The 118,166-nt window shown below is 54.0% G+C and overlaps 12 protein-coding genes across 30 annotated transcripts; 9 read left to right on the forward strand and 3 right to left on the reverse strand.

Annotated features, from left to right (window-relative positions):
* The first annotated feature begins 4,088 nt into the window (after positions 1-4,088).
* LOC115852135 (dehydrogenase/reductase SDR family member 4) lies at positions 4,089-15,957 on the forward strand. 3 transcript variants are annotated; one of them, XM_030854605.3, is made up of 8 exons: positions 4,089-4,262; positions 5,332-5,509; positions 10,051-10,152; positions 12,412-12,482; positions 12,578-12,629; positions 12,933-13,120; positions 13,513-13,568; positions 15,432-15,957. In XM_030854605.3, the coding sequence occupies exons 1-7, from the start codon at positions 4,132-4,134 to the stop codon at positions 13,544-13,546; spliced, it is 756 nt and encodes a 251-aa protein (XP_030710465.1). In that variant the 5' UTR covers positions 4,089-4,131; the 3' UTR covers positions 13,547-13,568; positions 15,432-15,957. The 3 variants fall into 3 exon arrangements, with proteins under 3 accessions (XP_030710465.1, XP_060150621.1, XP_030710464.1); XM_030854604.3 differs by having other exon boundaries at positions 4,090-4,262; positions 12,933-13,067; XM_060294638.1 differs by lacking the exon at positions 15,432-15,957 and having other exon boundaries at positions 12,933-13,067; positions 13,488-15,419.
* A 284-nt stretch (positions 15,958-16,241) lies between these two features.
* Positions 16,242-34,604, forward strand: CARMIL3 (capping protein regulator and myosin 1 linker 3). 5 transcript variants are annotated; one of them, XM_060294642.1, is made up of 40 exons: positions 16,242-16,870; positions 18,323-18,417; positions 18,729-18,779; positions 18,884-18,943; positions 19,029-19,144; positions 19,349-19,446; positions 19,676-19,746; positions 19,850-19,923; positions 20,158-20,233; positions 20,314-20,402; positions 20,849-20,943; positions 21,171-21,257; positions 21,466-21,575; positions 21,701-21,778; positions 22,339-22,415; positions 22,495-22,599; positions 22,694-22,763; positions 23,204-23,285; positions 23,414-23,510; positions 23,659-23,713; positions 23,794-23,966; positions 24,208-24,276; positions 24,487-24,580; positions 24,669-24,767; positions 25,201-25,329; positions 25,519-25,632; positions 26,083-26,258; positions 27,049-27,136; positions 27,277-27,414; positions 27,693-27,756; positions 27,861-28,069; positions 28,465-28,568; positions 29,207-29,522; positions 29,855-29,983; positions 30,960-31,026; positions 31,131-31,220; positions 32,663-32,781; positions 32,873-33,047; positions 33,219-33,329; positions 34,293-34,604. In XM_060294642.1, the coding sequence occupies exons 1-40, from the start codon at positions 16,831-16,833 to the stop codon at positions 34,298-34,300; spliced, it is 4,098 nt and encodes a 1,365-aa protein (XP_060150625.1). In that variant the 5' UTR covers positions 16,242-16,830; the 3' UTR covers positions 34,301-34,604. The 5 variants fall into 5 exon arrangements, with proteins under 5 accessions (XP_060150625.1, XP_060150622.1, XP_060150624.1 ...); XM_060294639.1 differs by lacking the exon at positions 34,293-34,604 and adding an exon at positions 33,450-34,286; XM_060294641.1 differs by lacking the exon at positions 34,293-34,604 and adding an exon at positions 33,453-34,286.
* Positions 34,605-35,877: 1,273 nt separating this feature from the next.
* On the forward strand, positions 35,878-42,389 carry CPNE6 (copine 6). 3 transcript variants are annotated; one of them, XM_030854607.2, is made up of 17 exons: positions 35,878-36,034; positions 37,316-37,487; positions 37,914-38,093; positions 38,447-38,521; positions 38,673-38,747; positions 38,907-38,990; positions 39,081-39,170; positions 39,519-39,623; positions 39,848-39,934; positions 40,173-40,232; positions 40,498-40,631; positions 40,708-40,762; positions 40,855-40,906; positions 41,236-41,369; positions 41,482-41,718; positions 41,917-42,091; positions 42,191-42,389. In XM_030854607.2, exons 2-16 carry the CDS (start codon positions 37,320-37,322, stop codon positions 42,052-42,054), a joined length of 1,674 nt encoding a protein of 557 aa, XP_030710467.1. In that variant the 5' UTR covers positions 35,878-36,034; positions 37,316-37,319; the 3' UTR covers positions 42,055-42,091; positions 42,191-42,389. The 3 variants fall into 3 exon arrangements, with proteins under 3 accessions (XP_030710467.1, XP_060150628.1, XP_060150627.1); XM_060294644.1 differs by lacking the exon at positions 35,878-36,034 and adding an exon at positions 36,058-36,786; XM_060294645.1 differs by lacking the exon at positions 39,848-39,934.
* A 3,044-nt stretch (positions 42,390-45,433) lies between these two features.
* NRL (neural retina leucine zipper) lies at positions 45,434-59,260 on the reverse strand. Its single transcript, XM_030854481.2, has 3 exons — positions 59,177-59,260; positions 46,778-47,185; positions 45,434-45,841 (listed from the first exon to the last, which is right to left on the reverse strand). Exons 2-3 carry the CDS (start codon positions 47,156-47,158, stop codon positions 45,434-45,436), a joined length of 789 nt encoding a protein of 262 aa, XP_030710341.1. The 5' UTR covers positions 47,159-47,185; positions 59,177-59,260.
* On the forward strand, positions 58,329-66,983 carry PCK2 (phosphoenolpyruvate carboxykinase 2, mitochondrial). The gene is made up of 10 exons (XM_030854608.3): positions 58,329-58,581; positions 60,689-60,934; positions 61,393-61,577; positions 61,665-61,868; positions 62,230-62,417; positions 62,748-62,910; positions 63,193-63,411; positions 65,561-65,698; positions 65,992-66,087; positions 66,321-66,983. Exons 1-10 carry the CDS (start codon positions 58,553-58,555, stop codon positions 66,773-66,775), a joined length of 1,923 nt encoding a protein of 640 aa, XP_030710468.1. The 5' UTR covers positions 58,329-58,552; the 3' UTR covers positions 66,776-66,983.
* Positions 66,984-74,517: 7,534 nt separating this feature from the next.
* On the forward strand, positions 74,518-82,709 carry DCAF11 (DDB1 and CUL4 associated factor 11). 2 transcript variants are annotated; one of them, XM_030854610.3, is made up of 14 exons: positions 74,518-75,097; positions 76,021-76,148; positions 76,381-76,508; positions 76,783-76,847; positions 77,160-77,260; positions 77,491-77,637; positions 77,850-77,904; positions 78,260-78,328; positions 78,690-78,747; positions 78,834-79,019; positions 79,474-79,627; positions 80,035-80,187; positions 81,024-81,130; positions 81,228-82,708. In XM_030854610.3, exons 1-14 carry the CDS (start codon positions 74,943-74,945, stop codon positions 81,360-81,362), a joined length of 1,641 nt encoding a protein of 546 aa, XP_030710470.1. In that variant the 5' UTR covers positions 74,518-74,942; the 3' UTR covers positions 81,363-82,708. The 2 variants fall into 2 exon arrangements, with proteins under 2 accessions (XP_030710470.1, XP_030710474.1); XM_030854614.3 differs by having other exon boundaries at positions 74,519-75,074; positions 81,228-82,709.
* A 2,179-nt stretch (positions 82,710-84,888) lies between these two features.
* Positions 84,889-86,148, forward strand: FITM1 (fat storage inducing transmembrane protein 1). The gene is made up of 2 exons (XM_030854621.2): positions 84,889-85,154; positions 85,536-86,148. The coding sequence occupies exons 1-2, from the start codon at positions 84,889-84,891 to the stop codon at positions 86,146-86,148; spliced, it is 879 nt and encodes a 292-aa protein (XP_030710481.1).
* A 2,054-nt stretch (positions 86,149-88,202) lies between these two features.
* On the forward strand, positions 88,203-91,242 carry PSME1 (proteasome activator subunit 1). Its single transcript, XM_030854616.3, has 11 exons — positions 88,203-88,430; positions 89,026-89,058; positions 89,208-89,270; positions 89,388-89,498; positions 89,583-89,628; positions 89,746-89,843; positions 90,083-90,151; positions 90,238-90,305; positions 90,395-90,449; positions 90,525-90,611; positions 90,785-91,242. The coding sequence occupies exons 1-11, from the start codon at positions 88,392-88,394 to the stop codon at positions 90,863-90,865; spliced, it is 750 nt and encodes a 249-aa protein (XP_030710476.1). The 5' UTR covers positions 88,203-88,391; the 3' UTR covers positions 90,866-91,242.
* Positions 91,004-93,170, reverse strand: EMC9 (ER membrane protein complex subunit 9). Its single transcript, XM_030854617.3, has 5 exons — positions 92,951-93,170; positions 92,733-92,809; positions 91,586-91,655; positions 91,401-91,495; positions 91,004-91,240 (listed from the first exon to the last, which is right to left on the reverse strand). The coding sequence occupies exons 1-5, from the start codon at positions 93,146-93,148 to the stop codon at positions 91,060-91,062; spliced, it is 621 nt and encodes a 206-aa protein (XP_030710477.1). The 5' UTR covers positions 93,149-93,170; the 3' UTR covers positions 91,004-91,059.
* A 1,266-nt stretch (positions 93,171-94,436) lies between these two features.
* Positions 94,437-98,377, reverse strand: PSME2 (proteasome activator subunit 2). Of its 2 annotated transcripts, XM_030854630.3 has the most exons (11): positions 97,626-98,371; positions 97,284-97,316; positions 96,784-96,846; positions 96,453-96,539; positions 96,321-96,351; positions 96,137-96,234; positions 95,481-95,549; positions 95,259-95,326; positions 95,041-95,095; positions 94,652-94,738; positions 94,437-94,561 (listed from the first exon to the last, which is right to left on the reverse strand). In XM_030854630.3, exons 1-11 carry the CDS (start codon positions 97,671-97,673, stop codon positions 94,481-94,483), a joined length of 720 nt encoding a protein of 239 aa, XP_030710490.1. In that variant the 5' UTR covers positions 97,674-98,371; the 3' UTR covers positions 94,437-94,480. The 2 variants fall into 2 exon arrangements, with proteins under 2 accessions (XP_030710490.1, XP_030710491.1); XM_030854631.3 differs by lacking the exon at positions 96,784-96,846 and having other exon boundaries at positions 97,626-98,377.
* Positions 98,376-108,834, forward strand: RNF31 (ring finger protein 31). Of its 7 annotated transcripts, none has more exons than XM_060294647.2 (21): positions 98,377-98,934; positions 99,021-99,167; positions 99,318-99,473; positions 99,669-99,728; positions 99,832-99,907; positions 100,125-100,302; positions 100,777-101,164; positions 101,339-101,629; positions 102,059-102,139; positions 102,240-102,425; positions 102,537-102,743; positions 104,440-104,613; positions 104,697-104,795; positions 104,889-104,978; positions 106,371-106,485; positions 106,590-106,708; positions 106,868-107,092; positions 107,240-107,297; positions 108,014-108,110; positions 108,413-108,581; positions 108,692-108,834. In XM_060294647.2, the coding sequence occupies exons 1-21, from the start codon at positions 98,743-98,745 to the stop codon at positions 108,743-108,745; spliced, it is 3,162 nt and encodes a 1,053-aa protein (XP_060150630.1). In that variant the 5' UTR covers positions 98,377-98,742; the 3' UTR covers positions 108,746-108,834. The 7 variants fall into 7 exon arrangements, 5 of the variants coding, with proteins under 5 accessions (XP_060150630.1, XP_060150629.1, XP_030710485.1 ...); XM_060294646.2 differs by having other exon boundaries at positions 98,380-98,934; positions 101,342-101,629; positions 101,891-102,139; XM_030854625.3 differs by having other exon boundaries at positions 98,385-98,934; positions 101,891-102,139.
* Positions 108,835-108,854: 20 nt separating this feature from the next.
* On the forward strand, positions 108,855-114,207 carry IRF9 (interferon regulatory factor 9). Of its 3 annotated transcripts, XM_060294657.2 has the most exons (10): positions 108,855-109,512; positions 110,302-110,482; positions 110,805-110,988; positions 111,228-111,358; positions 111,447-111,528; positions 111,632-111,703; positions 112,325-112,666; positions 113,509-113,624; positions 113,772-113,939; positions 114,051-114,207. In XM_060294657.2, exons 2-9 carry the CDS (start codon positions 110,303-110,305, stop codon positions 113,898-113,900), a joined length of 1,236 nt encoding a protein of 411 aa, XP_060150640.1. In that variant the 5' UTR covers positions 108,855-109,512; position 110,302; the 3' UTR covers positions 113,901-113,939; positions 114,051-114,207. The 3 variants fall into 3 exon arrangements, with proteins under 3 accessions (XP_060150640.1, XP_030710489.1, XP_069901054.1); XM_070044953.1 differs by having other exon boundaries at positions 108,857-109,512; positions 113,772-114,207; XM_030854629.3 differs by lacking the exon at positions 111,632-111,703 and having other exon boundaries at positions 108,856-109,512; positions 113,772-114,207.
* Positions 114,208-118,166: the final 3,959 nt, after the last annotated feature.

Below are 118,166 nucleotides of genomic sequence, written 5' to 3' on the forward strand. Positions count from 1 at the left end.
GCAGAAGTGGTGAGGTTCTTGTACCACCATCCTGCTCAGTCACTGGCTGGGGCCACCCTTGGAAGGAGTTAACTGCCAGCTGGCAGCTGACAGCTAATCAGACTCCCAGCAGCCAGAGTGAGTCCTTTCTAGAAGGAGTGAGAGGACTGCGCACCGGAAAAAAAAGAATATATATATATATATATATATATATATATATATATATATCTCCATCCAAGGTTGTTCATTGTAGCGTTGTTTGAAATGGCAAAACACTGGAAGCTACTTAAACGTTCTTCGGTGGGAGACTGGCTAAATAAATTACGGAATATCCACACAATGGAATACTGTACAGCTATTTTTAAAAGGGAGAGAGAGAATAAAGGTGATCTATTGTGTACGACTCAGAACACTCTCCAAGAATGTATTTTAAGAAATGAAAGAGAGAAGTGGGGAAAAGGAAGAAAGAAAAGAAACAAGCAATTTGAAGGACATTATGTATAGTGTCATTCCATTCATGGGAAACATTTTAAACGGAAAATATGTATGTAAATGCATAGGAAACTTCTGGAAGGATGATACACAAGACCAAGAGCTATATGGGGAGCAGGTAAAGGAAGCATAGGGAAGAGTTACTTTTTTACTTTTCACTCTATAACCTTGTGTCTCTTTTAAAAATTGTGAACATGTGTTATTTTTGTAATTTAAAAAATGATTAAAACAAAAATGAATTGAGGCAGAAAGTAAAATTGCAATTAAGAGAAAATTAATTTCCAAGAAAACTGTCATTCTCTAACAACGTCAGAAAAATTAAAAGTAGCTATTCAACATTGACAGCAGGTCAGGCTGTCATAACTCACTTTGATTTCATATATAGAAATAAAACTGCCTACCTCACTGGATTAGACACATTCAATAAAATTTATAAAAATCACCCAACAGTTGTCGGCACTTAGTAAGTATTCAATAAAAGTCGTTGTTATCACACAGCCCTCCTACACCACCCAAGCCTGACTTGTGTCAATATTGCATGAGTCAATGACTAATGTGGAATGGCTGTTGCAAGATGCAAGACTTAAATTCCAACCCAGGTGAATTTCCTTCCAGACTGCAGTCAGCTGATAAATGGAATATTTATAAATGGAATGGAATATTTATATATGGAATATTTCCTGCCATATCAGTAAACAGAGGATGTCACAGTCATCAACGATTGTAACCCTCCAACAGGAGCCGGTGAGCCCTGAGGAAACTCAGGGCTGAAAAGAATACCATCTAGCAGCCAACAGACCGCAGCCACTCCCTATGCTGAGACCTGAGGAAACTCAAGATATGAAAACACAGGATACTGGCCCCAGATAGCTGAGGTGCATATCAAAGGAATGATTTCAGTGAGCCCAGACTCTTGCATCTTCCCATACATAGAAAAGCGCTAAATTACTTAACTTGAGATATCTGGTTTTCTTTAATTAACAATAATCCTTTGACATTCCCGACTACCTGCCTTTTGTTGCAGAACTCCTATATATCCTGGCTCCTCCACTCGCCTCCTTGGAGCAGTTTCTCAGAGCTATCTGAAACTCTGTCTCCTGGGCTGCAGTCCTCATTTTGCCCCAAATAAAACTTAACTCGCAACTCTCATGTTGTGCATTTTTTTTTAAGTCAACACAGCCCTTGCAGAAGATGGGAGTGTAGTCCTCAATCATGGAGGCATTTCCTCAAGATCTGCAGATGGTACCACCTCCATACAAGAACAATCCCATTACCTATTAAAATCCCCACTTCAAAGAGACTCCTACACACATATGTATTTCCCCCAAAGATTTCCTACCCTCATCTCCAACAAACCAGCTTGATGTGTAGTCGGAGCTGGAGACTCCCATTCTTCTTGCCTTCCCTCTACCCTTTTCTGTTCACAGATCCCCTCCCTCATGTCCCCTGTGTTCTCCCAAAAGAAATGGTGCTGGAGGCCAAATATCAACCCCGCCCAGACAGGGAGGGGCCATGTGATGTTCACGAGCTCACAGGCCAGAATTCTATTTTCCCCAAACCCTTTGCTCTTTGGGGTGTGGTCTCCCTCAGCCTCCCACTGCCAACCTCAAACCCTGGATCTGGCTGCCCACCTCTGGACAGGAGGTGAAGAGAGATCAAATACGTCCTGCAGGCCTGTCCCTTTGAACTAAAACCCTGAGAGGCTCTGCTCCAGGCCGCCTACATCCCCTCCCCCAGCCCCACAGGCAGGTGCAGAGCACTGGGAAGGGTTCCCACAGTGCATTAGCTCTGAACAGGTCAGGAAGAAGAGGAGTGTCATGCTATCCAGCCTCTGTTGTCAATAATTCATGAGGTTCAGACTGAGGGGCACCAGTCAGAGAGTCAGTTTTCCCCAGACATGGGGAAAATTAGACTCAAGCTCTCTTATCTCATCAGGATGAGCTGAGTACCACAGCTGTAACATCTAGTTTGAGGAATAAACTATAGATCCAGTGCATGCTTGTTATATCATTCGCTGCTCATACACCCCCTTTTGAATGCTGAAATCCTTTTCGGCTGCTCAGTTGACTTACACGTATACTAAAAAATCTTTAGCAAGTATGAATTTCATTAAGCAGCGATCCCCAGAACTGAATTTCACAAACCAGGATTCTCTCTCCTCTAATTGTAGGGACTGACATCGGGTTGTGAGACTGGTGATTTCACCAACTAACAACACTTTTCTCAACCTACCCATCTGCTTTCATCATCTTCTCTTAACAAAAAGACTAACACCAAAAAAATTAAAAAGGCGCAAAAGCATATCCCAAAATAAAGGACTACCTGTTAAGTTAAATAAGCTTAGATTTATGAAACGCTATATTGTCCTTTTCTCTTTTTGCCTTGAACTAGTGAAAACTTTGCCATGGATCTGCACAACTTCTCAGGCTGGCATTTGGAGGCCACTGGGTTAAACCAATTCAGATGCTGACACTGGGTCTGTCGGGGCCTTTCTACAGTGTATCGTAAGCCATACAGATTTATTAGTTCTCCCAGAAACCCAGGAGGGAGATCATTCCAGCCCACTTGGCAGAAGCGGAGACTGAAGTCTCGGACACAGAATTTATAGCTGGAGAGGACCTTATCCATTATCTACTCCAGCACCCTCAGTTTACAAACGAAGAGCCTGGCCTGTGGCGGACATAATAATTATTTTATGGTGGCAATAATTACTTATGTGTTTAGTAGTTTACAGTTTATAAAGTGCTTTTACATTCAACAAATATTTATTGAACTAGAATGGAGGCTAAGACCTGGGGACATAGTGATTATGGAGAACTTGAGTGCTCCTGAGTTCTCCGAATTTCCACCACTTGTTGGGGGACTCTCTAGCCTCCTTGCTACCACTGGGGCCTGAAAATGGAGAAGTCCCCTTGCAGTGGAGGGTATAAGAGATCCTGTCCCATCAGGATCTTTAATTCTGCACACTGGTTACCACTGGTGATCAGAATCTGCCCTCCAGGCCTGTGGGGATGGAGGAGAACTTGAGCCAGAGTGAAGGGCAGGGCAGGCCTACCCAGCTGCTCCCCTCTTCGTGTCTCTCCCAGGCTCCTGCAGCCTCACCTGAGACCCTCACGTGGTGGGCTCCATGGGGGCTACGGGTCTCACCCCCATGGGCAATCTCAAAATATTTGCCCTCCTGTGGGCTGTCACAAATGTGGACCCAGACTTTCTTGGAAAACAAAGTCCATCTTGAGGTTCTGGGAGGGAAAAGCAACCAACTCAAAGTCCCCTCTCCCCCAAGAAAAGACGTGGGCAAGCAGATGTGGAAGGAGGGGCGGGAGGACAGGGAAGTCTAACGGACTCCCGGAGGCGGGAGCAGCCCTCCAGGGAACAGGAACCGACGGAACCGTCCCACACCGGCCGGCCGGGCCGAGCAGGGGACTGAGGGGCGCCGCGGCCACAGCCGGCTCCCTGCGCCAAGGGCCCGCGCGAAGCGGGACGAGCTGTCCCGCTCTAGAACTGGTGGGGAGCTGGGAGCGGGGAGGGGATCTGCCCGCTTCCGAGCGGGCAGCCGGGCGGGAAGGTGGCTCGCCCCTCGCCCTGCCCCTCACCCCGCCCCTCGCCCCGCCCCCCTGTCACTTCCCCTAGGCGACGCAGAACCCTGAACCGGCCGCCTCCATGCAAAAGGCAGGGCTACTGTTGCGTCCCTGTGCGCGGACGTGGAAGTCCGTGCGGATGGCCAGCTCCGCGGTGGCGCGCCGGAACCCGCTTGAGAATAAGGTGGCCCTAGTAACGGCCTCCACTGACGGGTGAGTGCCCGAGCCCGAGTCTCGGAGGCCCCCGCTGTCTGCAAACAGGTACTAACCCCTTGTCCTTGGCCTCCCGTGCCCCATCTTCAGGCGTCACGTGTGGCCAGAGTCGGGCCGGGAAGAAAGGAACTACGTGGTTGGCCTGCAGTCCCCTCGGAATCGCCTCCCCCCCAACCTTGCAATTGCCGGCCCTCTTGTCACTGCTGCCTCTGGCTCGACTGTGCCACCTGGGTGCTGCCCGCCCCCGTCAATCCCATCTCCCAGGTTCTGGGCTGCCCGGGTCAACTAGCCCCACCTAGAGTCTGGGAAGACCAGACGCCGGAAATCCAGGACAGTCCAGATTCCAAAAATCCTATCCACTGCCTGCACCGACGGTGGAAATGATCCAGGCACCCCATTTTGGCACCCCACTAGTCTCATAGAACTGCGCCCCTGACCTAGAGGGGACACGAAAGCCCTGTGTCCACATTCTTGTTTAGTTCAGTACATTTTGGCCTCTCTTGCCCAGCCCGTGTCTCACCAACCACTGTTGTCTACCCTGTTTCTCACTCCCACAGAACCCTGCTAGATGCCAGCTCTTCACAAATCTAAAATACAAGTGAATGGGAAATGCTAATGGCTAAATGCAAAATGTGTAACCCTTTCTCCCAGGGGAGTATGTAAAAAATTTACGTTTGTAACTGGAGACCCCCAGTTTCACATGTACCTGAGACCCTCCAGTCACGGAAATAGCTGCTGCTTGTTATACCCCTAGCTCATCTCTCTCTCCTCAGTCCCTACAGGGTATGGGGACTGTGACCCGTGGTGGCACCTGTGGAAGGTGATATCACTTCCTGGGAACCTAGACTGAAGGCCAAAACCATAAGAAAAATAAGTAAACCAGTGCCAAAAATATGCTAAGCATGTCCATCTGTATGGTAATGGCTGTGTCATTAACCCTATGTAACACATGGGGGTCCTACAGAGAGAAAGCTGGAATTCAAAGCCCAGGCAGTCTGATTCAGGAGCCCACGCTCTCACGCTCTTTTCCTGTACCAACTTAAAAGTCCTTATCTCTCTCTGCCCACAGGATCGGTTTCGCCATCGCCCGGCGTCTGGCCCAGGATGGGGCCCACGTGGTGGTCAGCAGCCGGAAGCAGCAGAATGTGGATCGGGCAGTGGCAATGCTGCGCGGGGAGGGGCTGAGTGTGACGGGCACCGTGTGCCATGTGGGGAAGGGCGAAGACCGAGAGCGGCTGGTAGCCACGGTGAGCAGCAAGGATATGGGCGCAGAGCCAGGAGGTAGCAGAAGGGAGCCAGCCTGAGCAGGCTTTCCTGGACAACACGGGTGTAATCCAAGCCAGCACTGTTAACTAAAACACACCAGTGCGATCTGCATACCCACTCCAGTCCACCAGCACATTTTTATTGTGTGCCTGTCTGTCCTGCCTCCGAGAATCATCCCATCTCAGTCAGAGAATCAAAAAAACACGCTACTGTTTCAACCCTGCATTGTGCCTTGGGGCACCCCCCCCCAAAAAAAACAGCTGGTCCTGGCTTTCCAATCTAATTGGGCAGATAAAAAGGGTAAATACAATTGCAAAATAGGTATTCCCACTCTGAGCTAATAAACAATCCATCCCTGTTTTTCAGCTTATAAAGTCCAGTCTCTGGGAACCTACAGGAGGCAGCCCATCAGGTTTCAACCACCTACTGTGTGCCATGCACTTTGTTTTGAGCCTTTTGCAGGCTCTCTCCAAACAACAACCCAAGCAAGGCCAGGATTAGTCTCCCTGTTTAAAGACTGGTTCAGAAAGCTGGATCAACATCACAAGGTCCCACAGTTAGTAAGAGAAGAGCTGTGAGCCAACCCAGAATTGCCAAGCTGCCTACAGACTACCAGGCGTTTCCCCATCAGGTCAGGCGTTAGGTGCCCACTTGGACTTTAGCCTCAGAGACAGTGTCTAAGCCAGTGTCAGAGCTGGTGCTTGGCACCAGTCTTCCAGCTGCGCAAGAAAATATGAACATTTTGCAAAGGAGGCTGCTCTTCCCTAGGCTCAGGGCACACCCTTTACTTCTTGGAGTAAAAGGGAGAATCTGCCCGAGAATGGAAAGCAAAGGATATTGTGCTAACAGAATGAAAGATGGTGGGGCTTCCCTGGTGGCGCAGTGGTTGAGAGTCCTCCTGCCGATGCAGGGGACACGGGTTCGTGCCCCGGTCCGGGAAGATCCCACATGCCGCGGAGCGGCTGGGCCCGTGAGCCATGGCCGCTGAGCCTGCGTGTCCGGAGCCTGTGCTCCACAACGGGAGAGGCCACAACAGTGAGAGGCCCGCGTACGGCCACAACAGTGAGAGGCCCGCGTACCGCAAAAAAAAAAAAAAAAAAAAAAAGAATGAAAGATGGTGAAATAATTTGGGTAATCTTAGACAAGGAAGACATGAAATGATGGTAGGTGGTGGTGTAGTACACAGCATAAGGTTATTCCATTTGTCAGGAGTCATTTGGCAAATGCTCAGATGTGCACTGGAGAGAGCCAACAGGGGTTCCAAGAAAGCCACCTTGCCTGGCATAGGCAGCTGGACAGAGCCTGAGATTGAGACCTTGATCCTCAGGGTGAGGGAGCCACCTGGGATCCTGGGCCAACTAGTGACTAGCTGTATGACATGTATGTGGCCACTTAGTGTCAAAATCCTGCTGGGAAAATGACCTCTGGACCCTCACCAGGTCCACTTTACCCATCCTGCAGCTCTGGCCCAGAAGCAGGGTTTGAACTAGACCTTGAAGAGTGCGTGGGGCTGGGCAGATGGCATAGGGCCAGGATTCCAGATGACCCTGCAAAATGAGCAGACAGCCAAGCAGGGACGGAAGGGGAGAGGGGAGCATTGTGAACCCACAGCAGAGAGAGAGCACAGGCTTGAGAGGGCTGGTAGGAAATGGGCCGGGTGGGAAGGATGGGGGACAGGGGCCTCTGTGGCCTCCCAAAGGAGTTTAGACATTCTTGGAGGAAATAAGGAGCCATGTGAGGTTTTGAGCAAGGTGAAAATGGTTATTAAAGGACAATAATCTGGCACTGGGAGGAAGGATATATTGGAGAAAAGAAGACTCTGAGCCAAGGACATCAGGGAGGAAGCTGGTGCTGTCACTTAGGTAAGAGCAGTGGCAGTAGGACCAGAACAGATGCGCCCAAGAGACATTTAGTGGGAACCAACCAAGATTTTTTTTTTTCCTGGCCGGTGTCAAGAAATAGGAAATAGGAGGGATGAATCAAAATTGACTCTCAAGTAGTTTGACTGGCCAGTGTCAAGTGGAGAATGATAGGATACTTGTTAGCAGTTTGAGATGCGTCCTGCCTATTGCCAGCCACTACCTGTGATGAGGGAATCTGCTGCCCTGAGGATGGTTACTCCCCAGTGGCCTCCTAATCTGCACCTCAAAGCTTCTCAAAGGTGTCATGAGCCGAAACCAGATTAGCTGCTTTTCCACTTGATTCTACTTTTTAAAAAAAAATAGAACTGGGCTTCTCTGGTGGAGCAGTGGTTGGGAATTCGCCTGCCAGTGCAGGGGACACGGGTTCAATCCCTGGTCCGGGAAGATCCCACATGCCGCGTGCAACTAAGCTGGGGCTCCACAACTACTGAGCCTGCGCTCTAGAGCCCACGTGCCACAATTACTGAGCCCGCAGGCCACAATTACTGAGCCCGCACGCCCAGAGGCTGTGCTCTGCAGCAAGAGAAGCCACCATAATGAGACGCCCGTGCACCACAAGGAAGACGCAACAAAGCCAAAAATAAATAAATAAAAGAAATACATTTATTAAAAAAATAAAAAATGGACCTGTCAGAACACAGAGTAGCAATCACACAATTTAGAGCAAGCCTTAGAAGACACCTGGGTGGTCATAGTAGCTTTGCCATTAATTTTCCAGTGTTCTCTGTCTGTTCAGGCAAAAGCCAGCCTTCCCTCCTCTCTATGCTGATAGGCCTAGAAAAAGAAGGGGACAGGATACACAGCAGAAGTGGGAAAGCGCTCCAGGCGGCTCTGCTGCAATCCACTATCTCCCCACCCCCAAACACACCCGCACACGGCCCAGCACACATCACTTTCTAACGCATACCGTGTTTTCCTCATCATGAAACTTACACAGAGCCAAGGCAGGTGACTGGGATTTTGTGCTGGGACATCAAAATTTAGAGAGTGCCAAGAGACTATTGATACAGGTTTGCAAAGATTATGTGATTTTAAAATTTGTTCAATTTACATGTTGACAGCCCAGGCATCCCCTCAGTAGTGTGGAAGCAACTGAGCTTTGCACCTAGTTAGCAAGAATAATTAGTTAAAACAGGAGCTAGCAGATTGTTAATAACACACCTCTGTGTGCCAAATCCGGAAGCACAAAGTTGGTGGAGGGCCCATTTAGTGCTGCTTGCCCAAGGCATCAAAATTCCCAATTCTGGGCCAATGCGAAGTCTGGTTGCAGCATGGCATCATGTTGGCAGATTGTTTGGCTACTCGTTACTCCAGCATGTGTCTTCACCACATACTTACAATTTATTAAGGAGGTGAGATGTTGCCTCTCTTAGTTTTCCCAGTTTAAATCTCAGTTTCTGCCTTGAATCTTCCATGCCTCCAGGCCAAAAAAATAAAAGCAAGGGGTGGGGGGAAGGGAGAAATGGCTTCATAACCGAGTGTGAAACTGCTTTAAGCCCAGGCCGGCATCTTCTCCATCCTGGGTCTCCTGGGTAGCCAGTTTCATAGTGACCCCGACGCACTTTTGAAGGACTCTTATGAATTAGCTCTGGGTTAGAGTGTAAGTTCTGCCACCACTAACTAGCCTTGTGCCCTGAGCAAATCACTTCACCTTTCCCAGAGACTGAATGAGCAGGCCTCCTCTTCTTAGCTGGCCCTGATATGTCATTACTGAGCTATATGACCTTAAGAAATTAACTTCCCTGGACCTCAGTTTCATCACCTTCACCATGAGGACATTGGGCTAGGTGATCTCAAAGGCCCGAGTGGCAACTTTCTATAGGTCTAATTTTTTTTTTTTTTTGGCTGCGTTCATTCTTCGTGACTGCATGGGCTTTCTCTAGTTGTGGCGAGTGGGGGCTACTCTTTGTTGTGGTGCATGGGCTTCTCATTGCGGTGGCTTCTCCTGTTGCAGAGCACGGGCTCTAGGCACGTGGGCTTCAGTAGTTGTGGCACACGGGCTCAGTAGTTGTGGCTCGCGGGCTCTAGAGCGCAGGCTCAGTAGTTGTGGCACACGGGCTTAGTTGCTCCGCGGCATGTGGGATCCTCCCAGACCAGGGCTCAAACCCATGTTCCCTGCATTGGCAGGCGGATTCTTAACTACTGCGCCACCAGGGAAGTCCCTATAGGTCTATTTAAACTTGTTTCTCCGTTCAGGTACGTGTAGACAGGCTGAGTTTGAGATAATGGTAACTCATTCAAGGAGAACTGGACAGTAAGCACTGGGAGAAATGGGGCTGGGAAAAAAGAGGAAGGGTCTAGAAATGGACTTTGAGGTGAGAGCTGAGGCCATGAGAATAAAGGAGATCCCAAAGGGAAAGTCTAAAGAAAAAAGGGTCAGTGACAGCCTCAGAAGTGGGGGCAGGAAGAAAAGACTGCCAAAGAAATGAGACGACCTTAAATGTTTTAGCAGCAGAGCTTGGGGTGTTTTGGAGAGAAAATGTTTTAAGGAAAAGAGGTCATTTTGACAACGGTTCCTAAGAAGGAATTCTTTATCGACACTGATAAATGCACTTCCCTTATTGTCCTGCAGCCCTAACTCAGACCTTACTCCTCTCTAGGCTGTGAACCTTCACGGGGGCGTGGACATCCTGGTCTCCAATGCTGCCGTCATGCCTTTCTTTGGAAACTTAATGGATGTCACCGAGGAGGTATGGGACAAGGTGAGACGGGATGAGAGCAGCAGGGGGTGGGCCTCAGAAGACACACACTCAGTCTGCTTTTAGAATGTATTTGTCAAGTGCAGTGTAAATGTGAGGGATCCTTGCAATTTGCCACATGCCTGCAGTGCACCTGGTAAAGGGCGAATGGCGGGGTGGGGGGCTTCCTCTGTCCCTGCCCTTCTCTTTCATTTCTGCTTCTCCCCAGTTTTGTCTTCATTTGCTCCTTGCTAACCCGTCTTCTGCCTCCCTTCCCCATCTCCCCCACCCCCGACTCCGTGGGCTTATCCAGGCTCTTCTTCCTGGTTTATTTCCAGCAGACAGGGCAGCTAATATGCCAATAACTAGTACGCTCAGACCTACCCGCCACCCTTCCCCTTTTCAGCTGCCAAAAAAGAATGATTTTTCATTAGTTGGAAAACTTTAATAGCTGCTAGTTAAGTGAAATATCAACGCTCGTGAAATTAACTAAGTTGCTGCTTTATAACATACAGCCTTTTAAAAAGACCTGCGCTTTTTCCTTTTTAACTCCAATGTCTAGAACATCTGAGATCCAGATGTCTAAATTCAAGAACGAGAATATTAGTTTTCATGCGAATGTGTACAATTACATTATATTTATAATATATTTCACACACCTACATTCTTTAATTATAAAGCCTTAATTAAAATATTTGTCTTTCTTTACTGAAGTTAATAGTCCCACCTGATTTGAAAATGCTAAATTTTTCATGATCTCCCATGGTTTTGCTTTTTACCCTGACGTCATCCATAATTTCTCAACACTGAAGTTTAAGGATACTAAACTATTCTCGTTTATCAGTGTTTCACAGACATAGAGACCAAAGTGCCAAAATGCTCTTCAGTGAATCAGTTCCTGATTGATATTCTTCAAAGTAGAGAAACATCTTTCATGAGCAGTCTGAACAGAGACCACATGAAAATCAGTTATAAAACTAGTAATTTTTCTTTTTAGTTGGCTTTTTTTTGAATTTTATTTTATTTTTTATACAGCAGGTTCTTATTAGTCATACATTTTATACACATCAGTGTATACATGTCAATCCCAATCTCCCAATTCATCACACCACCACCACCACCCCCTGCCACTTTCCCCCCTTGATGTCCATACGTTTGTTCTCTACATCTGTGTCTCTATTTCTGCCCTGCAAACCGGTTTAGTTGGCTTTTTTTTTAATATCACAGTATATCAAATCTAAATGCAATGGTTGATCCTTGATTGAACCCTGGACTTTAAAAAAAATAAGGACATTTGGGGGACAATTGGGGAAGTTTTATTATAGACAGTATATTAGGTAAAATCATGATTATCAATGTTAAATTTCTAGGGTGTGATAATGGATGGTGGTGTGGAAGAACATCCTTAGTCTTTGGAAATAATGCTAAAGTCTTTAGGGCTAGAGCATTAGCATGTCTGCAACTTACCTTCCAAGGGGAAGGAAAAAACTGCATAGGTACATAGCTAGGGCAAATGGTACAAAATGTGAACCGTTGGTAAATGTAGGTAAAGGATATCTGGATATTCATTGTCCTTCTATTTCAACTTTTCTGTAAGAGTGAACATTTTCTAAATAAGAAGTTGCATGGGGGGTATGGGAGGGGACTATCCCAGCAGTGCCTGGAACAATGTAAACAAGGGTCACGCATTTGTTTTCAATTACACATGTGGGGTTTTGATTGTAGACTATGTTCCAGCTCCCCCAGAAGTGCCTCCTCACGATCCCACTTGCCAATACATGTCCAGCCAGACAATCCATCCTGGAGGGCCAAGAGCATCTCACTCCCTAAGCTCAGAAGCCAGAAAAGTGCTGGAACGGCCCCAAGTGCCTGAGGTCCGGCCACATTTCCCCTGAGAAACACGGCGCACTCCGGGGCAGGTCCAGGAAGCCATCCAATTCCAGGCTCTCCCTAGTTGGAAGACACACCGAAAATCCAGCTCACGTCCAAGGCAGCCCTGAGAGTTCAGCCCCATTCTGGGTCAAACCATACTTAGGAAACAAGCTGAACCGGGCTCCATTCTTCCGCACCCGAACCTAATGTGTCATCCTCTAACTGAATAAACCGGGGAAAGCCACCTCTCCCTGGGCCTCGGTTTCTTCACTTGTAAGGCCAAGTAGATCACCCCTAGGATCTCTGCCAGCCCTAACAAACAGATCCTGGGAACCGCACTCTCACTCCCTATTGCCCTGCCTTGTGCCGCCCTCTTCCCTCATGCCGCTCCCCCTCTTCTCTCTATTGCAGATTCTGGACATTAATGTGAAGGCCACAGCCCTGATCACAAAGGCAGTGGTGCCAGAGATGGAGAAACGAGGGTACAGAGAGCAAGAGGGAGCCTGTGTTCGATGGGCCCCATGAAGGCTGAGGGGAGGGTGTCCATGGGAAGAGGGTCATTCTGTTCTTTTTCCAGAGGCGGCTCAGTGGTGATCGTGGCCTCCGTAGGAGCCTACAGACCATTTCCTGTAAGCACCTCCTTTTCTGCTACTTTTATCCCTTCCTCCATCTTGTACCTTCTACCCTTCCAGTCACCCTAAGACATTTGTCTCCCCTTTTGGAATCACATCACCAAGTACCTTCCAACAAAATAGAGGTCTTGCCTCTACAAACACTAACCAAGGGGAGGTTTAATCACAAGACAGTTTTCTAACTGGGACCCTCCATTACAAGAGATACCCTATTATCTGTTTATAACCCTTTATATCTTATGTTAAGAACCAAGAATGAACTGGAATTGAAGAGAATAACCCATTCTCTCCTTTCCCCAGGGCCTGGGCCCTTACAATGTTAGTAAAACAGCCTTGCTGGGCCTCACCAAGAACCTGGCCGTAGAGCTGGCCCAAAGCAACATTAGGGTGAACTGCCTGGCACCTGGACTCATCAAGACTAGCTTCAGCCGTATGGTGAGGAAGGGGAGTCCTGCATCCCACTGGGACCCTAAAAGGCATCTTCTCAGGTAGAAAAGCCCAGCTCCTTGGTCCTGAGCTCCCAACCACTTCTACCCCCCATCTCTGCACTTTTCCATATCCCCACTCCATACCAGCCATGTGTCCAGACCAGACCCCCACATGATCCTTTCCTGAGGTGCACAGTGAGACTGAGGAATTCAGATACCACTCAGGCCATTTCATATCTCCTTAAGTAGGTGAGACCTGGGGCGACCCAGGAAAATGCCTCACTAGAACTTGAAGAGAATGGAGCAGAAGAGGGAAGAGGGTAGAGACTGGGAGCTGGGAAGGTCTAGGAAGTGCAGGGGGTGCCTCTCCATCGCCCTTTCAATTGATGTGAGGGCAGACAGTTTCTCCCCTCGCCGTCCCTCACAGGAAGAGATTTCCCTTTTTCCTGCAGTTGTGGGATGACCAGGAAACACTGGAGAGCCTAAAAGCAACCATGCAGATCAAAAGGTAAGGCTGGGGGCTTCCCTGGTGGCACAGTGGTTGAGAATCCACCTGCCAATGGAGGGGACTCGGGTTCGAGCCCTGGTCCAGGAAGATCCCACATGCTGCGGAGCAACTAAGCCAGTGCGCCACGACTACTGAGCCTGCACTCTAGAGCCCGCAAGCCACAACTACTGAGCCTGCATGCCACAACTACTGAAACCCACGCGCCTAGAGCCTGTGCTCCACAACAAGAGAAGCCACTGCAATGAGAAGCCTGCGCACTGCAACAAAGAGTAGCCCCCGCTCGCTGCAAGGAGAGAAAGCCCGTGCACAGCAACAAAGACCCAACACAGCCAAAAATAAATAAATTAAATAAATTAATTAAAAAAAAAAAAGGTAAGGCTGTCACAGGGGAGGGCAAGGAGGGATAAAGATGGTCCCTCACAGCCCACGGCTTGCTGACTCTCAGTCCTGCAGACAACACAGGCATGCTTTCCTCTGCTTCAAACACACAGATTTCACAAGTTCTTGAACACAGCATTACTACAGTGGCGTGTGCAAGGAGTCTGCTTCCACTGCAAAAACGAAACACAGAGGCATCCAGGTTTAGCAGAGCAGAGCCCTGGGGGAGGCCCTGACCCCTCTCTCCACCTGGGTGTTTGCCTCCACCTCTGGGCATCCCTAAGGATGAGGGACCAAAACCAAAACCAAAACATGCTTTTATTAGTTCCCCTTGAATAAAAAGTCATGTGTCCAAAGCTCAGGTTAGCGATCCTATAATCCAAATAAAAGGAATGAAGAGCTTTACCAAGTCCCCAAACTCCCCTTGCCTAAGAAAGCTAGCCTCTTCCCCAAAGGGTTGGCCGAACTGTTCAGGTACCTTCATCTGGCTCTCTTTCCTCTAAGTTCCCTGCCTCTCTCCAGCTTCTGGCTTCTGGGAACTCTCTTGTCTTTAGCTCCTCCGCCTTGTCTCCTCAAGGACACACATCAGCAATGCCTGCTTGAGGGGGGAGACACCCGCAAGTGCTCCCAAAGCCATTCTGAGGTCAGGCATGAGCTGCTGGCCTAGTTCACAACTCATTAATAAGTCAGGGTATTGTCACCCTTGAGCCGCAGTGAATGATCCGGCCCCATGCTTCTCAGTGTTGGATGCACGTTAGCTGGGGTGCTTGTGAAACCACAGATGCTCAGACCCCACTCCCAGAGATTCTTTTTCAATTGGTCCGAGGTAGAACCTAGGCATCTTTGGCGGGGGTGGGGGTGGGGAGAGTTAAGCCTCTCGGACGACTACAGTGTGCAGCTAGGATGGAGAACCACTAATCCAGGCCTTCTAGGTTTGAGGTACCCACTCTACCCACCTCTAGAGCATTCTATAGCAGTTAGGTTGAAGTGTTCCCTAACAATGCGATCACTGATACAAACACTGAGAATTAGCACAGTCTCACAAAATGACTTTAAGGGACAAAAATAGATTCCTGAAAAAGGTGTCTGTGAATTGAAGCTGTACAAATGGAATCGTTTTAAACACATCCTTTACCGTCTCACAGACTCCCTGACATTCGAATAGTATGCACACATGTGAAACAAATTCTCTGAAGAGTGAAATAGCTGCTCACCAGGTTATCTATATAACTTTGGATTTTGATGTCCTGAGTTCTCTAAAAAACAAAGTATATATTATATGAATATAATGTGCAGTGGTTTTTGCAGAGTACAGTATTAATGCTTATACTGAACTATAACAGCTTATATTCATGGTAACCCTATTACTGCCCCTACCCTATGGGCAGTACACTGGTCCTGAAAAATCACCTGATACTTCTTGATTAAGCAAATTTCATTCCCAGGTTGATTTTTACTCCCTTCTTTTTTTCCCCTCCTCCCCAGGATAGGCAAGCCAGAGGACTGTGCGGGCATCGTATCTTTCCTTTGCTCCGAAGACGCCAGCTATATCACTGGGGAGACAGTGGTGGTGGCTGGAGGGATGCCATCCCGCCTCTGAGGACCTGGAGAACATCCACCAGCACAGAGATTGGGCTCCATCTCCTGGGTCCTGTTCCAGCATCCATCTACTGGTCTTTCCCACCTCTGCCTAGCGTACTGCTCACCTTACACCCTAACCACCCCCCCCCCATATCAATTCTGCCCTGTGAAAAGCTCCAGCATTCTCTGGGGTCAAGGTGTGGTTATGAGGATTCTCACTGTTGCTGTGGCCTTGGATAAAGACTTCCCTTGAGAGCACAGGGCAGGCCTGCTGAGAGGGCTTAGTCTACGGCGGCAAAGACTAATATTTTTTTTCTGGGCATCAGAGGAATTTGAGGGAGATGGGAGAGAAGGAACCTGGAGTGGAAGGAACAGGGTTGGAAATTAACAACTCGCAAATGAGGTCCAAATAAAATACAGATCATCACGATGCTTTGAATCAGTGTGTTCGTTTTTCAGTGTAGGGTGCATAGGTGTGGTAGCCGAGCAGAGAGCATAAATGTGAGTGGACTGGATTCCCCTAAGATCCCCCCAGATACTGAGTCTGGATCCTCCTACCCCTCCTCCCTGCCTCCAGGACCTGAGCGTAATGCTGGGTGTGGAGGTGTTTGCAGAGCTGCCAGCTGGGAGGAAGTGGCACGGGAATTCCCAGGTGCTGCTCTCAGCCTCACACCCGCGGGGATGGTGCCAAGAACACCGCAGGGATCCCCGAGGCTGGGCAAGCGGAAAACGAAGGACGAAGTCCCCCACATTCAACCATGTCCTCTGCCGGCATCGCCCTCGGCCTAGAGTTTCTTCCTTCGAGGGTCAGCGAGGACGCGCTGGACGGGTCCCGAGCAAGCAGTGAAAAGGGAGGAGCCTTGCAAAGATGACCCGGCGAGGGGTACCCAGGCCTACGAACAAAAGAAGTGGGGTCTGCTCACGGTGCCCGAGGAGTGAGTGACACGGAAATTGGGGACGCTGCCCCCCTTCCGGGAGATGGCCCGGGCTGCAGGCGACACGCACAGGGCGTAGCACGCTAGAGCCGGCGGGAGGGGTGGGCGCGAGCGCTCTCAGGGTCTCACGCGGCTCGGAGGCGCGGCGCGCATGCTCAGTCTGGCACCTCTCCGGGCGGGGCGGGAGACCCAGCGCTCCGAGGCGGGGGGAGTAGCGCTCGCGCAGCCGCCCCTCACAGGAGCGGGCTCAGCGGCTGCTGCAGCGCTCAGCGCCGGGGCCCTGCCGGAGCCGGGTCTAGCATGTGCCGCGTCTCCCCGGCGGTGGCGACGGCGGCTCCTCTGCAGCAACAGCGGCAGCAACGGCCGCCATGGCCAAGTCCAGCGCGGAGCTCACCCGCGAGCTGCAAGGTACGAGGCTGCGGTGGTCTCCGGGACGCCCCGTCCGGGAGCCTCCCAGACCCAGTGCGTTCCTCCCCGCGGTACACCCCGGTGCCTTCCGCCCCTCATGCATCCGGTTCCAAGGCAGCTCCCTGCCCCTGCATCCCAGCTCGGGGCATCGCTGTCCCAGAGCATCCTCCGCTGCCCCTCGCCTCACCCCGTCAGGACCTACGTGTCCCAGAGCCGCCCGTCCTGATCTTCAGTGACAGGTGCAGTCCCTTCACGCTCCCTGGGGCCGACTCTCAGCGATTCTGGCCCATCCCTCGGCGAAGCATCCAGTGTCCCCTCCGGAGAATCCCCGTTTCCCCGCCGGGCGGGGCCAGGCCAGCCCTGCCGGGTGATGGGAGCTGCCCCAGGTCCTGACCTCCTCTGGCCTCAACACCCTCCCTCCTCTGGGCCCGGCCCCGGAACTGGCTCGAGAGGCCCCCTAGCGCCCCGGCCAGTGGGGCAAAGAAGGGAGTCAGGGAAAAGGGCCTGGACTGGAACTAAAACCAGGAGCAGGCACTACTGAAGCTTATCTACCACAGCCCGCATCCCAGCCTGCCCCCTTCTCTCTACCCCACACCCACACCTCACGGCCTCTCCTGTTTGCCTGGTTCTCAGACTCAGACCAAACCAAGGCCCGACCCCCGAGCACTGCCAACCCTGACCCCCAGAGGCAGGAGCACAGGCTTGCCCACGCAGAGACCAGGACGCTCAAGGATACTCAGAGGCACGCTGCCCCGTGGCGATTTCCCACAGCTCCACAGGCACACAAACACAATCATGAGATGTGTGTACACACATCTTTACAGAAGCCGCACACACACACACGCACGCACGCACACGCACACACACTGGGATATCTGGATGATTCTGCCAGCAGATGGGTATGGAACTCATTTAAACACTAACTCCTTCCTACCCCGCAGCTCCCACCCACACCAGAGCTGGCTGGCTCCGTGCCCCTTTCACAACTGCAGACACAGCATACTCATTCACACTTACCCATCCCCACCAAGGCCACACACGGGCTCCCTGGCATCTTCTTTACATGCGTAGTAAAAGGTAGACACTCACACCCAGACCACCTAGAATGCAGCCGAAGGGATGCCCTCCACACCCCTACACACTGACTCACTCTGTATGTGTTGACAGCTGCTGGAGTGCACGGGTTGGAAAAATCCTTCACACTCTCCCACAGTGTCACTCAGCTACTGTCCCCCGACTCAGGAACGTCAGGAGCCAGAGTTTTCTCCACACCCCACTGCCTTTCTAATAGAAAGAGAAAAGTCACCCAAGAAGGAAAGGTCTCGGTCCCTGTCCTTCTCGGTCTCTCTCTGATTCTCTCTCCTCTCCTCTGCCCCTGCCCCTGGAGAGCCTCGGGTTTGCGGGGGCGGCCAGGGTCAGGGGAGCTCTGAGCAGCCCACCACCCACCTGCAGACAGCATCCGGAGGTCCCTGAGCCAAGCGGCTGTGCTCCAACAACATCGTGTCAAGCTGGAGACGAAGCCCAAGAAGTTCGAGGACCGAGTGCTGGTGAGGACACTGGGCCGGGGGAGGGGAGGAGGGGTCAAGAGCACCTGGGCTGGTGAGGGCAAGGAGCCTGGAGGGACAGGGGAGACAGAGGTGGAGGGAGAGCTGAGAAGACATAGCCTGGGGGCAGGGGGAGCCTGGACGGGGTGGATGTCTAGGAGCCTAGGGTGGGGCATGTGAGAGAGGGAGGACTTCCGGAGCAGAGGGTCAGCTGGCAGGGGGTGCACACAGGCTGAGGGGGCTAACAGAGGGCAGGGTGACTAGGGCCTAGGAAGCTGCCGTTTGCTGCTGACGTTCTTTTCCCCTCTCTGAAGGCCCTGACCTCCTGGCGCCTCCACCTTTTCCCCCTTAAAGTCCCAGCCAAGGTGAGTTGGGCCGATGAGCCGGAGAGCACCTGGCGTGCTCCCCTCTGAGCCCGGCAGCCAGGCCCTGACCATGAGCTGGGCATCCCCGTGTCCCCTCCCCCCAGGTGGAGAGCTCCTTCAATGTCCTGGAGATCCGCGCCTTCAACACGCTCAGTCAGAACCAGGTGAGCACCAGGGCTCGGGCCCCACTCCTGGGCCAGCGGGAGGAGGGAGCCCGCACCTGAGGCCCTGCTGCTTCCTCTCCCCCAGATCCTAGTGGAGACAGAGCGTGGCATGGTGAGCATGCGGCTGCCGTCGGCCGAGAGTGTGGACCAGGTGACGCGACATGTGAGCTCTGCCCTCTCCAAGGTCTGCCCTGGCCCTGGGTGAGTGGCAGAGGAGGAGTCTCTCAGGGGTCAGACAAGGAGACCTCCTTCCTCCCTCCCTCCTTCCCCTGGGCCCCCGAGACATCAAGGCGAAGAGCTCTTGTGTCACTATTCCTGCTTTTCCTGGGGATCCAGAAGCTATAACAGGGTAAGAATTGAGAGCCTCTTTCCACCCATCTTGGGATGGATTTGTCCATTTTCCAGGAGTCTAATCCGGCGTGGAAATGCAGATACCCCAGAAGGGCCCCGAGACACGTCCCCCAACTCTGAGACTTCCACGTCCACCGCTCACAGCGTCTGCGGTGAGCAGGGGCAGACTTGAGGAAAGTGGGGCCTACACCACCCTGCCCCTTGCTCAGAGTCCTCTGTGTACGGGCCTTTGCCTGCCCTGAGACTCCACGGCTCCCAGACCTCAGAGGTTCATGAACCCAGGACACTGGTGCATAAAGTGACCTTGACCTTTCCTTGAACTCCAAGCCTGTTCCCCACCCCCTTACCGCTCAAGGAGCCAGCCCATCTCCTGCCCCACAGGTGGCTTCTCCGAGACCTACGCCGCCCTGTGCGACTACAATGGGCTGCACTGCCGTGAGGAGGTGCAATGGGTGCGTTGGGCCAGGACCGGCAGGCGGGCAGGTGGGACCCAGAGGGAGGGGGCAGAGGAGGAGGAGGAGGGAAGCAGGTGTGAGCCAGTTCCACCTCTCCAAGGATGTGGACACCATCTATCATGCCGAGGATAACCGGGAGTTCAATCTTTTGGATTTCAGCCACTTGGAGAGCCGGTAAGCAGATGGGGTAGAGACTCAAGCCCCCATTCCAGCCCCAGCCCAGCCCTGGCCCTTCTAGGCTCTCCCTTCTGGTCCTACCCACAGCCCAGGCTGTGTCTCCCAGCCCCCACCCCCCCTGCCTTCCACCCATCTAGGCTTTCCCCAGCCCAACCACCCCAGCCCTAGTCTCTTCCTCCCGGCCCTAGCCACCTGCTCACCACCTTTCTGCCGCCCTCAATCTCCCCACAGAGACTTGGCCCTAATGGTGGCAGCCCTGGCCTACAACCAATGGTTTACCAAACTCTACTGCAAGGACCTGCGGCTGGTAGGGTCTAGAAGGGGCAGTGGGGAGGGGAGAGTACTGCCCTCTCTGGCTCCTGGTCACGTGACCCCCTCTGTCCTCAGGGCTCTGAAGTGCTAGAACAGGTGCTACACACCCTGAGCAAGTCGGGGAGCCTCGAAGAGCTGGTGCTGGACAACGCCGGGCTTAAGACGTGAGGCCAGCCTCCTCCTTGGGCAGTGGTACCCCCTTGATGTAGTCTTAGGGCCCCAGAACCTCAGAGCATGATACGGGCCTCTGCACCATCTCATCCAGCTCCTCACCGTACAGAAGAGGCCCAAAGAGGGCACAGAGCAAGCCAGCCTAAGCCTCCTGACCCCCAGCTCCACAGCCTTCCCCCGTACCTCCATGCCCCGTCCCCTTCTGCCGTCAGCCACCGAGCAGAGTGCGCTGCTCCAGTCTCGAGGACCCTAAGCTGGGCTTTGTCTCAGCACAACTTCCCAGGTATTCCGGAGTGACGGCAAGCTCCCTGGCAGGCCCCGAGCTGCTCCCCACCTGCGGGGGCCTCCAAACGTTGCAGCCCCAGCCAGGCAGGCAGGTGGAGGAGGAGGGGAAGCCCAGGGCCTGGGACAAACACATCCTTCCTCCCCTTCCCTGAAGGGACTTTGTCCAGAAGCTGGCCGGGGTATTTGGGGAGAACGGGAGCTGTGTGCTGCATGCCCTCACTCTGTCCCACAACCCCATCGAGGACAAGGGTGAGCCCCAGCCCTGAATCCTACCCCCCATCACAACGCAGACCCCTATCCCAGCCCAGAGCCCAACCCGGTCTGAACAGGGGCTCTCCGACCTGATGCCAGCCCCTGCCCCAATATGCCATCCTTGACCCCAGGCCCATACCCCACTCAAGCGCCCAGTCTGGCTCTGCACCACCTGCCCCCACTGCCCATCTCTCAGTGGGCCCCTTTCTCTCTCCACTCCCCAGGTTTCCTCAGCCTGAGCCAGCAGCTCCTCTGCTTCCCCACTGGCCTCACCAAACTGTGCCTGGCCAAGACTGCCATTTCCCCTCGAGGTACCTGCCCCGGGACCCCGACCTCTGACTCTGACCCTCCCCCAGCACTGCCTGGGTGTCGAGTCCCAGAGGTGTACCCATACACTCACACGGCATCCCAGGGATCAAAGAAGGGAAAGGAGCCACATTTGGAGAGTGGGGAAGAGTTGTATGCAAGGGGAAGAGTTCATGGGGGTGGCCAACCCAGCCCAGTGCCCGCTGTGCTCAGGGCTCCAGGCGCTGGGCCAGACCTTCGGGGCCAACCCGGCCTTTGCCAGCTCCCTTCAATACCTGGACCTGAGCAAGAACCCTGGGCTGCTCGCCACAGATGAGGCCAACGTGAGTCCACGAATATAGCCTCAAGCCCCTGCAGAGGCCCACTCGGGTTTCAGGGCCTGAGGTCCTGGGGAGGGGAGGGGTTCTGTCACCCCTTCACTTGCAACCCCTCTGTCCTTCCTTCCCAGGCCCTCTACAGTTTCCTGGCCCAGCCCAATGCCCTGGTGCACCTGGACCTGGCGGGGACTGACTGCGCCATCGACTTGGTGAGGGGCTGGTGACGGGGCAGCCAGCCTGTGGTGATCCGGGGAGGCTGGGGTGGGTCACCCCCTCCTTGAGTACAGAGGTGGGCAGAGCTGGCAGGATGGCTTCAGGTTCAGCTGAATTACAAATCAACGCCAAAGCTCACACCTGTGCAGCATTTTATCCGTGCGCCGCCAAGGCTGTGCTGGCTGTGCCTGAAAGCCAGCCCGGATCTGTTCCTCAGCCGTGAGCCCCAGCGTAGCGCTGAGTCCACCGGAGGAAAGGACTCCTTCCCTAACTTGAACCAGGCACCTTATGAGCTTGTGGGCACCCTGGCTTTACACATCCACTGCCTATGAGCCTCTCACCCCCTGGGGGCCAGGCAGGTGGGAGTTGACCCACTTTCCACAGAGGGGAAACTGAGGCTTGAAGAGGCTAAGTAGGCAGGCGCAGCGGGGCCCTCACAGACTGACCGCAGAGGACGAAGCGCCAGGACCTTGGTTGGGGGGGAGGAGGGAGTCCTCGTCGCCCCTCCCAGAAGCCCTCCCAGCCCGGTGAGACGCACCCTGTCTCCACCCCACAGCTTCTGGGCGCCCTGCTCCACGGCTGCTGCTCCCACCTCACCTACCTCAACCTGGCGCGCAACAGCTGCTCCCACAGGTGGGGGCACAGGGGTGCAGGGAGGGGCGGGGCAAGTCGTGGGCACCCCCTCCCTTGCTGACCCCAGGCATCTCCGCAGGAAGGGTCGGGAGGCCCCGCCTGCCTTCAAGCAGTTCTTCAGCAGCACCTACACCCTGAGCCACATCAACCTGTCGGCCACGAGGCTGCCCCTGGAGGCCCTCAGGTCGGGTGGGTGCAGGGTTGGGGGGCGTCCGAGGGGGAACCCTGGGAGAAGGGGGTGAGGGGTAAAGGCGGGCCTGCTGACCTTCCTCCCACAGGGCGCTGCTCCAGGGCCTCTCCCTCAACAGTCACCTCAGTGATCTGCACCTGGACCTCAGCAGCTGTGAGGTGAGCCCTCAGTCCCCCACCCATCACCCCACCGTTCATTTCCCTAAGTCAAGCTCTGGCTCCGTCCTGCCTCCGCGCTACCCCTCAGCGACCCGCCCCCGCCCTGACCTCACCCCCACTTTCCCCTCTCCGTCTGTGGTCTGCGGCCCTCTTTCTAGAGGTCATTTTCAGTCTCCAGATCTCCTCGCTGTCCGCTTTGGGGTGGGAGATACCAGGCTTTCCCACCAGATGGCAGGAGCGAGCTGTCTCCAGAGCAGCAGCCTGGATATTTTTCCGGCTGAAGGGAGGGGAGAGAGCCCTAGGGAAGGATCTGGTATAGAGCAGGGGCCTCCAGATTTCACACCCGAGAAGACCTGGTCTGACCTTGAATCCTGGCATGACGCCTCTTATCTCTAAGCATTAAAGGTGCCCTGTCTTCCACCCACACCCTGTCCCTGCAGCTCCGCTCAGCTGGAGCCCAGGCTTTGCAGGAGCAGCTGTGGGCTGTCACCTGTGTGGGCAGCCTGGACCTGTCAGACAATGGTGAGTGGGGGCGCTTCCCTTCCTGGGGGCCAGGTGCGGACAGGGGCCTAGAGCACGGGGGAGAAGCCCTAAGGAGACTCCAGTGAGCTTCGGGCCTCAAGGCCAGGCCTCTCCCATCTACTGGCCAGGGTTCGACTCAGACCTCCTGACACTGGTGCCCGCACTCGGCAAGAACAAGTCCCTCAAGCACCTGTTCCTGGGCAAGAACTTCAACGTCAAGGCCAAGTGAGGGCCCCTGCCTATACCCACAGACCCTCACTCCATCATCACCTATCCTTGTGGCTCACTGTGTTCCCCTTGACCGCCCCTCCACTGCTCCACTAACATGACCCCAGCACCCTCCCCTCCTACTCTGAGCCCCGACTCCCCGCAGGACCCTGGAGGAGATCCTCCACAAGCTGGTGCAGCTAATCCAGGAAGAGGACTGTGTGAGTGCCTGGGCCTGGGAGGGGACCTGCAGTGACAGGGGCTGCAGGGACTGGGCCAAACCCCCGACTTGCCCACACAGTCCTTGCAGTCACTGTCAGTGGCAGACTCCCGGCTGAAGCTTCGCACCAGCATCCTCATCAACGCCCTGGGCAGCAACACCTGCCTGGCGAAGGTGGATCTGAGCGGCAATGGCATGGAGGACATCGGGGCCAAGATGCTGTCTAAGGCCCTGCAGATAAACTCCTCCCTCAGGTGGGGCCCACACCTGGACCCTCTCACCTGGAGCCCTAGCCCTCCCCCACGCACATACATGCCCTCCCTGCTGCCTCGCTGCCTGTACCCCAGCTTCCAGGAGACCCTTAGTCCCAGGACCATCTCTGAGTCAGCCTCATTACCCAGGAAAAGAGGGAAGGCTCCCGAGGGGGATGTGTCCCCTCCCCCTAAGAGAGACCCCGAGGGAGGGGTAATACGCTAATGCTCACCCTTTCCCCAGAACTATCCTATGGGATCGGAACAATACATCTGCCCTAGGCTTTCTGGACATTGCAAGGGCCCTGGAGAGGTGAGTAGACCAGGGCCCTGCCCTGATGCTAGCCCCCAGCTTCCCTGTACCTGGACCAGGCCTGAACTACACCAGCCCCACCCCAGTCCACCTGACCTACTTGCATAGAAGTGTTAGGAAGGACCACAGAAGAGGGAAATGGTCAGCAAGAGGTGGGGTCTGGGGAGCAGGAGGTTCTATCCCACCCAGCTGAGCCACTCTGTCCCACAGCAACCGTACGCTGCGCTTCATGTCCTTTCCCGTGAGCGACATCTCTCAAGCCTACCGCAGCGCCCCTGAGCGTACCGAGGACGTCTGGCAGAAGGTGGCGGCCTGAGCAGGGTGGAACCTGAGGGGCAGGGGCCCGCCCACATCCCCTGGCCCTCACCCCACCCACCCATCATCACCTCCAGATCCAGTGGTACTTGGTGAGGAACAACCATTCTCAGACGTGCCCGCAGGAACAGGCTTTCAGGCTGCAGCAGGGCCTGGTGACCAGCAGCGCCGAGCAAGTAAACGTTTCCCTCCGAGACACAGGGGGCACACGTGGGGCATGCAGGGCACAGGGCTGATGTGATGGAGCGCAGGTCGGGGCGGGAGGGGTCATGAGAGAGGCATCGTGTGGTGCCCATAAGTGGATTGAGCATGTGGGAGAGCAAAAAGACAGGACGTGCAGAACGTGGGCCCCAAACATGAGAGAACATGTGTGCAAACAGCGGGGGTCCCAGACAAGGGGTCCCAGGACTGTGGGAGCTCCACTGAGTGTTCAAGAGGGCATCCCAAGAAGAAGAGGGAACAGGCCATCGGGAGACATCACCCTTACCCCTGTCGGTGCCAGCACCAGTAGCACTGCCCAAGGGGGCCCAGAAATGGGGCACCTGGGGGCCCGCCTGGGAAGGGGGAGATGCAGGAGTCCCCCTGACACTCCTGCCGCCTGTGATGCAGATGCTGCAGCGGCTGTGTGGACGGGTGCAAGAGGAGGTTCAGGCGCTGAGGCTGTGCCCCCTGGAGCCCGTGCAGGATGAGCTGCTCTATGCTCGGGACCTCATCAAGGATGCCAAGAACTCCCGGGCGGTGAGCCCTCCGCAGCCCCGCCCTCCCCTGACGGTCTAGAGAGCCCAAGAAGGCCAGCCCAGGAGTGTCCAGGCCCAGGAGCGCCCATGGACAGCACTGCCTGTCCCCCCAAGTTTTCATGGCCTCCTAGGCCGGGGACCCAGCGAGGCCAGACTGTGACCTACTGATCAGAGCCCCTTTCTTCCCCAGCTGTTTCCCAGCCTCTATGAGCTGGGCCACATGCTGGCCAACGACGGACCCGTGAGGCAGAGGCTGGAGTCAGTAGCCAGCGAGGTGTCCAAGGCTGTGGACAAGGAGCTGCAGGCAAGTCCTGGGGAGGGAGCCCGGTGCTGACCAAGGCCCTAAGCACGGGCCGAGGCCAGCACGGGAGGATTACCGTGGGCAAGAAGGAGTTGCAGAGCTGAGAGCACCTACACTCCCACTGTGCCAAGGCATTGCTAGAGACCCGGCCTCAGATATTTGCTGCTCGTTTCAACCTTAGCCCCTGAACCCTGAGCTCTCCCTCTGGACTCTGATCCTTGGACTGACTCTCCCCTGTCCATGTGTCCATGTGGTAGGATGCAAAGGACACTGACCAGGATGTGGGGAAGCCTGAGTGTCCAAGGCTCTGCTGCTAACCAGCCCTGTGACCTTGGCCGGCCCCTCAGTCTCCCCACGGGGGGCTGGAATAGACAGGCTGGAGTCTCTTCCACTGTGGGGCCAGCCCTGACCCCGCCCTCCTTGGGGCTCTGGCCTCCTTTCCCCACGTACTAGGTGATCCTGGAGTCCATGGTCAGCCTAACGCAAGAGTTATGCCCCGTGGCCATGCGGGTGGCTGAAGGGCACAACAAGATGCTGAGCAATGTGGCTGAGCGCGTCACTGTGCCCCGGAACTTCATCCGAGGGGCGCTGCTGGAGCAGGCGGGGCAGGACATTCAGAACAAGCTGGAGTGAGAGGCGGGGGTGGGACTGGAGGGGGGGGCTGGACTAGGCCTGGAGCACTTAGGGACTTGGGGGGGCCCAGCCATCAGCAATGAATAATGAATGACACAATCTACATTACGAGGGATGAATCTTTAACCAACTGCAACCTTGCTATTCAGGGTCTGACTCATCTCTGCCCTAGCAGTCTAAATGCTGAGCTGGGGTTTAGGAGTCCGAACAGTGCACACATGTGTACACGTACACACAGCCGCGCACATACCCCCAGGAACTGACCTCTAGAAACAGAGCACAGCCTCCTCGGAGGTGTGGACAAAGAATTGGGGTGCATGGACTGCGCTGCCCATCCCCCCAAGTTTTCACGGCCCCTAGAGCTCTCTCTCATTCCAGTCTGGGTGCCACCTCTCACTAAAATGAAGGAAAATTATTACACAAACCCGTGAAATGGCCAAGCTCAAGAAGTGCTGGTTCCTGCTCTTACAGCAGAGACGGGCAGAATTCACTCAACACCTCAGTTTACCTTGCTCTGTCCCACTGGAGCTCCAGGGGCCGGACCCAGAGCCCCTCTGCCCCTCCTTCCCCTCAGTTCATCTTCGTCCACCCTCCGCCTCCACACACGCCTAGGCTGGAAGGGCTGTGGGTGGAGCTGGGTGGTGGATCCCAGGTGCCTCATACAGCAGCTGTGTTCTCCGTGGGCAGCCGGGGCGGCTGGCCCGCCCCCTCAGGCGTCTGGGGAAGGCTGGGGCAGAGGCTCAGGGGCAGGGAAGGAGGAGCTGAGCCACGCCCCTGTGCCCACAGTGAAGTGAAGCTCTCAGTTGTCACCTACTTGACCAACTCCATAGTAGACGAGATCCTGCAGGAGCTGTACCACTCCCACAAGAGCCTGGTAAGACTTCTGGGCCTCAGCCAGGCCCAGACATGTCCTCCACCCGCATCGCCCGCACCTTCCCCCACCGGCCCTCCCTGTCAAGGTCCTGGGCGGTGGGCGGCCTCCTTGGGATCCTGTTCACACCTGTCCTTCCCTAGGCCCGACACCTGGCCCAGCTAAAGACACTGTCAGATCCGCCAGGGGGGCCGTGCCAAGGACAGGATCTGTCCTCCCGGGGCCGAGGCCGGAACCATGACCGTGACGAGACCACAGATGATGAACTTGGGACCAACATCGTGAGCACCCCCACTCCCCTCCTTAACCTTGGTCCTGCCCCTGCCCCTGCAAAACACTGTCCCCTTCTACTTCCCTGGACTCCACTCTCTGCCCCTCGCCGGTCTCATCCCCTTGCCCCGATCCCGCCCAGCCTCTTCCCTTGTCCCATTGCCTCAGCCGCCTAAGGACAGGGAAGCGGGATGGACTCTAAAGAGAAGGCTTTATGAGGAATGGGAGGCTCCAGGCGAGGCTCCTGGCGTTTGCCACCTGGCCCCACCGTATGCCTCCGTCTCTGCAGGACACCATGGCCATCAAAAAGCAGAAACGCTGCCGCAAGATCCGGCCAGTGTCTGCCTTCATCAGTGAGTCTTCCAGCCTCCGCACTGATGGCCCTGATTCCCTTTCTTTTATCTCTGCCTCTCCAGCCTGCTTTCTCCCTGTCCCTCTAACGCTGCTCTCCCCACAGGTGGGAGCCCTCAGGACGTGGAAAGCCAGCTGGGGAGCCTGGGGATCCCCCCTGGCTGGTTCTCAGGACTCGGGAGCAGCCAGCCCACAGCTAGTGGCTCTTGGGAAGGTCTATCTGAACTGCCCACTCATGGCTACAAACTAAGGCATCAAACACAAGGGAGGCCCCGGCCCCCCAGGACCACCCCTCCAGGACCTGGTCGGCCCAGCGTGAGTCCCTAAAGCCCCACAGGAGGACCAACTCCACTTAGCAGTGCCAGAGCCAGAGATTCTAGCTCTAGGACACCAGTGCCAGAGGTACTAGCCTTGGGGGATTCGGCAGGGGCCCAGGCAGGCCATGGAACCGAAGAAGAGGAGTTATCCGGATTGGATGGAGCTAGACCTTGTCACAGATAGGAAATCTCTGTCTGCTAGACAGTGGCAGTTCTCCTTTTGGTGAGAGAGAGTCAAGAGTCACCAAGTTTAAGAAATGCCCAGGTATCCTGAGGTCTAAGTTTCCATGGGGCCAAGGAGAGGCAAGTCCAAGTCCAAAGGGGAAGGCCTTGAGTGGATGGGAGGAGGGCTTCCTCACCCAGATGGGATATCCTACAGGACTTTCCTCCCAGCAGGCGCCAGTACCTGGGACCCGTCAGGAGAACGGGACGGCCACCCGCCTGGATGAGGGGCTGGAGGACTTCTTCAGCCGAAGGGTTATGGATGAAAGCTCCAGGTGTGGTGCCCAGGCACACCCCCAATTTCAGCAGGCCCCGAGGCCCTGGAGGGCTCCCGTGTCCACCCATCTCCCAGAGAGCCCTCTCCAATGGCAGTGCTCCAAATCCAGTCTCTCTGGGAGATTCCCCCACGTTCTCTTTCCTCCACACCGAGCCCTTAGCCCATGTTCTCTGAATGTTCTCTGAATCCCCTCATGACAGCAGAAAAGAATGGGACCAGAGTGAACCACCACAGTGGGGTTGGGGTTGGGGGGATAGCAGGCCCTGGAATGGGGTGACGGTTAGTGGTACCAGGCCTGGAGGGTGTGTTCTGTCACTGTCCTGCACACACTCCCCGGCATCTCTCCAGAAGGAACTGGGTCACTTGGAGAGGCTGAGAGGAGATGGGGGGAGGGGTGCCTGGGAGGGAAGAGGCTGCTGGAGGGTTGTGACAGGGAAGGTGAGGACACCATCCCCTGAGAATAGGTGGAAAGGGTTATGGAACGGCAGGAAAGACTAGATGAGACAGGATAGCTGGAGGTTCCGGAGAGCCAGGACTGGCCTAACGCCAGCACCACCCTGGGCCCTGAACGACCTCGGCATCTGACCGAGGTATCTCCCCACGACTTTGTCACTAACCCACCCCGACCCTGCCCAGCTACCCCCGGACTCTGAGGACCCTGCGGCCAGGCCCCTCGGAGCCGCCACTCCCTCCACTCCAGAAGAAGAGGCGCCGAGGCTTGTTTCACTTTCGCCGGCCCCGGAGCTTCAAGGGGGACAGGGGGCCAGGGTCCCCCACCATCGGGCTCCTCCTCCCTCCGCCCCCGCCCCCGCCCCCGACTCAGGAGAGCCCCCCCAGCCCAGATCCCCCCAGCCTCGGCAATAATTCCTCCCCCTGCTGGAGCCCAGAAGAGGAGAGCAGGCTCCTCCCTGCATTTGGCGGGGGCCGGGGGCCTTCCTTCCGCGAGAAGATGGTAAGTGAGGCAGGGGTGCTGAGTCCTGGTTTGCTGCCCCACACATAGCCCATCCACGCACCCCACGCTAGGCAATTAACGGGAGATTGTTAGCACTCGGGAACTTGGTCATTCCAGTTCCTCGCTCCTGGGCTCCTTGGGCTAAGCCTGGTGACGCAGCGCATGCTGGGAGTCCACCATGCAAATAAGGGCAGTGGAAAGACTCAGAGGGTCTGGATAGGGCTTCCCCAGGCAGAGGGCTCTGAGGGGTTGGGGGCCTCCCCTGCTCCCTTGCTGCCTGTGGAGCCCCTTCTCCATCGGGAACTGATTCTAAACCCGAAACCTTGTTTCAGGGCACCGACGGGGCAGAGCCTGGGGAGGGGGGCCGGGCCCCTGGGACAGCACAGCAGCCAAGGGTCCACAGTGTCGCCCTTCCTGGGTTGGGAAGAGCCAAGGGTTGGAGCTTCGATGGGAAACGAGAGGTGAGCGGAACCTGGGGAGGCGAACTGAGGGTCCCGTGGGTCCCTGCATACCACCCTCCCCTCCCCACGGCCCTGCAGTTGGTAGGTCAGTGGAGAGAGCGACACTCTGGAGTAGAAAGTGTCAGCTGCAGTTCTGCCCCTACACTTGCCGCACAACCCTGGACAACTCACTCTGGAGCCTCTGCTTCCTTATAAATTGTGTGGCCCTAAAAATACTTACCTCTAGAGCTGTTTCCCAAATTTTGATTTGATTACCACTTTTATGACTGCTTTTCACCTTCTCCACATACCACGGCATTATTTACATAATATTTTTATTTAAATCAACTCACCTTTTTTTGAAGATAAATTTATTTATTTACTTACTTACTTATTTATAGCTGCGTTGGGTCTTCATTGCTGCGCGCGGGCTTTCTCTAGCTGCGGCGAGCGGGGGCTACTCTTCGTTGCGGTGTGCGGGCTTCTCATTGCGGTGGCTTCTCTTTTCGCGGAGCACGGGTCCTAGGCGCATGGGCTTCAGTAGTTGTGGCTCGTGGGCTCTAGAGCGCAGGCTTAGTAGTTGTGGCGCACGGGTTTAGTTGCTCTGCGGCATGTGGGATCTTCCCGGACCAGAACTCAAACCTGTGTCCCCTGCATTGGCAGGGGGATTCTTAACCACTGAGCCGGCAGGAAATCCCTCAACTCACCTTTTTAAACTCAGTCTGGACCTAAGCATTATCATCTTTAGAATCACAGGCTTGTTGTACTAGTCATGTTTTTTTCTACTACACATAAAATAAACACATATTAAAATAACCGTATGTTCATTCGTGTAAACCATTTCTTATGCCCCTAGGGGTGGTATGAGTGCCACTCTTTGGAGAAAACAGTCCGAATGTCTAGGGACTAATGAGATGCTAGAGCAGAAGCCCCTTGCTAACTGCAGTCCCCACGCAGAAGGGACTTTTTTAATGACCTGACTCAGCTGTCCTTTCAGGGCCCAGGCCCAGACCTGGAGGGCAGCGTCCAGCCTTGGCAGAAACGGCGCTCCTCGGACGATGCAGGTGAGAATGATCGCCCTCACGTCCTTCCTTTGCCCCGTCTCTCAGGGCCCCTGCTAACATGCCTTTTCCCCTTTCCCCTTTCCCATCCCCTCCCTCCACTCCAGGGCCTGGAGCCTGGAAGCCCCCACCACCACCCCAAAGCACCAAGCCGAGCTTCAGTGCCATGCGCCGAGCAGAGGCCACGTGGCACATAGGTATGGAAAGCCTCTTCTCTGGCAGCAGCTCTGAAGGCCCGGGTTATGTCCAAAGAGACAGAAGCCAACTAAGGGGGAGCAGTAAAATGTCAACACTGTGCAAATGCTTCAGTATAGCTACAAAACTACATCCAAAAGAAACAACCCAATCCAAAGAAAGGTCCCACAGAACAGAAGTGGCTTTGCCAGGCTTAGCCTACAAGGAACAACACTTCGTGGGTGGTTCGGGGAATTCTCTAGAGCGGGGGCCACCAGCAGAACGGCACCCTCTGTAAAGAAGGACTCTCTCTCTGCACCCCAGCTGGGGAAAGGGTGGGCAGTACCAGCCATACCAGGCCCACCTCCAACACTCCAGTCTCCCCCCAAAATAGTTCACCAGGCCATCCTCCGCTCACGCAGAAAGGTACCCCAGAGCAGGGGCAAGAGCCCCCTGCCTCGGAGGTCAGACACCCTGGGTGTTAAGTGCTGGCTCAGTCACCACCCACAGTGTTGACAGGTTATTCACCTTCCAGAATAAAGGGCGGGGGAATCATAGTATGACACCTCCCTTCTGCTGGGTTCAGAGCACCTTTCACTTAGGGAGCAGCTAAAGGAAAGCCGGTCAGCTTGGCGTCAGCCTCAGTTCCCCCAGGTCTGGAAGGTGACCCTCCAACAACAGTGACAGGGACAAATCTCCCTGGAGAGGTTGACACTCCCTTCCCTCCTCCACTCCCACCCCAGGGCTAGGGCATAAGGGCGCGGTGCGGAGCCAGGCTGGCCCGAGGCTTGGCAGTGCCTGAGCTCCTGCCCCGTCCTCCAAGGCCTACCCAGCGCCGGGGTCCTCTTCGCTGATGATCCCATCCCCCACACAGACTAGCTAAGACACCGGAAGAGGGGCTCCATCCTTCATTTAGGAGACGGTGATTGTCGGGTGCTCCCTGCACACACCCTAACCGCCGGCACCTTCCTGGGCTTCCTTACCCGCACCTCACAGATACACACACAGACAACCCCAAACACGTGGCACATCCTGGGGTCCAGGGTGCCTAAAGCCACGGAGGCCGGGTAGGGGGAATGGTGAGGGTGCCAGGCACCTCTCCTCCAGACTCACCATCTAAATCAGACTGGCGGAGAGTTCTAGGAGTGCCAGGTTGCAGCCTTGGCAGGGCGCCGGGGCACTGCAGCCCTGGATGGGCAGCCATGCCTGTGGAACCGGCAGGCCGCGGGCCCTGGCTCTGTCCGTGCTCTTCAAGAGGGTCAGCCAGAGCCCCCTGCAGAGGTGACAGGCTCAGGAGGATCCTGGGGACCATGAGAGCAGAAGGGGACATCCGAGGCAGAGACATGGGAGCAAGTGGGCTTGGAGGGGAAGGTCCTGGCCTCCAGGGCTTCACAGGAACAAGGGACAGGGAGGGCTGTGCAAGAATGTCTTTTCCTGCAGTTTCTTCTCTCTTCCCATCCCCCAGCTGAGGAGAGCGCCCCCAACCACAGCTGCCAGAGCCCCAGCCCAGCATCCCAAGATGGGGAGGAGGAGAAGGAGGGGGCCCTGTTCCCAGAGAGGACAGTTCCTGCCAGGAACGCCAAGGTGAGAGCCAGCAAGGCGGCGGGGAGGGAACTTTGAGGAGGCAGAAGGACAAACTGACTGACTGAGCATCTTCCTTCTGTGCCGGCTGCAGGACCCTCCTTTAGCTCTGCGGCCCCCCAAGCCGGTGGCTGTGCACAGGGGCCGCCGGCTCCCCCAGGAGCCAGGGGGCACGGAGGAGGCTGAGACTGGGGATGCGGCCCCAGGAATGAACAAACCCCGACTGAGGCTGGGCTCCCAGCAGGACCAAGAGGAGCCTGAGGTCCAAGGTCTGCCACCTGGCTAAAGGGGGTGTGGGGCACCTCTGGGGCCTTGCTGCCCACATCGGGTCCCTTCCTGGGCACGGGATGAGTGACAGACAGCCAGAAGTCATAGCCTGGATGAGTGCCCAGCCTGTGAGCCCCACTCATGGGCCAGGCCTGCCTTGACTGTCATTTCAGGGCCCCCAGATCCGGGCCGCCGGACTGCCCCCCTGAAGCCCAAGAGGACACGGCGGGCACAGTCCTGTGACAAGCTGGAGCCTGATAGAAGACAGCCCCCTGACCCCACAGGTGCCAGAGGGGGGGGCTAGAGGGTGGTCCCCCTTCCCACCCATCCATGTGACGAGGCCGCCCACACGGCGTGGCTGGCTCTCCCTGCCTGGGAAACAGGACTCCCTGGATTTCCCCCAGCAGGAGCCAGCGAGCCAGGAACAGGGTGACAGCCGCTGCAGCACCCCCCCAGCCCTCCTCTCGACATGTGCCTCACAAGGACTCAGACCCCCACCCATCCCCGCACCTCCAGGCCCTTCTGCCAGCCCCTGTCCCACGGACGCAGTACAGCAGGATGAGGCCTGGGGGTCAGGAAGGGAGGGAGCAGCCTAGAGAGAGAGGTTCTGCTTGCTCTGCAGACCTGGGGCGTGGGGGGTGTCTCCTCACCTGGGAGGGCAGATCTGTCCCTCTGTCCCCAGGGGCTCTCTCTCCACTTGTATAGAATAAAAAAACCAAAATCACCGCCTGCCCGAGTCTCTGCTGTTCTCCCCATTCTCTGCTCCCATTTCCCACCAGCTGCTCCCCTTCCCTCAAGCCCCACAGTGGGGAAAAGTGGGGAACATCCCCCCCAGAGATGGGGCTAGAGCTCTAAGGGGAGAGGTAGGAAAGGCTGGAGAGCTGCTGGATGGGAGGGGACTCAGAAGTCCCCAAGAAGGGTGGCTGTTACGTGCAGGGTCTTGGCTGGGCTGGCTGGAGCAGCGGGGGCACCAACACCAGTGTGTGCTGGGCTTTGGGGAGGTGCAGTGGGATTGGGGAGATCCCAGTGTCCCAGGAAGAGACTGGGGAGCAGTGTGCTCCGTGTGTGTGTGTGTATATATATGTTTATGCACAGGCAGGCTCACTAATGGTGGAATTAAGTGGTATTGTGTCATCCTGGGGGCACCATCAGTAGTCAGAAATCTCAACAGTAGAGTGGCCTGCAGGTGAGCGGAAGTGCCTAGAGCAGGAGAAGATCGATAATTAAAATTAATCGTTTCTCATCAGTGTACTAACAAATACCAGCTTGGCATTCAAGACTGGGCTCAAGGACTTCCCTGGTGGCGCAGTGGTTAAGAATCCGCCTGCCGATGCAGGGGACACGGGTTCGAGCCCTGGTCCGGGAAGATCCCACATGCCGCGGAGCGACTAAGCCCGTGCACCACAACTACTGAGCCCGCATGCCACAACTATTGAAGCCCAAGCCCGTGCTCCACAGCAAGAGAAGCCACCGCAATGAGAAGCCCGCGCACCGCAACGAAGAGTAGCCCCCGCTCGCCGCAACTAGAGAAAGCCCGCGTGCAGCAGTGAAGACCCAACGCAGCCAAAAATAAATAAATGAATAAATTTATATTAAAAAAAAAGACTGGGCTCAATAGCCTCTTCCTCTGTGAAGCCCTTCCTGATGCCTTCCCCTGACTCATCCAAATTGAGCCCTCCCTCTTTGTGGCCCGCTACATCCTGAATAGGTCCGTACTTTGCACCTGTCATACCTCATTGCATTTGTGCATTGGCTGATCATCTCTGTGTGATTTTTGTTCCATATACACGCACCTCCCCCAGGGGCAGGAGCTGGGTCTTAATTACCTGTGTAGCCCCAACCTCTGGCACAGTGCCTGGCACCCAGGAGATGCTCAATAAATGGCTGCTACCTTAATACACAAGCAGTTTCGGGGATGGCGGGTGAAGACGTCTTGGTGACCCCTCTGTCATACTCATCCCAGATCACCATGTACCCAAATGTCTTCACGCGTGGCGTGCAGCTTCCCGGGCGATTGCTCACTTCTCCTGGCCTCACTAGACAATGATTGTCTTGTTTCCTCGAGATCTGTGTGTGGCACGGCCCGTCCCACAAGGATGTGGCCATATGAGTTGAATCTCGGGGTGGAGGGGGGAGTTGTGGGTACCAGGAAGATGCCTCAGGAATCAGTCCAGCACATCTCCCCCTATCTTCAGGGGGCTTCGCGACCAGGATGTGACACTGTGTTCCCTTAAGCGATTGTGTCCATTTCCTCGTCTCCCTGTTAAAAGGTGGCTAGGGAACTTTGAATTCTCAAAGTTATGAGCCTTAGCATGGTACATGATGGTTTTTAAGAAGCACGTGAAGATCTCCATTCTGTCGTATTCGGGTTGGTTGGCGTGAATGAGAGTATGTTGTGTGTGACAAGTATAGCCCAGTGTTCTTTTCTATATGACTGTGAATGTCCTTAGCAAATGTGATACAGAGAGTGTTGTGAGACCGGGTGTGTTTCCCTATGTGTATGCGTAGGGCTGTAACTGTCATGGTGTCACAGTGAGTTTATGTGCTGGCACCTGTTTGTGTCAAGATACGTGTGAGCCTGTGAGTCGTGTGTGCATATGTCTCCATCATTTCCCGGCGTGAATGTGTGTGTGTGCACGCACCACCGCAACGTGTGCATCTCTGTGATGCGGGGTGTGGGTGTGGCATGAAGGGGAGGATGTGTGTCACTGTCTGCAGGGGTCCTGCGTCTGAGCCACCCCCAGCCCGCCCTCCTCCTCCTCCGGCTCTGTGGCTCCTCCTAGGCAGTGGCCCTGCCCCTCCCCTCTTCTCCCTCCCAACCGGTCTGTGCAGGGGGAGCTGGTGCTGCGGCCCCCCCCCACCCCTCCCCATCCAGGCCCCATAAATAGCTGCAGAGCCGGAGCCGGAGCCTGCGCCAGCGGCTGGAACACCAAAGGAGTCAGGGCCAGGGCCAGAGAGCTGGAGAGAGGAGCCCCCGCCTAGAGCCCAGGTGAGCCCACCCTTCCTCCCTAGCCCAGCCCCAGCCCGGTCCAGCCTGGCCCAGTCTCCATAACAACATCGCCCCCAGCCTCCAGAGAGGTCTCTAGTCCTGCCCAATACCCTCACCATCACATGCCCCTGCCCAACTCAGGGGACCTGTGAGAGCTGGGAGACTTGTGGCTGGAATGCAGAGGACCCCTTCAACTCAGACCCTCCCTCACGTATCCAGAAAGGCACACGCTGTGGGGAGGGGGGGACCCAGCCAGGGAAGGGTCCCAGTTCTGAGGGAGGTAGGGGAACTGTCACACCCTCCTGAAGACCGACACCCGACTAGGGGACAGACACGGGGTGGGGGCATTCAGACACACCAACGGACACTCGCTGGGGAAGCACGACATGGGATCAGACAGCCTCACCCTGAGATGTGGACAGACAAAGATAGATGGATGGCCCCGCCATGAACTCAGGCCAGCGGACCCCTGCCTGCTGCTGCCCGAAGCTTGGTGCCTCTGCTGGGGGAGGGTGGCGTGCGTGCATCCCACGGGCAGCATGGAGGGGGCCGAGGCTCCCCAAAAATCCTGTCGCTAAGAGACAGTGCCAGTGCTGCCAAGAAGTGTGAGAACAGGGGAGGTGGGGAGGAAAGCCAGCGTTGTCATAGTGGGAGCCACTGCCAGGAACCTGGAGGAGATTTCAGCAGGGACTGGGCTCTGCTTCTCACTCTGCAAGCCCACCATCCCTCCCTTTCCGTCAGCCAACCAGAAGGTGAGTCGGGGGAGGTGGATGGGGACAGCCCCGGAGGGTACCTTCCAATCTGCCTCCTCCTGCCCATTGCAGCCTCCATTCCTGACCATCCTCTTCAGACTGGCAGGGACCCCTTGCCCCAGTTTAGCTCCTTTGAGCCAAGACTGAGTGCAGCGCTGACTCAGACATCAGTCAGGAAATAGCAGAAGGTGCTGAGGTAGCAGAAAGTGTAGATCAATTGATGGCCTCGGAGCAAGGCTGCCAGGAACCCCCCCCAGCCCTCTAGCCCTCTCCAGCCCCATCCACGCATATGAGGCCAGCAGGGGTGACAGGAGCACTGGACTGTGCAGGAGTGGGGGGCTCGGGTCCTCCACCCTCGCCAGCTCAGTGCTCAGGGGAAGCTGAGCGAGGTCACTGGGAAGCAGGTCCATGAGATGCCAGGGCCTCAGGGAGAAGGGCAAAGGGGTGGGGCCGTGGCTCCCAGAGACAGACCCCACCCCTGGCAGGGGTTCCCCTTCCAGTGTCCAGGCCATCTGCTCTGTCCCCACAGTGACATGTCCGACCCGGAGATGGCATGGGTCCCTGAGCCCCCAGCCATGACGCTGGGGGCCTCGAGAGTGGAGCTGCGGGTGTCCTGCCACGGCCTCCTAGACCGAGACACGCTCACCAAGCCCCACCCCTGCGTGCTGCTCAAGCTCCACTCCGATGAGCAGTGGGTGGAGGTGAGAGCGGCTGGGATCTCCTTCACTCACCTCCGGGACTGAGAGGGAGGAGGCTGGTGGGGGCAGTGAAAGCCTCGTGGGGGACTGTCAGGACTCCCAGGGCCCTCTTCCAGGCTGTGTGGGTAACCCCGCGGATGGGGATGCCATCATTACGCACACAGACCGTTTTACAGATTCCAAAGCCCACAGAGTCCCACTGGGTCCTGAGATCGCCCCCGAAGTCAGTGGCACCGCTCCCAAATATGACAGCCCCAGCGGGCTGATGGTCCTGGGGGCTGGCAACGCCCTGAGCTTGGGGTTCAGCCCAGGGAGAGAAGAGCTAGTCGCTGGGGTGCGGAAGCCTGAGGAAGGCAGGCAAGCCCGGGGCGGTCCAGGGCAAGGCAAAGCAGCCCAGGTTCCCAGAGGACACGCTCCCCTCTGCCGCAGGTGGAGCGCACAGAGGTGCTGCGCTCCTGCTCCAGCCCTGTCTTCTCCCGGGTGCTGGCCCTCGAGTACTTCTTTGAGGAGAAGCAGCCCCTGCAGTTCCACGTGTTTGACGCCGAGGACGGAGCCACCAGCCCCCGCAATGACACCTTCCTCGGCTCTACCGAGTGCACCTTGGGCCAGGTCTGCATTCCCACCCCACCCCCACCCCCACCCCCATCGCTCTGCCTCTGGAAGCCAAAAGACAGAGGATAAGCTCTGGAGCTAGTTCATTCGGGGCTTGGACCCCGTCTCCACCATTCACCAGCTGTGCAGCCTTGGGCTAGATATTTAACCTCTCTGAGTCTTAGTTTCCACATCTACACAATGCGGGTCACAGTGCCTACCCGTTAAGGTTGCTGCGGAAATTAAGTCCAATCCTAGCCCAAGCGCAGCCCCTGTGAGAGCTCAAAGGGCCCTTATTACCCTGTCCCTTGTACCCTGGCCAAAGCAGGTGGGGGTGTCACAGCTGGGCCCCCCTCCACCTCCATCCCCAGGTTGTGTCACAGACCAAGGTCACTAAGCCGCTGCTACTGAAGAATGGGAAGAACGCGGGCAAGTCCACCATCACGGTAGGCAAAGTCACCTGTACTCACCCTCGGGCAGGGCATTCAATGCCCCTGCATGGACATCCATGGTGACATCATGGCTAGCTCCCACCTAAGGGAAAGGGCCTTGTGGGAGTGGGTTGGGGGAATCCCGTCATTTGTGTCCACCTTGCAGATCGTGGCCGAAGAGGTATCTGGCACCAATGACTATGTGCAGCTCACCTTCAGAGCCCACAAGCTGGACAACAAGGTTGGAAACCCAGAGTCCAGGTCCCCATCTCTACTGTTAGGGAGCCTAGCCCCCCTACTCAGGACAAATCCCAGGTCCCAGCTCTGCTCCCTTCTTGGTGTTAGCCAGCTCCCCCTCAGACCTCACCAGGCTCATGGACGCTTTCCCCCGTGTCCCCAGGATCTGTTCAGCAAGTCTGACCCTTTCATGGAGATCTATAAGACCAATGGGGACCAGAGCGACCAGCTGGTCTGGAGGACAGAGGTTGGTGCCTGGGGCTGGGGGGAAGGAGGGAGGAAGGGCAGAGCAGGGGAAACTAGATCAGGGGTGACCAGCTCTCTGTGCCTCTTCAAGGTGGTGAAGAACAATCTGAACCCCAGCTGGGAGCCATTCCGTCTGTCCCTGCACTCGCTGTGCAGCTGCGATGTCCACCGGCCTCTCAAGGTGAGGCCCCTGCAAACAAGGGTGGCCCGTTGGAGCATCCGGCCTCTGCCGGAGACCGTTCCCCCACCCCCCCTCCCTCTCCCCCATGTGATACCCCTTCCCGCTGCGGGTAAAGAACCAGTCACAGCTCAATGTTCCTATATGTGTGCCTTCTAGCAGAGGCCAAAGTCCCTGCCGGACTGAGACAAAGGATGAAGTTCAGCAAGTGGCTTCTCTAGGCAGGTTGAGGACATCTGTTTGGACCTAGTGACTGTTGGGCCCCTACCACCCTGAGTCCCTCCTCCTGCCCCCAGGAACCTCTGCAAAGCCTCCCCGACCCTGACCACCCCACCCCCCTTGCCTTCTCAGTTCCTGGTGTATGACTATGACTCCAGTGGGAAGCATGACTTCATCGGCGAGTTCACCAGCACCTTCCAGGAGATGCAGGAAGGAACAGCAAACCCTGGGCAGGAGGTGCCACAAAGACCCTCAGCCAGAACCCCACCAAGATCCCTGGGAGAATCCCGAGGGTGATGCTGAAGAGCCCCCCCACACGTGATAGGAGGTGGAGAGGGTGGAAAGCCCTGGGCTCAGCCTGAGGACTGAGCCATGGCGGTCTCACTCTGGGAGGCTCCGCTGGAAGGGGGAGGAAGGGTCACGTGATGTGACCCTGGGCTTGTGGGGTATGTGGGGTCTAGATGCAGTGGGACTGTATCAACCCCAAGTACCGGGACAAGAAGAAGAATTACAAGAGCTCAGGGACCGTAGTGCTGGCCCAATGCACGGTAAATTCCAGTGCCCGCCTCAAGCCCTGCCCCACCCCGACCCCCGAGGCAACCTCAGATTCAACCCTGCCCTCATTTCAAAGATCATTTCTCTGCTCCTGGGAACTGAGAACCCTTGCCCTATCTACCACCAACTTCAACCTCAAAAACTCTGGCCCCACCCTTTCTGCTGCAGAAGCCCCACCCAGCTTCCTCCTCAAGGGACCATCCCTCCACCTTACTCCCCCCTTCCCACCAGGTGGAGAAGGTGCACACCTTCCTGGATTACATCATGGGCGGCTGCCAGATCAACTTCACGGTAAAGGCCCAGGGGACGGGGACGTGGCCAAGGGGGAGGGGCTCGGCCCACAGTGAACAGAAAGAGCTCAGAATCCCCACTGCCCCTCCTTGGACCTCTCATGAGCCTTAGCGTGGCCAGCTTGTTCCCCTCACCCGACTCTATGATGAGACCACCGGTGGGCTTGTTTAGATTCACCTTAGGCCTCCCTACAGGCCCTAGCTCTGGCCCAGCCTCTCTGTTGGCGCTCACGGATGCACCATAACACTTTCCCCATCTCCACCAGGTGGCCATTGACTTCACCGCCTCCAACGGGGACCCGAGGAGCAGCCAGTCCCTGCACTGCCTGAGCCCCCGCCAGCCCAACCACTACCTGCAGGCCCTGCGTGCAGTGGGAGGCATCTGCCAGGACTACGACAGGTAGCAGGAGGTCGGGGTGTTGGACAGGCAGGGACGCCTTGCCCAATGGGCCCCCACAGACTTTTCTTCTCCCCAGTGACAAACGGTTCCCAGCGTTTGGCTTTGGGGCTCGAATCCCCCCCAACTTTGAGGTAGGCTGGGTGCGAGGGGAAGGGAGCAGATGTTGGGAGGGTCAGACGAGAAGGAAAAACATGCCCTGGCTGGCCTCACCCTACCCTCACAGGTGTCCCACGACTTTGCTATCAACTTTGACCCGGAAAATCCTGAGTGTGAAGGTAAGAGAGGAGATTCCCACCAGCCCCGCCTCCCTGCATGCAGCTTGCCTACTCCTGTACACCCCATGCAGGAGCACAGACTCCATTCCCCTGGGCCCTGCTCCCTGCCCCTTCACCCATCCAACACCCGCCTTCATTTGGTAAGACTTCCAGCCCCTGGCCCAGTATCTGCCCACCCAACTCTGCCAGCACCTGGACCGTCCAACTCTCCTGCTTAGTGAAGAACTTGGTGGCAGGGCAGTCCTCAGACAGAGAAGCACCTCCTTGCTTTAAGCGGGTTCAGGAAGGGCTCCCGCTAATCTCTGCCCTCCTCACCTCTTTGCCCACAGAGATCTCGGGGGTCATCACCTCCTATCGCCGTTGCCTGCCCCAGATCCAGCTCTATGGCCCCACCAACGTGGCCCCCATCATTAACCGCGTGGCGGCGCCAGCCCAGCGGGAGCAGAGCACTGGCCAAGCCACGGTGAGGAGCCCCAGCTGAAGCGGGCAACCTGGTGTCCTCGGGTGAGGCCCGGGCTTGGGGCCGGTGCCAAGGCCGCAGAGCTGACCCTTCCTCCCCCTCTGCCTGCCCTCAGAAGTACTCGGTGCTGCTCGTGCTCACGGACGGTGTGGTGAGCGACATGGCTGAGACCCGCGCCGCCATCGTGCGCGCCTCCCGCCTGCCCATGTCCATCATCATCGTGGGCGTGGGCAACGCCGATTTCTCCGACATGCGGCTGCTGGACGGCGATGACGGTCCCTTGCGCTGCCCCCGAGGGGTGCCCGCAGCTCGCGACATCGTCCAGTTCGTGCCCTTCCGGGACTTCAAGGACGTGAGTGCCCGGAGGCCCCTCCCTGCTGAAGGACTCCTCAGCTCCTCCTGCCGCCCAAATCTGACCAGTCTCTCTCACTTGATTGATGTCCTGCGAAGGACGCTGGAGCTCAGCCGGCCACCCGAAGCCCCGCCTCTTACCTGAGCCCCTCCTTCCCCCACTCTCCCGCCCCTAACCACACCCCCGTCCCCATCCCAGGCCGCACCCTCTGCGCTAGCTAAGTGCGTCCTGGCCGAGGTGCCCCGGCAGGTGGTGGAGTACTACGCCAGCCAGGGCATCAGCCCCGGGCCTCCCAGGTCCTGCACGCCAGCCACGACGCCCAGCCCTAGCCTGTGACAGCCGACAACCGGACCGACACTCCCTCAGTCTCTCAGTGAGTCCTGGGACGCTAGCGGGGTGGATCTTGGTGGAGTCCATCTCGGCTGGGTGTGGTGTAGACGAGGGTGCTTATGACTATCCCATTCTCCCCCAGGTGCCTGTCCTGACCCTTGTGACTCAAGTGACCGGTGCCTCTCCCTCTTGGACCAGCTGTGTCCCCTGGGTCCTGGAAGTGAGTGGTGAGCCCTGCGCCATCTCTCCAGGCCCCATACCCCTCAGCCTTGTGGCCCCTCAGTGACTTCCTTCAGTGATCCTGACTTTCTGGCCGTTAATAAAGGGAACCACTCCTAGCACCTCAGCCTCTACCCATCATGCCTCAGATGCCCATTGGGCAGTCCATAGCACCCCACACACACCATTAAGAAATGAGGACCAGCACGTTTTGAATTCTGAGCCAGAGCTCCCCAGACAGCCTGGTGGCTCAGCAGTTTCACCCCAACTATGTGCCAGTGAGATCTGAGGAGTCCCTACCGTCACCTCCCAACCCCAGGGGGGCCCAGGCCCCCTGGGGGTTAATTACCAGAGATAGAGGGGTAATAAGGGGCTGTCAAGGGGGCAAGTTGATGCCCTCTTAAGCTGTCTTCAGAGAAGCCCAGCTGATCCCCCCAGGGGCTGAACTCCAGCCCTCACACAGCTGTGAGGCAGCCTGAGAAGGGGCGGGAGGGATGGGGTGCAGGACTGAAGGAGGGCAGCAGGTCTGCTAGCGAATTATGAATACAGAGGGGGTACCTAAGGTCTTTGCAGCCTGGTTTTCCTGGTGTGTGAATGTGTGTGTGTACGTGTGTGTGTGTGTGTGTGTGTGTGTGTGTGTGTGTGTTCATGCTTTGCATATCCCTGACTCTCCAGAGTGTGGCCTTTAGTGGTTCAGAAGTCCAGCTGTGTACAGTTGTTGTTTTTTTTTTTTTGGCCGCACCTTACGCTTGTGGGATCTTAGTTCCCTGACCAGGGGCTGAACCCGGGCCCCCGCAGTGAAAGCTCTGAGTCCTAACCACTGGACCGCCAGGGAACTCCCTGTGTACTCTTAATAACATTGCCAACAATAGCAAACATTGCCATTTAGCATGTGTGAAGCTTTGTACTTAGTGTGTTTTAAATGCGTTCACTCTCACTAGGTAGTTACCATTATTTTCCCCATTTTCCTGACAAAGCAAATGAAGCTTGATTGAAGCTCACCCATATGGTCAAAGAAGAACTGGTAAGCCTGGAACCTGAGTCCAGGCCCATCTGACGAAAGGACCCACATTTAATCATGAGTGTGCAACTTCTGTTTGAGGTGAATCCGTGTGACCCTCAGCTTGTGACCCAAGTGTGTGTAAACATGGCCCGGTTGTGTGTAGGGTGGAGGTGCGTATGGATGGGCGTCTCTGCCCATACGTGTGCCGTGCAGAGCCTCAGCCAGTTAAGGAAGGCAGGCAAGAGCAGTAGTGGGTCTGGATCACAGCTGTAGAGAGCAGGTGAGGATCTGAGGGATATCCAGAGTGAGGGAAGAAGAGCTGGGCTCCTAGAAGGACCTTCCCTGCCCCAGCCTCTCCCTTCAACGATGCACGTGGAAGGGGATGGAGGAGGAGAGGCTAAAGGTGCCGTGAGCCACTCAGAGAGAGGAGCCAGAGTCAAAGAGGGTGGCCAGTAGCCAGTAGTGGGAAAGGGAGAGAAGAGAAAGAAATCCTGGTGGAAATAGAGGAAAGGACTCCCATGGCAGGCTCCTGAGTGGAGGAGGGACGAGCTTGGCTAGAGGAGGGGGAGGAGGGAACAAGAACGGGGATGGGAAGAGACAGCTGGGGAGGGGGTGGGTAGAGGGGGCAGAAAGGAAGAGAGACATATGGGAGCCTCTTCCCCCACACCCAACTCCTTCTCCCCATTTATTATTTCCCTTAGAGGACCTACAACAGAGGCTGCTCCCAGGTAACTGCTCCCAGCCCAATGCCTCTGTTCTGCCCAGAGCCCCCACCCACTCTCTCTGTAGGCTGCTGAACTAGAGGGCTGGGTTACCATGGCAACTGTGAGCCGCCAGGATAGCCACAGGCAGGCCTGGCCGGGTCACTACTGTTCCTGGGCTTCTATGCAGTGGAGGTGGGAGGGGGAGGCTCCATCTGGCCCAATCCCCACCCCTCCCCCCCATTTCCATTGGGGCTTCAGAACTGAGATGCTGCACTCCGCCCAGGTGGGGGCTATCCAGCCTCTCTCCTTCTCCCTCTCCCTCTCTTTCTCTCTGTCATACACACACACACACAGACACACACACAGACACACACACAGACACACACACACACACACACACACACAGGCCTGGAGCAAGGATATAGAATAAACACTTCTTAAATTGCAAGAACATCTAGCCAATAGCGTACAGTTGTGCCTAGACTTCAAGTTTAATTCACAAAAGCTGCATTCTCTCAGCTCCTTGTCAGGCTGGGGGAAGTCTCACCTCAGCCCTCAGAGAGACAGGAGGGAGCAGGGGCACCCTATGCAGGTCTGGAGGCCAAGGCAGCATGGAGGGAGCAACAGAGGACCAGTGCATGGGCCTATGCTGCCGTCAGCAAGCTGGAGCAGGACAGAAAGTCCCTTTGGTGAGGCTGAATTCGGGGCTTCTTGGGGAGACCACTGGGGCTCCCACACTAAGGAGAGGCCAGAACTGGAAAGGTGTCAGAAGTCATCCAATTCACATGAGGATTAGATGAGGTAATCGAGACCCAGGGAGCAAGTGATTTGCTCAAGGTGACTGCGAGGTATCCCGTGGCAGAGCTGAGACTAGCAGCCCTGGCTTCAGACTCCTGCCCAGGGTTCTCTCCCAGCCCACACCAACCACCCCCAGAGCTCCTCAGGCCTTTGCTGCTCTGGGCCCTGGAGGCCACGCGCTTTCTGCAAGAAAGCCTCTTGAATAGAGTTCCTGGTCTGTCTTGATATTGGGAATTGAGATCTTGAAAATGCAGTAGTCCTCAAATGGGGAGGTTACAAGCCTTGGAATGAAAACATAGCCTCATTGCTAATTACCACCTTAGGGCACTACAGGTTGAAAACCTTGAATTAAAATCTAAGCTGAGTCGGGAGCTGCACCATTCCCTCACCTCCCATTCACTGTGCATCATCCACACCTCCTTGCGCCCCGCCCCCCCCCAAGTGCCTGGCACTGACTCCTGCAGACTTCAGTGACCTGGTCATGGAGTGGAGCAGAAGGTGAAGGGTTTCTGTGCACGTCCTGCGTGAGGGAAGGGGACCTCTCTTCCAGAAAATGACCGGCATCTAACCTCAGAGCATGCCTTGAGGGTCCAGGAAGTTTGGGGATATTTGTGTGGTCACCCAAAGGAGTGTCTGGCACCAGAAGGCGCTCAGTAACCATCTAGTGAATGGTACAGCCGCCTCCCGGGTGGTGCGCGCCGCCCGCCCACCGACTCCACCACTCCGCGGCCAGTGGCTCAGAGGAAGAAGGGGGCGTGGCCTCCGGCCCTGGGCCGCTCGGGGCCAGCCGGTCACAGCGAGCCTTGTAGAGGTCGCGCTCCCTGGCCAGGCGGGCCACCTCGGCCCGCAGCGCGTCCAGCTGGGCGGCCAGGCGGGCGCGCTCGGCCTCCAGCCCGCGCCGTTGTTGTAGCCGCTTGGAGCGACAGGCCTGCGCGTACCCGCGGTTCTTCAGCGTGCGGCGCCTCTGCTTCAGCCGCAGCGCCTCGTCGCGCCCGCAGCCCCGCAGCTGCCGGTTTAGCTCCCGCACAGACATCGACACCAGCGCCGCGTCCGAAAACCGCTCGGCCAGCTGCAGAGGGAACGGGCAGAGCCCGAGTCAGCGCCGGCTCCCGCCCTGCTCCAAGCTCGGGTGGCCCCGCCCACCCGGCCCCGCCCTCGGGAATGCTCCGCCCCCGGCTCCCACCTTTACCTGAATGTGCGCCTTCCCCTGAATCTGTCCCGCAGTCTAGATCCCGTTCCAGGTCCCAACACGCCCTCCCCTGCCCCGCACCCCCGCCACGGGTCCCCGACCCCTTTGGGTGGTCCCTGCGTGTCCCACCCACCGTCGGGCGAGCCAGTCGCGCCCCTGAACCCCACATTGACCTAGAGGGGTCATGAGCATCCGGCTCCTGGCCCACGTGTGTCCCGTGGGCTCGGGCCGGACAGACCCTTCCCCTCCAACACACCTCGCTCCCCTGTCCTGAAGGCTGCAACCCTGTGACCCTCAAAGGATTTGGATTACATCTTAATGCCCTCAACACCCCTGTCTGTGTCTATAATTAATAGGATGAGTCCCAATCCTTCCTGAGAAGGTTGGGGGCTGGGGCAGCACGAAGTCTTGAAAAGGCCAACTTCACTCCGGTTCCTACAGTCTCAGCTCTGCTCCATTCCACGCACAACCCTTTCCGTGGTTCCCCAGACTGAGTATCTATATACTCCCTTAATCAACCATTCCTGACGCCCTTTAATTCTCAGCTCTCCCCTTTTGGTCGATCCTCTTCTAACCTTGTCTTCTCCCTCTTCCTCCTGATTCAGCCTACTCATTTCTCTCTATTTGGAAAAAAGTAAAAAAGAAGGGCCAGAAAACAGTTTTCTCTATCTGATATCTTTTAAAAGTCCTTCTTCCCTTCTCCTGTCCTCTACCCCTTTCCCAATAAGTAACCCTCTCCGGGGACTCTCCTTCCTCTCTGGGCTGGCCTCCTCCCTCACCCTACCCACCCCCCGGACCAGCTCGCTGATCACTCACCTGGGCATGCTGGGCTCCGGTCTCCTCTGGGCTCCCTGGGTAGTAGGTGTGGGGCCCTTCAACAGGGACTGGGCCCTGACCCTGCAGCAGCTCCACGGCCTCCTCAGGACTCAGACCCAGCACCTCCCCAGCCCCCAACTGCTGTTGCAGGGTGGCCAGCCAGTACAGCTCCTCCAGGCCTGGCCGGGTGCCCTCGGTGGCCCCCACCGTGCCCGGCTCACTGAAGGTGGGTGATGGAGGCACTGAGCTGTAAGGTGTGGAGCCCAGTGAGGCTGTCGGGGGGCCAGATCTCCCCTCCAAGGGTTCCCGCTTTACCTCAAACTTCATTAAGTCAAAGTCATTGACATATTCCATGGCCAGGGGACTGGGAGGCAGTGCCATTCTGGGGCTGGATTAGGAGGGGTGCACCTGCAAAAAAGGGGACAGGTTTGGAGCACCTGGAGGCTGCCTGCCAGCCTCCTTGACCAAAATCCGCTTCCCCCAAAGCCCAAGTGCCCTGGGGACAGAGTTCTGGAAAGCTGGGGTGATGGTGCAGCCTGCTCCCTGCACAGTCGCCTCCGGGCTGAGGGACAACTTGTTAGGTGGCAGGGGCTCCTGACCAGGGGGAAAGCAGCTTAAAGCCTGAGTGAAGAAGAGGATAGCAGAGCCTCTGGCCCACTGGTGCCTCTGGGATCTACGAAAAACAAGAAGACTGTGGCAGCACTCCCAACTCTAGTGCTGGGACATGCTGAGCGTCTCTGTCATCTCAAGAGGCATCATTTCATTTCCAAGCAATTAAAAAATGTTGCTTAATTAACTGTGACAGAGTATGTGTATATTTTAAGGTAATGGAAAGGCACACATGCTGCGGATTTTAAAATAGATGGATAACATGCTGTAATCTCTCTCTCTCTCTCAGAACACCCAGGCCAATGCCTTGCACATAGTAGACCCTCAATGCACATTCATTCTATGGATTAATCAATGAATCCCTTTTCTAGAAGCAAGAGACTTTTCAAGAATCAGTTCTAGAAAGATCAGGACAGAGTGGTGACCATCTTTCCCCAAGTCTAATCTCTCCAAGGGAAACCAACCGAGACTGGTTTTCCTCCTTCCATCCAGGACCTGCGATGTTGTATGAACTTGAGCAGGTCACCTTCCCCTTCTGACCCTTGTTTCCCCTTCTGTTCAAGGAAGGTAGTTAGACTTTAACATTTCTCAGAGAGTGTTCTGTGAAACATGAAGTCTGAGACATATCCAAGAAGGGGTCTATGCGCAGATCATTCTTAGAAATGCTGTCTCCCATCCCTGTGAGCCTCTTGCAGGTTCACAGAGCACCGCAGCATAGTAATCTGAGCAGTCCTTCGGTAAACCATCTGTTCAACTTCAACAGTGTCCCAAACTTATGTCACCCAGGAACGCTCCTCCCTGTTATCAACTACGGAGCATGTGCCCACCTGAGTCACCTCTGGCTACGTGACCTTGGAGAGCCTTCCCAGCCTGGAAGTCCCAAGCTTGAGCCCAACTCCCAGTTCCAACAGCCCCAAGAGGGACAAGGCAGAGAGTGCTCGTCCCCAGGGCTTAGAGTCTGGCTCCATCTCGATGTCCAAACCTAGGTAACCCACTCTCCAACCACATCTCAGGCCCCCAGGTTCTGCCCAGAGAGGTGACAGGAAGGACAGGTCCTCTCTCTCTTCCTGTCCCAGGTGTTGCCCTATCTATTGAGCCCCTCACCCTTGAGAAGGCAGAGGGGATGGGAACAAAAACACAAATTGAAGGAATTGATCTTTGGCAGGGAGGAGAAGGTGAGACATAGAGAGAGGTGTCCAGAAAGAATTGGATGAAAAGCTAAGTGAGGAGGGCTGTTTATCTTTCTGATGTGATAGCAGTGAGGGACATAAAGCCAGTCAGGGTGGGAGTAGAGCAGGGGACCGAAGTGTGAAGATTCCTGAAAACAAACAACAGAAAGCAGACAGCAGGTGTCAGAGGAGGGGGCTCTAGGTGAGAGGCCTGGCACCCAAGAAGGCCTCAGACATACTCACTTTAGGGATGGCAGAGATGATTGGTCAGTGTCAAAGCCAGGCAGGCACAACTTCCCCAGAGACTGGAGGCCCCATTGAGCAGGGTCTGGTGCCTCTGTGCTCAGAACAGGGGGCTGTGGGCACACAGCCCACTGGGTACTCTTAAAGGGCCAGCTCTCTGAGGTCATCCATGGTTCTCAGGCCTCCAACCAATGAGGTAAGGGGATCATTTGCATATCTCATTGGTCTGAGGGGTTGCAGGAAATGAGAGGAGAGGACAAGTCTGCCTGTTCTCAAGGAAGGCAAGGGGGCGTCTTCCCCAACAAAGCGCCTCACTGATGGTCTGACTCACCGTTCTCAGTTCCCCAGTACAGAGTGCCACATTGGCCCTTGCCGGCACCCTCATGAGGACACAACCCTCAGCCCTTGGTGACTGAAAGCCCGGGACTGGAAAAGAGGGCCAGACAAGCTTCCAGCACCTTTACCCTCCAAGGCTCCGCAGCATCCTGTGGGTGTTTTAGGGGAGTATAAGCTCTCCTAAGCCCACTCTCACCTGGCCTGTTGGGTCTGTTTCCTGTTTTCAGGAACGTTCACATTTCTGCTCCCTGCCTCATTCCCACCTTATCTGGCCTCATGCCCCTCACAGTTATGGCATCAGAAAGATAAACAACCCTCCAGGACTTGCCCATCCTAGTCTCAGCCTCTCTAATTCCTGAGGACCCAGCCCCAGGACAGGCAGGCCAGCTTGGGTTCAGGAGCAGAAGGGGGAATGAGGAACCCTTTCCCTTCCTTCCAGGACACCTCGGGACACTGAAATCCAATCACCACCAATCCATCAGAGACACTTTCGTAACTGTCCTCATTTGCCCTCTGCTTCCCCTCACCTTTTCCTTGTGTGTATCTCTGTCCCTCTTTCTTCCTCTCTCACTCCTCCTGGTTCCCAGATGGCTGGGGGGTGACCTACATTTTCAGCCTAATCCCCTAACACTTCTTAGAGCTATCATCCCCAAGTAGAAGTTGGAACAGAGATACTAGGAATTAGCCAAGGAGATGTTTAAACCTGTCTGAAGCTGTTTAAATAGGGTCTGTACTAGAATAGAACTCCAGGAGTTAAAAGCTATTTCCTACATTCTAAGGACATCCAAACACTCCCCTGGGGTTAACAGGTCCTCTTTCCCAACCCAGAGAGAGAACTGGGTGTCCATCAGCCCCAAGGATCAATGATAAAAATTAACCTGGTCCCAGCCTTAGATGTTAGGTAAAGAGCTGGTAGATTCAGATGATCTAAGACAGTGGTTCTCAGCCCGGGGTCCCCAGACCAGCAGCACCACCTGGGAACTTGCTAGAAATGCAATTCTCTAGCTTCACCTCAAACTTACTGAATCAGACACTCTGGGGATGGGACCAAAAGAAATCTATGTTTTAATAAGCTCTCCAGGTAATTTTGATGAACACTGAAGTTTGAGAACCCCTGATCTACAGAGTGCCTATAGTCAACTCAGATTCCTTTGGTGTGTGTGTATGTGTGTGTTTGGTCTCTCCTACCATGCTCTCTACACACATATAAGAAGACCAACGTCAGAGGACATCTCTCTTCCCGCACTTGGCCTCCATTTTATAGAGCAGAGACCATTGTCATCATTCAAGTGGAAAGGCTTCTCGGTGTGATTGCCTGAATCTAGTGCTGTTTTTGCAGAAGAATTGAAAAGCTCAAGGCCTAGGAACAAGGCCACAAAATGGGAATGGGGACCATGGAGACCAGAGCCCAACACATGCGCACAGAATGTGGTTCTAAGGTAAATACCCAGGAAAGAGACCTCAGAATTTCCCCGGTGAAGAAGGAATAGCAAGTGTTGACTGCAGCCCCTTTTGCAGGCCTGGTCTGGTCTAGCCAGACACTGGCCCCCCAGCAGCTGTCAGGTCTGCACTGATCCTCTTGTTTACTGGAGCGCTCAGAGGAGATGTGGGAGGGCTAAGCTGCTAATGGGCTGAAGGAGTCAGACTAAACAAGCTCAGGCGAGTTGAGCCACTCGGGGCTCAGACCAGGCACCACTGACCAGGGAAAGGAGTCTGAGGGGTGAGGGCTGGACCAGGGGAAAGGACCAAGGACACAGAGAGGAGAAGCACGTTGGTCAGTGAGGACCCAGGAAGTGGTTCATGGGTTTTCCTGGCAGGGGGGGACGCAGGCTGAGACTGACTGGCTCAAGGACATTTGGGGACAGAGAAATGGGGATGAAAAAGTTGAAACCAGGTGGACTCTGTGAAGGACAAACCAGAGGAAGAGAGGCAAGAAGACTTAGCTAAGGAGGCTGTAGGTGTAGACCTGGGAGAGAGGGCAGAACTAGTCAGGGGCTCCCCAGGAATCTGGATTGAGGGAGACAGAGGGACATAGGCACATGGAAGAGATGGGCAAAGGCCCATGGAGAACTAAAAGAGAGAAGAAAGCTTCTGGAAGGGGATCAAGAGGGAGTAAGAGGTGATGGGAACAAGTGACTAGAAGAGCAAAAGTGGTAGAAGAAGGGAGAGAGGAAAGTAAGATTGGGCACCGAGGGCTTCCCTGGTGGCGCAGCGGTTAAGAATCCGCCTGCCAATACAGGGGACATGGGTTCGAGCCCTGGCCCAGAAGATCCCACATGCTGCAGAGCAACTAAGCCCATGCGCCACCACTACTGAGCTTGCGCTCTGGAGCCCATGAGCCACAACTACTGAGCCCACGTGCCACAGCTACTGAAGCCCACGCACCTAGACTGTGCTCTGCAATAAGAGAAGCCACTGCAATGAGAAGCCGGCGCACCACAACGAAAAGTAGCCCCCCCACTCGTCGCAACCAGGCGAAGCCCGCGTACAGCAATGAAGACGCAACGCAGCCAAAAATTAAATTAAATAAATTAAAAAAAAAAGAAGAAGATTGGGGACCGAGAACTAGAAACAAATACAGAAGAACAGACAGATAGATGGTCAGGCCATAGAGAAAGAGCAATGGACAGAGGACAAAAAGGTCAAAGGATATGGACAGAGGGATGCTGGATCATGGGGAGAGAGGGCCAGGCAGGTAAAGGGCCTGGAGAAGTGGGGTAGAAAACAAAGAGGAAGGAGAGGACGGGAGACAGAGTCAGTAATCCAGGATTCCATTCTCCTTTGTCTGCACCCCCATTTTTGCAGCCCCATACCACCCATTCTCATTTCTAGTTCTGGCTTATGGAATCCAGATCTTCAGTAATGGATTCAAATCCTCAAACCTCTTCCTGGTCTACCTCATACATTCATTCATTGGACAAATATTGATTAAACACCTACTACGCACCAGACACTGTGCTGGGCATTAGGGACACCTCAGTAAATCAGACTGACACCAGCCCTGTCTTCATGGAGCTTATAGACTGATGAACCAGAGAAAAGTCAATTTATTGCCCTTAGGCCCAGGCAGGAGTGGCCCGTGCCCTAAGCCCTGTGCTTTGAAAGGCTCCACTCTGGCCCTCTTCTGGCTGTGTCCCTTGGAGTGAGGGGTCCAGGCATCCCCTGCCCACACCCCAAACCCCTTCTGGACCACACTCCAGATACTTAGGAATTCCTTGTCCAAAGATCCCCAAGCCCACTTCTAGGGCCCACATGGACCTCTTTCCTGGGTTTGCTCTCCCGAGGGTAGATCACACTACTTGTACACACATTTCTAGACCCAGTGGGTGGCCAAGGGGTGGCTGTTTGCCGGAGGCTGTGTACAGAATTGGGATGTATAGACAGGAGGTCCATGGGCATGCACATGAGGTGTAGAAGTAGAATATGGTGTCAGAGGTGGGAAAAGAAGTGGGCCCGAAGACCAGTGGCTGAAAGCTGCTTCTCTCCACACCACCACATTCTGCTGTGGAATCTTGAGGATTCCAAACAAAATCCAAATTTGAACCAAATTCCAGACCACTGTGTGTATATTTGTCAAGGTAGAAGGATAGAATATATTTTATTTAATAGTTTGTTAGCTTGAGTCATACATTTAAAATATTTAAACACAAGGTTTGTGAGCCTCTATCTGTACTCTTGCCCCAGGCCCTACATATGCTAGGGATGGGCCTGCATAAAAATGAACCATTAGATCTTCCCTGGTGGCGCAGTGGTAAAGAATCCATTTGTCAATGCAGGGGACATGGGTTCGAGCCCTGGTCCAGGAAGATCCCACATGCCTTGGAGCAACTAAGCCCGTGCGCCACAACTACTGAGCCTGCGTGCCTAGAGCCTGTGCTCTGCAACAAGAGAAGCCACCTCAATGAGAAGCCCTCACACCACAAATAACAGTAGCCCCCACTCCCCGCAACTAGAGAAAGCCCGTGTGCAGCAACGAAGACCCAACGTAGCCAATAAATAAATAAAATCTATTTTTTTTAAAAAAAAAAAAACCATTACAACTGTTGCAGGAAGACGGACCCCTTCCAGGGCCCAAGAATGGGCTCTTGTCTAACACTTGGAAATGAATTGTCCAAGGAGACACACATGCTGACAAAGCAAGAGACTTTACTGGGAAGGGGCACCTGGGTGGAGAACAGGAGGGTAAGGGCACCCAGGAGGACCGCTCTGCCACGTGGCTCGCAGTCTCGAGTTTTACGGTGATGGGATTAGTTCCTGGGCTGTCTCTGGCCAATCATTCTGACTCAGGGTCCTTCCTGGTGGTGCACGCATCACTCAGCCAAGATGGATTCCAGCTAGGAGGATTCTGGGAGGTTGGTAGGACATATGGACTGGCGTCACCTTTTCACCTTTCCCAGATTCTTCTGGTTGGTGATGGTTTGTTTGTTCCATGTTCCTTACCAGGACCTCCTGTCATAAAACAGCTCATGCAAATGGGTTAGTGTGGTGCCTGGCCAGGGCGGGCAGTTTCGGTCAGTGGTTCCCCTAACATAACGAGATGGGTGCTATGCAGGAGAAGGGCAGGGGGCTATGAGACTTTATTTCATGAGAACCTAATCTAACGTGGGGGCAGGGGAGAGGGTAGCATTGCAGGGAGAGCTCGCCTAAGAAGTCACATTAAACTGAGACTGGTCAGGGGAGTAAGAAGGGACCGTGCCTGGTGGTGTGGAGAAGATGGAGATTCCAAGCCACAGGAATAATGTACGCAAAGGCTCTGGGCAGGGAAGAGGTAGACACATTCATGAAACTGAAAAAAACCCAGTGTAACCAGAAAGCAGATACCAGGGAAAGTGGGAAGAATGGCAGTAGCTGAGGGTGGGGCCAGATCATGCAGAGCCTTGTGGGCCAAGTTTAGGATGTGGGGGCTCTACTCGAAGGGCAATGAGAAGCTACTAAAGGATTTTCGGCAGGGATGTGGAATGATCAGGTTGTGTCTGAAAAGATCACTTTGGATCTAGGGTGGAGGATGGCCAAAATGGAATCAGAGTCAGATTAGGGGATTAATGCAGTTATCCAAGTCGAGTTGGGGGGATATCTTAAGCTGGAATAAAACCCCCAAAACAAAAAAATCTCCGAGATGGAAACTTGTGTACAGGTGATTTGTTGGGAGGATTTTCCAAGTCAGTGAGAGAAGTGGGACTGGGCAGCGGGAAGAGTTGAAAAGCATTACAGCTGAAACAGAGGCTTCAGTTGACCCCCTAGGAGCTCTGGAGCTGGGCTGGACCTTCAGAGTGTCCCAAATTTAGGCAAGGGGGCCAGGACTTTGGAGCCCTGCATCAACCAGTCGTTGGATACCAGCTGCCCCAGGAAAGGGGGCATTTGGCAAGACAGCTCCCTTCAGCCACAGGTGGTGCTCAGGGAAGTGCTCAGCTTGGCACCATCAGCAGCCAACACTCAGCCGCTGGGACAGGATCCTGAAGGGGGCATCTGGGCCGCACACCACAGCACCCACTGCAGGGGGTCTGTGAGACGTCCAATGGCTGAGCCCAGAAGGCCCTGGGGAGGACAAAATGCAAACTAAGGCAAAACTGGTCACACTCTGCCCCTGTTACCGAACACAAGTTCGCGTGCCCAACAACACACAGTGAGGCCAAACAAACTGAAACGTTGGAGTTTGGAGTAGAGAAAGGTTTATTGCAGGGCCAATCAAGGAGAAAGTGTGGCTTGTGTTCAAAAACCCCAAACTTCCCAGTGGTTTTCTGGGAGTTTTTATAGGCAAAATCTGGGGTGGGAGCTGCAGGGTATGTGACTTTTCTTCTGACTGGTTGGTGGTGAGATAACAGGGCAGTGTTCCAAGGATCTTGTGCTCAGCATGAAGTTACCATTCTCCACCTGGGTGGGGGCGTTAGTTCCTGCAGAAGAGCTCAAAGATATTGTTATGGATATCCCTTGAGGAGGAACCAGGGCCCTGCTTGATCGCTGCACTATTGTTTTTTGACTGTTCCTCCTCCGTTTCTGCCTTACCTCCCCTCCCTGATTAGTAACTGTTTGAATCTGCCCTTTGGGGAAGGTCTATGAGGCTGAAGCCTTTTTCCTACAACTAAGAAACCGGGGACACAAAAAGGATTTGTACCTGGGAGGGCTCCACGGGGTCCTGCTCAGTTTCAATGAATGCCGTGATCCTGAAGGGGGGGATCTGGGCCACACTCCCCAGCACCCATTGCAGCGGGTCTGTGAGACATCCAAGGGCTGATCCAGAGGGCCCTGGCGATCAGAAAACGCAGACCAAGGCAAGGCTGGTCACACCCTGCCCCCTGGTGGTGGCCGCAGACACTAGGCCAGCTGGTGGACCAGGCTAGGAGGAGGGCTAGAGAACCGAGCAAAACTGTGAGGCACATAAGGGGAATCGGATAAGGAAACCCCCAAGGGAGCCCCTTGTTCAGTCTGCCTAAAGTTAAGGAAGAATGGGGGGAGATTAGAAATGTGGGATTAATTCATTCTTTCACTCCACCAGTGTTGATTAAGTGCCTAATTATTATGGGCCAGATTCTTCTAGGAGCTAGAATAAAAAGAAGACTAAAATTTGGGTCCTTTTGGAACTTCCCTGGTGGTCCAGTGGTTAAGAATCTGCCTTCCAATGCAGGGGATGTGGATTCGATCCCAGGTCGATCGGGGAACTAAGATCCCACGTGCCGTGGGGCAACTAAGTCCTTGTGCCACAACTAGTGAGCCTGCGTGCCACAACTACAGAGCCCACACGCTCTGGAGCCTGTGTGCCACAACTAAAGAGAAGCCTGCTCACCACAACAAAGAGCCCACATGCCGCAACTAAGACCCGATGCAGCCAAAATTAAATAAATAAATATTTAAAAAATAAAATGAAATTTGGGTCCTTTTTTCAAGTAGCTAACACTCCAGTGAGGATTACGGAGATACAAAAACTACTACAATAAAGTGTGATTAATTCAAAAATATAGGTATGTACACAGTATTGAACCAACATAGATGAGACAGATGTTAATTCTAAGGGGCACATTGACCTTCACACAGAAGGTGATGTTTAATTTAAATCTGAAGGGCAGAAAGGTTCACAGAAGTGCTCTGGGAACTGCAGAGTTTGGTATATAGGACAGAAGGCAGCAAGTAGGGAGGTGGGGGTGATACCACTGGATAAATGGGAACCAGATTATGAAGGACATCAGTTGCCATGTAGTAGGAAGCCTTGAAGGAATTTTAAGCCTAAGAGTGATATGATCTCATTTTTTCCTTAAGGACAAATCAAGGAGACAGTATAGGACTGCAGTGAGGCGGGGTGGGGGGGGGGACTTGGTAGTTAGAGTCAGAAAGACTTGGATTCAGATTCCATTTCTCCTGCTGATCAGCTGTGTGACTTTGAAGAAATGACTTAAGCTCTAAGCCTCAGTGTCCACATCGGTAAAACAGGGCTATTGTGAAACTGAATGAGATTATGCATGTAAAGCTACTGGCTCAGAGCCTGGCACCTGGTGTCCATACAATAAATATCCCTCTCTCTTAATTTTCCAAAGTGAGCTTATGCGCAGAGTTTGGAGAATAACTTGGTGGGAGGGAGAGGGGGTGGCATTTGGAGAGGTGGGATGCCAAGGTGCTTGGGAGCTATTGTTTGATGCCAAGTGAGAGATAAACCCTGAACTAAGGCAGTGGCCAGGGGGAACAGACACAGACTTGAGAGCTAATTGTGAAATACAAATCCAAAGTTCCTGCTGTCTGACTGGACGATAAAAAAGGAATAGTCTAGACTGATTCAGGTTCCTCTAGGGCAACTGGCTAGATAGTGGTGCCATTTGCTGAGATAGGGAACCATGAAAGCAGGTGCAGGATCACAGAAGAGATGATGACCTTCAATAGCTTGGCCATGATGCCACCAGTGTGCACATCTTGAAGCCCAGAGAGTGACCAAAGAGGAGCTGTTTGCAGTGGAGTGGGTATGAACAGAGTTTGGATGTAGGGACTGGAGGGAAGAGTCCCAAATACATACACATGAGGTTGAGTCCAGGATGGAGCCTGGGTGGAAGAGATGAGGGTCAGCGGCAAGCCCAAGGCTGGAGGCCAGCTCTTTTGTCCCATTATGTTCCAGTACAGAACTCTGAGAAATCTCAGAATTAGGGCTGCTTCTGTTGCAAATAGCAGAAGTCCACTTGAAATTAGCTTGAGCAAGAGAAGAAATTTATTGACTCCTATACCCGGAATTAGGAATCTGTCACTCTCCATCCCTCAGCCTGCTTCCTCTAGCCTGGTTTCCATCTCAGGCAGGTTCCTGCTTTGCAGGGCCAAGCTGACACCCAGCAGCATCAGGCTTAGGTTCTACCAGCCCAGCAACCCCAGCAGAAGGAGATCTCATGTTGAAAGTCGACAGAAAAAGCCCCAGAAAGAGACCTCATTCCCATTCCTGAACATTTCCACTGGCTGTGGCCAGAGTGACGGACACACAAATTGGCCAAGCTGAGAGCCCACCGGTAGGAGACCCACAAGACCACACAGACTGAGGAGGTGGTTCCCCAAAGGAACATTGGGGTGCTATTACCAGAAAGGGGGAGTGGATGCTGTGCCAATGCTTGCCATAGCCACATTGAGTTTGAGGTGCTCTGGCCTTTGGGGTGATACCCGTGGTCTCAAGCTGAAGAGAGATGTCTGGCTGGAGACATAACTTGAGAAGTTACCAGAGGACTTTGTGGTGGTGGTTGGGTGGGGCAGATGCATTCTCCAGGGGAATGTGGAGAGAATGACCAGGCCAGAGGTCCAAAGAAGAGATTCTGGGGTGGAGAGACATCACCACTTCATGGTAAGGCAGAAAAGAGCCCTCATCACAGGGAGAAGAAACAGGGATTTGGGAGTTGGGGACTGAGGGAACCATGGCATTAGGGCCCTGGACAACAGAAGAGCCTGGGCTCAGAGTACCCAAGCCCCGGGAAGAAGGGGAAAGGCAATGCCCAGCCCCCGGCTTCTAGACTTCCAGCGCCCCGTGGGCTCCTGCCCCTGGCCTCTCTCCTTGTTCTTAGCTTGTTTGTCACCCAACGTCTCCCAGTCGCTGTCTCCCGGGAGCAAGAGTCCTCAAAGTTACATCATGAGCAGGGGGCGAGGCGTAGCGGTGGGGCGGGGCCTCGGGGAGGAGGCAGCCGAGGAGAGGACCCAATCCTCCAATGGGAGACAAGGGTTTGGGGGCTAAGATGCAGGAGGTGGGGCTATGGCTGGGCTGACCTGGGGCTGGAGCCCCGGGCGGAGAGAGGGTCGCGCCGGCCCTGCTGGGTCCCGCCCCTTCGCCCGCCCTCCTCCTTTTTAAGCGCCTCCTGCCTAGTCTGCGCTCCCGCTCTCTGCGCCGCGCTCCCTCCTTCCCTGCCTTCCTTGTCTCCCCGGCTCCGCTCCGTTCGCGCGGCCATCCCGCAGCCCCGGCCCAGGTACCATGGCCGCTGTGTACCGCCCCGGCCTGCGGTGAGTGACCCCCAGTCCGGGGCCGACCCGCACCTTCCGCCGTGCTCGCCCCCTCGGGGCTGCCATTTGCCTTCTCCTGCTCGCCCTCCTCCGCCTGCTTTCGCCTCCGAGGAGGAGGAGGCGGGCAGGTGGCGAGTGCGTCTGGATCCACGGCCTTTCGGGTCGTGCGTCTCGCTGGAGGCCGCCCCGGGTCTCTCGGTTTCCGTCCCCACCCCCCACCCCCACCCCCCGCTTTGCTGGTCCCTGACCACACCGTCTCTATCTGCCACCCTCAGAACTTCCTTTCCACTCCTCGCTCGTCCTCGCTGGGCCCGGTCTCCGTGTCTCCTCCTTTGCTTTACAGATGTAGCGCTTGTGCCCCAGATTGCGGTGAGGAGCAGTAGGGCCTTGGGGGTCAAGGGTGCATGAGCCCCTGGGGACTGAGCTCAGAGCTCCCTAAAGAAGGTAGAAGGTAAACAGCCATTCCCCAGCCTCTCCCGCGACTGGATCCTGGCAGACGAACCTGGCGGGAAGCCTAGGACAGCCAGAGGGGCCTGGGGCCCGGGAAAGAAGGGAGGCAAGGTGGAAGAGGGGGCCAAGGTGCCTTCATTCTTACCTGGCTGGCTTCATCCCCTGTCCAGGACGGGAACCCCTAGGCCCTGCTTGTCTGCCCTCTCCCCCTTTTCACAGCTTCCTGTCTTCCCTCTGTAGCCTCCCTTCTCAGCTTTTGTCCCAGGGTCTGAGCTGACCCTCTGTCTCTCCCACAGCTGGTTCCACTTGGCCAGCCCTTGTGGGTGGTCTCTGGAGGAGGGGAAAAGGAGAAGGTCCTACTCAGGAGGCTGGGGGGGGAGTGGGGGAGGGAGCTTCCCAGGAGACTTCCTGAGCCAGCATCCCCATGGAGACAGGTTCTCCCCAAGGCTGTCTGTCTGCCTTTAAAATTAATGCTCAGGGGAAATTTCTCTCTGAGGGGGAACAGAACCAGGTTCCAGGAGGCTTCCACTTCTGCCCCTGGGGCCACACTGGGTTTCCACCCTGCCCTGCCCAGTGAAGCCACCCAGCTCCCACATTCACGGTCTGAGCATCCTCCCTTCCCCAGGCTTATTCCCTGTGAGTCTGAGCGCCCTGCAGTCTGATGTTCCACCCCACCACCAAGAGCCAAAGTTCTAGGCATGTGCTCTCTAGGAAAGAGAGCCAAGAGAGGGACAGGGTCATGCGGTGCTGGGCGTGTGGGGCACAGTTTCTGGCGGGCAAGGCCCTGGCATTAGGAGGACAGCTTCTCTCTCTTGGCCTTTGCTCTCTCTGGGTCACTCCACCCTGGGTCCAGGCCAACTGGAGAAGACCTTACTTTTCCCTCTCCTACGGGTGTGAAGGGACAGACTCCAGGGACCCTGTTCTAAGAATTGGGGCATGCACCCCAGCCAGTGACATTCTCCAACAGTAAGCCTTCTACACAGTTCAAAAATACCTACCCAGTGGCAGCACTTCATGCAGTCCTTGTTGGCCCAGGTGGGCAACCGCAGATCCAGTGCCTGGAACCCTGACATCCAATCGCCCACTCTCTTGTGCAAGGGCCCAAATCTAGAAACCTGGGACTTTCCATCTCAAAGACCTAGTCCTCTGCCTGAGGCTTTCCTAGTCTTACAGCATGCACATCAGAAGAAAAGAATGAAAACAGCTGTCTTTTTGACTTATAAAAACTATACTTGAGAATGAAAAGGGCACCAGACACATGAAGCTGTCCACTGGGCACAGTTTACTGACATTTGGGCCATAGGACACCTGCTCATTTCCAAACATTGACCAGACGTAGTAAAAAATGGGCATGAGCTAAGCCTCCAATAACATCAGCATGCCTTATACATAGAGCCACACAGCCAGGCATGTGTCTTTATGCTCGTTTGGTGATACCTGTCCCTTGCTAATCAGGAGACACCCTCACTAAGCCTCATAAAGGCCACAAGACAGACGTGGCCTGAACCCACCTTCCTTACCTATTCCGACCTCTTCATGGTGCCTGTACCCAGACCTACTTTAGCACATCCCCAGCAGCCCAGCTTTCTGTCCCCTTGACTTGCCCATCTTCCACGAGAACACCTGGCCCATTACTTCTCTGTTTCTTCTCTTGCAGGCTTAAATGGCGTGGGCTGAGCCCCTGGGGCTGGCCCTCACGGCGCAGTATCCAGACCCTGCGAGTACTGAGTGGAGACCTGGTCCAGCTGCCTGCTAGGGTTCGAGACTTCGTGGAAAACAGTGCCCGCCTGTGCCAACCAGAGAACATCCACATCTGTGATGGGACCGAGGCGGAAAACACTGCCATACTAACCCTGCTGGAACAGCAGGGGCTCATCCGAAAGCTCCCAAAGTACAACAACTGGTAAGCCCTGAGCCCAGCGACCTGCGAGATAGGGGCAGCTGCGGGGACGGAGGCCACTTTGGGTTTACCAAGACGAAATCAAATTTAAGTAGACCATCCCAATAGAATGAGCAAGAATGGGAGCTTTGGAGGAAACAATCAGGAATTATTGGGATCGGTCTGTATTTTTATGTTAAGTGAATAAGCTGATACAAATAAAAGCCTTTGCTTTTTTTTTTTTTTTTTTTTTACTTACAAGTTCAGGGAGTTTTTGCCAGGGTAGAGGCCATCAGGGAGCTGGGGCCAAGGGAACTACCCCTTAGACTGGGACGAAATCTGGAGAAAGCAACTGAGATGCAAATGGATGGGAAAAAATAAGGCCAACAGAAGACCTAGAGACAAAGTTGGACTTGAAAGAGTGGGTCTGGGATGAGGGAGATCTACTGACCACTATCTTCTTGATATCCGCTCTCCCCCAGCTGGCTGGCCCGCACAGACCCCAAGGATGTGGCACGAGTAGAGAGCAAGACGGTGATTGTAACTCCTTCTCAACGGGACACGGTGCCCCTCCCGGCTGGCGGGGCCCGTGGGCAGCTGGGCAACTGGATGTCCCCAGCTGAGTTCCAGCAAGCCGTGGATGAGAGGTTTCCAGGCTGCATGCAAGGTAACCAGGGCAGGGACACAGAGGCAGGGGCACTGAAGGAATAAACAGGTTGGAACCCTTCAGCCAGGTGGCGTTTTTCCTCCACAGGCCGAACCATGTATGTACTGCCATTCAGCATGGGTCCCGTGGGCTCCCCACTGTCCCGCACCGGAGTGCAACTCACGGACTCCGCCTACGTGGTGGCAAGCATGCGGATTATGACCCGGCTGGGGACACCCGTGCTTCAGGCCCTGGGAGATGACGACTTTGTCAAGTGTCTGCACTCCGTGGGCCAGCCCCTGACTGGGCAAGGTGAGCACCTGCTCTGCCCAGGGTGGGGGGACACAGAGGCCTGCTTGTACTCAGAGGGAACCCCACATCCTACCCATCCTGATTAGTGAGATACTGAATTCCCAAGAGCTAGGGCAGCAGTGCGCTGGGGGTGAGGCTGAGTTGGCAAAGCAGTTTGCTCAAGATTGAGAAGAGTGAATTATCCATGTCCAAGAATAGGGGCATGGGAGCTGATGCATATTATGAGGTGGGAGGCCTTAGCCACCCATTGACACCACCCCTGCTGCCGAGTGTCTTTCCTGCCACCCCCTGATCCCTCCGGCCCCTGACACCCCAGTGCCTGATGCCCCTGCCAGCAGCCCCATGACCCCATTGTCCCCAGGGGAGCCGGTGAGCCAGTGGCCATGCAACCCAGAGAAAACCCTGATTGGCCACGTGCCCGACCAGTGGGAGATCGTCTCCTTCGGCAGCGGCTATGGTGGCAACTCCCTGCTGGGCAAGAAGTGCTTTGCCCTTCGCATCGCCTCTCGGCTGGCCCGGGATGAGGGCTGGCTGGCGGAGCACATGCTGGTGAGGGCCTGGTGAGGATCTGGGCAGCTTCGGGGGGCAGGCCAAGGGTGGGGCCTGGCCAGTCAGCCTCAGCCTCGCCTCTCCACTGCCAGGGACCCAACTGGCGGGCCAGGGACTCTGCGCAAATGCCCGAAGCTTTGGCCCGAGGCTGCTGAATGTCGCGGGTGGGGGGGGCCTCCCCTTGCTGCCACCCCAGGCCCTGTAGCAAGGCAGTGCACCTGTTTCATGAATAAACATTGGTCCTCCCTGTTGACCCCTAGCTGTCCTTCCCATGAAGACCACGCCTAACCTCTGGTGACCTCTTCCTTGCTCCCTCTCCCCACCTGGCAGATCCTGGGTATCACCAACCCCGCGGGGAAGAAGCGCTATGTGGCAGCTGCCTTCCCCAGCGCCTGTGGCAAGACAAACCTGGCCATGATGCGGCCGGCACTGCCAGGCTGGAGAGTGGAGTGTGTGGGGGATGACATCGCCTGGATGAGGTTTGACAGTGATGGTGAGAGGCCCTTGGATCATACTCGCCGTTCTGGTTCTTACCAGAGTGTAGGATTCCTGCGTCCACTGCTCAGGGTGAACTTTGTCAGTGAGAACCTTCTCCTGAACAACCACCCCTCCCCCATGCCTCCTGGCAGCCCAGCCGCCCTGGAGATGCAAAACCTTTCCCCTCAGATCTAGGGTCCAGCTCGGGGCACGGAGGGGCTGAGCAGGACCTTCCGAGGCTGAACCTCTCGACTCTTCCTGGTTAGTCCTTCCGTTTTTTCACATTTCCTCCCGACAGGTCGACTCCGGGCCATCAACCCTGAGAACGGCTTCTTTGGGGTGGCCCCCGGCACCTCCGCCACCACCAATCCCAATGCCATGGCCACAATCCAGAGTAACACCCTTTTCACCAACGTGGCTGAGACCAGCGATGGCGGCGTATACTGGGAGGGCATTGACCAGCCTCTTCCACCCGGCGTCACCGTGACCTCCTGGCTGGGCAAACCCTGGAAACCTGGTATGGGGCAGGGAGGGGGTGTAAGTCAGCCCCCAGGGCTCAGCACCTTGCTGATGTAAAAGCCTTTTCCTCAACCTGCAGCCATCTTCCAGGGCCTCTGGGACTCAAACGGAGCTATGCAACCCTAAGCAAGATCTCAGTTCACGTCCCCATTCAGTTTGTGGCCTGGCTGAGTCGCTTAACCTCCTGAGCTTCAGTTTCCCCATCACATGAATGGGGGTAGTTTTCATAGTACCTATCTTATAAGGTGTTGGAGGGTTAAATTAAATAATGCATGCAGGGCTTCCCTGGTGGCGCAGTGGTTGAGAGTCCGCCTGCCGGTGCAGCGGACATGGGTTCATGCCCCGGTCCGGGAAGATCCCACATTCTGCAGAGCGGCTGGGCCGTGAGCCATGGCCGCTGAGCCTGCGCGTCTGGAGCCTGTGCTCCGCAACGGGAAAGGCCACAACAGTGAGAGGCCCGCACACCGCAAAAAAAAAAAAAAAAATGCATGCAAAGGATTCAACGTAGTGCCGAATACATAGTAAATTCTCAATTAATATAAGCTGGATATTTTTAAGGGAGGGTGTCTTGGAAATTATTACAGAAAGAATTGGACTCAAAGCACTGTCATAAAGTTTGACCCATTAGGAAGAAGCCTGCCCCTCCCCCTGCCACTTGGACCCTCACCCCACCCTGACTCCCCATGTAATAACCATTGCCTAAAGGTCAGTATTGTTACCCTCACCCTTCCCCTGCCCCTCCAACACAGACACCCCAGTCTTTCCGAACGAAATCAGACCAGCTCTTTAGCCTCTCCTAGAAGCTAGTTTCTCAACCCTGTCATTACTCCCTTGTGCCCTGCAGCCCTGCCCCGTCCTCCAGCCCTGCACTCTGGACCTTCAGCTTTCAGTGGCCTTTGGCATTACGCGAGCCGAGACCTAGGGGTGGGAGCAAAGAGGAGCCTAGCAGGGGAGGGTGGCCTGTGGTCACTGAAGCCTACATTCAAGTTTTCCAGGCTGGCTTAGCAGTCACCCCCCTCATTTAATCATCCTTCATTTTCTCTAACACCATCATTAAGCCCTCCTTAGCCTCCCCACCCAATTGAGAAATCCAAGAAACTTTCATATTTCGCCACAGGCTAGTTGCCCAACCCCTTCACCACCTCTGGATTCAGGGGTGTAACGAGGGCATGTTGTGCTCAGCTTCAGTTCTTACAATAATACCTTGTGCTAGGTCCTCAGCTGGGGGCTGATGAAAGTGCAAGAGAGAAGCATAAGGATGGTTCTTACATGAAAGTGGAGGCAGGAGTTGGGGGGCAGAGGGGGGCGGGGGCGCTGGCTCCGTGACTCCCTTGCCCCCCAGGTCCAACCAGTAACCTTTGGCAGAGAAAGCACTGTGTCCCTTCAGGGCCCCCGTGATGGTGCTTTATACATACGCCACTGACTCGGTCCCAGCTCCTCTCCAGGCACCTGAAGGGGCCAAATGACCTGGGCTCCTCAGATTATGACTGCCCAGGTTATGTCCTCGTCTGAGTTCTTCAAGCCCTGTCACTCCAGCCGGGTCTGAGCAGACCCAGGGAAACCACCAAAACCTCGCTAGCTTTAAAATCAGTTCCTGTTTGCATTCTCATAGCTCAGGAGATTCTGTCTTCCGCCATTTGCTGATGGAAAGTCAGTTGTCTGTAAACTGAAGAAACAACAAAGACAATAGCAAAGAAGAAAGTCAGTTGTCTGAAATACTGACCTGTCTCAGTTTTTGCTTTAGGTTTGAGTGTTTATTTAAATAATAATCCCGTAAATTAAAAGAAGAGTTCCTGGGGGAAAATTTCCATTATAACCCTATGCCAATATTTAACCTCATTCCCTTGAGCACTGCTCAGTGCCAAGTGGCTGTAGCTTGGCATAAACATTAATGTCCTGCTAAACACCAATTCCTCTCTTGCTCTTTTCTCCCATAGCTCAGCCAGCAGTACCATTATGGATAAATAGCCTGATCTTCAGGGGAGATGTCCTGGCTCCCTTCTCCCTGCTCCTTACCAACCTCCAACCCGAGATTGTGGGGGGCTGATGAGGCAAAAAGAAACTGCGCAAGAGTGTCTGCAAATGTCTCTGTGTATTGGGGGTGGACGTGCCCTTGGAAGTGATAGTATTTGTATTTGCTCTGCCAGGTGACAAGGAGCCCTGTGCACATCCCAATTCTCGCTTTTGTGCCCCGGCTCGCCAGTGCCCCATCATAGACCCAGCCTGGGAGGCCCCTGAGGGTGTCCCCATTGACGCCATCATCTTTGGAGGCCGCAGACCCAAAGGTAAACATCGTGGGGGCTCCATGCCAACTGGGTTAAGGGTTGGGCTCTCTGTCAGGGCCCACCTCCCTCTTGTACTTAAAGCTCAGAGAGCCTCAACCTGGATCGCCAAATACAGCTATCTGCCTCTCGAGCAGCCCCCTGGAGAATGCAAAATCGAGGTGGAGTGGGAGGCATGGGGTTTGAAAATGGGCAGCTGAGGTCCTAGGAGAGAGAAGGAGTCAAGATCACCAGAAGGGATGCAGTGATCGTACAAAGATAAGGGCTGCCTTTGACCATGTGCACTGGTGTCCCAGGAGTCCCCCTGGTATATGAGGCCTTCAACTGGCGCCATGGGGTGTTTGTGGGCAGCGCCATGCGCTCGGAGGCCACTGCCGCGGCTGAACACAAAGGTGAGCTCCACTTCTGTGTGCCCAGCTTGCCTCACCTCTCCCTTCCTGAACCAGACCTTCCTCCTGCCCACCCCTTCCCACGTGTATCTTTGCCCCATTCCCTTCCCCTCACCCTGCCTTGAGGATGTTCCAGAACCGCCAACATTTCACAGCTTCCTCCGGCTGGAGGCGGGGTACCTTTCTCTTCTCCAGTAAGAAGGGAGGTTCCTTACCCATCCTGCTCCCCTCCCCAGGGAAGGTCATCATGCACGACCCATTTGCCATGCGGCCCTTTTTTGGCTACAACTTTGGGCGCTACCTTGAACACTGGCTGAGCATGGAGGGGCTCAAGGGGGCCCGGCTGCCCCGCATCTTCCATGTCAACTGGTTCCGGCGCGACGAGGCAGGCCACTTCCTGTGGCCAGGCTTTGGAGAGAATGTTCGGGTGCTAGACTGGATCTGCCGGCGCCTAGAGGGGGAGGACAGTGCCCGAGAAACGCCCATTGGGCTGGTGCCAAAGGAAGGTGCCTTGGATCTCAGCGGCCTGGGAGCCATAGACACCACCCAGCTGTTCTCGCTCCCCAAGGACTTCTGGGAACAGGAGGTTCGTGACATTCGGAGCTACCTGACAGAGCAGGTCAACGAGGATCTGCCCAAGGAGGTGTTGGCTGAGCTGGAGGCCCTGGAGGGACGCGTGCGCAGAATGTGACCAGAGGCTACAGCTAGCGAGGGAGCATGACCCCCCCCACCCCCCCTCACCCCCCGGCTCCAACCCTCCCAGGAATAAGCGAGCTACCAGACTTGCAGAAAATATGAGCAACTTGACATAACTATCATCTTCTGGGGGCCATGAGACCAGGCCACAGACCCTCCCCCACATGCTGCCCAATAATGAGATGCTCATTTATTTAATATAACATCTGTGCTGTTTTCATTTCCTGCCTGTCTTCACAGGCTTCCCTTTAACACCAATCTCACAATCTTCTCCCAACCCTTCCAAGTAGCTGGTGTCCCAGTGCAGCCTGCCCTGGCACAGCCTGGTGGTATAACGACCTCTCTCACAGGCATCTCTGCCACCGAGCCACTGAGTAGGAATTGCTGGGAGAAGGCAGTAACTACTCATGTCCTGAGGTCTTAAAAAGGTGGGGCCTCTGTGAGCTGCTCAGTACAGCCTCCAGGCCTAAAATTCCCAGTCTCCCATCAGAGACACAGAAGCCTCTATCACCCCACTCACCAGTGAAGCAGTTCCATTGTCGATTCTCAAACCTGTTCTTCCTCCTGCCTGACCTGAAATTGGGACCCGCAAAGTATTCATGAAAGCTTATTCAATATTAAGGCAGCTTCCATAGTAGCTTCTGTGTGCCAGGTGCTATTCAGGGGTGTCAGCTGAGAATAACTTCACCCGTGATCTGGATCAGGCTGAGTGAATGTATAAACTGAGATGGGTACGAGGGAAGTATGTACCCAGAAAATCAGGACAAATTTTAGCAAAATAAAAATTACCATTTTAAAAATGGGAATAATAAAACGGGGAATTCCCTCAGAAGAAAACACTGGAGGAGGAAACACTGTGTTCTCACAGAAAACAGCCAATAACCAGTGACAATGTGTAACAGCAGAAAAGAATCTAAAGGTCAGAGTGGATCACATGCTAAAACACAGCAGTGGAGTCCATTGCACTTAAAAATATCTAGCCAAATCCTCAGCTTCATAAATAGCATGTGATAACTGAAACAATATGATCAGAGGCAGCATAGTATAGATGTTAGGCACCTAGTAGACTCAGGCCAGGGGTGCCTCTCAGTTTCTTTAGCTGTAAAATGAGGATGTGCCTACATCTAACAGTGTTGTTTGGATTAAGTCAGTGAAGCCAGGCACTCAGAACTATGCCTGACAAGGAATAACCATTGAATATATGTTAGCTGTCCTCACCTTTCCACTCTACACTGATTAGAGTGGGCCCCGTAGGCATACGTTATACATTGCTGGCTTCACAGTTTAAGAGGAAAACAAGCAATGTAAATACAATTTAGAGGAGAAAGAAAAATAGGTTTGGAAATAAGTCCTTCCTGGGAAGAGGCAGGGAACTGGGGTTCCAGACACCTCTCTGGTAACTAAATGCACAGGGGGTAGGAAGGTGTTAGCCTTAAAAATGATTTTGGGGACTCCCCTGGTGGTCCAGTCAAGACTCCACGCTTCCACGGCAGGGGGCACAGGTTCAATCCCTTGTCGGGGAACTAAGGTCCTGCATGCCGTGTGGCACAACCAAAAAAAGGAAAAGATTTTGTTTCTCCAAAGAAGACATACAGCTGGCCAACAGGCACGTGAAAAAATGCTCAACTTCACTAATTATTAGAGAAATGCAAATGAAACTACAATGCGGTAACACCTCATACCGGTTAGAATGGCCATCATCAAAAAGTCTACAAACAATAAATGCTGGAGAGGGTGTGGGGAAAGAAGAACCCTCTTACACCATTGGTAGGAATATAAATTTGTGCAGCCACTATGGAGAACAGTATGGAAGCTCCTTAAAAAACTAAAAATAGAGTTACCATATGACCCAGCAACCCCACTCCTGGGCATATATCCAGAGAAAACTAGAATCCAAAAAGACACATGCACCCCAATATTCATTGCAGCACTATTTACAATAGCCAAGACATGGAAGCAACCTAAATGTCCATCGACAGAGGAATGGAGAAAGATGATGTGGCACATATATACAATGGAATATTAGCCATAAAAAAGAATGAAATAATGCCATTTGCAGCAACATGGATGGACCTAGAGATTATCATACGAAGTGAAGTAAGCCAGACAGAGAAACACAAACATCATATAATACCGCTTATATGTGGACTCTGAAAAAAAAAAAAAAAGATACAAATGAACTTATTTACAAAACAGAAATAGACCCACACACAGAAAACAAACTTATGGTTACCAAAGGGTAAGGTTGGGGAGTGGGGGGGAAGGGATAAATTAGGAGGATGGGATTAACATATACACACTACTATATATAAAATAGATAACCAACAAGGACCTACTGTATAGCACAGGGAACTATACTCAATATTTTGTAATAACCTATAAAAGAAAAGAGTCTGAAAAAGAATACACACACACATATATGAATCACTGTGCTGTACACCTGAAACTAACACAACATTGTAAATCAACTACACCTCAATTTAAAAGTTAAAAAAAATAAAAACTCTGGAAAAACCCCAGTAAAAATGATTCTGTCAATGAGAATAAAATTGGGCTCTATGCCCTGCAGCTCCAGATAAATGATAAAATATAGTTAACCTTTTTATTTCAAAATAAAACAGATAAAGAAGACCATACAAAACAAAAGTATAGCTTAATAAGCTAATACAAATGGAACAACCTTGAAACCATTACCCAGAAAAAGAAACAACTTTGCCAAACACTAAAAGCCGCCCCACCCCCTTGCCATGCTCCTCATCTTCATCACAGCCCCTCCTTCCTGGTGGAAATGGACACCATGGTTCATGATAGTCACATCCTTGCTTTTTTATTTTTTTTCCCCTGGAGTTGTATTACCCAAATCCAGATCCCTAGACATTATAGTTTTTGTAGTTATAGTCTTGCACATTTAAAAAAATGTATATGCCTTTTAAGTCTCTTTCAATCTACAGGTTCCCCCTCCACTCTCTAATTTTCCTTCAGTTTAACCATTGAAGAATCCAGGCCTGGATGCTCAATGCCTAGATTCATTGATTTATTAGGGATTTCAAAACAGCTGTACTCAAACTCTGTCATAATAGTTGGAATAATTTTACAAAGGGACACTCCTTTTATCTTCGATTTCATCACTCAAAGGTACAGTTTATATAAGAACAGCAAGTAACTGCTTGATTCTTCTCCTTTATTTACCATCTTCAAAATAATGATTTGGCCTCATATCATTCTTCAAAAAGGTGACCAATTAGTAACACACACACACACCCATTATGAACTCATGGATTTAAACATACTTAATGTTTATTAAATTATCCTTATAATGCTCAAATTATCCCATCTTTGGCCATAAGCTTGGCTTCTGAGTCCTTTTGACATTACCCTGATGATGTTTACTGGCTTCTTTGCTACCTGGAATGGTAAGTTGTTCCATGCTCATCTTGTACATTTCCTACCCCAGACCTAGAATCAACCATTACCCCAAGCTCTGGTTTCTTTCCATGGGAAATGGTATTTTAAGATTTAGGTGGTAGGAGTGTTTATTGCTACTAGATTGTTTCTAGATCTTTTCACTGAATGGGGATAGGAAGATAAAACACCTCATGGGTTCATACTGATAGTTCCTATTCAAACTCAGGGCTAAAGGGTTTTTAACTTCTATATCACATTTGTAACTCCTATCACCACACAAAAAATTCTGGTTCCCAAGGACATAGGAGACAAGAGTATTAGAAATCCCATAATTACTCAATTTCTTTATAGTCAACACATTTTAAGTCCTGGGCAAACTAGCATACTTCCCCCGCTCCTTCTACATCGAACATGCTGCCAGAAGATAAGTTATAAACACACGTCATCCGTCACTTCAGAAGACAGAACTTTCCCTTGTGTTGCCTGAAGCTGTACACGTGTCCCAGGAGCTCTGTGGAGTCACCAGGCTGGGAGCTGGGACTGGGGAGAGACAGGACAGGGGTAGCCAAAGAAAGAAAAATTTGCTTTCCTTCTCTCCTCTCAAGCTCAGCCCGCCCCCTGGTGGAGATGCTAATGAGCCGGGAACAGCCCAAGGCAGGTCAGATCGGAAGTCAACTAGCTGACATGTACAGAGCAGTTACTAGAACCAGTCCTAAAATGGGTGCTAAAGGTAGAAAACCTCTCTGTGGCTTCAAGTGGCTTTAAGTGTAGCTGGGGAGAGTGGAGGCTGCCCAAATGAAAAGCACTTACAAATTGTCACCAAGCAACACGCCAAATTTCAAAATCATGAGAGGGAAGGCCAATAAAGTTTATCAAAATGACTTCATTATTTTTAAAGAAACACCATTGTCTTTCAATGAAACACATTGTATAGCCTAACATATAAAAGCTCATATACATTTTTAAAATAATGTAAGTCACAAGTGACATAATCAACTTCATAGGCTTAAAAATCTTTTTTACATTCAAAAATCAACCAATGAAAAAAAAAAAAAATCAACCAATGGATCCAGAGATGAAATCCTATATTCTTTAGAATTTGATGTTAAAGATTCGTTTTGGCCATAAAACCTCAGATTTTTCAACACTTACCATGACTGAAATGTCTTATTCAATGATATACAAATTCCATATTTCAAAGGCTTGAATTTAGATTTTATTCAGTTTTAAACTGCATTTGTAAATTAAAAAGATTTGTAAGCTAAGGAGGAGAAGAGGAAAGAGGTTAATTTAAAAATGAGTTAAGGGCCTCCATGGTGGCACAGTGGTTAAGAATCCGCCTGCCAATGTAAGGAACACGAGTTCGAGCCCTGGTCTGGGAAGATCCCACATGCCACGGAATAACAAGCCCGTGTGCCACAACTACTGAGCCTGAGCTCTAGGGCCTGCAAGCCACAACTACTGAGCCCACGTGCCACAACTACTGAAGCTGCACGCTTAGAGCCTGTGCTCTGCAACAAGAGAAGCCACGACAATGAGAAGGCCGCCCACTGCAACGAAGAGTAGCCCCCGCTAGCCGCAGAGAAAGCCCGTGTGCAGCAATGAAGACCCAACGCAGCCAAAAATAAATAAATTTATTTTTAAAATTTAAAAATAAATAATAAAAATGAGTTAAGATGAGTGTAACAGAAGTTTTTGTTTTCTGTGGACCTCAGGTGGTCGAATTGTGTTAACCATGATGCTTTGTTCATACTGTATCTTTGTCATTAGTTCATGCAAGGCCTTCTCCATTTTATTATTTGTTTAATGATGTAATGAGCCCAGGTATTTTTATACTTTTTAAATGCAAATTTAAACCATATTGTTTTTGCATCCACCACATGTCACCAGAAGAACTACCACCTTTTTTCAACCTAAAAATGTAACTTGCACAATTTCCCACAGTGTAAAAATAGAAGACTACATAATTTTAATGGCTCCCTGGCATTTTTGTCTACCATATGGACCATCATTTATTTAACCAATCCCATTCCGTAGCAGTGTGTTTGGATCTATTTTGTTTCCAGTGTTTTACTACTGTCAATAATTGCTCTGCTGAACATAAACATTTTTGCTAGACTTAGCATAGAAGTCAGGGCTAGATTTCTTAGAAGTGACACCACTGGGTCATAAAGAAGGGAGCCTGACTGGTAGAGATAAAGCTTCCCCCAGATAAGAAATTCTTCTGGGAAGGTGCAGAGGGGGAAACAAGCAAGGAGTTTATGGCCATATTTGCTTGGCAGAAGTAACAAAAAAATGAGGCTAGTAAAAAAGACAACCAGGTTTGGAAGTTTGTATTTGAAACAATAAACAATAGTGAACCATTTGTAGGTTCTTAAGAACTAAATGCTATTAGAGAAGAATATTTCTAGCAGATCAACTAACTAGGAGAGGCGTGACATAATGAAAACTTGATGTTGGGTGATGACCCTGAAAAACCACCTCAACTAATCAGCTAAGAATCCACAGGACTTGAAGAACTGAATTAAAAGGGCAAAGAGGAGGGAAAGATCATTTTGGAAAATGATTCCAGATTTTCCAGGCTGGACAACCCAGAAACCAGACTCCTAAGATTCTTTGATTTATAATTATTTTATAATTTATAAATTTAGAATTTATTTCTAAATAAAGCTAAGATTTATTGAGACAATACTATAGGGCAGATAGTAAGTAACCTAGCAATAGGAGATGGCTGACTGTTAGAGCCGGCTACATAATTAGTAGAGCCCAGAGCAAGAGGAAAATGTGGGGCGCTTGCTCAAAGACTTTTGAGAATTTCAAAAGGTGACGGCAGAACGTTAAGGCAAGTGTGGGCCTCTGAAGCCGCCCTGGTGACAACAGATACTAAGGTCCGATCTAGCGATCTAGAAAACAGGAGGCATCACCCGAAGGGCTAACCACACCCTCTCCCTCCGAGCGAGAGCGAGCCCCAGAAGGAGATGCCAGGGAATCCAAGGGCCCCCGCTCTCCTAAGCAGCACTTCTAAGAGAGTGCGGGCTGGGGGCGCTGAGGTGCAGCTTGGACCCTGGGCCTATGCTCCCGGCACGGTAGCTCGACCCACCCCCGCCACCCCACCCAGCACGGGCGAGGATCCCGAGGTACACAAGTCCTGGCCTTGGACTCAGCCGGGTTACTCATAAACCCGGAGGAGGGGGTAGGAGGCGCCGCGCGTGCACACCCCGGACAAGCGGCCCGCGGCGGAGAAGCACCCCAAGGACAGATGGTCTAAGAAAAGTCCGCAAATCCCTGAAGGCCCAGGAGGAGTCTGAGTGGAACAGACGAAAGGCGGGCGGAGACACTTGGGGTTGCTAAGGGAGCGTCTGCAAAGAGCGCGGAGGGAAGCCAGGGGTCATCTAGAAAGCTGCCAAAACGGCTAACGGGCGGTCTACAAAGGGCGGTCCCCACAAGAACAAGGCTTCCGGAAGCTAAGCCCGGAAGGGCGGGTGCGAAGGCCTGTGACTTGAGCACATTCCAAAAGCCCCGGTCACCCCTTAGGGCAAGGACGGCTGTAGCTGCAGCCGGCGAAAAGAGAAAAGCTAAAGCCGGACAGGGACCAGGGGAGGAAAGAGTAGGCCCTTAGAGATCGCCTGAAAAGTGCGAAGCCCAATTAACCTAAGGGACCGACAGCAAATTGTACCCCTTGCTAAGCCACCTCTCCCAAGCACACCAACTTCTTTTGTAAGCCCCGCCCCTCGTCCATTAAGTCTAGTTCCGTTGTCTCTGATTCAGGAAGTAGCCGATTCCCTACTTACTCCTCCCACAACAAGGAGCTACTGCCCCTACTGGGTCGCGCGCTTTCTCCTCCCCTCAAACCCCTTGAGCACTTTCTCCCGCCCATCTGTCAATCACCGCGCTCAGCTGTCCAGTGAGCGGGCCAAGGGGGCGGGGCCACCAGGGGCGTCGCGTGACGTCTGCAGTCAGCCAGCCGCGGAGCCGGGAGATGAGTGTCGAAGGAGGCGCGTGACGGAGAAGCGGTTGGCCGACTCCGCGGCGGCAGTCGTAAACAAGGCCTCGCGCCGCTCCGGGCCCTACGACCGCTCCTGGCTGGTGGGTGGTCTCGCGCGGGGCGGTAACCTCCGGCTTTGTGGGAGGTGCTTCTCGGCTTTTTCCCTGCCTACCCCCGCTTAGTGTACACACCCCCGGTACACCACGTGGGCGTGAGGCAAGGAAGGAGGGGGGCTGTAGGCCGAATTTTAACCTCATTGGTTGTTGCTGCCGCCGGCTTTCGCAAGGGAGTTCTCTGATTGGCCGATAAGGGGGGCGTCGGGGGGGGGGCTCTGACTCCTAAGGCTTCTGATTGGTTAGATGGGGTAAGCTAATGAGACGCTTTCTTCCGCGAGGGGTTTTGATTGGCCGGCCAGAGAGGTTACCTGGGAATCCACCCCCACCCCAGGGACTTTGATAGGTGAGTTTGAGGTAGAAACTGAGAAATTCCTCTTCAAAGGATTCTTACTGGTGAGCTAGGGTCGTGCCCTAGGCTTCACTCTGCTTTTTTTGCTTCACAGGATCGGGAAAGGTTTGTGTTCCCGAAGCCTTGGGAGTTGTTACAGGCTAAGGAGAAGGGATCTCAGTCTCTAGGAAGGGTCGCCCTCCTAGAGACAGCTACTATCGTATCTCAGGACGCTCTGGTGTTTCTAGAGCAGGCTTTGCTTTCACCAAATCCAAGGAGGTGACAGGAGGAGTCCCTGCACAGGACTTAAGGATGCTGTGACCAGAAGATGGGATCACGGAACAGCAGCAGCGCAGGAACTGGGTCCGGAGACCCTTCCGAGGGCTTGCCCCGAAGAGGGACTGGCCTGCGTAGGAGTGAGGAAGAGGAAGAGGAGGATGAAGATGTGGATCTGGCCCAGGTACTGGCCTATCTCCTACGCAGGTAACTTACCCCCTGGTGTTTCCCCACCAGGTGCCACCACAGCCCCTTGATCCCAGCTCCAGTCAGGGGAGTTACAGAGAATAGGGAATGAGATTAGCCCAGGACAGCTGATCTGTTTGAGCAGAACAGCTTTCCCTGCTGGACACTCTCCGCACTCAGCTTCATACCCAGTAAGAGTGGTTCTTGCCTAGGGAGGGTCAACAGGATGGCTGGCTCTTGTGTTTGAGGGGACTGTTCAAGGTAGTCTCTCTACCTATGACTACACAAATGTAACCTATTTTCCAAGTAAGTAAAAAAAAAAAGGGGGGTGGGGGGGGTTCCCTGGTGGGAAGGGAGTGATGTGAGGGCTGAAGAAAAGAGTTAGGGAAGTGGGTGTTGAACTTAAGTGAAGTTATTGACACATGATATGAGGCCACGTGGATTTACTTGAAAAACAAGTTTAAATTAACCTAACTCTAATCCTGTTCTTGAGGAAAGAATGCTTTGAGGGAAGTGACCACCAGGAATTGACTGGAAAGGGATGCAGCTGGCTTTGGTTCTTAGCTGTGGCTCCCTGGGGAGAAGACGAGCTTGGGAATCCCTTCAGAAAACCACGTTCTATGCTGGACTCCTTGGGCAGAGGCTCAGAAGGAAATGCTCTCAGAATTTTTAGCTCTCTGGGAAATCAATTTAGTAGATCTGTCAACATCCATGCAATGTTGGGGTTTTCTACTCCTGCTGCGAGAGTGAGAATTAGTTTCCCAGTGTGTCTTATAGGAGACAAAATAACAGCCAAGGTCTAGTCAGCCTCAAACCTCAAAATGGGGACAGTATGAGGGTTTGAGGACAAGGTGGTCTAAGAACTACATAGCTATTGACTCTGAATTTGGTTGATTTGGGGAAGGGATCCTCCCCTTTATCATGGGGGGGGGGTCTCTCCACAGAGGCCAAGTGAGGTTGGTGCAGGGAGGAGGTGCAGCAAATTTACAGCTCATCCAGGCCCTCTCGGACTCGGAGGAAGAGCATGACAGTGCCTGGGATGGTCGTCTTGGAGACCGATACAACCCACCCGGTAAGACGAAAGGCAGACTGAGACATAATATCAGAGGACTTCCATTAGAAAGCCTTTTTTTAAAACTAACTTCGGCAAAAATTGAAAGAAAAAGATGAGATAATTCAGGGAATGAGGGAGTCTTTGCAGCCCCAGTATATTCAGTCACATTGAGTAGATTGAGCACAGCTCTGCTAACTGTCCTCTGAGTCTGGAAAAGACCTAGGATGAAACTTGTGTTTGGTACTCACAGTGGATGCAACCCCTGACACACGGGAGCTGGAATGCAATGAGATCAAGACACAAGTGGAGTTGGCCACAGGGCGGCTGGGGCTTAGGCGGGTAGCCCGGGAGCACAGCTTTCCTCAAATGCTGCACCAGGTAGGCCTCTCTACTTCCAGCCAGCCTGGCAGCAGGCCTATCAATGCAGCCAGAAGCTGCAATCCCAGAGAAGAGGGAAGTAAACTTCCCAAGGATGCCTCAAGTGCTGGAGCTGGAGAGCTCTTAGCCAGCCTGAGCTGGAGTTTGGTGGGACATACTACTGTGTGCGGGGTTCGTTTCTGTAGCAAGAGCAATATTTTTGGAGGACGGGGGTTGGTGTGGCTGAAGTGGCCCTCTGTTTCTGCTAGCAATATTCCCCAATCCCTTCCTTTAGAGAGAACGGGGCCTCTGCCACCAGGGAAGCTTCTCCCTTGGAGAACGGTCTCGAATGATGTCTCAGTGAGTATGGGGCTTGGTGGAGAGGTTCCAAGGGCCAGATAGGTCTGATTTCCTAAACTGTGAAGGGATCAGTGTTAAAGGATCCTCAGGGATATTAAGTTTAGGTTATGTGGGGTTGAGGCTTTGAGAGTGAACAAAGTGGAAAAGTATAGCAATTGAGAGGATGATAGAATGATTCAAAGAAAGGGGCTTATACCCAAAGCCAAAGGGAAGAATGCCCTTGTACTCACATCCAGCTCTGTTAGGATTCTGCAAACTGGGACATTCCCCATCCTGAGCTCCCCTTACCCTCACTTTCCCTCTGCTTCCCAGCTTCTTGCCCAATGATCTGGGCTTCACTGATACCTACTCTCAGAAGGCTTTCTGTGGCATCTACAGCAAAGATGGTCAAATCTTCATGTCTGCTTGTCAAGGTACCAGACCCTAGTCCTACCAACTGCCCTAGAACAACAGACGTTCTCCCTGACTGAGGCTAGAAAGCCCCAGACCCAGGGAGCTCAGACCCTGGCTTAGGGATGCTTAGCTAGAACACATCCCATGATCAAGGGAAGATTCCACAGATGAGTGGTGAGTGAGAGAGGTCTGATCTAGGGAGGATTCCAGGAGGGTGTTCCCTAATTCTGCCTGATCCCCACTCACACAGACCAGACAATCCGACTGTATGACTGCCGGTATGGCCGCTTTCATAAATTCAAGAGCATCAAGGCCCGGGATGTAGGCTGGAGCGTCTTGGATGTGGCCTTCACCCCTGACGGGAACCATTTCCTTTACTCCAGCTGGTCTGATTACAGTGAGTGTGCCCCAGACCACCATCGTCTCTTCAGCCTGGGAGCTGAGGTCTCCAAATGCCCATCTCCTCCATGCCATGACTCCACGCCTTCTCCTGGGCAGATCACTCCCAGGGTCCAACATCCTTCCCTTTTGTTCCGTCTCCTCCCTAGCTTCACTTCCACCCTCCTAACCTCAGTCCTGAAAGATTCTTGTTTCTCTTGCTTCTCTTAGTTCATATCTGCAACATCTACGGGGAGGGAGACACACATACTGCCCTGGATCTAAGGTACTGGCTTCCTTTCCTGGTTAGACTCATCAGAAACTTCTCAAGGAAGGCTCTCCAGGAGCAAACCTCTTGAACTGGAACTCCTGCTTAGAGGGAAAAGTACACTGGTTGCAAGTTTCTCATTGTGGATTCCTGGGAGGGGACCACCCAGCCTGTCAGCCAGAGGACCAGAGTAAAATAGATGGCTGCAGGATTCTTCCCGGCTTCTCACTGAGGTGCTCCACGTTCTGGCACGTGCTGGCACGACTTCTTTTTCTCTCAGCAGTGTGCCCCACGGCCCTCATCAGATTCTGTATAGATTAACCAGGGCTAAAGGGAAGTCCACTTAACGCAGCTCCTCCTTTGCTCTTTTCAGGCCAGATGAGCGTCGCTTTGCTGTCTTCTCCATCGCTGTCTCCTCAGATGGGCGAGAAGTGCTAGGAGGGTGAGTGTTTGTGGGGATGCCTCTGTCACTTAATGAGATAGGAGTTCTCCCAGAGACCAGCTCTGCCGTTACAGAGACTGCACTGGACACCTGTACCCAGGCAGCTGTGGAGAACAACCAGGCCTTCTCCGGGGCCAAGGTTTATGAGTTGCTTCACTTCTCACTCACCATTTCTGCAGCATGAGATGGGAGGTCTCAAACCTCCTCGCAAACACAGCTAACTCTTCTCCCACCTCCTGTATAAGAAGAGAGAAGGGCTCTCCCCTCAGCAGGACTTCGAGACAACAGTCTCTCCAGAGCACACGTAGCATGGGTCCTCTCGGTCCTGGCTCCAGAACCCTCTTTTTCCGTTCCCTTTCAGGGCCAATGATGGCTGCCTGTACGTCTTTGATCGAGAACAGAACCGACGTACCCTTCAGGTATTGCTCCCGAGACTTGAAGCCTCTGCCTCCTGGTGCTTGGCCGATTGGAAGACCTAGAAAGACCTGGCCCCCTTCTCCCCTAGATTGAGTCCCATGAGGATGATGTGAATGCGGTGGCCTTTGCTGACATCAGCTCCCAAATCCTGTTCTCTGGGGGTGACGATGCCATCTGCAAAGTGTGGGATCGACGCACCATGCGGGAGGATGACCCCAAGCCCGTGGGTGCGCTGGCTGGACATCAAGATGGCATCACCTTCATTGACAGCAAGGTGGGCGTAGAGTCAGGACTGCACAGCCAGGCGACTGAGGTTGTGGTTGTCCAGGAGGGTGTCAGAGTGGACGGGTGTGGGAACTCGCCAAGCTCCTCATTAGCCAGGGTTTACAGGAGCTGGAGTTTAGGGAAGAGGCTTAAGCCACGAGACGTGAGGATTGGTACCCACCATCCCTCAAGGAGCAGGGCTTTCTGTACAAGAAGAGTAGAAGACGATCTGACCCAGTATAGAACAGGAGCCCAGCCAGCGCCCCAGGCAAAGAAGGGGAAACCTAGCCAGGGTGTGGGGTCTGTGGTAGGAAACCAATGGTGAGGCCCACCTGGATGAAGAAAGAGGCAACCAAAGTTAAAGGACCAGGGTTCATACTCCTGAGCTGGGGAGGGGGAGCTGGACTGACAGACACTGACATCTGCAAGCTCCGATGCTTCATTATCCATCTTGGGATTCACAGGGAGATGCCCGGTATCTCATCTCCAACTCCAAAGACCAGACCATCAAGCTCTGGGATATCCGACGCTTTTCTAGCCGGGAAGGCATGGAAGCCTCTCGCCAGGCTGCCACACAGCAAAACTGGGACTACCGCTGGCAGCAGGTGCCCAAAAAAGGTGAGAGCGGATGTAGAACCGGAGATCTGGAGAGTGAAGGGTCGGGGGTGATAGTTAAAACATTTAACCCCTGGCAAGGCCTGGCATGGGCGCCGTGGATGGGCCAAAGCCTGGAGCCCTCCCCCTTGCCAGGCATTAACTCTTCGTTTGCTGAACCATGGGAGAGCCAGGGGTTCTCAGTGTAGGGGCTGGGGATCCCTCCAAACCTACGAATGCAAAAGTATTTCAGCGTCTTGACCATCAGCAGAGCCGTATTGGTGTGTATCAGCTGACTGTTAGATGGGGAAAGAGCCACCAGTTGGGAATTGCAAAGGCAATTGTCTTTGAGCATCAGTCTTTGCTGAGGACCAGTGATACAGGGGAATCCAGACTCCCTAACCCAGGGCTCACCCTGCATCCCTCCCCAGCCTGGCGGAAGCTGAAGCTCCCAGGGGACAGCTCCTTGATGACCTACCGGGGCCATGGGGTGCTGCATACCCTCATCCGCTGCCGATTCTCCCCCACCCATAGCACCGGCCAGCAGTTCATCTACAGTGGCTGCTCCACTGGCAAAGTGGTCGGTAAGGACGGTGTCTGAACAGGGGGCCTCGGGAAGGGCAGCCGTGTTCCCCTGGCATTCTACCTGTAACCACCAGTGACTACCTTAAGAAGCCCAGTGACAGTTACAAGTGAAATTTCATTTAGCCTGGAGCAGGGAGGCTTAAACGGAGAAAGAGAAAACATTCTATTCATCAGCATTTTAAATTAAGAAAAGGAACACAGAATTCTAGTCAGTAAATATACTAGATTGCCAGAAATATACTCAGTTCTGTTTTTCAGCCAGCCAAGGGAAGAGATTGCAGATGAAAGGTAGGAGGGAACAGAGACAAACAGAATGACACAAGAAGACAGCAGCAAGTAGTAAAAGATGTACAGCCACTGACGTAGGAGGAATGCACGAAAAGAAACACACAGTCACAGGAGCCTAAGACAGTGCCACGCCTAGGGAGGCCCTGACATGGAGGCCTATCCGGGGAGAGAGAAAGGTGCACCCACGTCCAGAAAAGGAACAGCACGTTCACATGTCTGTGGAGACAGCCCATTGTTCACTTTTGTGGTGTCTTCCATATCTTGTGGGCTTTTAAGAAAATGGCTACTTTAAAGCCACATTTCATTTTCTTAACTGTAGACCCTGTGACATTTAGCTAAGGGCCAGAGATACCCAAGCTCTGCTAGACCATACCCTCAACCTGAGGTAGGGAAAAGAAACTAACACCATCCTCGGGCATGGGCTTTGCTCCCCTGGGAAAACGGGAAGTTGTCTGAGAGGCAGGTAAGTGGTGCTGCTCAAAGAGAGATGAGGGGTGGCTCGAAGGTCTTCTGGCGGCCCCTCTCCACTCTGGCCTTTCCTGGACAGTGTACGACCTCCTCAGCGGCCACATCGTGAAGAAGCTGACCAACCACAAGGCCTGTGTGCGTGACGTCAGCTGGCACCCCTTCGAGGAGAAGATTGTCAGCAGTTCGGTGAGGATGCTGTGGTTAGGGGGGCCAGTGTGTGTCTGGGACTTGGACCCGGGAGGGAGCAGTGCCTCCTGACTACTTGCCACCCTCTGCCCCGCAGTGGGACGGGAACCTGCGTCTGTGGCAGTACCGCCAGGCTGAGTACTTCCAGGATGACATGCCAGAGTCTGAGGAACACCCGAGCACCCCTGCCCCAATGTCCCACCCCTCTACAGCCTTTTCCTCACCCCAGTAGATCTGACTTCCAGCCCCATTCATGGGTGAGCCTTTTGACATCTCTACGCCTCCTCCCTTTCTCCCTTCTGGGGGATCTTTGGGGAATCAGTGGCATTGGGTGGGGAGAAACAGAAGCCCAGGCTTCGGCCCTCTAGCTAAGCCCCGGGAGGGAGATCCTCCCCTTGGGGCAGAGTGGTCTTCTCACGTGCTCACACCCATCAACTTGGGTCTCCGTCTCTGGTCAGGGTCTGGCAGGACTGCCATTATCTGGTCAGCAGGAGTAACGTCCTGAGTGTTTTTAATCTTGTTTGGTTGTTAAGTCTTAGCTCCTAGAGTAGATGCCTGGGGCCAGGTCTGAACTGAACCAGGCCCATTGCCCAGGCCTTCGCGCGTTGAGGACTAAACTGGTCAATCAGGGCCAGGCGTCCTTGCCTTTCTTCCAGAGGTCCTAATGGCTAGAGCTCTAGCCCCTCAGGGGAGGGGGGAATGGGGAAGGTGTGTCCTCAGCACCCTCCCTGGCTGGGAATTACGTCTTCTCTCTCACGTGTCTGGGTCTTTGGGGTAGGCAGGCTGTGGTGTGAGAGGCTCCGTGTGACCCCACACAGGGCGGGCCCTCCCCTCCCCGAGTGTTCCCTCGTGCAGGAGGCCAGCAGCTTCGAGGAGGGATGTTGAAGTAGGACTCCTTCGTCCTCTCACTGGCTTTGGCTCCCTCAATAAACTCTCTGTGGGAACCTAGCTTAGTGTCCGTCTGTCTCTCTCTTCTTCCTGTCTGAGATCTTTTATCCTCTCACTTCAAGAAAACAGTTTCAACAGAGCCTTCAGATATGCTCCTCTGTGGGAGGAAACACTGCTTTGATGCCCCAAGATGAACGGAAATACCAGAATCATTAGTTAACTGAGCTTTGCAACAGGGAGTCCCTCACCAACCTCAGAAACTTCCCAGCAAGCAGAAGTAGAGATAACAGGAAATAAACACATTTTAGATGAGAACCTGGAACACCCACATCAGCTCTGCCCTGGAGCTGGTCCAGTCTATGGAAGGAAGTAGCCCAGAGCCAGAGAGCACCTGGTGGGCACTGATGCCAGGTCCCATCTGGGCACTTCACACTTAGAACCTTATCCACCTCACAGCCACCCTTTTTTTACAGGTGAGGAAATGGAGGTGTGCAGAGGTCAGGCACCATGCCCCAGGGCAGACCCATGTTATGGTCAGTAGGGGAGCAGCTCTGATTGATCTTCCCCATTATCTCTAAGGAACCTGGATGCACACCTCCAGGGGGGGTCTTAAAGACACAGCAAGGGGTTAAAAGATGTACCTATTCAGCAGCAAAGCAGGTAGTTTTAAAAGAATAAAGGGACTTCCCTGGCGGTCCAGTGGTTAGGACTCTGAGCTTCCATTGCAGGAGGCCCGGGTTTGATCCCTGGTAGGGGAACTAAGATCCCACATGCCTCGCGGTGTGGCCTAAATAAATACATAAATAAATTTTTTAAAATAAAAGAAATTGTCCAGATGCTTGGCCTCCATATGCTCTCTTTCCTCCAGTTGATCCGCTTGCATGAAACTGTCATGCAGATCTCCTTTCCCACCAGCCCTTTTCGTTCCCCCTCTGCCTCTTCATCCAGAGATGCCAACCTGTCTCACCCAGAACTGTTTTACCTCCAGGATGCCAAAGGTAGAGGCCAATTAAAATTATTAGTGTCCTCAAAGCCTCATTTAGTCAAGGCCCCAAGGGCCATCTATTCTTCTCATTAAGAAATGCATTTCTGGGCTTCCCTGGTGGCACAGTGGTTAAGAATCCACCTGCCAACGCAGGGGACACGGCTTTGAGCCCTGGTCCAGGAAGATCCCACATGCCGTGGAGCAACTAAGCCCATGTGCTGCAAGTACTGAGCCTGCGCTCTAGAGCCCGCGAGCCACAACTGCTGAGCCCGCATGTCACAACTACTGAAACCCGTGCACCTAGAGCCCATGCTCCGCAACAAGAGAAGCCACCGCAATGAGAAGCCCATGCACCGCAACGAAGAGTAGCCCCCGCTCACCACTACTAGAGAAGAGCTCGTGCGCAGCAACAAAGACCCAATGCAGCCAAAAATAAATAAAATAAATTAATTTTTTAAAAAAGAAACCTTTATAAGTTCCATTTGAAAAAAATGCATTTCCAATACAATTTTAGTTTATTATTAATTATCAAACTGTGTGGAATGTTTGTTGTACAAATAATACATTTTGTACTACTAACAATTTTGAAATTTGTACTAGTAAAAAAATAGGAAATTCAATACAGAAAAAAAAGTTTAACCTTGTGATCACAGGAAATGTGTAAAAATTGTTTCAAATTATCCTTTTGGCAGAGAAGTGTGATCAATGAAAGACTTTCAGGCATAAAAACATTAGGATAATTTCTGTGGGGAAAGAATGGAAGTGTTATTTCTGACTCTTAAGATCTTGTCACATGTTTTTAAATGAAAAACTGTGAGGTATATAATCACAGTAGTGTTTAGATTCCATTGGATATATTTAAAAGAGTGATAAAGATAGCTTTATTTTTGAAATGTCAACATATACGATACACTGGAAATTATGTCCTTTGCAACTATTTAAAATTACAATGTAAAATTTTGTGTCAACTTAAAAACGTGTGAGTGCTTCTGTAGGTCTTCAGGTATAGGATCCCTGAGCACAGACTATGTCAAGGTGTGGGCTGTAGGATCTGCAAGGATCCTGGTTGGTTAATCCATCTTGGTCAGTTTGCAGATGATGGCACTGAGGACCAAGGATGGTTAGTTGATTTTCTCAAAGTCACAGAGTTGGGCCAGAACCCAGGTGCCCTTTCTTGCTCATTCCTTTCACTACTTCACGGGCCTCCACTGTGCTCTGAGATCCCACCACCAGTTTTGAGGAATGAGGAAGGAAGACAAAAAGGGATCTCAAAACAGTTACTGAATATCAGGGACTTCCCTTGGGTAGGTTGCTCACCGCCCTATGGGTCCAGCCTCAGTGGTAAGGCTGGGAGGCCAAGTCCCAGGATAATTGGTTGGGGGACACAACCTTAGGATTTGATGGACTCCAGGCTGGGGATCTTCCTTCTAGTGTCTCCACCACCCACTATCACCTGGGAGTGAACCTGATCTTCGGGGCTCTGAGAGTCTGACCTGGGCGGGGTGGGGGTGACTTTGGCTGACCAAACAGAGACAGGCAGACCCAAACAGGCTGTGGCCAAAAACATCCCATGTTTCGGTCGTGGCCCTGAAACATGAACTAGGACATGGTTCCAGCCTAGAGGGTCAAGGAGGCACAGGACTAACAGGGAAGGACACAGGCTGCTGTCAGGACACACACCCAAGGCAAGAACACTGCTGACGTGGCAGCCCTCCGCCCCAGCCTCTTACTGCCCCCCGCCCCTCTCCCCCGCCTGCCAGCTGCCAACAGGGCTCTGCCCTGTGTCTGCTACACCTGTCACTGTCTGTCCTTGTCCAGGGGGAGCCCCATCAGCCCCTCCTCAGCTGCCCAGCAGAGCAAGCTGTTAGTGGGGAGGGGAGGGAACATGGAGCGGGGGCCGGCGGTGGGGGCAGGGCGGGGGACCGGGGCCCAGATCTGGGCACTGCTGGGCTGCTTGGTCAGGGTGCTGCTCTGGGTGGCCTCTGCTCTGCTATACTTTGGAAGCGAACAGGCTGCCCGCCTCCTGGGCAGCCCCTGCTTACGGCGCCTCTACCATGCCTGGTTGGCAGCAGTGGTCATCTTCGGGCCCCTTCTGCAGTTCCATGTCAACCCTCGGACCATCTTTGCCAGCCATGGCAACTTCTTCAACATGTGAGTCCACTAGAGGCCGTGGGCGCTGGCTCCCTGGGCTCTGGGATCCCAGCTCCCTCCTCCAGGTTTCTGTGCTCTTGCCAGTCCAGGACACTAAAAATAGGCTAGGAGGTTGAGGAGAAGGTCAGAGGGGGAGGGGAACAGAGTCATGGGGGTACAGGAACAGCGCCGAAGAGGAAACATGGGCCCTAGAAGGCTGAATGGGCCGCTAAGGAGATGGCCAAGTTCAAGTGCATGGGGGGAGAAGGGGGAGAGGGCCCAGGAAACAGAGAACCGGGAACGACAGATGCGACTGGAGGCAGGGCCGTGATGGGAACGTAGAGCAGGGTGGGGAGATGGGGCTGAGGGGGTCTCAGCAGCCCTCCCTCTTCTCTGCCACAGAAAGTTTGTGAATTCAGCATGGGGCTGGACGTGCACCTTCCTGGGGGGCTTCGTGTTGCTGGTGGTGTTCCTGGCTACACGGCGCGTGGCAGTGACTGCCCGGCACCTGAGCCGCTTGGTGGTTGGGGCAGCTGTGTGGCGGGGTGCCGGCAGGGCCTTCCTGCTCATCGAGGACCTGACGGGCTCCTGCTTCGAGCCTCTGCCCCAGGGCCTGCTGCTCCGCGAGCTGCCGGACCGCCGCAGCTGCCTGGCGGCCGGCCACCAGTGGCGGGGCTACACCGTCTCCTCCCACACCTTCCTGCTCACCTTCTGCTGCCTGCTCATGGCCGAGGAAGCAGCAGTGTTCGCCAAGTACCTGGCCCACGGGCTGCCCGCCGGCGCACCCCTGCGCCTTGTCTTCCTGCTCAACGTGCTGCTGCTGGGCCTCTGGAACTTCTTGCTGCTCTGCACCGTCATCTATTTCCACCAATATACTCACAAGGTGGTGGGCGCCGCGGTGGGGACCTTTGCCTGGTACCTCACCTACGGCAGCTGGTATCATCAGCCCTGGTCTCCGGGGATCCCGGGCCATGGGCTCTTCCCTCACCCCCACTCCAGCCACAAGCATAACTGAAAGAAATAAAGGCACTTTAGGCCTGGCTCTGGCTCCGCTCATCATTGGGCTGGCGGGACCTGCAAAGGGTGGGAAGGGTAAGAAGAGAGTGTGATGGTCGCCAGGTTTCCTCAGCAAGACCTTGCTGTCGCTGACCTTGAATGCCCTTGTGCTTGATCGCTATCCCTCCTGTTCTTTCAGTCTCCTAGTCCCTGCAGACATCAAGCTCTTTGGGGCTCTGATGTCAAGGACTGGCACTGCCAGGTCGGGTAGCAGTGCCCTTAGGTATGGGTGGCATTCCCACTGAGCAGATGCTCCATCTCCAGCCTGGTTGATTTGTTTTCCCTGCCTCCAGCATTGAATCCCCCTCTGCCATCCTCAGGAGCCTGCCTATCTGGGCACCCTACTCACAGTCGCTTCCTACCCTGTCTTCCCGTAGGGAGTCTATATGTGCTCATTTACTTAAAAGATGTTCATTAAGCCAATGTGAATAAGAAAGACAAGGTTTCTGCTGTTTGGGGGCCCATGGGTTACTGCCTGATGATAAACTCATAAATAATAACAGCAAACACTTGTGCTTACTGTGTGTTGGGCACCATTCTAAGTGTCTATAAATTCACGCATATTTAGCCCTCACAACACTATGAGCTAGGGCTGGTAGCGTTCCAATTGTACACTTGTGAAAATGGAGGCACAGCGTTTAAGTAACTTTTTCACAACTAGTAAATATCGGAGCCAGAATTATTAACCCAGGCATTATGGGTCTGTTGTCTGTGTTCTAAGTCGGGGATCAGCAAACAACAGCCCTCCTGTGGCCAGTGTTTGAATGGCCTGAGAGCTAAGAAATGGTTTTACAATTTTAATGGTTGAAAAAAAATCAAATAAGAATATTTCTTGACAGGTGAACATTACATGAAATTCAAATGCCAGTGTCCATAAATAAAGTTTTATGGGAACTAGCCACGCTAATCCATTTAACTGTTTACCTGCTACAATGGCAGAGTTGAGTAGTTCCTACTGGCACTACAAAGTCTAAAATATTTACTATCTGGCCTTTTATGGAAAAGGTTTGCCAGTCCCTGGTCTAAACCACACTATCCCCAGAAAATAAACCGGCTAATTTCAGAAAGATAGTGCTATGAAGGTACTAAAACAGGCTGCTTTCTAATAGACTTGGAGGGAGTTCCTTTATAAGGAAGATAGAGTTCTCTCTGAAGAAGTGACATTTAAGCTGAGAACGGAATGACATCCTGAGGCAGGGGAAGGGGAGTATCAGGCAAAGGGATTAGCAAGGACAAAGGCCCTGAGGCAGGAATGAACTTGTTGCAAACAGGTTTGAGAAACAGCTGGAAAGTCCAGGTATTTATAACTGAAATGAAAGAGGGAGAAAGCAGTGGAAAGTGAAGTTGAAGGGGAACAGGTGCCAGACAGGCCTTTTGGGCCAGGAAAGTCCTTTGGATTTCATCCTAAGGTCAACAGGAAGCCGAGAAAGTTTTAAGCAAGAGCAAGGTGGAATCCTGCTGCTGTGCGGAGAGTGGGTTACAGAGGAATGGAGCCCACAAGGGTCATAAGAGAGCTGACCCTCTCTTATGACCCTGTGATGGGGCGATGCCAGAGTCTGAATGTCACTGAGCCAGATGATGCCCGCGGAGCCAGGGGTCCACGCTGGCAGGGCAAAGGAAGGGAGGCCAGGTCTTGCTCCAGCACCGAGCAGGGAAAGAAGAGAGCCAGAGGGCTGTGAGGAGGCAGGGAGATGGGAGGCGGGGAGTTCAGAGGTGGGCACTGGCCTTGGGCCCGGGGAGGCGGGGGTGTAGAAGGCAGGGCGGGGAGGGAGGAGGTGGGTTGGGCGGAGTCGGTAGGCGGAGAGTCGAAAGACTGGCAGCGGTGGGGAGGCGGGGAGGCGGGGAGGCGGGGAGTTCAGAGGTGGGCACTGGCCTTGGGGCCGGGGAGGCGGGGGCGTAGAAGGCAGGGCAGGGAGGGAGGAGGTGGGGTGGGCGGAGTTGGTAGGCGGGGAGTCGAAAGACTGGCGGCGGTGGGGAGGCGGGGCGCTGGAAACGCGCCTCTCGGGCTCTAGGAGGAGCCGCGGCTGGGCAGCCTCCCTGAGCCCCTCAGCTCCTAGCCTTTCTCTGGTCTGTCCCCGCCTCCTCCAGTGCCTCCACTCCCACTACCCAGGAGGGCAGTGCGGGGAGCGAGTGCTGCTTTCGCTTTCCCTTCCCCGTGCCCACTCCTCGCTCCGCGTGCGGCCCTAGGCTGCCGCCCCGGCCATGGCCACGCTCAGGGTCCTGCCCGAAGCCCAAGCCAAGGTGAGCGCTGTGGGTTCGAGGAAGGGCCCATCAGGGAGGCGTGGCCCCGAGAGGCTGAGGGCGTCCGTGACCCGCTCCCACCCAGCCCCCCGACTCGAGTCGGGGTCAGTCATCCGAACCCTCGTGAGCCTCCGTGCCCAGAGCACCTGAGCCCGGGGAGCCCGGCCAGGTCTGCCTGCCGGGAGAGAGAGAGGCGAGGCGGCCGAGGTTCAGCGGGGTGAGGTGAAGCGGAGCGCTGGCGTGGAGGGGAAGTACGCTGGCCCCGGGCCCAGGCCCACACACACAGACTGGGAGCGGACCCTGCCCTGCCACCACAGGAGGCCCCGGAGCCCACTCCACGGGGCACTCCGCCCCTTCCCCAGTCGCAGCGGCTCTCTTACATCCCTCCTCCCACAGCCCAGGAGACACTAGGGATGTTTCCGCTTGAACCCTTCGCCCTTCAGCTCCAGGAATGTTCTCATTTCCCAAATCCCGCCCCACCTGGGTCCACTCCACCCTTCCCCAAGTCAGACCCTACACAGCCCTAAGGATCCTTGAGTCCTTGAATAGACTGGCCATAAAGCCAGTTGTCTGAAGGGCTGCCTGTGTCCCACAGGTGGATGTGTTCCGTGAAGACCTATGTGCTAAGGTAAGACCTGACCCGTCATCACCCCACCCCTCCCTACCCAGTCCCACTGCTCAGCCCTTCCTTGCTGGGCAGTGGCAGCCCTGCTTCACTGCCTAGGAGGGGCATTTGATTCTGACCGCCATCCTCCCCTACCCTTACCATACACACAGACAGAGAACCTGCTCGGGAGCTATTTCCCCAAGAAGATTTCTGAGTTGGATGCATTTTTAAAGGTACTGGGGCTGGGCAGGGAGTAGAGAGTAGGGACCAAAGGGAGAGCCTGCTGGGCCATGAGAGTGAGGAGGTGAGAGCCCGCCCCTGCCTCCAGCCCTTCTACCCCCCTGCACCAGGAGCCAGCTCTCAATGAAGCCAACCTGAGCAATCTGAAGGCCCCGCTGGACATCCCAGTGCCTGATCCAGTCAAGGAGAAAGAGAAGGAGGAGCGGAAGAAACAACAGGAGGCAAGTTGGCAGGAGCTGGGAGGAGGGACCCAATATGGGGAAAATCAGCCTTAGGCCTGCCTAAGAGACCCCTTCTCCCTACAGAAGGAAGACAAGGATGAAAAGAAGAAAGGGGAAGATGAAGACAAAGGTATCACTATGGTGAAAGGGACTTGTGTCTCACCTCCCAGGAGCTCCTCCCTAAGGATGCCTCTTCCCTGCCCGGCACGGTCCCAGTCATGTGACTGACCCAGTGCCCACCTCCTAGGTCCTCCTTGTGGCCCAGTGAACTGCAATGAGAAGATCGTGGTCCTCCTGCAGCGCCTGAAGCCTGAGATCAAGGATGTCATTGAGAAGCTCAACCTGGTGAGCCCTCCCACTTCCACCCCCACCCTTTGTCCTCCTTCGTCCCTGCCAGTTGGGCATGGCACCTGCCAGGTCTTAGCAGGAGAGGGCACAGCAAGTGAAGCCAGAATTCCAGGCTTTGGGGTTCAGGACAGACGTGGCATACTTCCACCCACCGTGAGCAGGGATACAAAGGAGGACAGGAACCTGGGAATTGGGTTGGGGGCTAATGGGGTTTCAATGCCGTTCCCTCCTCCCAGGTCACCACCTGGTTGCAACTGCAGATACCTCGGATTGAGGATGGGAACAATTTTGGAGTGGCTGTCCAGGTGAGGACACTGCCCCACTCCTCTGCCCTCCTTATTTCTCCCATCCATGCTGCTTTTACACTTTCCTCCTCGCTTTCTTTCCTCAGGAGAAGGTGTTTGAGCTGATGACCACCCTTCACACCAAGCTGGAAGGCTTCCACACTCAAATCTCCAAGTGAGTGATTGCCCACTGCTCTGCCTTTGGCTGGGACTGAGGCTTGTGCTCCCTCCTCCCCCTACTCCACACCCTTCTACTTCCCACAGGTATTTCTCTGAGCGAGGTGATGCTGTGACCAAAGCGGCTAAGCAGCCCCACGTGGTAGGTGAGGCCCAGGTCAGGGTGCATGGGAGGAGGGACACCTTTGAAGTCAGGCCTGACCCGAGTCTCCCACAGGGTGATTATCGGCAGCTGGTGCACGAACTGGATGAGGCAGAGTACTGGGATATCCGGCTGATGGTCATGGAGATCCGCAACGCTTATGTGAGGAGGCGAGGGCAGGGGTGGGCAGAGGCAGCTTTCCCAGGCCACCCACTCCCTGACCCTGCGGGCTGGGGGTGAAGGGTATCAAAGCTCAACCTCTCCACAAGGCAAGAAATGGGGCACAGAGCCACTGGGGACCTGCGGCTGACCCCCACTCCTCCCTGGCCCCATAGGCTGTGTTATATGACATCATCCTGAAGAACTTTGAGAAGCTCAAGAAGCCCAGGGGAGAAACAAAGGGAATGATCTATTGAGAGCCTCCTCTCATTCTGTGATTGGTCCAGCAGAGACCTTCCTGACTTTCACAGGAGACTCCAGACTTTCCCCACCTTCTGTCTGTTGAGGTTTCTCCCTCACCTTGCCTCCCAGGCACAATAAATCTAGTCATACCATTGCCCAACAGCCCAAGTCTCTTTATTGGATCCTGAGCCTCCCCTCTGGCCCTGGCTCAGGTATTTCCATTTGTGGGACCAACCCACTGGGTGATTTGGGCGTTGAGCTGCTGGTTGGTCCAATCCTCCCGGATGTCGTCAAGGTGGCAGTCAAAGTCCACAAGGTGCTGGTGGGCCCGGCCTGCTAGTAGTGCTCCCACCATCTGCCGTGACTGTTCCCAGTCCCTCCACATCACTCTGAAATAACAACCCCCATGGAGGTCAAACTCAGCAGGCAGAGGGGCCAGACACTTGGCAGAGGTTAGTTTCTAGAGAAGGACGCTTAGGGCAGAACCAAAAACAGGAGGCTCAGGAGCTGTGGGCTTCCAAGAAGAGGTGGAGGGAGTGGGGCACTCACAAGTTCTTGTCCTTGGGGACCCAGCAGAGACCATGGCTCTCCAGGACAATAACTGGGGGCACGTGAGGCTGTGGCACCAGTTTCTGATTATCCAACTGTGTGGACAAGGAAGGGCAGGTGAGGGTTTCGAGGATTCCCCCTTCCTACTTTCTTTCCAACTCCCCACTCTGAAACCCAAGCCTCACCATAATAAGTACTGCATCAGGGAAGAATTCTGCAATCTGCCCAGCGATTTTCAAGGCCAAGGGCCCAGGGCTGTGTAGAAGGAAGATCAGAGTTGTGAAGAGCCTCCTGTGGGCAGACCCCGTCCATCTGAGCTGGGCCTCCCAGAGCCCATAGACGTGGAGGCAGTGACGGCCTTTCCCTGTAGTTGGCCTGGGGGCATCAGGCCTGCCTGACTGCTTCGTGCAAGACTTATGCTTGAGCGCTGTGGGAAACAGGTGCTCAGACACTGCTGGTGAGAGTGGACATCTAAGATGGTCTTTTTGGAGAGTACTTTGGCATAACCATCCAGATTTATATTGTATGTTAACCCAGAAACCCTACTAACGAAGAATTTACTGTAATAATAGGACAGTGTCTGTAATAAAAAAAAAATTGGAAACAACCTCAATGTTTAATGTAAGGCACTAAATAAATTATGGTACATCCATGTTCATACTGTATAGCTGATAGGGTAAGGTAGATATTAGTGTAGGGATGGAAAGATGTCAGATATTTATTAAGGAGAGAAAAGCAAATTACAAAACAGTATAATTTGCTCCAACTACATGACTACTGTATACGTAGATAACTTTTTCTGTATACAGTTGACCCTTGAACAATGAGGGGTCTAGGGGCCACAGAGCCTCCCGCAGTTGAAAACCTGCAGGTAACTTTACAGTGCGCCCTCCCTATTCTGGATTCTGCATCGGGATTCAACCAACCTCGGATCCTGTAGTACCGGAGTACCTATTCAGTGAAAAAAGTTCGCCTATTTGTGGCCCCAGGTAGTTGAAACCGGTGTTGTTAAACGGTGAACTGTATATATAAAAAGAAACTTCCTTTTTTTAGAAGCTGCTGGTTGGGCTTCCTTTGTGTTTTCAGCACTTGGGGGGATCTCAGTTACAGCAGGTGTCAGCCTGTTATTGTCCTTCCCACCCCACCGCAGCTCCTCCAGGAAAATAACATTTCTTTATATTTTCTCACCGCCTACCCAGCCTAGTAGGTACCTTAGCTCTACAGTGGCTAAGCCTTGGATGAAGGAAAAATGGAAGGAATGACCAAGAGGGGCTCTCTTGACATCCCCCACCCCATAATCCTTAGCCCTCTGCCTCTGCCTTCCCCACTCACCTCTGGTCGTCCAAAGCTGCATTGGCATGGTAGTACCCTGCCACTACCAGCCCGGCCTGCGCGCCCCACACATCCACCTGCCATGGGAAAGCGCCGTCAGTAACTAAATCGTGCCGCCCGCCCTATGGGTGCGCACTACTGCCAAGAGGCCAGGGTTGGCCTTGGGCTAGGGGTGTTGGGGGGTTTCGCGGTGGTCGGTGGGCGTCCAGCGGCGGCACCTGGTTGAGGGCGACCTCCAGCATGACAGACAGGGCCAGGTGGCTGTGGAACAGGGGCACACAGTCGGTGAGGCACAGGCATTCTCTCGACCGCGGCGCTGGCGCCAGCAATAGCCCGTTGACAGCGGCGTGCGGGTAACGGGCGGCGTGCAGGCACATCTTCACGTAGGCCCGGGCCGAGATCTCCACCTCCCCCATGGCGAGCGGGGCCCCAGCTCGCGTCCGCGAAGCCCCCTCCAGCGCCCCCAAGCCCTCCTGGGCCCTTCCCCGTGCCCCCTCACTTAGGTTCGACGGTGACGCTGACTTGACTCGAAGGCAGCCCGCCGGCTCCGGCAGACCTCAGCCCGGCGCCCGGCCCCCGGCCCCCACCCGGCCCGGAATGCAGGCGGCCGGGATTGCATGTTGCAGCAGAGAGCTCCGCCTCCCCCGCCCCCAAGCGGCGGCACCAGAGCTGCGCCTGCCTTGGGGACACATAACCAGAGCTCCAAGTCGGACCGGCTTCTGGAGTCCCGCCCACGTGGTGCTCTTTGATAGGCTTAGAGAGTCTCGTTTTGCCAAATCAGCATCCAACATTGTCCCGCCTTTGACTGTAGAGAGCTACCCGCACGCTGATTGGCTAGGCTACCCCACTTCGGCTCTTGATTGCAAGATGGCTGCGTCTGTTACCTCTGCCTCCCGCCCCTACAGGCCCCGCTGTGCCACCTGGGTGGTGCCCGCGCCCCTCATCTGGTGTCTCCCCGAAACGCGGAGCTTCGAATGTCGGTACGTAGCGGACAGCTTGGCTCCAACTATGGAATGAGTGGATTGGTACTCTAGAGCGGCTTTGTCACTTACTAATAAGCCGTGTCACTTTTGCAACTGCAGGTTATCTGGCCCTTCCTTTCCTCAATGTAATGACTGCAGAAACAAAGACGGCATTGGCTGAAGGAGGAGGGTAAAGGTCAAAAAGAATTTTATTGAACCATCCTTCCCATAATGTCCTGTAGTATAATTTCCTTCGCCTTAATGCCTTGGAAGCGTTTTTGCCCCTCCCAGCCCTTGAGAAGGAGTCCAACCATTTACCCATAATTTTCCCAGTGAAATCTCATTCTCCCTCCACGTGTGCTCTGAGCTGAAGAAAGGGTTGTGCCTTTCTTCATTCCCTGACCTCAGCCTCAGAGCTTTCCCCCAGTCTCTCCAAAGCCTGATTATTCCTATAAGGGCTCTGCCCAGATGCCATCTCTTCCAGGAAGCACTCATGACACCTCCAGATGGAAATAATCTTGTGAAATTCCCCAATACAGGTTATTTTCATGGCTGTCATGGCATGTAACAGTTCCCACCCTGTTCTTTAGGATGACTTCCTAAGAACAGGATGCACCTTTAATTCATCTTCGTCTTCCTGGCACCCCTCCCTTTCTCATCACCACATTCATTCACATTTAGTGTCTGGATATAGGCGACACTCAGTAAATGTCTTTGAATGAATGACACACACCAGAGGTTATCCACACAAAGTATAGGTCATTTATTTCCCTTCTAACCCTGGGCTCAGTACATAGATGGCTTCTCTTCACCCTTTGGGTTGACAATTTTCTCCAGGTTGCTGCTTATAATATGGTAAAGCTCAGCCTGGAAGAAGGCCAGAGGGCAACAGTCAGGTTCTTGGCCTTTCCCCTGCGCCCCTCATCCACCTCCCTTAGGGGCTTACTCCACACTCACATAGAAGGCCCTGAGGTCCAGCACCATGGCCCTGAGCTCTCCATAGGCTGCCTCGTCTCGCTCGTGCACCAGGGCCCGGTAATCCATCTGGGATGTGGAAGGCAAAGCTGAGTCAGCCCCATGGAAGGTTGGGACATTAGTCTGGTTTCCTCATACAGGGAATAGGTAACTTGAGGAATGAGCCCCTTCTCAGCCAAGAAATGGGATCCCAGAGGATCAAACAGAGAAGGGGGTCAAGGTTTTTGAAGCCTAAATCAGTTTTCCTGGGCTTAATATTCTCCACATTGGGAAGGTCACAAATGAGACAAAGAGGACCTCTATCCCCCACTTTCTCATCACCCCCCATCCCCAGCAGCCTCAGCTAAAAGGCTGGTGGACTGTCCACTTACTACATGGGTCTCCTTAGAGGCCTTGGCCACAGCATCCCCACGTTCTGAGAAGTACCTGCCAGAAGCAAGAGGAGTAACCACAGGAATGGATGTTCAGAGAGAGGTACTCCCTCAGACCCTTCCCAAAGCACCGCTTCATCCGATAGGCATGCCCAGCTTTGGGAGTCCCAAAGAAATGTCCCTGCAGACCCCGGCGCTGGCCTTCCAGCTGTCCTTACTTGGAAATGGTTGTCTGGAAGGCTTCCACTTTGGTCTTGACTGCATTTACCCTCTCCAGCACCTTTTCCTGTGGAGACAAAAAAATGGAAAGCAAAGACAACCCTTCATCTCCTCCCTCCTTCACTCACCGTCTCCCTCCTCCTCCCAGTTCTTGTCTAGCTCCTATCCCTTACTCCCCAAGTCTCTCCCTGCTGTCAGCATTCTCACACACCCTTTCTCACCTGGATTGCCACCCCAAAGTCATTTCCATCCTCAATTTTGGGGATGAGGTGCTGGATCCATGTGATCACCTACATTAAGAGATATCATGTAGGAATCATTCAACAAACCCTCTATTCTGATTACTGCTACTTCCTAATAATAGGTACATTTAACTGAGTACTTATTATATGGCAGGCACTGTGCTATGTATTATATATCTCATTTAATCTTCACAACAACCTTTCAAGGTATATATTTTTTTTTTTTGCTTGTTTCAAAGTATATATTCTTATTGTACCCACTTAACAGATGAAAAAACTGAGTCACAGGATGTCTAAGTTACTTACTTAAAGTAACCAGTTAGGTAAGTGATAGAGTCAGGATTTGAACAAAGGCAGTCTCCCTCTAGGGCCCAAGTTCTTAAACCAACTCACTGTATCATAGCATCTGTACTCTGTACCTGGTACAGCAGTAGGTTCTCAGGTTATAGAGGTGGATGTAGCACAGTCTAATTTGGGGATATCATCGTGATAGAGAACAAAAGGTATCTAAACCCAAGGTACAGAAGGAAGCTTCCTATTTGGGGAATAGTTTCCTAAATGAAGGAATTGAATCTCTGAAGGAGACCAGGGCCTGGCCTTGCTCGTTTTCTCTGTCCCCCAGTTCCCAGGCTTACCAGAATGCATTTTTCTTTGAGAGTCCAGACTTCTGGCTTAACCAGGGCAAGCAAGGCCAGGACCTTCTCATTCCCAGGGAGAAAGCCGCACTTAGGGACTGTGAGAAAGAGGGGACTTAGACCCTTTCTCATCCAGTAGTCAGTGTGCCATTTCCCTTTTCCTAGCCACCCCTTCCTCTCTTACCTTCTTTCTTCTCTTGCTTATCCGTTTCCATCTAAGGAAAAAAGGGGGAAAGTAGCTTTAGAAAAGTCATGGAGGTTGGAGGGCCACTTACACTGGGTTTATAGCCCAAGCCCTACACCATGAGTGCCTCACCTCATCATCCTTGGGTGGAGGGTCTGGGATGGGGATGTCCAGCGAGGCCCGGAGAGAAGTCATGTCAGTCACGTTGAGGGAGTCCTCCTGCACAGAGCTCACTGTCAGGGGCTGCCCAACCTCTTCCCCTCATCCTGAGTCAGAGCCTTTCCTCCACACATCCCACCCAACCTCTGCCTCCTAACCTAGGCTCAGGCCTCACACTATCCTAATGGTCCCAGTCCACCATTTGCGACTGTTCTCTGCATTCGGAGCCCAGTTGTTAGCTAGAGAGGGTGGATGGAGAGGAGAGAGGCCATGGGATGGGGCAGGAGGGGTCCACACTACTCACTTGCAAGAGCTGATTCAGGTATATGATTTTCTGAGGTAAGAATCTGTAGAGGAATTCCTCAGCCTGTGGGTTACATTGCAAGGGTCGGAATCACAGAAGACGTTCAGTGAGATGTCTGAGAAGTGGGACTGGAAGGGCCCTTGGAAATCATTGACTCCAGTACTTATAAATGAGGGAACTGAAGCCCTGAAAATTGAAGGGAATTCCCCAAGTTGGGACGCAGCAGAACCAAGGTTAGAACTGTGGTATTCCTGCTTTGGGGCCATGGCTTTTCCCTCCACACCAAAAGAGGGGAGAGGAAGTGGTGGAAGTGCAGAAGGTATTAAGAGGGGTACAGGTAAAAGCAGAGATCAATAATTAAGAGCTTATCTTAGATGGAGGCTTAATAAGTGAAGTAAGGCGCGGATGGAGGGTGGGTTTGGGGATCAGTCTGAGAAGTTGCAACCCTCAAGTATTGGCCTAAGATTCTGGGTCAAATCGCTTGAATCCAGAAGACTTACCTCCTGGAAAAGATTTTGCCTGAAGACATCCACCTGCACAGAGAGCGGTACCCGGATGTTCGTTAAGGGTCTCAGTTGTCCAGAGTAAGATCCCACCCCCAATAGGATGCCCTCCAACTTGGCTCAGTCCTTCCCCACCACATGCCAGACTTCCCTGGAAGCCCATGCTCAGTGCAGAGATTGTCCGGAGGGCAGGAATCTGGTAATCCCCGGGCAGAAGTGAAAGCACTTAGAGAGGTTGGGAGATTTCTCTGGCACGGCCTTGGTCCCTCGGAGCACCCAGTTTGGCCTCCATTTAGGAGGGCTCCTCGGCGCCTTCCTGGCCTCCCGGTCCCCCGTTACCTGTTTGCGGGCTTCCCCGCTCAGGCGCACCCCGCAAGGCTTGGCCATGTTGCTCCAGTTGCTGCTAGGTCTCCGGTCTCCCTGTTCGCCGCCTGGGCTTTCGCTTTCACTCCCCACGTCCAGGCCCGCCCCCTCAGCCCCACCCCCTTCCTTCTTTTCCCCCTCCCCCTGGAAGGCCGCAAACCGTAAGGAGCCCCTCTGCCATTCTCGGCCTGTGAGACTAGAAGAGGCGGTGCTGACTCGGTCACAAACCCAGGGGCTGTCCGGGGGAGGGGCTAGGACAAGTGGGACCGGCGGAGATTGAACAGGGGCTGTCCCTCGGAGAAGGGGAGGGGCTTAGAGAGAGGGGGAAAGAACCGTCCAAGGACTGTCAGGGTTGGGGTGAGAAGGGTGGGAGAGTGGGAAAGGGGGTGTTAAGTGGTGGGGCTCCCCCAGGAAGGCTTGACTGCGGGGAAGGGCCAGAGAGGGATCAGAGTGGGCGGGAGAAGTAGTAGGAGGGAGAAGGGACAGAGGATAGGAAGGGAGAAGGCGCAGGGGCTTCCTCCCGGAGGGCGCCCTATCTTCAAGACTGACTGGAGAAGGGGCTTGAGTGGGGCTCAGGCCGGCCAGAGTTGAGTCCCCAGCTGAGTGGGATTTCCCCTGTGGGGTCCCGGATAGAGAGGAGGGCTTTGAGGGGAGTAAAGTAACCCCGTACCAGGGTCTATCCGGAGAGGGGTGGGACCAGCCTGGACCAAGGAGGGGATGAACACCAGAACAGGGTTTGCTGCCTAGGCGCTCTGGGGGAGGAGCCATGGATTATTTATCATTATCATTGGCTGGGACCCTGGGCCACGCCCCCCGATTTCTTGGCCTCCGCCCTTCCTCAAGCTTAGACCCCGCCCCTTCCCCTGAATTTGGGTTGCAGTCCCGCCCTCTTTCCTAGTACTTCCTGTTCCCGCTAACCCTGGCGTTGGGCCCGGGGCCGAAGAGTGACCGTGCCGTGAGTGACCCGGGGCGTCCGAACCGACCGGGTCGGGCCGCGAAGCCAGACCCCAGGCGCTACTGGCGGCGCTCGGACCGCGCACAGCCTGCGCCGGGTCCCGTCGGACAGCGGGCTGGGGCTGACTCCTGTCTCAGGATGCCGGGGGAGGAGGAGGAGCGGGCCTTCCTGGCGGCCCGCGAGGAGCTGGCGAGCGCCCTGAGGAAGGATTCCGGGCAGGCGTTTTCGCTGGAGCAGCTCCGGCCGCTACTGGTCACCTCTCTGCCGCCAGCAGCCCGCTACCTGCAGCTGGATGCTGCACGCCTGGTCCGCTGCAACGCTCATGGGGAGGTGAGGCCCGGCCCGGGTTGGGAGGAGGACAGAGGACCTGAGGCCGGGTTGGGGCTCACAGCTCTCTGCTCTCTGACTGCTCGCAGCCCCGAAACTACCTCAACACCCTCTCCACGGCCCTGAACATCCTGGAGAAATATGGCCGCAACCTCCTCAGCCCTCAGCGGCCCCGGTACTGGCGCGGGGTCAAGTTTAATAACCCTGTCTTTCGCAGTACGGTGGATGCTGTTCAGGTGAAGCCCCTGGGCCCCTAATGGGAGAAGGGAACTTAGCCTGGGCTGGGGATTGACTAGAAAGGGCCTGAGGCTGTGCTGAATGGTTTGAGGTCCAGCCCTATTGGGAAGGGGACCTGCTAGGCGGTGACTGGTTTGAATGTGTGGCAGGGGGGCCGGGATGTTCTGCGATTGTATGGCTACACAGAGGAGCAGCCAGATGGGTTGAGCTTCCCTGAGGGCCAGAAGGAGCCGGATGAGCAACAAGTTGCTACAGTCACACTGGAAGTACTGCTGCTTCGGACAGAGCTCAGCCTGCTGCTACAGGTGAGGTATCTCTAGTCCCAGCCTAACAACAAAGCCAGTGTGGGGACTCCCATGCTGCTGAACCATAGGCATAGTCCCCACAGTAACTTAGGATCTCTCTGTACTTTTCACACTGTGAACGTTGGGGGACCAGGGCTTTGAGGGAGGGCCTTGTTCCAGGGCTCTAGGTGGGAACTCCTCTTACCTTGTTTGCAGAATACTCATCCAGAACCACAAGCACTGGAGCAGCTGCTGAAAGACAAGGTTGAAGATGATGTAAGGAAGGCAGGAATGGGGCTCTGGGGCCTGGCGAACAAAGGGAACCTGTTGTGGGCCTCTGTCCCCAAGCCCTTGCTCATTCCCTGTCCTTTTTCCTCAGATACTGCAGCTCTCAGAGTTTGCCCCCTTACTGAGAGAGATTGATCCTGGCCCCCTCACCACACCCTCTGCCCCAGGTATTATTGTCCTATGTTGGGGGGTGGGAATGCTAGTAGATCATACTGATGGAAATTTCCTGTCTTCTTGGTTATCTTCCTTTTGTGTAGATTAAAATTGTTTCCTTGGGTTGAAAAAATATGCTGAAAAGTTGTCTGTGATTTGTCCCCTCCACAGCAGATTCAAATGTAACCTGGTCTTTTTTAGAAAGATGTTCTATTTTTTCCTGATCTCCAGCCTCCATTCCTGGTCCCTGCTTCCTCTGTGGTTCTGCTCCAGGCACATTGCACTGCTTAGCTTGTAAGCAGGGCTTGTGCCCAACTTGTGATTGCCTCTTCCATGGACACCCAGACCGTGCACATCACCTCCGCCAGACCCTGCCTGTGGCCCCCCAGGCCACCCACCTGACCCCCAAGTGAGAGGCCTTTTCTCCTGAGTGGGAGCGAAATTGAGAGAACTTAAAATTATTTGAGTATCTACTATGTGCTGGATTCTGTGCTAAAGACTGTCTCATAGAGAGCAAGCAGCCAGTTACTGCCTTCCAGGAGATCATAGATATACATGTCAAGCAAGTAGCAGTCATAGCAAAATAGATTATTTGGGTGTGCAGATAGGTAGTAGGAGGATGCAGCTTAGTCAGAAGGATCAACTCAATCAGTTGGTAATATTTTAAGCACCTAATAGGGGTCAGACCCTATGTTAGGGATATTTACCAGCCAGATGTGGACTTTAGGCTGTCATTTAAATGTTGAAGAGGCTATGGGTATGGCAGTGTTCCAGACATGTGCAAAGGCCAGAGCCATGTGTTGTCCTGCAGGGAATGAGGGATGCCCATGAGTAAGGGTCCCAGGCACCCCCTCAGCAGGCCGTGTCTGCTTTTCCATTACAGCTTACCTGCCTCAGCTCCACCACAGCCTCAGTCAACCTCCCTGCCGGCCCTGGGAGACAGCTCTGTTTCTTCCCCTGATCCTGCAAGTGCCCGTCTTCCCTGGCACTGTTCTGCCTGCGCCATGCTGAATGAACCTTGGACAGTACTCTGTGTGGCCTGTGATCGGCCCCGAGGCTGTAAAGGGTTGGGGCTGGGGATTGAGGGTCCCCAAGGAGCTGGGGGCGTAGAACCCGAGCTTGCACGGGGTCACTGGGCCTGCCAGAGCTGCACCTTTGAGAATGAGGCTGTGTTTGTGCTGTGTGCCATGTGTGAGCGACCTCGGCTGGCTCAGCCTCCCAGCTTGGTAGTGGATTCTCAGGATGCCGGCGTTTGCCTGCAGCCCCTTCAGGTAACCTGTTCCTGGCCTTCTCAGCTCTTTATTTGCACCTGTTACCACAGGTCATTCTCTACTTCTTCATCCCCTATTTTCCTTCAGTTCCCCGGTATCTTCCCCCCAGCTTCCTATATTTCCATCTTGAGCCTCAGCCAACCTTCAATGGGATAATTCTTTCTGCCTTCCCAGCAGGAGGATACTTTGCTCTCCTCTGCCCAGACTCCAGTGTGGTACTGCATTCACTGTACCTTCTGCAACTCGGGCCCTGGCTGGGTGTGTGCTATGTGCAACCGGACCAGCAGCCCCAACCCAGTACAGCATACCCCTCAGCCCCTTGCCAGCTCTTTGGAAGAGCAACTCCCTGAACCAGGGCCTCCACGACGCCTCAGTGCCCCCCTGGCCAGTTCCTGTGGGGACCTTGAGAAGCAGCGCCAAGACAAGATGCGGGAGGAAGGTCTCCAGCTAGTGCTCAAGATCCGGGTGAGGATTTGGGCCTGGGATAAGCTTGTGGGGGAAGAGAGAGGCTGCAGTTGATTGATGCAAGTTCTCAAAACCTGTCATTGTTAGCAGCAGCTGCCTCTTATTGAACCCTTCCCCCACGGCAGGCATCATGCTGTGTCCTGCTCACGTGATCCATGATCCATGACAGCTCAAGCACTGTCAGCATTTTGGTTCGGGCTAAGGGTGGGTGGGGTGTGCCCTTCCTGATGGGCGCCCTGTCTGGGCGGGACTGTGCCTTAGGAAGGGGAAGCCGGAGGCGCCTGTCCAGAGGAGGTCTTCTCAGCTCTGCAGTACTCGGGCACCGAGGTGCCCCTGCAGTGGCTGCGCTCAGAGCTGCCCTACGTGCTGGAGATGGTGGCTGAGCTGGCTGGACAGCAGGACCCGAGGCTGGGTGCCTTTTCCTGTCAGGAGGCCCGGAATGCCTGGCTGGATCGTCACGGCAACCTGGATGAAGCTGTGAAAGAGTGTGTGCGGGCCCGGCGGAGGAAGGTAGCAGCAGCTGTGCTGGAGCGGGTGCAGGATTGAGGGCTGTGGATCTCAGAGCCTCTCACATTCTTCTTCACTCCTTCTCACCCCTCCCAACTCACAGGTGCAGGAGCTCCGGTCCCTGGGCTTTGAGCCTGAGGAGGGGTCTCTTCATGCCTTGTTCCAACATGGAGGTGACGTGGCACGAGCCCTGACTGAGCTACAGCGCCAGCGCCTAGAACCCTTCCATCAGCGCCTCTGGGACAGTGGTCCTGAGCCCACCCCTTCCTGGGACGGGCCAGATAAGCAGGTGCTGGAAGGAGGTGAAGAGCCCACTTAGTAGGGCTGAGGGCAGGCTGAGGGGTAGGCTCTCTGCGGTCTGACAGCCACTTCTTCCCTCTCCACCTGAATCGCCTTGCAGAGCCTGGTCAGACGGCTTTTGGCAGTCCACGCACTCCCCAGCTGGGGCCGGGCAGAGCTGGCGCTGGCGCTACTGCAGGAAACACCCAGGAACTATGAGTTGGGGGATGTGGTAGAAGCTGTGAGGCAGAGCCAGGACCGGGCCTTCCTGCGCCGCTTGCTTGCCCAGGAGTGTGCCGTGTGCAGCTGGGCCCTGCCCCGCAACCGGGTAAGTCCCTCCCCACTGCCCCTGGCCTTAGAATTGCTCTGTTCCCTTTGGATCCCCACTCTACCCCAGCCCGTCTCTGATCTTGTCTTTTGCTCTGCAGTTGCCCATGTGCCCCTGAAGGCTTCTGGAAAGGGGAGGGCAAGAATAGGCCACCTCCCTCTCTTTTTTTTAAATGTTCTATTATGGGAAATTTCGAACATGCAATAGTAGAGAAAACTGTATAATGGATTCCACTCTCCCTCCCCCCACCATGTATTCATCATCAGCCATTATTAATGGATGACCAATCTTTACTTCATCTACACATACATAGGATTCTTTTTTTATTTTTATTTTTTGTGATACGTGGGCCTCTCACTGTTGTGGCCTCTCCCGTTGCGGAGCACAGGCTCCAGACGCGCGGGCCCAGCGGCCATGGCTCACGAGCCCAGCCGCTCCGCGGCATGTGGGATCCTCCTGGACCAGGGCATGAACCCGTGTCCCCTGCATCGGCAGGCGGACTCCCAACCACTGCACCACCAGGGAAGCCCCTACATAGGATTATTTTGAAACAAATCTCAGATGTCAGATAGTTTATCTGTAATATTTCAATATGTATCTCTAAAAGATAAAACTCTTTGAAAATATAACCACAAATACCACTGTCACACCAAAAAAATTACCGTTATTTAATGTGATCATCAAATACCCACTTGGTAGGAATAGGCCCCTCTTATCTCCTGAGCCCCTTCTGACTTACTCTAGGTCAGAAGTGGCAGTTCTTTGGCAAAATACAGCCCAGTTTAGTTAGGCTGGCTCTGTATGTTTTTTGTTTTTACTCTTTATTTTAAAATAATTGTAGAGTCACAGGCAGTTATGAAAATAGTACAGAGTCCTGTGTGCTCTTTATCCACCCCCTCCCAATGGTGACATCTTGTATAATCATAGTGCAATATCAAGACCAAGAAATAGATATTGGTACAATGTCAGCTAGACCACAGGCTTTGTTCATTTTGTGCATCAGTGTGTATGTGTGTAGTTGTATGCCATTTGACCCCACATGTAGATGCATGTAACCACCACCACAATCAAGATACCACAATGCAACCCCCTTGTGCTACCGCTTTATAGTTGGAACCTTCTTCCCCTCCTCCTGTCATATGGCAGCCACTAGTCTGTTCTCCATTGCTATAGTTTTGTCATTTCAAGGATGTTGTTTGTGTTTGCTTTTTTTTTGGCCACGCCACACAGCTTTCAGGATCTTAGTTCCCCAACGAGGGATTGAACCCGGGCCCTTGTCAGTGAAAGTGCGGAGTCCTACCCACTGGACCACCAGGGAATCCACCACCACCACCCCCCCCCCACCCCACCCCCGGCTTTTTTTTCCTTTTTAAATTAACTTTTAAAAAATTTTTATTTTCTACTGGAGTATAGTTGATCTACAATGCTGTGTTAGTTTCAGGTGTACAGCAAAGTGATTCAGTTATTGTGTGTTTGCTTTTAATTGAATGTGGATGCCTTTAGAGGGCATTCTTCCGTTTACCTTAGGTCTCACCATTGTCTGTTTTTTTCCATCTGAAGGTCTTCAGACATTTAGGTTGCCCGCCCAGTTGTTAATTAGACCCCGGTTTCATAGCAGACACCTGGCTACTGCCCCCCCTCAGCTGGCAACTGTAGCTTCTTACCCTCTTCCCTCCCTTCCCTTCCCCTCCACCAGATGCAGGCTCTGACCTCCTGTGAGTGCACTATCTGTCCCGACTGCTTCCGCCAGCACTTCACCATTGCCTTGAAGGAGAAACACATCACAGACATGGTGTGCCCTGCCTGTGGCCGCCCCGACCTCACCGATGATGCACAGCTGCTCAGCTACTTTTCCACCCTCGATATCCAGGTACTGAAGTCCCTAGGACTCAGGGTGCCCTGGGCTTTGAACAGGAGCCTTGCCCACCCGCCACTTCCACATCCTGTTCCCAGCTTCGAGAGAGCCTAGAGCCAGATGCCTATGCGCTGTTCCACAAGAAGCTGACTGAGGGCGTGCTCATGCGAGATCCCAAGTTCTTGTGGTGTGCCCAGGTCAGAGGCCTGCCCAGAGCTGCTGACCGGAGGGACGGGTGGGGAGTGGTGCCTGGTCAGGCCTCAGACAGCTTTATGCTCTTGCACCCACAGTGCTCCTTTGGCTTCATATACGAGCGTGAGCAGCTGGAGGCAACATGTCCCCAGTGTCACCAGACCTTCTGCGTGCGCTGTAAGCGCCAGGTGAGACACATCCATCCTTTTGGAAATACCTGCTGAGCCACCGCAGGTACTGTTAGACACGGGGTGTGCTGGAGAACAGAACAGACATGAGCTCTGGGCTCAAAGAGTTACAGGCTAGCCAGGGAGGGAGGGAGGAGGGGTGAGGGAAGGAGAGAGAGCAGAATTATACATCGCCGTGAGTTCTATGAAGAAAACAAATAGGAATCTGAGGTTAGGAATAACAGGATGGACCTACCTAGTACACAGGATCGAGAGGTTAGACAAGTCTTCTCTGAAATGGCTGGATTTAAGCTCAGGCATGAAAGTTAAGAAGAAGCCAACTATGCAAAGAGTATTTGGAAGAGAAAGAACAACACATGGAAAGGCCAAAGTCAGAAAAAGTGTTGTGTGGCTGGAGCCTCAAGAGCAAGGGTGAGAGCGGCTGGCGGTCGGAGAGGAGCTAGCTGCCAGATCAGGAGAGGCCGTGAGGCCAGTCCAGCAAGGGATCGGCCTTTCATTCTACGACTGAGCAAGGGGTGATGCTCTCTCATTTACCTTTAGAAAGTTTAATATTTGATACCAAAAAGTTGCATTTGTCTTTTTTTTAACTTATTTTAATTAATTTATTTACTTATTTTTGGCTGTGTTGGGTCTTCGTTGCTGCGTGCGGGCTTTCTCTAGTTGAGGTGAGCAGGGGCTACTCTTTGTTGCCGCGGGCAGACTTCTCATCGTGGTGGCTTCTCTTGTTGCAGAGCATGGGCTCTAGGCGCGTGGGCTTCAGTAGTTGTGGCACATGGGCTCAGTAGTTGTGGCTCGCGGGCTCTAGAGTGCAGGCTCAGTAGTTGTGGCACACGGGCTTAGTTGCTCTGCGGCATGTGGGATCTTCCTGGACAAGGGCTTGAACCCATGTCCCCTGCATTGACAGGCGGATTCTTAACTACTGTGCCACCAGGGAAGTCCCTGCATCTGTCATATAAAACACCATAATAAAATGAACACCTGCGACCTTACCACCAAACCTCCAAGCTAGAACACTCCCAGTGCAGTTGGTTACATGTTCAAAGGCACACTGGCTGCAAGGTGGAGGCTGAACCATAGGGGAGCAGGAGTGGAGGCATAGAGACTAGGAATCGAGACGAGACCTGACCTGGCCCAGAGTAAAGGTGGTCAGAGTAGGGATGAAGAAAAGGACAGGGTTGAACTAGGCTTGGGTGGTGGAAACAAGACTTGCTGGTGAATGTTTCGGGTGTGAAGAGATGAGAGAACCAAGGCTGGCCCCTCGGTTTGGGATTTGAGCAAACGGTGGATGGCAGTGCCATACACTAAGCCAGGGGACCGCTGGATCTGAGTGGAGGGGCCAGCAAGAAGGGCCTAGGATAGAGCTTTCATGGGAAGCTCGTTTCCTTCTGGCAGTGGGAGGAGCAGCACCGAGGTCGGAGCTGTGAAGATTTCCAGAACTGGAAACGCACCAATGACCCGGAGTACCAGGCCCAGGGCTTGGCGATGTACCTTCAGGAAAATGGCATAGGTAAGATTGCCTGTTTGCCCAGTAATCTCTCATTGCCAGCGGCTCTCTTCCTGAGGGCCTGAGGAGCAGTGGCAGCCCGAACCCTGACCTGCTGTCCCTTGCAGACTGCCCCAAGTGCAAGTTCTCGTACGCACTGGCCCGAGGAGGCTGCATGCACTTTCACTGCACCCAGTGCCGCCACCAGTTCTGCAGTGGCTGCTACAATGCCTTTTACGCCAAGAATGTGAGCCCAGAGAACGGGGATGGAAGGGCTAGCTGGGTGGGGCTGCCATCGGGAGTGAGGGAGTGAGGGGTGGAGGCCGTTGAGGAACACCCAGGGGAAGAAGAGAACAGTGGGGGGTAAAGCACCTCTCTGTCCTCTCTCCCCTTCTGCTTGCTCCAGACCCTCCAATGTCTCATCTCCCCCACCCCTACACCCCTCACGCAGGGGTTCCTGAGAGGCCAGGACCCCAACAGTCTCCAACTTCCCCTCTCCCATCTGGGTTTCCGCCAGAAATGTCCAGACCCTAACTGCAGGGTGAAGAAGTCCCTGCATGGCCACCACCCCCGCGACTGCCTCTTCTACCTGCGGGACTGGACGGCTCCTCGGCTCCAGAAGCTGCTTCAGGTCAGGGGTGGCCAGCCTGGCTGGTTTGCCAGTCACCCAGGAGAGGAGGCAGGGCACAGGGTGGCAGGAAGGGAAAGGCCTGGATGCCGAGAAATCCAGCAGGCTGGCACCAAGGGAAGCTAACGCCCATCCTTCTGCCCTCCTCAGGACAATAACGTCATGTTCAACACAGAGCCCCCAGCGGGGGCCCGGGCAGTGCCTGGAGGTGAGTGTCGGGCCTGGGAGAAGGCAAGAGGAGGGGCTGGGCTCCCCCTGTGTGATGGATGAAGGCGAGGCTTGGGTCTGGGGTTGGACCAGGACGCAGGCCCATCCTGTGCTTGCTTGTTGTGCTCTTTGGTGACTCAGCCTCCCCAGGCTTGTTTCTTCCTCTGTAAAGTGGGGACCATATCCACCTTGCAGCCAAGCTGTTTTATGTGAGGCCACATTCAAGCGCCTGGCACCTCGATGCTAATTTTATTCTCCCATTCCCAAAGGATAGTGATTCATTAGTTAACTCAATGACTATTTAATTAAAGACTTACTAGTTGCACTGTTTTAGGTTCCATGAGGGCAACAGAAAGATGTTATATATGATTCTAATCTGCCCCACTTCTTACCATCTGTGTAGAGTAAGACCTTCACAGAATAAGCTAACCTCGCAAGAGCTAAATCACAACCAAAAGAGCTGTCTCAAGGGAGTATATGATTATATGGGCCAGAAGTCAGCTTGGCTAAAAGCAGGGACAGCAAGGTCCCTGCTTCTGTGTCGGAAGTGGTCTGCACGGTGGCATCTCTGGCACAGCTGTTAGAGCAGGGGCTCCTGTCCTCAGTCCCCTCCCTAGAGGCTACCTCCCGTGCCTCCATCCATATCCTAGTTCTCCTGGGCCTTCGTGGTCAGTGGCCCCCTCCAGACAAAGGGACCCTTCCTTCCCTTACCCCTAGGTGGCTGCCGAGTGATGGAGCAGAAGGAAGTTCCCAACGGGTTCCGGGACGAAGCCTGCGGCAAGGAGACTCCTGCTGGCTATGCCGGCCTCTGCCAGTGAGTGCCAGGCAGGGCGTGGAGCACGGCGTCGGCGGCACAGGAGCACTGGGGGTGTGCCTGGGCAGAAGAGTGGGTCTCTGCAAGCAGTAGGTCCTGCAAGAAGTGGGAGGGAGGGGCCTCTCTAGGCGAGGGCACAGAAAGGTGGTGTGCACAGATTGGCAAGGGCCCACAAGAGCAACTGGCGAGGGGTGTCGGTCTTGTTCATCTGAGTATGCTAGTGCCCAGCACAGTGCTGGACACACTCAGTTGATATCAGTCAAACTTCAGAAGAACAATATTCCACCCTCTCATCTCCCCAGGGCGCACTACAAAGAGTACCTTGTGAGCCTCATCAACGCCCACTCACTGGACCCAGCCAGCCTGTATGAGGTGGAGGAGCTGGAGACGGCTGCCGAGCGCTACCTGCATGTGCGCCCCCAGCCGCTGCCTGGGGAGGATGCCGCCACCTACCACGCCCGCTTGTTACAGGTAAAGCCTCCCCCAGCCTCACCTCTGACCCCACTCTCTAGAAGTCCCCTGTCCAGACTGTGTCTGAGCCCCGGGCTTCCAGTATCATCATCTTCTCTCTCCTTCTACAGAAGCTGATAGAAGAGGTGCCCTTGGGACAGAGTATCCCCCGCAGGAGGAAGTAGCTGAGGGCAAGGGTCCCAATGAAGGTCCCGTGATCTGACTCCCCGGGAACACCTCCAGCACCAATAAAGAGGCATTTCCTTGCCCAGGCTTCTTGGTGGTCCTTCTTCCTTCCTGACCCCACCATCCTGGGGCACCAGGGAAAGGGGTGTGTGTGAATAGAGCTTTGCTAAAGGCCCCCTGCAGCCTGCCACCTGACCCTCTCTGGACTCAGGCAGAAGCAATTGATGCTGTGGGAGGCCAAGGGCAGCCCTCCCCATCCAGCCACCTGGCCTGGGCTTCCTCTTTCCCTGCATCCTTTCTTCTTTTATTGAATTCAGCTGATATTTGGGGGTGACCTAGTAGGTACCAAGCAGGCATCGTGGGGGAACACAGATGCACAAGTGGTACAGAGCTATCCAGAGGCCCCAGGCTAGACTCCGGGACACTGCGGCCTCCCTGGGGAAGCAGCAGTGTCATAGAGGTGGTCTGATACAAGCAAAGAGTATCTTGAGGGAGGAAGGGGAATGAGCCTGAGGCAGTAGGTCCCTCCTCCAGACTCTGACCGCAGGATTCCTACGATAAGATTCTCAGATGCTGCTTCCCCCTGGTGGTAACCAGTTACCCTGCAACTCGGAGACCACGTGATTTCGGGGAAAAGAACCTCCCTGGAGCAGAACTGAAACTTAGGGTGGGGACTGTAGAAAGGGGCGGAGAGATCCAGGAGCTGCCTAGCCAGGAGCTGAGCTGAGGTCCGCTGAGCCCTGGGACAGCCTGCAGAGCAGCTCAGGTAAGATTAACCAAAAATAGGTGTCAGCCTGGGTCTAGGTGGGAAGGCCCGGCTAGATTGGAGGTGGTGGGTAGAGGCTCCTGGGGACCCCTCTGCTAGACTGAGGAATAGACAGAAGGCCTGTGAGCCGGGGAGCTGGAATTTGGCGTGAGTGAAAGACTGATGGGGAGGCCGGTGTCCCAAGCCCTCTAGGCAAAGGACAGGGGCACCTACTACCCGGTTTGGGGAAGAAGACTCTGCTGCTCTCCCCTGATTGTTTTCTTGCCTCCTGGTCCTGCCCACTTCCGCCCGCCCACAGCTCTGCCCCTGCCCCTGCCCCCAGCTTCCTGCCCCCAGCTCCCTGCCCCACCTACCCCTGGGACAAGGTGGGGGAGGTTGGGGGGCATCGAAGGATAGGTTGTGGGGGTGGTGAGTGAAGAGGGTTGAAGAGGCATCTCACAAGCAGCCACTGTGTCTGTAAATACTTGGGGATCCAGACAGGGCCTCTCACCAGGAGCAGGACACCAAGGGAATGATAGATTCCTGAAAAACCTTAAAATTAAGACCAATGCCTAAGGTTCCCTTCTAGATGTCACAGCTTGGGCTGTTAAAAAGAAAGTATTTTTGGTCATCGCTAGTGACGGCAGAAATGAAACAATTCAGCCTCAGAAGTTTGAGATTATATCTATAGAGACAAAAAGATGGATGAGATCTCTAGGGGCCCTTGCCGGAATCCAACCCCAAGGGCCAGGATCTCACTCTTCCCAAAGTATCAGTTCCCCTGACACTTCCTGCTGCTTTTATCCCCAGGATGGCATCAGGCAGGGCACGTTGCACCCGGAAGCTCCGGAACTGGGTGGTGGAGCAGGTGGAGAGCGGGCAGTTCCCAGGAGTGTGCTGGGAAGATGCGGCCAAGACCATGTTCCGGATTCCTTGGAAGCACGCAGGCAAGCAGGACTTCCGGGAGGATCAGGATGCCGCCTTCTTCAAGGTGAAAGGCCCAGAAACCAGCCCCTTGGAGGGAGGGATGGAATATACACTGGCACTGTCACCCTCAAGCGCTTACATCCACCTGGGTTTCAGATAAAGGGGAGGTTGCAGGGTAGAACCAGCTACATTACGTAATTGTCAGAGCCCCATGCAAGATGAAAATGCAAACCTTAGTAAGGACCTCAAGGTGGCAATAGCTGAGCATAAACCTAGCAGAGGCCCTTCTGTGTGAGCGCTCAGGCCACACATCCGTGAAGCCAGCCTTGGTAAAGGATCTGCAGTCCACAACATGCTGCCTCTTCTTTACTTCTGCTGTGTCCTAGGCCTGGGCAATATTTAAGGGAAAGCACAAGGAGGGGGACTCGGAAGGCCCTGCTATCTGGAAGACTCGTCTGCGCTGTGCTCTGAACAAGAGTTCTGAGTTCCAGGAGGTTCCTGAGAATGGCCACAGGGATGGGGCTGAGCCCTACAAGGTGTACCGGCTGCTGCCACCTGGAACCCTCCCCGGTGGGTGTCCCTTTGCCCCGCCACTCCTAGAATCAGCAGCCTGGGGAGGAAGGATGGAGCCCTGCGCCTCCTGGGAGGGTGGTGGCCTCCCTCCAGGCCCCTCGGTCAGAGTTCTGCCCTGTCCTTGGGGAGCAGGTTCCCTGCCAGTCCTGCCCATCCTTTCACTGCCTCCTACCTCTCCCCTTCCCTCTGTGCCCACTTAAGGCTCTGACCTTCCTCTCCCTCTCAATGTTCCACAGCTCAGCCAGGGACCCAGAAATCACCATCAAAGCGACACCACAGTTCTGTGTCCTCTGAGAGGAAGGAGGACGAGGTTACCACGAAGAACTGCATACTCAGCCCCTCCTTGCTCCAGGACCCCCTCAAAAATGTGAGAGCTGGGGAGGGAACCGGGTGGACCTGAGGGCAGAACAGTACCTGGGGGAGAGATGGGCCAACGATAGAAACTGTGTCTGTAGGAGCTGGTGGAGACCAGTGGGGGAACAACCTATTCAGACTCCGGGAGCAGCAGCAGCAGCAACAGCCCTGAGCTTCAGGAAGGTACCAAGTGCCCTGCCTCCTGTGTTATCCTCCATGCCACAGCCTCTGGCCCTTGGACTCCCCAGTCCACTCTGAATGACCAGTGCCTCTGCCTCCCCCCCAGGTAGGGACACAGCTGAGGCCCCTCTCCAAGGAGATCTGGTGTCCCCAGAGCTTCTGCCCCCTCCAGGTTCAGGTACTTGGCGTTTGACTCACCCCTGCCCCCATCCTCCCTTGTCCTCCTCTGGCTACGTATGTATCTAATCTGTCAGGGCTTGCAGCAAACCGGGGCCACCTTACTCAGAGGCACTGGTTTCTAGGCAGTGCACCTGCCACCACTCCAAACAGCTCACTTCTCAAAAATACCCCCTACATGCTGTGTTCCCTGGAAATCCACTTTGAGACATTGATTCTGTGGGTTAAGTAGAGGACTGATCTCTGGGACCCTCTTGTAAACTGTAAGGCCCTGGCCATTAAGGCCTCAGTGAGAATCTGTGTATTAGCTCTTCTCCTGAGTGATGGGAAAGTATGATGGGAAGCCCTCTGGGCTGCCGAGGGTTGGCAGGAGGATGAGGAGGGAGGGCGCCTTCTCTATCCTTAGAAGGTGCGGCTGCCGCCCCCACCTTGCGGCCTGCTTGGTCCTGCTTGGTCCTCACCAGCCCTTACCTGGTTTCTCTCTCTGAGCCTCACGTTCCTCGCCAGCAAAATGAGGATGCTGGATTTGCAGGAAGCCCCTCTTCATTTCTCCAGAGCCTCTTGCTGGCCAGTGAGCCCCTGGGGAGGGGCACCGGTACAGCTGGCCTTTCTTTGTCCACAGACTACTCTCTGCTGCTCACCTTCATCTACGATGGACGTGTGGTGGGTGAGGCCCAGGTGCAGAGCCTGGACTGCCGCCTCGTGGCTGAGCCCTCGCGCTCCCAGTGCGGCATGGAGCAGGTGGTATTTCCCAAACCCGGCCCACGAGAGCCCACCCAGCGCTTGCTGAGCCAGCTCAAGAGAGGGGTCCTGGTGGCCAGCAACTCCCGAGGCCTCTTTGTGCAGCGCCTTTGCCCCATCCCCATCTCCTGGAACGCGCCCCAGGCTCCACCTGGTCCAGGCCCGCACCTGCTGCCCAGCAACCAGTGCGTGGAGCTCTTCAGAACCGCCTATTTCTGCAGAGGTGAGGCTGCTCCCGCCGAGCCCCTGAGCCCCTTCCCCCACCTCTGTTCCCCCTCCATGGGCCCGGCCACCACCCTGCGCTCCCTCCAGCACATCCCCCATCACAGCCCAGGCATGGCCCCTGCACTCGTGCAATGCTCAGCCCTGGCAGCCCCCCTTCCCCAGCCAAGGCCGTGGAAGATGAGGACCAGGTAAGCCAAGCACGAGGCTGTCACGCCTCGGGAGCACCACCACACGGGAGCGTACAGTAATCATGGGAAGGTGCGCCTCGTGGCACCCCCCCACTGGACACACCTGCCCAGCGACCACTCACACATTCGCGAGAGCTGTGTGCATCACGTGCCCTCGCCCACCGCTCAGCCGCCCCTCAGCTTGCCCCTCTCCCATCCACGCTTGGAATCCCACTTCCTGCCTCCATTCCACTGTCAATTGGACTTCGGGAGTGAGGGCCTGGAGTATAGGGGACCCAGGGCCAGGGGGTCCCCTAGTGCAGGGAGGCTGTGAGCAGGCAACAGAGGTGTGGCACAACTGTGTTAGCAGCCAGGGCTGCTGCCGAGAGGACTCTTAAGCTCCCCCAGCTCCCCCAGGTTTCAGGTTGTGTGACGACTGGCTACCTCCAAAAGGCGGCCCCTTTCCCTGTTTGTCCACAGGCGAGTAGCAGCTCAGTTCCTAACATTTCCCCTGGCACCAGGCAACGGCCTCACCACCCTGAGGCTCCTGCTCTGGCCTTGGTCTCTGAGTGGCCCCACTGCCACCCCTCTTTCTCCATTATGGGATCCTCCCCAATCCCTCCCTGCCTGAGACCCTCTGTCTTCTCTTCCAACTCTTGACCTTTTCTCTCAGACCTGGCCAGGTACTTCCAGGGCCTGGGCCCCGCACCCGAGTTCCAGGTGACACTGAATTTCTGGGAGGAGAGCCCTGGCCCCAACCACACCCCACAGAGTCTTATCACAGTGCAGGTGAGTCGGGATAGGGCAAGAACAGCCTGCCTGCATGGGAGTGGGGTGTTGAGGAGGAAGAGGGCCTCCCGGGGAAAGAGCCCCTGGGCGTAGTGTCCGGCCCTGCCTGCCGTGCTCACAACCCCCTCTCCCGACCTCTTCGTGCAGATGGAGCAGGCCTTTGCCCGACATTTACTGGAGAAGACTCCAGAGGATCAGGCAGCCATCCTGCCCCTGGTGCAGAGCCTGGAGGACCCAGCCTCCTTCTCCTCTCTCTGTTCCACCTATCTGCTTTGAGAGAGCCTCTTCCTCCACGCTCTCGACCTGCCTCCCACGGTGATCATTCTCATCGGTTGTCTGTGGTGATTTAGTCCTTGAACTCCTCATAGACCTTGGTTGGTGGGGAACACAAGGATGACTTTTTTTTTTTTTTTTTTTAATTTTGAGATATACCCTCTTTCGTCTCTGAGGAACTGAACTGGGCAAGTACAGATGGCGCGAACTCGGGGCCTTTCCCTCTGCCCGCAACCCTAAAACCTAGCACTTTATATTTTCTTCTTAGATCTTCACTAAGGATTGAAAATAAAATTTTATTGAAAAGGAATCAGCATCGGACTTGTTGAGAGAAGAAGGCAGCAGGGTCACAGAGAGATGATGGGGATGTAACCTGAGGGCAGGGCACTCGGGTTCTCTTCCTGCTGGCATCTCTGGGCCTCTTTCCTCTCCTCCAGACACAGGTTCGGGCTAGCAAGCTCTCTGGGCTAGGAAGCTTCAGGTTCTGGGCCTGGCTCTCTGTATCCTCTAGGCAACCAGGATTAGGGAGAGGGTTGGGGTCAGCCAAAAAGAGGGGCACTGAGCCTATGACCACTGTAGCCACCTTCATAAGGGAAATCCGGCGTCCACAGTCCTTGGCTAGAGGGCTCTGATTCCGCCTAGGGTTGGACTCTGGCCTGGAGGTCTCAATGAACAGACCTGAAATGATGAGCTGGAGGCCCTGGGGCCTGGCAGGGGAGGAAATCAGAGGGAAGAGTGGCTGAGCCTCCTGTGCCCTGGGCAGACCATGCCCTGGTGCCTCTTCTCCCAGTACCTGGGGCACTGTCACCCCAACTGAAGGCTGCTCCCAAACAGGTCTCCTCACTCTACCTGAGCACCATGACAGACAACATGGCCTAGACTGCCACATCACCAGCACTCTGTCTGCTGGGATCCCAGGGGTCCAGATCCACCAACACCACTCTCCCTTGCCCCGTGTTTATCTTGCTCCCAAACTGGTAGTTCTTCTTCACAAGGCCACCGGTCATCCTACCTCATCCTACACTCATCTCCACCAGACTAGTTCACCGCTTAACCCGACTGCCACAGCCTCCAGCTTCCTGCTTCCCGTACATGACACCAAACTGGCGGAGAGGTAGCCTCCCAGACCAGCTCCTTCCTGTCATGTCACTTTTATAAGCTTTGAGTGGCTCACTGACATGATCAAATCTGGATGTCTAGATTCTTGAGGAACTTCTTGCTGTCTCACCTGACAAACTTCACTGCTTTTGAGCCTTTCTGCCTCCTTGGACCTTCCTCATTGTCATCCTGAGAAGCCAGGAGCCCCAACAGGCATCTGCATAGGCAGTGAGGAAATTGGGTACTGAGTGTGCAGGTGCACAGGCCCTGCTGAAATCCCTCCTGCACCTTCACTTCATTTTCTGTTATACCCCACATCCAACCCATCAGCAAATCCTATCATTCCTTCCTTCAAAATCTATCCAGAATCTGACTCTGCTTCCCTAACCAAGACTGGTTCAAACACCATCATCTCTCACACCTCTTCTTTCTGCTTCCTTCCACATCTTTTCTGCTTCCACTCTTGTCCACCTTCAGCCCATTCTCAACACAGAAGAGATCCTCTTAACACATAAATCTTATCATGTCATTCCTCTGCTTGAAATCCTCCATTGGCTTTCAATTCACTCAGGGTAAGAGCCCAAATCCTTACAATGGCCTTCAAGGTGATATGGCCCCATTCTCCTTTCTAACCGCACCCCTTGCTATTCTTCTCCTCAGTTACTTTGCTCCAGGTCCCCTGAACCCACCAGACATTTCTGCCTCAGGACCTTTGCACTTGCTGGTTCTTTTGTCTAAAACACTCTTCCTTCAGGTAAGCACATGACCTGCCCCCTCTCTTCAGAGAGGGCTTCCCTGAGCACCCAACCCGAATAGCAGCCCTCACTATTCTCTATTCTCTTATGCTGCCTCATTTTTCTTCATAGCACTGATTACCACTTCACACATTTCTATTTGTCTACTTGTTTATCGTCACTCCTTCCCTATTCCATGAGAACAGGGACTTGTTTTGTTCATTGCTATATCCCCAGTGTCTAGAGTAGTGCCTGGCACATGGTAGGCATGTAATAAATACTTGTTGAATGAATGGACAGATGAGTGAGCAAATTACTGTGTCCTTTATCTCTTAAACTAGGTCCTAAGCACCTTAAGGGCAGGTGTCCCCACTTTATCATATTTGTGCCCCAGCGTGAACACTTGTGAACACTGACAATATATGTACAGTGATCGAAACAATTTGTAAGTATCATGTAGAAACCAATTTAGCCAAGCACCGTGGAATAGGGATTGGGAACACTGGAATTCAAAAGAACAGAGTTCCCAACCAGGCTGCCACTAAGGAGCTGTGTGGTCTGGAACAAACAGTCCATATGGGCCTCTGTTTTCTCATCTGTAAAGGCAAGTCTTGGACTAGATTTTGAAATCCCGTTCAGCCTTGATATTCTGTGGTGGTAAATTTAGGGCAATTGCACATTCCTCTGACAAACATTTGCTGAGCTAAGTTTCAGGCACTAATGGAAAAAACAAGAACCTCTCAAGAGTTCCCGGATTGAAGGAACAAAATAAAATAGGGTCAGCTTGGCTGCAATAAGAGCTGAGTCTTTTTTTTTTTTTTAATTAAACTATAGTTGACTTACAATATTGTGTTACTTTCAAATGTATAGCAAAGTGGTTCAGTTATGTATTTTTCCAGATTCTTTCCATCATAGGTTATTACAAGATATTGAATATAGCTCCTTGTGCTATACAGTATGTCCTTATTGGTTATTTTATATATAGTGGTGTGTATCTGTTAACCCCATATTCCTAATTTATCCCTCCCTCCCCTTTCCCCTTTGGTAACCGTAAGTTTTTTTCCTATGTTTGTGAGTCTGTTCCTGTTTTGTAAATAAGTTCATTTGTGTTCTTTTTTAGGTTCTACATATAAGTGATATCATATAATATTTGTCTTTCTCGGTCTGACTTCACTTAGTATGATAATCTCTAGGTCCATCCATGTTGCTGCAAAAGGATTATTTTGTTCTTTTTTATGGCTGAGTAGTATTGTATTGTATATATGTACCACATCTTTTTTATCCATTCATCTGTTGATGGACACTTAGGTTGCTTCCACATCTTGCCTGTTGCAAATAATGCTGCTATGAACATTGGGGTGCACATGTCTTTTCAAATTAGAGTTTTCGTCTTTTCCAGATATATGCCCAGGAGCAGGATTGCTGGATCATAGGTAGCTCTATTTTTAGTTAGTTTTTTTTTTTTAGTTTATTTATTTTTGGCTGCGTTGGGTCTTCCATGCTGCGCGCGGGCTTTCTCTAGTTGTGGTGAGTGGGGGCTACTCTTCGTTGTGGTGTGCGGGCTTCTCATTGCGGTGGCTTCTCTTGTTGCAGAGCACGGGCTCTAGGCGCACGGGCTTCAGTAGTTGTGGCACCCAGGCTCAGTAGTTGTGGCTCACGGGCTCTAGAGTGCAAGCTCAGTAGTTGTGGAGCACAACTTAGTTGTTCTGCGGCATGTGGCTTAGTTGTTCTGAGGCATGTGGGATCTTCCTGGACCAGGGATCAAACCTGTGTCCCCTGCATTGGCAGGCGGATTCTTAACCACTGAGCCAGCAGGGAAGTCCCTATTTTTAGTTTTTTAAGGAACCTCCATACTTTTTTCCATTATGGCTATGCCAATTTACATTCCCACCAACAGTGTAGGAGGGTTCCCTTTTCTCTACACCCTCTCCAGCATTTATTGTTTGTAGACTTTTTAATCATGGCCATTCTGATTGAAGTGAGGTGATACCTTATTGTATTAATAGTTTGGGGAGACTTCCCTGGTGATCAGTGGGTAGGACTCCATGCTCCCAATGCAGGGAGCCCGGGTTCGATCCCTGGTCAGGGAACTAGATCCCACATGCATGCCCCAACTAAGAGTCCGCATGCCACAACTAAGAAGTCTGCATGCCTCAACTAAGAAGTCTGCATGCTGCAACTAAGAGATTCTGCATGCAGCCAAAGTAAATAAATATTTTTAAATAAAGTAAAATAAATAGTTTTGACTTGCATTTCTCTAATAATCAGCGATGTTGAGCATCTTTTCATGTGCCTGTGAGAGCCATCAGTATGTCTTCTGTGGAGAAACGACTATTTAGGTCTTCTGCCCATTTTTTGATTGGGTTTTTTGTTTTTTTTCATATTGCGTTGTATGTGCCGTTTGTATATTTTGGAAATTAAGCCTGTGCCGGTCGCA

This window comes from Globicephala melas, chromosome 2 (assembly GCF_963455315.2).
Source record: "Globicephala melas chromosome 2, mGloMel1.2, whole genome shotgun sequence".
Taxonomy (NCBI): domain Eukaryota; kingdom Metazoa; phylum Chordata; class Mammalia; order Artiodactyla; family Delphinidae; genus Globicephala; species Globicephala melas.

Bases quoted from the DNA above. Each gene is read 5' to 3' on its own strand.
- DCAF11 (XM_030854610.3), top strand. From the start codon at position 74,943: ATGGGATCACGGAACAGCAGCAGCGCAGGAACTGGGTCCGGAGACCCT. The intron at 76,149-76,380 runs GTAAGACGAAAG...TGGTACTCACAG, and splicing joins AGACCGATACAACCCACCCG to TGGATGCAACCCCTGACACA. The intron at 77,261-77,490 runs GTACCAGACCCT...CCACTCACACAG, and splicing joins CTTCATGTCTGCTTGTCAAG to ACCAGACAATCCGACTGTAT.
- RNF31 (XM_030854625.3), top strand. From the start codon at position 98,743: ATGCCGGGGGAGGAGGAGGAGCGGGCCTTCCTGGCGGCCCGCGAGGAG. The intron at 99,168-99,317 runs GTGAAGCCCCTG...AATGTGTGGCAG, and splicing joins GTACGGTGGATGCTGTTCAG to GGGGGCCGGGATGTTCTGCG. The intron at 104,614-104,696 runs GTACTGAAGTCC...TCCTGTTCCCAG, and splicing joins TTTCCACCCTCGATATCCAG to CTTCGAGAGAGCCTAGAGCC.
- LOC115852135 (XM_030854604.3), top strand. From the start codon at position 4,132: ATGCAAAAGGCAGGGCTACTGTTGCGTCCCTGTGCGCGGACGTGGAAG. The intron at 4,263-5,331 runs GTGAGTGCCCGA...CTCTGCCCACAG, and splicing joins GTAACGGCCTCCACTGACGG to GATCGGTTTCGCCATCGCCC. The intron at 13,569-15,431 runs GTAAGGCTGGGG...CCTCCTCCCCAG, and splicing joins GCAACCATGCAGATCAAAAG to GATAGGCAAGCCAGAGGACT.
- PSME2 (XM_030854630.3), bottom strand. From the start codon at position 97,673: ATGGCCAAGCCTTGCGGGGTGCGCCTGAGCGGGGAAGCCCGCAAACAG. The intron at 94,739-95,040 runs GTAAGTGGACAG...TCCACATCCCAG, and splicing joins CCTCTAAGGAGACCCATGTA to ATGGATTACCGGGCCCTGGT. The intron at 94,562-94,651 runs GTGAGTGTGGAG...GCCTTCTTCCAG, and splicing joins TGGACCTCAGGGCCTTCTAT to GCTGAGCTTTACCATATTAT.
- EMC9 (XM_030854617.3), bottom strand. From the start codon at position 93,148: ATGGGGGAGGTGGAGATCTCGGCCCGGGCCTACGTGAAGATGTGCCTG. The intron at 92,810-92,950 runs GTGCCGCCGCTG...TTCCCATGGCAG, and splicing joins TGGAGGTCGCCCTCAACCAG to GTGGATGTGTGGGGCGCGCA. The intron at 91,496-91,585 runs GTGAGGCTTGGG...TTGTCCACACAG, and splicing joins CTGATGCAGTACTTATTATG to TTGGATAATCAGAAACTGGT.
- FITM1 (XM_030854621.2), top strand. From the start codon at position 84,889: ATGGAGCGGGGGCCGGCGGTGGGGGCAGGGCGGGGGACCGGGGCCCAG. The intron at 85,155-85,535 runs GTGAGTCCACTA...TCTCTGCCACAG, and splicing joins CATGGCAACTTCTTCAACAT to AAAGTTTGTGAATTCAGCAT.
- PCK2 (XM_030854608.3), top strand. From the start codon at position 58,553: ATGGCCGCTGTGTACCGCCCCGGCCTGCG. The intron at 58,582-60,688 runs GTGAGTGACCCC...CTTCTCTTGCAG, and splicing joins GTGTACCGCCCCGGCCTGCG to GCTTAAATGGCGTGGGCTGA. The intron at 61,578-61,664 runs GTAACCAGGGCA...TTTCCTCCACAG, and splicing joins GTTTCCAGGCTGCATGCAAG to GCCGAACCATGTATGTACTG.
- IRF9 (XM_060294657.2), top strand. From the start codon at position 110,303: ATGGCATCAGGCAGGGCACGTTGCACCCGGAAGCTCCGGAACTGGGTG. The intron at 111,529-111,631 runs GTACCAAGTGCC...CCTCCCCCCCAG, and splicing joins CAGCCCTGAGCTTCAGGAAG to GTAGGGACACAGCTGAGGCC. The intron at 112,667-113,508 runs GTGAGGCTGCTC...CTTTTCTCTCAG, and splicing joins AACCGCCTATTTCTGCAGAG to ACCTGGCCAGGTACTTCCAG.
- PSME1 (XM_030854616.3), top strand. From the start codon at position 88,392: ATGGCCACGCTCAGGGTCCTGCCCGAAGCCCAAGCCAAG. The intron at 89,844-90,082 runs GTGAGCCCTCCC...CCCTCCTCCCAG, and splicing joins TCATTGAGAAGCTCAACCTG to GTCACCACCTGGTTGCAACT. The intron at 90,612-90,784 runs GTGAGGAGGCGA...CTGGCCCCATAG, and splicing joins TGGAGATCCGCAACGCTTAT to GCTGTGTTATATGACATCAT.
- CARMIL3 (XM_060294639.1), top strand. From the start codon at position 16,831: ATGGCCAAGTCCAGCGCGGAGCTCACCCGCGAGCTGCAAG. The intron at 20,944-21,170 runs GTGAGCCCCAGC...TCCACTCCCCAG, and splicing joins CAACCCCATCGAGGACAAGG to GTTTCCTCAGCCTGAGCCAG. The intron at 28,070-28,464 runs GTGAGTCCCTAA...CTTTCCTCCCAG, and splicing joins CAGGACCTGGTCGGCCCAGC to CAGGCGCCAGTACCTGGGAC.
- NRL (XM_030854481.2), bottom strand. From the start codon at position 47,158: ATGGCACTGCCTCCCAGTCCCCTGGCCATGGAATATGTCAATGACTTT. The intron at 45,842-46,777 runs GTGAGTGATCAG...TTCCCTCTGCAG, and splicing joins CCGGAGCCCAGCATGCCCAG to CTGGCCGAGCGGTTTTCGGA.
- CPNE6 (XM_030854607.2), top strand. From the start codon at position 37,320: ATGTCCGACCCGGAGATGGCATGGGTCCCTGAGCCCCCAGCCATGACG. The intron at 40,632-40,707 runs GTAGCAGGAGGT...TCTTCTCCCCAG, and splicing joins ATCTGCCAGGACTACGACAG to TGACAAACGGTTCCCAGCGT. The intron at 40,763-40,854 runs GTAGGCTGGGTG...CTACCCTCACAG, and splicing joins GAATCCCCCCCAACTTTGAG to GTGTCCCACGACTTTGCTAT.